The sequence below is a fragment of the Empidonax traillii genome, unplaced genomic scaffold (assembly GCF_003031625.1).
Source record: "Empidonax traillii isolate 1590-97213 ecotype Southwest subspecies unplaced genomic scaffold, ASM303162v1 scaffold927:size442368, whole genome shotgun sequence".
NCBI lineage: Eukaryota > Metazoa > Chordata > Aves > Passeriformes > Tyrannidae > Empidonax > Empidonax traillii.
Genome location: NW_020956120.1, coordinates 94,813 through 238,991, shown reverse-complemented (window position 1 = coordinate 238,991; position 144,179 = coordinate 94,813). Strand labels below are relative to the sequence as shown.

At 40.5% G+C, this 144,179-nt stretch overlaps 1 protein-coding gene across 2 annotated transcripts; it reads left to right on the top strand.

Annotated features, from left to right (window-relative positions):
• The first annotated feature begins 33,005 nt into the window (after positions 1-33,005).
• Positions 33,006-111,720, top strand: EPAS1 (endothelial PAS domain protein 1). 2 transcript variants are annotated; one of them, XM_027903061.1, is made up of 16 exons: positions 33,006-33,241; positions 75,220-75,410; positions 85,859-86,010; positions 86,617-86,701; positions 87,203-87,321; positions 87,417-87,619; positions 96,240-96,346; positions 101,776-101,923; positions 102,699-102,907; positions 103,232-103,419; positions 104,258-104,368; positions 106,052-106,539; positions 107,633-107,756; positions 107,846-107,963; positions 108,485-108,664; positions 109,350-111,720. In XM_027903061.1, the coding sequence occupies exons 1-16, from the start codon at positions 33,216-33,218 to the stop codon at positions 109,499-109,501; spliced, it is 2,601 nt and encodes an 866-aa protein (XP_027758862.1). In that variant the 5' UTR covers positions 33,006-33,215; the 3' UTR covers positions 109,502-111,720. The 2 variants fall into 2 exon arrangements, with proteins under 2 accessions (XP_027758862.1, XP_027758861.1); XM_027903060.1 differs by lacking the exon at positions 33,006-33,241 and adding an exon at positions 70,336-70,427.
• Positions 111,721-144,179: the final 32,459 nt, after the last annotated feature.

The following is a 144,179-nucleotide window of genomic DNA, read 5'->3' as shown; positions in this document are numbered from 1 at the left end:
TCAAAAAATTGTTAGAAAATTGTTTAAGTTAAGAAATCTGACACATCAAAGAAAAAAATCACTGTCAAGACTAGATAACATTTATAATAACCTTTTTCATACGTTAGGGAAGTATCTCATGATGTCAGTGCCTGTGCTTTAATTTTATCTTTCTGCAAATACTGCTTGCCTCACCAGGTATATAGACAACAGCAAAGGTAGCCAAAAACAGAGATGTGACCAGAAATGTTAAAGCAAATTCAGCTTGTAATTGCAAAGTGAGTGTTACTTTCTTCTTCCAAAGTTACTGTAAGAATGCTTTTGCTTTTGAAATATTCCCTGTAATTAGCATCTGGGTTGGACTCCTGTCATCAAGTTGAAGAAAAACAGATGATCTGATATATCAAAATGTATGTTTTGTTTTGCTTATAACAAACATACCTAAATAACTCTCATTAGATACAGGTATAATTAATGCACCAACACATATTTTATTGAGACACCAAAACTTGAAATAATATATATCTTACAAAAGGCTTTAGAGAAGCTTGAAAATCTAGTTGGCAGTGTCTAGAGGGAATATGAATTTTCTTACCAGGTTATGACCTTGCAAATTCCTTTATAGGGCTTGTTCTTTGTTAATAATGTTGAGGCTGAAACTATTGCATTTCAATGCATCTAAATTCCTTTCCTTTGTTTGCCCCTGGAATGTGTGTTCTTAGTCACCTAGCTATTGAAGACTTGGGTGCCTTTTTGTCTCTAACTTGTCCTGGAACATTACTGTCTCCATGGCAGAAGAGGATAGGTATGGCTGATAATAGTATCTATTTAATGCTTTCCTCAAATAATGTCTCCTGAGTAGGAGGAACAGGCAAGCTAGAGCCTGTTCTTGGGTAGCTTTGTAAACTTCTGTGACAGTATTTCAGACCCTTACAATCTCTAAGGGGCAGGAGGGAAGACTAACATTTTCTTAGTTCAAAGGCCTACAAAATGGATAATCCAGTTTATCAGAAATTTGGATTATTCTCTGGCCAAGCAGGTTGTGTTCTGGCTGAAGTAAACACAGTTTATAAAGGTCAGTTTGTCTAATCAAGAAGCATGAGGATAGCCAGGACAGAGTTTAAAAGGATCCAGTTTATTCAAACAATAGAAGTAATATTACTTTTTTTTTTAAATAGCATTTTACTATTGATTAGAGAGAGAGATAAACCAAAAGATAGCTGAGAATTCTGCTTGGTATGTATTTACATCTTTTAGGTCCTAGTAAAATATAATTTGTCAATCTGTGCTGTAACACTCAAAATCAATCTTTTAAATCAGATATTTGACTCAAGCTACCTGAACAATCCCAAGCAATGGGAGGGGGAACCCCAAATATGTCCTTTGCTCAGTAACAATTTAAAAAATGCAAGAATCTCATCCCTTCACAGAAAGTAGTTCAATACATTCTCATAGTTGTCTCCTATCTTGTCACTACTAGGACTAGAGTTACTAGTATTTGAGTAAAGCTGGGTTTATTATTAACCAAAGCTTATGTAAGATGTTATTGCATCTGATTCTATTTTTGCAGTTACGTGAACTCTGTTGGTTTTTTAGGGACAAAATGCTGCCTGTGTAAGAGTGCTTATACAAGGAAATTGTAATTAGTACTGGCTTGGCAACAAACTGAAATTCATAAGGAGGTTGGTGTGGCCAGCCTGTGCTTCCTGCAAACCAAAGGGTGATTCCTTGTTTCTCTGAGATTTTAAGGTAGGGCTGTAGGGGTTGGGTGAGGCATAGAGGAGCATAGCACCATGTATACAATGCAGCAGGCTTGAGCTGGCAGGGTGCTGCTGCAACAGCTGGGAGCAAGACCCTTCCTAGTGGGTGCCATCAAGTGGTACAGCACCCAAACTCAGGGGAATCGGAGTCTGTGCTGGATCCTCATCCTGCGTGTGCAAGGTCCCAGGAGAGGGCTCCTGGCACAGACCTGCAGCAAAGCCTGTCAGAGGAAAGGGAGCAAGGTGTGCAGCTTTTTTGCTGGTCTGTCACAGAAGGCTGACTGCATGGCATAACATGCACCTCCTGGTTGGGTTCTGAACGAGCTCTGAACATTTCCAAGAGGTTATGGGAATTGTCCAGTGCTAGCCTGCATGAGCCTGGTGATGTTGCCCTCCACTGCATGTAGAAATATGCCCTTGTGCAATGTGTGGTTGGTGTGGGATCGATTAAACACTACTCTACAACCAGGTGTCAGTTTGTCCTTTTAAAATGTCTCAGTACTGCTACTCCTCTGTTGACTTCCCCCCTCTTCCTTTTCTTTTCTTTTTTTTTTTTTTTTTTTCTTTCTGGGAGGAATAAATGGAAACAGGAGAGGACAGGCAGGACTAAGAGAATAGTAGGATGGACACAACCAGGATTTTACTCAGGAAGAGGCATTCACAGCCCTGCTGTGAATGCTGGGGCATGCAGAATACCTCTGGCATTTTTTTCTTGCCTATCCCTATACTGCATGATGGCACTGAACTCCATGAGCTCCAGGCAGGCACACTGCACCACAGTTTTGTTCCCTGCATCCCTGGCCTTACCCATTTCCTCAAATGTAATGCAGTGTGCAGGTCACTCTGTTCTGGCACATGAGATTGAGGAACTGTGAAAAAAGCTGTGATATGGCCTTGTAAGTGTGAGGGGAGGACAGTGCCTCACACATACGTGTCAACCACAGTGTCTATTATTTAAGAGAACAACCGAAGTCTCCTGGCTGCCGTGAGTCAAATACACTCAAATGTGCCATGGTCACATGCAGCCTGCTGGGGAGAAAGAGCTTTTTTTTCATGTTTTGGCTTTGCCCAATTCATTAATATATACAGAAATAAATATGTAGGTCTGCCTTAAACCTTTCAGTCTCTGCTGCATTTTTATTCCAAATCAGGGGAGGGAGGGGGAAGCAGAGAGGTACAAACTGGGACCTGTGGCTCCTTTGTGGAAACGCACATTGGTTTGTGGTGAGGGATCCCACTATCTCTGATCCACTTACCTGCAGGCAGTCGTAGTGCCTCTCTGATGCTGTCGGCTAAGTGCAGCCCTGGGGAGGCATCCTCTGCCATGAGCAGCAGTTGGGGCTCCTCACCTGTCACCCTGAGGGCAGCTCATGCTGGATGTCTCCAGCTGTCCACAACAGCCAGCCCAGGGTGAGATAGTGCCCTTGGAAACCGAGATGTTTTGCTGACTGAGGGCCCAATCTCACTTTCAAATCTGCCTTGTACCTGTCCTCAGGGTTGAAAACCTTCTGGGGCCTGAGATCACCTTGGAACTCCTGTGAAGTCTGAAGTACATGAGGCAGTTTTCTAGAGGAAGATTGCCAGAGCACGTCACAGCTGTCTCTGGCATGAAACTACAGAAAAAAAANGGCCTCTTCCTTGCAGCCTTGGGTATTCCAAATATTAGTAGTTGTTTTACCTTTGTGTAACAGATGGAGCCTTCTAGTTATAGTTACTCTCTTTGTATAAGTTCCTGTAGATTGTAATCAAGTTAACTTTTGACCTTCTCTTTGATACCTTAAATCCACAAATCATCCTCACTATGAAGCCTTGTGTCAATTTTGTGTCATTCTTATAGACATCTATTTTTATTTTTTTTTCAGATGGGAATGACAAAGGGTCAAATTCTCAGTAAAAGGAGATCCTGTGTACTAACTTGTATTCCCAACATGGAAGTACCATGGCCTTTTCAGTATTAATGTGTAGGTGTTAGTTTATTGAGGTAGTTAAACATTAATATTCCTGTTTCACAAACTGAGAAACTGGAGCTGAGCAGTCAAATATCTTATTCAGGGTCATGCTGTGATCCAGTGATACCTACTCCACTCTCTGCTGGATGTCCACAGCACTGCTCCTGACATCTGAACCTGAACACTTCCTCTGTGATGACTTTGAGACAGTAGCTGTTAATGTGATGTGTATGCGTGTGCATACCTTTGTTTAAAAAATAGCATCAAAAAATTGTTAGAAAATTGTTTAAGTTAAGAAATCTGACACATCAAAGAAAAAAATCACTGTCAAGACTAGATAACATTTATAATAACCTTTTTCATACGTTAGGGAAGTATCTCATGATGTCAGTGCCTGTGCTTTAATTTTATCTTTCTGCAAATACTGCTTGCCTCATCAGGTATATAGACAACAGCAAAGGTAGCCAAAAACAGAGATGTGACCAGAAATGTTAAAGCAAATTCAGCTTGTAATTGCAAAGTGAGTGTTACTTTCTTCTTCCAAAGTTACTGTAAGAATGCTTTTGCTTTTGAAATATTCCCTGTAATTAGCATCTGGGTTGGACTCCTGTCATCAAGTTGAAGAAAAACAGATGATCTGATATATCAAAATGTATGTTTTGTTTTGCTTATAACAAACATACCTCAATAACTCTCATTAGATACAGGCATAATTAATGCACCAACACATATTTTATTGAGACACCAAAACTTGAAATAATATATAACTTACAAAAGGCTTTAGAGAAGCTTGAAAATCTAGTTGGCAGTGTCTAGAGGGAATATGAATTTTCTTACCAGGTTATGACCTTGCAAATTCCTTTATAGGGCTTGTTCTTTGTTAATAATGCTGAGGCTGAAACTATTACATTTCAATGCATCTAAATTCCTTTCCTTTGTTTGCCCCTGGAATGTGTGTTCTTAGTCACCTAGCTATTGAAGACTTGGGTGCCTTTTTGTCTCTAACTTGTCCTGGAACATTACTGTCTCCATGGCAGAAGAGGATAGGTATGGCTGATAATAGTATCTATTTAATGCTTTCCTCAAATAATGTCTCCTGAGTAGGAGGAACAGGCAAGCTAGAGCCTGTTCTTGGGTAGCTTTGTAAACTTCTGTGACAGTATTTCAGACCCTTCCAATCTCTAAGGGGCAGGAGGGAAGACTAACATTTTCTTGGTTCAAAGGCCTACAAAATGGATAATCCAGTTTATCAGAAATTTGGATTATTCTCTGGCCAAGCAGGTTGTGTTCTGGCTGAAGTAAACACAGTTTATAAAGGTCAGTTTGTCTAATCAAGAAGCATGAGGATAGCCAGGACAGAGTTTAAAAGGACCCAGTTTATTCAAACAATGGAAGTAATATTACTTTTTTTTTAAATAGCATTTTACTATTGATTAGAGAGAGAGATAAACCAAAAGATAGCTGAGAATTCTGCTTGGTATGTATTTACATCTTTTAGGTCCTAGTAAAATATAATTTGTCAATCTGTGCTGTAACACTCAAAATCAATTTTTTAATCCAGATATTTGACTCAAGCTACCTGAACAATCCCAAGCAATGGGAGGGGGGAACCCCAAATATGTCCTTTGCTCAGTAACAATTTAAAAAATGCAAGAATCTCATCCCTTCACAGAAAGTAGTTCAATACATTCTCATAGTTGTCTCCTATCTTGTCACTACTAGGACTAGAGTTACTAGTATTTGAGTAAAGCTGGGTTTATTATTAACCAAAGCTTATGTAAGATGTTATTGCATCTGATTCTATTTTTGCAGTTACGTGGACTCTGTTGGTTTTTTAGGGACAAAATGCTGCCTGTGTAAGAGTGCTTATACAAGGAAATTGTAATTAGTACTGGCTTGGCAACAAACTGAAATTCATAAGGAGGTTGGTGTGGCCAGCCTGTGCTTCCTGCAAACCAAAGGGTGATTCCTTGTTTCTCTGAGATTTTAAGGTAGGGCTGTAGGGGTTGGGTGAGGCATAGAGGAGCATAACACCATGTATATGATGCAGCAGGCTTGAGCTGGCAGGGTGCTGCTGCAACAGCTGGGAGCAGTGGGTGCCTTCCCAGTGGGTGCCATCAAGTGGTACAGCACCCAAACTCAGGGGAATTGGAGTCTGTGCTGGGTCCTCATCCTGTGTGTGCAAGGTCCCAGGAGAGGGCTCCTGGCACAGACCAGCAGCAAAGCCTGTCAGAGGAAAGGGAGCAAGGTGTGCAGCTTTTTTGCTGGTCTGTCACAGAAGGCTGACTGCGTGGCATAACATGCACCTCCTGGTTGGGTTCTGAATGAGCTCTGAACCTTTCCAAGACGTTATGGGAATTGTCCAGAACAGTGCTAGCCTGCATGAGCCTGGTGATGTTGCCCTCCACTGCATGTAGAAATATGCCCTTGTGCAATGTGTGGTTGGTGTGGGATCGATTAAACACTACTCTACACAACCAGGTGTCAGTTTGTCCTTTTAAAATGTCTCAGTACTGCTACTACTCTGTTGACTTCCCCCCTCTTCCTTTTCTTTTCTTTTTTTTTTTTTTTTTCTTTCTGGGAGGCATAAATGGAAACGGGAGAGGACAGGCAGGACTAAGAGAATAGTAGGATGGACACAACCAGGATTTTACTCAGGAAGAGGCATTCACAGCCCTGCTGTGAATGCTGGGACATGCAGAATACCTCTGGCATTTTTTTCTTGCCTATCCCTATACTGCATGATGGCGCTGAACTCCATGAGCTCCAGGCAGGCACACTGCACCACAGTTTTGTTCCCTGCATCCCTGGCCTTACCCATTTCCTCAAATGTAATGCAGTGTGCAGGTCACTCAGTTCTGGCACATGAGATTGAGGAACTGTGAAAAAAGCTGTGATATGGCCTTGTAAGTGTGAGGGGAGGACAGTGCCTCACACATATGTGTCAACCACAGTGTCTATTATTTAAGAGAACAACCGAAGTCTCCTGGCTGCCATGAGTCAAATACACTTAAATGTGCCATGGTCACGTGCAGCCTGCTGGGGAGAAAGAGCTTTTTTTTTCATGTTTTGGCTTTGCCCAATTCATTAATATATACAGGAATAAATATGTAGGTCTGCCTTAAACCTTTCAGTCTCTGCTGCATTTTTATTCCAAATCAGGGGAGGGAGGGGGAAGCAGAGAGGTACAAACTGGGACCTGTGGCTCCTGTGTGGAAACGCACACTGGTTTGTGGTGAGGGATCCCACTATCTCTGATCCACTTACCTGCAGGCAGCCGTAGTGCCTCTCTGATGCTGTCGGCTAAGTGCAGCCCTGGGGAGGCATCCTCTGCCATGAGCAGCAGTTGGGGCTCCTCACCTGTCACCCTGAGGGCAGCTCATGCTGGATGTCTCCAGCTGTCCACAACAGCCAGCCCAGGGTGAGATAGTGCCCTTGGAAACCTAGATGTTTTGCTGACTGAGAGCCCAATCTCACTTTCAAATCTGCCTTGTACCTGTCCTCAGGGTTGAAAACCTTCTGGGGCCTGAGATCACCTTGGAACTCCTGTGAAGTCTGAAGTACATGAGGCAGTTTTCTAGAGGAAGATTGCCAGAGCACGTCACAGCTGTCTCTGGCATGAAACTACAGAAAAAAAAAAAAAAAAAAGGCAACTTATCTATGACAGTGACACAAAAGTATGAGGTAGCTGCCCCAGGTTTTGTCTGAGCCATTTCAGGGTGGGGGGTGGATTTTGTGGTTCCTTAGGAGTATGGGGTGTATCTCAGGTTGTGACAGATAGCCCCAGAGCTTGGAGCTGCAGCTGTGGAACATTATTACTTCTGCTAGATCAGGGTGTGAGCCCCTGTGGAGAAAGGTCGGCATCTTGAGGAGGGGAAAATGGGGCTGTTGCGTGAGAGTTGGTGTCTTTGCCTTATCTGAGTCACAGACATAAACAGATGAAGGAAATAGGCTAGTTGATGTATGTGCTCTTGCTAAATGGCATTCAAAATGAGAAACTGGTCTGCTTTTCCCAGGAAAGTGGGGGGAGGAATCTGCTTTTCCTCTTTCTTCTCTACTCTGCCATATATATTAAAAAAAACCAACAACAACAACAAAAAAAAACCAACCACAAACTAACAACAAAAAAACAAACAAAAGAAAACCCCAACACCCAAACCAAATAAACCAACCCCAAAATAAAAATAACTCCCAGGACCTTGTCTTTTAATACTCCTTTGCTGAGCTGGATAGAAATCAGTCAAGTCTCAAAGCTATTTGCTGCCAAAGTGGCGAGGGGGTGGACTGAGAGTTGCATTTTAGGGTCATAGGACAACAATTCAGGTTGGAAGGGGTTTCAGTGGATCATCTACTCCAACCTACTAATGGAAGTGGGATGAGCTATTTTAGCTTATGAAATGAGGCCGCAAAAAACTAAAACCAAAGCAAAAAAAACCCTGTTTACTCAAAGTCCTGCAGTAATGACTGAAGACTAGAGTGCAGCTACATATTTGGATGTTTTACACAAGCTGTGATTGCCACAGGGCACCAGTTTCTTGGGTTTTTGTTATCAGTCATGCTCACATCTCCTGACTTTTCCAACTGGAGCAAAGAGGGATGGGTTGGATCTGAAGAGCTATGTGAATAGTCTAGCCTGGCACTCACTCTTACCTAGATGGGGAAACCATGGTAGGATCATTCAGGCTGGTGTTTTGAGGGGTGACAGAACACTTTCCCATAATGCTGGTTGCAGTGGGCAAAATCCTAGATAGTATCTCCTGGCAGAGCACCACCATCCATAGGGAAAGTGAGTTGTTGCAAAAAGCAAACTCTGGCCCTTCTGTATCTCTCAAATCTTGGGAAAGATGACAGGGACTTTTTTGAAATAAAAAAAAAAAAAAAGAAAAATTTGATTTTTTTTTTCGTTAAATGCATGGAAATCAAGGTGGCTTTCTATTAAAATCTGTCTTGTTTGCTTTTTCTTTAAAAGAAAGCAAACCTTTTAACATTTTCCTATTGCACAGTGAATCCAAATACAACAGTGACAAGCTGGTTCATGGGAACCGGAAATTGAGACAGGCTAGAAAACAACATCCTCAGGGGAAAAAAAAAAAAAAAGAATGCTGCTTTCAGGGCTGTTTCTTTTTTATTTTTATTTTTATTGCTGTCGGAAACAAGTGACCTACTGCAGCCAAGTAGGCCTGGGGCTAAAATAAAAGGACCTCCAGAAGGCAACCAAAATACACAGACCAAATGATGTACTCAACATGAGCGTAATTGCTACTGGGCGGTCCATTTCCCCTAGCAATGTCTATCATTTTAATTTCTGAGGGAAAAAATTGTAACTGGAAAGTTTCTGTGTCTCAGTTACTGTTCCCAAAGGAGGAAAAAAATGAGCAAAAGGGAAAATAGACAAGGACATGAAGTTAAGGGGAGAGAGAGAAACTCGAGGAAGATTTGATGTAAAATGGTTCTCACTGATGTGAATGGAAGGATATAATATATAGGAAATAAATGTTACTATATTTGTGTATCTGTGTGCTGTGAAGTTGACAGATGACAAGCTTAAAACAAACCCAAAATTAGGGCTTATTTTAAGCTGGAATAAGATGCAGGAATTGGATTGCCAGTAAAACATAGGTCTAAGAATTGGAAAATACTTACGACATCACTGTAGTCTGTTGTTCCTGCCAATATGTGACTCCCTTGTGAGGCACCAATCCAGTAATGTGCCTATGTAAGCTAATGTAATTAAATGCAAAAGCAATTAAAAGTGGACATTTGCCTCAGGCAGTATTATTGACATGGGAATAGCAAAAAGCAAAATCCTCCCTTCTGCATTTGTCTGCTCTTTCTGCGAACCTTAAAAGCCTCAGATGCTGACAGTGTGATCGATATGCTCTGACAGCTGTTTTCGATGACTTCTACATTCTTAAAACAACCTGTATGAAATAAATTTACAACTGAACTAACACACTCAAAACTTGTTTCCCTTATCAGTTGTAACAAACCTTTTTGTTTTTCCTATGAAGTAGTGGGCCAAAATATCAGGGAAGCGTTTAGATGCTTGACATAATCATGGTGTTACTATTTCAAAACCTTAGGAAGGGAGATACCTTAGACTTTTAATTTGGAGAGCACCAAGAAATCTGTCTTCATGTCTGAAGAATCTCCTTTTCCATTATCTGTTTGCTAAGTGCACTACTCCCCGGGGGCTCTGTGTGATTCCAGTAAATAACCCCCATCAGATTTGGTTGTTAGTATCTGCTAATCTGGATTGATATGCAAGTGCTTGCCTGGGCTACTTATTTCACAGGAGAATCACTTTTTTATGGGGTATAGTTTTCCCTACTGCTTACTTTCTAGTGCCTAATTTTATTCCATAGTTTGCTTTCTGTTTCTGTAGCTTCAGGTTTTGGACTTAAGATGAAGACTCTCAAAAATTCCCAGGCCTGTCTCCCACTGTTGCTGGAAACTGCTCAGTCAGACTAGATATGTTTAGCTCTTGTGAAGAGTCTCAGCCAGTTCCTGCAGCCATATAATTGTTTTGAAGCTCTTTTCCAAAATCCCTCATGTTTGTTTACATTTTTCTGAAGTTCAGATGAAAATCCTACTGGGTTGTCACTGGCCTTGGTAAGAAATGCATTTTGCCTTTTCTGAGTTCAGACCTCTAAAAACTAAACTGGTTGGTTGCGTTGTTGTTCATGCATTGTATTGCCTGATCTCACTGTGTGGGACAAATTGGTTCTCACTAGAGTTTAATTTAAATAATGCAGATTTGCAGTGGGGATGGAACAGGCCCTCTGTTTTTCTGATTTTCATAGCTCTGATTTTCACATTTCCATGTTACTATGTCCTTCCAAACACTGTGCATAGCTGATGTTTCCCCATTTAACATTGTCCTTACTCCTAACCCTATTTTGTCTCACTTCTGTTCGTCATGTAATATGTGGATGATGATCCGTTCAAACCTGCTTTCAATGTAATTAAAAAAATACCTAGGGAAATTCGATCTTTCAAAACTTCACCCTTTTCTTGGAAGCACATCATGATGGTGCCATTGATCCCAAAGAGAGCATTCAACCAAAAAAATCAGAAAAGTTGAAGCAGTACTTCTTGTTCATATACTCTACGGCTTAACTAAACTCATTGGCTTTGTTAAAGACATTTCCTTAGACAGTATTACTCGACCTAAGTGTCCATTAAAAATCTTGATCTGCATTGATTTACACTGGCTTAAAATTCTGTAAGAATGTGTATAGACATTTTGGAGTGCTGTTACTTTGTTTTTCTTCTGCTCACACTGAACTTGATGAAGTCTTATTGTCAAGATGGAATAATTACACAACTATTGACAAACTGCTCTATGATCTTCATTTTCACCCATCTAGTTGAATACCTGAATACAAGTATGTGACACCAGAATTTAAAGAGAAGTATGTGATCACAGGTGCTAAAGTGAACTTAGCTGTTAAATAGCATACAGTAAATGGCTAAGAGTGAACTTTTTTTGCTGTGGTTTCGGTTACCTCATACACTTGACTTCCTGAGATAGAGTACCTTTTTACACCTACTCGACTCTCAGTCCACTCATTCAGCCACTTCTTTGTAGAAGCACATGCAAATTTGGGGTGTTTATGAGAATCTATTTCAGGAAGAGAGTATCCAAGGTGGATGGAGTGAATGCAGTACAAAGCAATGAAGACAGCCAGTGAACTTGTAGGTGATGGTGGAAGATGCTGTGTGCTGCATTACTGCTTGTCAGCTGGCAGAGTGTACTGAGGTACCAGCAAGTGTGCAGCAAGCTTTCTCAAGCTTTTTTATAGTCTTGGTGGCAGCCCACCTATACCAGCCCTTAGAAGATGATCACAATAGGAAACTCCCCAAATGTTTATTCTACTGCATAACAGTGCAGATTTTCCCTGATAATTTTTTTTATCCTACTTTGAATTTCAGAAGCTTAATGACAACCTTCCACCTTTTCAGTCTCAGGGTTTATGTACAAGAAAATACTTTTTCTATACCAGTATGTCTGATGTAATAGTGCTGTGCCATCTGATGTGGCTGCTGCTCTTGCACTGTTCCTCTGGCATTTTTTCAAAGCGTGCTTGAGTACATGTTGCATCCCAGAGCTGCCTTTTAAGACAAAGGGCATCCATTTCCTGATCCTCTGTCCCTTTTAGGGGAGGCAACAGGTAGAGCATGGAACTGGTGGTCCCATGCACCACCAGTTCCAGAGAACTGGTGGAAAAGCAGCCAGCTAGTATGGGACCAGCTTGTAGTTGTTGTATGGTAATTTAGATTGAGATCAGGAATGGTATCATTTTTGCCTCGGAGACAAGGGGGTTTGTTGTGGTGTCCGTGGCTACTCCCATGCCCTAAACACTGATCACACTGCTAGAGAGCCTCTGCAGTTTATTCCTCCAGTGGTTTTATGAGCTAACCACACCCGCTGCTGGTTTCTACAGTACCAATTTACAAGATTGACTGGTTTGGATGAGGAAACCCACATTTCCTGAGGTATCCCAGGCAGCTCAGAAGCCAAGATCTTAAGAAAATTAACTGAAGTGGTGAAATTTTTTCAGCATTCAGCTTTAGAGAAGGCTGTTTATTTCTCTTTCTGGGGAGGAGGCAGCTGCAGACGCGTGCTCTCAAACATTAGGAACTTCTGGTATTGCTCTTGTTGCAATAGTTGAACTTGCTAGCCATTTTTTTTGTTTGTTTGTTTGTTTTAGTCTTGATCCCACAATAACTTTATGCCCTATGAGTAGTCAAACTAGAGTCCTTAAGTGCCCTTACACAGGTAAGTGAATACGCAGATGCATCAGTCTTTAACCACAAAGGAGGAGAGGTCTGTATCACTCCTTTCCATCAGCTACATGCTGCTTGGACTCCTTGAGATGAATCAGTCTTACTAGCAAAAATTTATGTACTTCATATACTTTGTTTTCTCCTGGGTTAATCGTAGAGTGTTTTGGGTTGGAAGGGCCTTTAAGATTATCTAGTTCCAAACCCCCTGCCATGGGCAGGAAGACCTTCCACTAGACCAGGTTGCTCTAAATCCCATCCAGCCTGGCTTTGAACACTTCCAGGGAGATAGGGCATCCACAGCTTCTCTGGACAACCCATGTCTGCTTCACCACCCTCACAGGAAAAAATTTCTTCCTAATCTAAACCTACTCTCTCTCAGTTTAAAGCCACTCCCCCTTGTCCTCTCACTACATGTCCTTGTAAAAAGTCCCTCTCCAGCTCTCTTGCAGCCCCCTTTAGGTACTGGAATGTGCTATAAGATTTCCCCAAAGCCTTCTCTTCTCCAGGCTGAACAGCCCCAATTCTCTCAGCCTGTCTTCATAGGAAAGCTAAACTGGCTGATAAGAACAGCTCAGTGTAAGACAGGAACAGGTGTGGGAAGCTGAACGGTGAAAATACTTTTCACCTGTCATGAACAGTTAGATCAGCTCATTTGGTCTTCTGGAGTTCCAGTATTCTTCCTGCAGCAAGGCCTTAATGCTTTGGACAACTCCTGTAACTGGGGGGAGAGGCCAGGAGGAAGAGCCTGGTCCACACCAGCCTCAGCCCGTCTGGATCTCTGGTTGCCCATTGAAGCTTTCCTGTGTTGTCCCTGCAGCTCTCAAGAGCTAGAAAGTGTTACAAAAATCATACTTGAGAAGATATGAGGGGGTGGAACTCTTTTGTTAAAAAGAGTTTGACATCTGAGTTAACATTTTTTAACTGAAAGTTCCTAGAATTCAGTTTTGTTTTCCAAAATTACCAATAACTGTCCTGGGAGAATCAGTTTACCACATCAGTTCTGTAAAAGGACATTAAAAAAACAAACAAACAAAAAACCAAAAAAAGCCAGCTTGTAAGGAATTGCTGGTATAATTCTAAATAGAAATTTTAGTAATAATTACTGTTAAATGCTGTGGAGGAACTCAGGGAACTAAAAATACAACTTGCAGTCCCAATTATGAGCTTTGAAATATTACAGTAATATTGCAAATGAGTTATAGACAAGATCCAGTCTGGGGTAGTACAAGGCTAAGGCTATACATCTGGAAATTTCAGAATCAACCCATGCAAAATATATAGCTGGAAAGAACATTAATACAGCAGCATAACTGATCGATTTTATGGCACATAGTGAGCAAATGCTGAAGCATGTGAGTCTGCTGTGTAATGACTGCATCCCACTTAGCTGAGCTCCCTGGGAGTTCTCTTCATCTCTCTAGGAAGTGCTTTGGGCATCTTGCAGGAAAAAAAAAAAAAAAGGAGGAAAGATATGTTCCATCCTTGAAGAGGCCATAGCCTGACAGTGGTGACAAGCTAAAAAACCATGGAGAAAAGGTACAGGAAAGCATGAGGGGCACCATTAAATGATGGTCTGATTACACAGCCTTGACACACTCACAGTTTGATGATTTCGTCTTGATCCTGCAACTTGAAGCAATCTACCCACTCACTGCCCCCAAAGGCCCAGAGATTTCCACAGCAGGCATTAAGTATGATATATTTTTCAGAAGGTTTTTGAAGATAAAAGCAGTGATGATAATTGCTGTTGGAAACTCAACTATTGCATTTCTTCCCTTATGGCAAAGTGATTTCTTTTTATTTGGTTTCCTTTTAAAATGATCTCCTAATCCTTCCTAGTGGTTCATCCTATCAGCTAGCTTCCATGTTCATCTTAAAAGTACTCAGGGTATGCACTTTTTAAAATTTGAAATGCTCTTGTTAAATGTAAGTTATGCCCCAGCTCCTAGCAAATACACCCTCTCACAAAGAAGTATGCAAAGGAAGTTTTAAGACTTTCACTCCAAATGAGTCTTTAATGTGGTTTTCCAGCAGAAAGGGGAATTGTTAGCCTGTGAAAGGATTTATCATGCAGTCACAGAATATTCAGAGCACTGGTAGTTTCATCCGCATACTTTATCTGACAAAGAATCTGAGATCCTAAAATTCTAGTGCTACTGATCATATGGTTAAAATACTGTAATAGCTACTATAGCCCTAACTTAGATCCTGTCTGAAAGAGAACTGAATATGCCATTTTGTATTGTTCCCTCTTTAAAACAAATACTCTTTGCCTGAAGGTGTTTCCTTTTAAATAAATGTCATGTATCAGTGTGAGACTTTTTGAAAAGAAGAGGGATAAGAGAATGGGAAATTACACTTGTTTACTTTTCCCAGTAATGAAAAAGTAGGTAATTTCTTACAGCTTCCCTTTGCTTAAGAAATGTCTTAAACATCTAAGAAATGTCTAAACATCTTCACAGAAATGAGTTGGAAATTAGGGATCCAGCCAAGTGCGAGCACTGAAGTGCACACTTGTGTTCAAGCAGGAGTCATTATGGGAACTACTCATATACTTAAGATGGAGCATGTGCTTTATGTGGCTGAGCTAAGTGAGCTGGTCTTCCTAAATTCAATATTATATTTATTTTCTTTTTTTTTTCTTGGTAGTTTTTTTTTTCCTCCTCTTATAATGTGAAATAGTTGCCTACAAACCTGACTGAAAAAGCACAACTATATATGGTGATGCAGAGCCATACACTACCTCCTGGTTGCAGATGACCCTGAATCTTCTCGTGAAAATGAGGACTAGGTTTACCCAAAATGTAGGTGTACCCCAAACACCCCTAATATTGTTCCTTACCTACTCTGTTCATAAAGGGATAAAGAAGGTATTATCTCCTCATGTCTTTGGCTAATGATCATATCACACAAATGCAAAGGGCTGAGCTGCTTCTGGTATCTGGTCAGGAACCCTTCTCTGTGGCTGCCCCACTAAACTCTTGCCAGTCTGATGGGGCTCTGCCAACGGGAAGCACGTGTTGCTCCTTGGAGAGCAGCAAAACAACCTTGCAGGGTTAAGATCCGGAGCCTCCTGTAAAACAAGGAGCCTGACTGCAGCTCTTCCATCTCAGAAGTACTGCGAAGAATGTGTGCTGGTTTGCCTTGCTGCTGGAGTTAAGGGGCCTATGGAAGGACCCTCTTTGCTGAGGAATGGGAGTGATGTTGGGATGAGCAGCGCTCTGGGCTTCTTCGTTCCTTGTGCTTTTACACATGCATATTCCTCATTCCATTGTTTTGTGTGCTTACAATGACAGGTACTTCCAAAGAGAAAAAGAGGCTTCTTTTGTTATGGATGGTGAGAGACACCGCTACACAAAAGCAAACCCTGCAGAGTGAGATACAGCAAATCGTTAACAGCAGCCATATACTCTTACCTAGCCATAAACATGTCGCTGAACCATATCAGAACCATCAAACCTATTCTTCCCAGAGCCTCATACCAGACTTCTTGCTTTGCTGCCTGATAGTTCGTATCTTTAACTGTTGATGAATAGCTACATCATAAATGCATTAACCAACATTTAAAAAAAAAAATAATTAAAACCTCTTAGATTTCTTGAGTCTTTTGATCTGCCATGGGCAAGTCCCCTAAAAGGACATTCCTTTGATGAATGTGATTGTACAATATGATCGTACAATATGATTGTATAAAAGATTTTTAAAAAATTTTAATGGACAATTTTTTTCCATGCATTAAGATCTAAGGATAAAGTTAATCAAACCTTGGTTGTCCCTGGATAAAGGATCCATGAAGCACAAGACAACAAGACTATGAGCTGGATACTCGTTGGAGGATGTGTATGCACTTCCTAACTTTTGATGGGTGCTGTCTTTTTATTCTTTGCCGTGTGCTCACATGATTTAAACAAAACAAAACAAAAAAACAAAGACTAACCAATTTTTTACAGTATCAGTGTACTTGTAAGAACTCTTATATTTTGGTGCTCTTGGAGTTAGTTGATACAAATTACTATTGGTAGTGTAAGACTTTAAGTATTTCTCAAATGAGAGAATCCGGTGTATCTAAGGATCTGGGTGCACAGGTGGTATATGTAGAATGCAAAGATGAGAGCAGCTGAGGGAGACCTGTACACCTACAGGCTTCAATCCAGAGAAGTATTAAATGTCAGTGTCTCTTTTCCATGGCCCGCAGTTGAAATACCCCCAGCCTTGGGAGGTATTGATATATGTTGTGAATCATGATACTTTGCTGCCTGAAGTATCTTGGTATGACTCAGTCCTAACAATGCTTTAGAGTTCTGTGTTTTGGAAAGGAGGAAGATCAGCATTTCCATGGCAGGCAGACTCTCTGATTTGATGCACCTCTCTAGTACATGCTTTTTTTTTGCATTGCTATGAGTAAGCAAGGGTTAGTATGTCAAATAAACATAAATGAAACCTGAAATAAAACACAGGGCAAAAATACAGTGATTGGTTTGAGGCATACTTGTGGGATTTCCACTGATTTCTTGGTTTATTTATAAAAATCAAACTGAGAGAGCATAGGTTTAGATTAGATATTAGGAAGAAATTCTTTACTATGACTGTGGGGAGGCACAGGAACAGGCTGCTTGGAGAAATTGTGGATGTCTCATCCCTGGGAGTGTTCAAGGTCAGGTTGGATGGGTCTTTGAGCAGCCTCGTCTGATGGAAGGCACCCCTGCCCACAGCAGTGGAGTTGGAACTAGAGGAGGTCCCTTCTCACCCGAACTATTCTATGACAATAACACTATAAACAGGTGAAGAACATGGTATTTGTTCAGAGAGATGTGGAAGAAAAAGATGCATATTTGTACTGCAGTCTCGCTTACTGAGCTACAAGTATGTATATTGAATTTTTCCAGGGCAGGAAACCCTGAGCTAGTGTAAATTAATTGAGTTAATTTATCATGATGTTGCTGACTTTAAAGGAGGCACCTGATCAATTGAGTAGCTGCATGCATTCAGTCTTCCTCTGTCAGGAACTGGCAAACAAGACCTACAAAAATAAATAAATAAATAAAATGCTTACATTTAGTCTGTACTGCTATTGGAAGCCATTGCTTTTAGGAGGAGTCTCTGCACTTACAGTATTGACAGTGAAATTAGAAATACAGCATTATGATGGAATTAATCCATGTCTCTGTCAGAATTTTTCGTGATAATAAAAATCTTATGTAAAAGCCTATCTGTTAATGGAGCATAGAGACTGGACTGTCTGTATGCTCCATCAAGCAGGCAGCATTTCACTGTGGCATTCTTGTGGAATTTGTGTTCCTGCAGTGTAATACTTAGGTTTGGTCTAATTCCCACTGCAGTCAACAAGAACCTTCTGACCTATTATTTTCATTTGAAAAGTGGTTAAAGCCTTCAGTGCCTTTCTCTTCCCATGCTAACTGGGTGATTGTGTAAGGAAACAAAGATAATCCTAAATTAGACAACTCAAAAGAACAAAGTATTATTGTGATAGCATCAATTTAAGTTATTAAAAAAAAAGGATAGGGTGATGAAGAGAACTTTTTTTAGAAGGTGAGGAGTGCAAGACAAGTTGCATAGACTGAGGGCCAGTTCCTCAGGCAGAGTAACTGGTGTAATGTCTCTGAAGGTTTCACCTGTTGTATCTTAACATCAGCTATTTCAGTAACGTGTAAGCACTGGTAACTGTTTAAATCTCTATTTCCTTTATGCTGAATGGGAGGGTGTGAGTGACAGACGTGCAATATAAAGCAAATTAACGTATTGTAAAAGATGGCAGGAAACAGTTAATAATTCATCACTTCTGCAAACTGTGGTACTATGTATTTAGATGCCTGTTTGTTTCTGTTTCAGTGCCTAGAAGACAGTTTCAAAATGTACTGTAAACAACAGATAACCTTTTGTGACACTCCAGTGTTAAACTCCTCCTGAGAATTTTTCTTACTTCTCAAAGAACATTAAAAATAGTATTTTAAGAGACAATCAGTACTTCTAGGAAAACGCCAATTAATGGAGAAGTCACCCTATTTCTAATAACTATGCTCCTTTCCCTCTCTCTCTCTTTTTTTTTTTTTTTTACTGATTAAAAAATACTTCCTGGTGCAGTTGGAGAACTTGGCAGGCAGTCTGCATTTCAATGGAGCACAACTGCTGCCTTTTCTTCCCTTGGATTCTCCTCTCAGCCCAGCTGTAGTGGCTTCCTCCCTCCCCTGGCTCTGCTCCTTGTGCATCCAGGACCAGTTGTAGTCTGGGGCTGTGGTTATTTACATCAAAGCTTTAATGCTGTTCTTCTGGCAAAATGTTATGGAATTTTAGCCTCCCAGATTTCAGATCTTTTATATTCATGAATAGAAATGTTTATTGGGGGATAATAATAATATAAAGCTCCGAAATACTTTGAATTTGAAAAAAAAAAAAAAATAGAAAGCTTGACTGGAAAGCAGAATACAGCATATCACAATAATACAAATAGATGTGTATCATCTTGGCTGCTATCTGTTGCAGTGGCTGGTAATGGGACCAGTCATAGCTAGAACCTCATCTCTGGGAGTTTTGTGGCAAAGGCGCTCTGAAACCGGTTGTGAAGTCTCAAAGTCTAGTGTTCTATCATCAAGAGGCAAGATCGTTTCAGTGGTATTGACATTCTGCCTAAATAAATAAGTCCACTGACAAATGAGGCTTCCCTTGGAAACTGCTTTATTGTTATTGAGTTCTGAGGAAGAGTAAGCAATAAAGTAGGCAGGCACCTGACTGATACCCCTGACAAAGCAAACTAGGCAATTTCAACTCAGTTATTCATAGGTTGTCATAACTTCAAGGTGAGGTTATCTCATGGAGTTATTTCTAGCATTATTCACCTCTGCTAAAAAGGTAGTTCTCACAGTAGTGGTGACAAGTGCTTATGACAGGTTTTGTAATTATCGTGTTGTACCACCTGAGGAAAATCGAAAGGTCTTGCTTCTGTTGGCTCTCTTGTAAATTACTGAATTACTTCAGAAAGTTTGAGGGTCTGTGTCTGTGTGTCTGTCCCTTAGAAATTTGCCTGCTCGCCCTCTCCAACACACACCTAACCAGATTACTTGGTATGATTGCAAAGAGCATCGACAGATCCTCCTGTCCATGTGTTGGGCTCTCCTCCACCACACAGCTCACTCAAACAGAAGCTTAGAAGTTATCAAGCACGTGTTTCAATAGGCTTACAAAAGCATGAAAAATCATAGCTCTTCTGCTGTTCCAGCACCACTTGAGTGCCTCAGAAACCTCTTCTTCTTTTAACAGTCTCCCTGCATAATAAGCTAAATTACACTTCTATTGTTTGTAGACACCATAGGTGTGTAGCCCAAGAAATTCTCCCTATAAATCACTGGCTGGAAAATCATAACTGAAAAAGATATCCTGCAATATATTTACTTATTTATAGGAAAACACGAGTGGACAGTTTTTGCTAGTTTTATTGGACAAGTATGTGTCCAGATCCATGATAACTGATTCAAGTGCCCTGCAGTGTATTAGGGCTCCCTTCCTGTTTCTTATTTTGCTATTGCTTGGGCTTTTTTTTCTTCTCTCTCCTCTCTGCTGTTTTTTTTCTGATAAGCGAGATTTTGCTTGGGTACTCTGTGCAAGTTTTTCTCTGAAACTGTGAGGTTTAGAAACTTTTTAAAATGAAAGTTGAAATTTTAAGCCACTTTTAAAGCAAAAATTATCAACAGTAATGAGATTAATAGTAGAAGTTAACCATTTCAATATTCCTGACTTCATAGGGGCATACACGGAAAGAGACTTCCTGACTCACCTAAACTGCTCTGTTACTGCGTATGAATGTCATAAAATCTTTTTGAAAACTTATAAAGTAACATATCTAAATTATTTAGATGTTTCTTGCCAAATCCTTTTGCTACACAGCTATTTAGGCTATTACTCCTCCAGGGACTGAGTACAGTCTTCTAGGTGGGTACCTATCACTAGGTAGGTGAGATGATGCATCTTTGAAAATCTGTAATTCCTCTTTCATCATAAGATTGATGGTGGGAAAAATAATCTGTTGATTACATTTTACCTCTATTACATATGCAAAAGTTTATAAGCAGTGTCCTACACACCTTTTGCCAGTTTCACACTGCTGAATCTCTGCCTTCCCATGCCAACTGCAGGGGAAAAATAGGAACAAATGCAGTGCCTCAAGAAATGATCCACAACTCGCTCCCCCTATTAGTGAAGTTATTTTTCACTAAAATCAAAGTTTATGTAATTTAAGTCTCACAGAATTATTTAGGCAGGAAAAGACCATTAAGACTGAGTCCAGCCATAAATCTAGCACCGCCAATTCCACCACTAAACCACATTCCCAAGTGTCACATCTACACGTCTTTCAAACACCTCCAGGGATGGTGACTATCCACTGCCCTGAGTAGCCTGTTCCACTGCTTAGCAAGCCTTTTGACAAATAATTTTTTCCTAATATCTAATCTAAACATCCTCTGCTGCAACTTTTGCTTTTGTCTTATTGCTTGTTACTTGGGAGAAAAGACTGACCCCCACCTTGCTACAACCTCTTTTCAGGCAGTTATAGAGAGCAATAAGGTCTCTTCTGAGTCTCCTTATCTCCAGGCTAAACTACTGCAGCTCCCTCTGCCACTCTTCATAAGACTTGTGTTCTAGAAATCTTAGTCTCAGTTCTGTCCTCACCACTGCTGATGATTACCAGATGATATTTCTGATATTGGAAGTTTGTTGTTATTTACCTTCCTTTACCGGTCACCCTGAAGATCTCTGACCTATATTGTTGATCTCTTGTTCTGTCCCCTGTATCTGTCCAGTCAGCTATCCCAGTAAATCACATTCTTCTCACTGAATTCCCTTTTTTCCCCACTCCTTTTTCCTTTCTAATGCTGTCATTCAATACACACCTACAAACGTTTTATGTCCAGTGGATTATTGCCGAAAATAAAAAGGTGCACCAATATATTCTGCGGCTTGTCAGACAGCATTAATGAACCAAAGAGATATGACAGCCATTATTGCTTCCTGTCTAGAAGGGAATTGTGGTCCACATTAAAACTGACTTGGTTGGGCAAGATTTGGTGTTGATAGATCCAAAGTAACTGCTATTACTCTCTTTGTTTCATTCAATAGCATACTAGTTTAGTTATTCAAAATATAAATTTTCTAGGGATTTCATTAAATTCTAGAAATCTTGACATCTTTCTGACATTTGGTCTATTTTTTACACCCTCTACCATCCCTCTGTTTTTCAGAAGTAGCTGCTGAGTTTGCATATTGCAGTTCTTTGTTACAGCAACCATTCCCTATCAGCTCTCAAAGGCTCTGAGTTTACTCTAGGCTAGTCAGTAAGTATTCTATGACAAACATAAGGTGAGAGTGTTTAACTGAAGTATTTCTCTTGCTAACTCCATCTCTAATCTACAGGATACTTAATCCCTGGGGTCACTGTACCAGCAGCCTGCTCTCAGCTGGGTTTGGGCAAAGTGTTTAAACACTCTGACCTTCTTGGCATTGGATCAGTTGGCTCGTTCATGATCTGAAGTCATCACTTGGGTTTTTCTCCAGAATTTCTTAAAGGAAGTGTTGCTAGGTGCTCAAAAAGCCACTGCAGGTAGCTGCAGTAAGGAAGCTGCCCGTGCAGGCAGAGTTAATGACTGATGCTGATCAGGCTGTCAGTGATAGAGGACTTGCAAGAAAAGGAAATTACAATGATAGGGCCATTGGTAGAGCTTATGCTGAAAAGGGTTTAAAAATACGAATGAAGAAAATGGTGTTAGTTCACATGAAAGTAAAACCAGAAGAATAGGCAATAATGATAATAAAGGCTGAGCAGTTGTATTTGTGCTTTGTATTTGAGAGAAGTCCAGTGATGTAAAAATTGCAGGATGGAATCAAAAGCGTTTCAGTATCAATTATAAGAAACCAGGATACTAAAGAAGAGTTGCTTGACTTTCATATTGACAGGCTGAAATTACTTGCATCTGAGAGTTTTGAAAGAGCTGTCTGAGTGGGTCTCTCCGATACTGATTTATTCCACAAACAGCTATTTGAAACCATGGAAGAGATGAAGAGATTTGACCTAAACTTGACATCGAAGCAGCGCTTTCAGAAAGGTAACTTATGGTCTCATTCTGGAAAAGATAATGGAAAAAGTAATATAAAAACTGGTAAAGAATGAACAGATGAACTTGGTACCACAGTAGTGCTCTGGTGTCACATACATCCCACCAAACAAAACCTTTCTGGAAGTTTTGCTTCCAGAAATCATGACTGTTTAAGCAGTGCTCTGCTTCCTGTAGAACATTTCAGTTGATGTCATACACTGTTTACGTTAGAACCTAGAATAACTTCATTTAGTGCAAAGCAGAATTAAAACTACATGACTGACAGGTCTCAAAATATAACTGTGATGGAATATAACTAAGCTTGGCAAAAATTAGTTCTTCACCCAACCAAAATTACTTTTAACAGTACTCTTAGCTAGCTAACAAATATTTGCAGCTTGTGCAAAGGCTGAGGGAGCACCAGATGATGGGAACTTGCTGCACCTGAAGAGAGGCAGTGGAGATGCTCGGTAGGCCTGGCACTGCCAAGCTCAGACTCACTATGCAGTTATACAGTAAAGATAAAATAGAGTCTGTGTTTGCAAAGTGCAAACCTGGAGAGCAGTGGCTCTGGCAAAAATTTAATCATCTTTGTCTGGATAACTTGCCAAATCTCAATATCTAGTATTTTTGTAACTGTTAAGACTAATGTGATCCTTTAAATTTATGATGCGAAGAATTTCAAGCAGTATCATCAGAACCTATGCTTGCTCTGTATTTTACACAGGAGATGCTTTTATGGTCCAATATAGAAATCACAGGAGATTCATCTGGTAATAAGTAAAACAGCCTAAAACTGCTTGTAGTGGGACACAGGGAGAAAAAAGCAGAAAAAAAAAAAAACAGAAAAAAAAAAAGCAGAAGGATGGAAGTTGACTAGACTGCAGATCATGAGTATCTTACAGCCAAAAGGGAATGAAGTTGACAAAACTTTCTTTTGATTTTGAAAAATGTGTAACATAGGTAATAAAAGTCATGACATTTCACATTTAGTATAGGTTTTCAACTGGGAGGACAAGACATTAGAGCATTTAGTAGTTGTGATGGATCCTTGCCAAGAAATATCTGAAAGATGCTATAAAACTTCGCTGTGATATGATGGTTTATTGGTTTATATCTATGAATTTATGACAATGGTATTTAATAAGTCTCTTTAAATGGAGCATTTTGAGTGAACGTGAACTGCCACTTTGAGAAAAGGATAGAGCAACACTGGGAAAGACGTGTGAAGGAGGAGTCCAGGATGGGTCTGTGGGAGAAGAAGGGTGGAGGGAGGAGAGAGGGTGAGGATTTGTAGTCAGTAAGGAACTGGCATTTCATCAGCAGACTCCTACAGGACAAAAAGTAGTTAGGAAACAATGCTGACAGTGTCAGATGGCAGATGAAAACATGGGAGCCTTTCTATTTCACTGAAAGGGGGAATGCTGTGGCAATTCCTAAAGAGCACTTTGCTTCCTCCGAGCTTGAGTACAACCTCAAACTGCTGAAAATTACACTTGTTTCTCTGTTACTCTAGGATAGACATGTTAGACACTTCCCAAAATAGCAGAACTAAATATTTTGAAGTATACTTTTATGGATATTTTTTAAAGCATGAAGATTAAAATGAACTTAGACTTCATAGGGTAGAAAAGAGAATTTCCAGGAGGAAAAAACCCCAAACCCCTTTATAAGGCTTAGGATCTTTTGGTCAGACAGAACAGCACTTTGTGATTCTCTTTTTTTTTTATTATTTTTCACCATCTTCTTCCTTTTTGTGGCTGAAGTTTCCTATCACAAAATGGGTATTCAACAGCTCACTTTCTGTTGCAAGCTAATAGGAACTAACCATTCGTGTTGTTTGCAGACCAAAAATCTCAGCTAGAAAGTGAAAGTTATTCCACATAAGTGCATGAGGAAAACGCTCACTAACCTTTGAGCTCAGTACTTACTAGTCCTGCTTTGATTCTGACACTTGCCAGTAACACTACATGCTTCATGCCAGGAGCTGAGCAGCTCAGCTTCCAACCTCAGTACTTCCATTTCAATGATTCATAATCTGTCTCTGCTATTTATTAAAGATATGTAAGAGTTTCGACATAAATTACTTATTTATCTCTCAGGAGATTAGTTCTCTCATTTGTTTGCCAGGATTTACTGGAAAAGAATTGAAAGTTACCTTACAGAATAGAGAGTTCAGGCTCGTCTTTCTTTTCATTCTTTTAAGTTGTGTGGTAGGGATGTTGGGTATTTTCTGGTAGAATAACTTTTAAAAATAATAAGTATTTTTAATGTGAACTAGCTTTTAATTTGAATATAAACTTCTATTGAAGTTACATGGACTCAGACTGCAAAAATTACTGTTTTCATCAAAAAGCATCCACTCACAAGCATCTTTGCTTCCAGAGCATTTTTAGGAGATGAAACTACACAACATAAACAGAGATATTAAAACTAAATAAAATATATGAACAAAAATATTTAGGTACAAAGCAAGAATGGTGTTAATAATGTGGACACTGAGTTAATTCAGCTTGTTGGAGAAATCTGCTAAAGTCGTTTATATGCCTGTAACTACGGAAATGTGCCAACACCCTGTGTTAAGCCAAATCATGAGTATCCAGTCAATGAAGGACTTAGAAACTTAAGTTCTTTACTGTGTTCAGGGCAAAACATGATTTATTTAAGCAAAATGCTGATTCCCAGTCATTACCTTGCCTTTGCATATTGCTATAAATTATGAATGGCCTTTTATTTTTCTGACAAGATATGTGCAGATTTTCCAATGCTTTGCTGGGGATCAGGTGCATTACATCACACAGCTTGAAAGACTTTTAATGAGGCATACAACTGGATAACTAGATGAAGCTCTGTGCAATCAGCGTTTGGAAATGGGTAGGTTCCAGGAAAAGCTTTAACATGCAAGATGGGTTTGAGCTAAATTATTGTGATAACAACAATTTATGCTGTGAATTCAAAATCTTGCTGATTTTATTGAAAATTCGTGTCAGTGTGTACACTGTGCTCAATGATCATGATTAGAAAATCCCACCAATGATCATTGAGCATAATGAAAACAACTTGTGCTGATGGTGAGACATATCTCAAATTGACTGCTGTAGATGCCCTTAATGTCGACTGGGGGGAAGGGAGGGCAGGAGGTCCTGTTCTCAGCTTCATCATTTGCGTGGATGTTCTGCAGGACTTTTGCAGCAAAACTTCCTCCTGCCTCTCTGAAAGCTTGAGTGGAGCGTTCATGTGTCGTTGTTCACTTCTGATGCAAGGCATGTCTGGGACTCTGTTGTACTTGTCTCTGAGCTGGTGACACAATTCAAGGAGAAAACCTGCTCAGCCTGTCAGGCTGGCCAAGATTTTGGGCCATACTGGTCTAACATGCTCCGCTATTTGAAAAATGTAATTGGAGGTTTTAGCTGTGTTCCCAAAGCCTTGCTGTTTGAAGAGAAAAAGAGTTCTAAACATTGTTCTCTCCTTTGGCTGCTGCACTTACATTGTCTATAGGAAAAATCATATAAAATCAATAAGTCAACAATTCCCACAGTTGAGCAAACACTATTATTACAACTATTCTGAAGTATAGATGTGAAGCTCTAATAAACTTGCTAGAGATTGAGATTCAGAGGGTTTGGCACTTTTTGAAATTAATTTAAAGACTTTTGAAAGACTATGTGAAGTGTTGGACCAGCTTCTTTGTCCCTGGTAATGAAAGGAGAAAAAAACCAACTATGTATAACTGTGTCTCAGATTCCACGTTGCTGAATGGGATTTTTAGATATTTGAAATCTGACTGTGGCTGTCTGTAGCAATGTAAAAAGTAACTTGGAATCAGTGACTGCATAAGGGTATTCATATAGTCCCCAACTTTGATTTTGTGGAAATTTAAGCCCTTACCCTAGTTAGTGGTGCTGCTGCTTAATATTGGGTTTGAATATGCAAAAATGGGATGATGAGTTCTTATTTGAATATATGTGTTGTAAGCAAACTCACTAGATTAAATTGTCTTGGGCTCATCACTAATGTTAATTTGCAGCAAGCTGTAATGGTTCTCGTTATTTTAATTCTTACGACCATTGAAACCAAAGGGTCAGGGGTTTGGAGAATATAAAAGCAACTTGCAGTGAATTTAAATTTATTTCTCCACATAAATAAATGACTTGGGATATAATAGTTGCAGTTTCCTCCTACTCTTATTTTTTTCTTCATGAAATGACACATTGTCATAAATTATGTATTACAGTATAATGAAAAAAATGTCCCTCAATATGCACAGCAAGGGCCATTATGGGTAACAGATGCCTCATGCAAAGCATAGAGCACATAGAAATGGAAGCAAATCACAAAGCACAGCAATGGCTTTGGGGGGAAAGGGGAACAGCTATCCAACTCCTTGTCTGTATGTGAATCATTTGTACTACTACCAATACTTTATCTCTACTTAAGAACCTATAAATATTTCCAGAAGCACATCTACTTGAGAAACAAGTGTTACATCCCATGCTAAACGAATTTTGGACTGGTTCCCAAAACAGAACAAGTTTCAGGGCAAAGGGGAAAAAGGTGAACTTTACTGTCACTTTAAGTAGTTGGGTTTCTGTAACCTCTTGGCCTTTAAGGAGGCAACTTGTGAGCATGCAGGGGTGTGCTGGGTAGGTGGAGGCTGTCCCAGATGTCAAAGAACTGAGTTAGGCTCTTACTCCAGGTCACACCCTCAGGGAAATTTTGTGTTCATCATTGACTTGGAGGGAGCTAAAGAAGACTTGGTTACAGTTATCCACTGTGAATATCTATGACTGCCTCCAGTCAATTAAGGTTGTCAAGTACCCAGGATATATTTGGGAGTGGTACAGCAGTACCTTTGGGCTGGGATTTCAATTACCAAGAATCTCATCCATTAAAACTAGTTTTCCTTTAGGACAAAAAAAAAAATATAGAAATCAAACAGCTTCAGCAGTACTGTGTGATTCTGTCAAAGAATGCAGTGATAAGGAATTTATGTTTTTATTACAGTTTTCTTCTCCTAGAAAACTCTTAATTTTGGCAGGGATGTAGCGTTTAGTATCGCAGTGCCTGAAGAATTTAGGGTTTCTTTGCAGTTTCACAATAATTTGTCACTTTCTTTAGGTAACAAGTGTCCGCAGTGTTGATGAGTTCAGTGGCCTTGTTAAGTCAGTAATTTAAGAATGACTCTTTTAAAACAAACACTTTTCAAGACCTTTGTTAGAGTAAATTAGACTTTGCCAGAATAAAAACAAGGCCCAAATCTACTTACCTGAATTAGGGTTAGATTAGCATTTAGTGCTGGAGTTAAGAAGAGAGCTCATTGCTTCAGTTTTACTCTAAACTGAGTTTTCATGGGGATTATGAGGGAAATTCCGTGCTATACAGAAAGTCAACTTAGGTTTGAGTATCACCCATGCACCGTGCAAACCCTCTAGAAGTAACTGCCAGAGATTAAAAGATTTAAGAGCTGTACTGCCTGTAGTATTAAACTTTGTGAAATAAAATAATAATTAAAAAAATCTCAAACTAAAACACAACCTCTTGGCTCTTTTTAAAACTCAAAGTTCTGCAATGGACATGTTACACTGTCTCTAAATAAATATTTGTTGAGTGACTGAATGTTAACTACTTGGCGTTGGTATTGGCTTCAGATATGCTTCATACTTCATTTTCATTAAATTGGACTATTATTGTATCATACACCAAAAAGCATTCATTAATAGACCATATTCCTAGATTAAGCTCTTTCCTCTTCAGGCATTTTTTTTAATGTGCTGGAGTTTTGTTTGCATTCTAAAGGATGAATCAGGGATTCATTAGCAAATGTGTTCAGCCTTTACTCTCTACAGGCCATTAAAAAAAAGTCCCTTAGAACCATAATATTTCTAAATACTAAACTACTGAAGGTCAAGGGAAAACCCAAAGAAAAACCTTCTTCATTTAACAAGCTGTATTGCATTTGTTTCTTCGTTGAGCTTTCCCAATATTTCAAAATTATATTCTCCAGAATCGTGATAGGAGTGTTTCTGTGTTATTTATCGTGGGTTTTCTTTCTAAAATGATTGTATTGCAAACACTCTATTGTGTTAATTAGACTGTCTTTGACCACCTTTCCTTGGGATAGGCCTAAGACATCCTCAGTATGTAATTTTGAAAAAGCTGAAAGATAAGCAGAGTAGTTTTAAGCCTTTTAATATTTAGAGGTACATTCCCAACATTTTGGCCATCATGTCTTTTTTTCATGGAAGTATGACAGCTGAAAGGTCTGGAATGTGTCTGTAAGTAGTCAGTGCCTCCAAATGCTGTGGCTTATCTGTGAGCCGTGCTTGAAGGTGTGCACTCAGTATTTGGAAGCTCTCAAAGACATCTTAATGCATTCCCTCAAAATTACATTTTAAACTGGCTGGTCCAGTATTGCGCATAGAGTGTGTTTTGCTTTCTGCCTAGGGTAACAGGGGCAGTGTTGTTATAAGTTGTTCTTAACATCTGTTCTTGTGTAAGAGTAATATATGTGTCTTGTTTTATGTTCCTGTATAAGAATTCTCTCTCTAGAATGAAACTGTAGCAAGAGGCAAAGGAACCTTTGGGATATGTGTGCTAGCTGAGGTGCTGTTTCCTACTCGGCAAGCAAGTGGTGCCACCGTGGAGAAAGGGCACAACTATTGACTTTGCAGAGGGTATATCTATACTGAGACACAGGCACACACCTGTCATTATGAAAAAAGGCATGAGTGAGTGTAAGAGACTGGTTGCATAAGGAACAGTGCTGCTTTTTTTTTTTTTTTTTTTTTGTAAACCACAGTTTGGTCATTTTTTTACAGTTCCATCTGAGTAGTCCCCACTTTCTCTTGTGGACCTTTTGTGTTCTATCTAGCTTATAAATATCACTTTTCCCCTGCTAACAAATTAACCTGAATTTTGATATTTTTCTGTCTCGTTTGCTATTCTATGTAAAAAAATGTTCTGTGACTATATCTTATTCTGACACGAGTAAGTGAAGAATTCTGTCTCCTTCCTTCAAAGGTTCAACTGTGTTGCAATAACAAGGCTCTCCTTTCTCCCCTTCCCTTTCCCATAATGTCATTATTCGTTATTACAAACACCAACTTTTTGCTTTTGCAGTATTGAGGAGCCAGAAAAAGAAAGAAAAGGAACAGGGATTATTAATGAATCTCAAACATTATGTCCCCTCAATAATCTGCTTTTAAGAGCTGCTTTTAATTTTAAAAATTCCCTCTCTGCAAGAGATCGGGTATTGCTCTTCTGACTACTTCTGACTACTCTGGAGCATTAATTGCTCAGCAGTGTCAAACTTCTGTATGTTTTACTAATACTCTTCAGTCAGTACAGGTGCCAGTAGCATGCATACATAAAACAGAGTACTAGAAGTGCTTTCACTCCACTGATGAAGGCTATGCGCATTCAAACTGGTGCAAGTGCTGATTTGTATGGCTGATTACATACATATGCATATCCTGAGAAAAAACAATGCAGCATAACTGGTCCTAAATCAGTGGTGTGTTTCAGAATAAGTGGCAGTAATCAGGAGCTTGCTTGCATCTTGTTTGGGTGATGCGGTGTTCCTGCCCAGGAGCACTAGAAGGGTGAACTGCCCTGTGCAGACTTCCTAACTTGTCAATGTAGTTTAAACTTGAGGGTGGATTGTGAAAGTTGCTCTCACACCACTGTTTTATTTTTGTAAGTCTTCTGTTTGTTTTTTCCCTGGAGCCTAGTCCAAATGCAGCGAACGTAAACTGGTCTCCTGTAGACTTGAAGGGCCCTTCAAGAACCCATCTTATATCCTGGTAAAACAGCAAATGCAAGATAAAATGTAAGGGGTAACATGGAAATATGAAATGAAAAACCCCCTTAAAATGGCTATAGTAATTGAGAGGACAAACTGTGCTTACTATCAGTTCAAGGTTTTGCTTGGCTTTTCTGGCAGCTCTCATCTCCTGTGGGTTTTGTAGAGTAAATGTGCTCACTAATGGTGTGGCTTCTATTGAAGCTTCTGAGTACTATAAGATTAGAGGAAGTCCACCTTAGGGTGGGTACTTCTGTCAGTAAATATTGACTGATCATAAAGGAAATCAAAGCAGTAATGAGGTGCATTTGAAAATAAAGTTATGTGATTTTTCTCCATTGCTTTCCAGCAAGCACAAAAGTTTCTACCTCTCTGTAGGTGCCATGGGATCCCTTATTGTCATAGAATGGTTCTAATAAAATGACAATGCTATTAAAATATATTTAATCTTCCTTTCCCTGAGTAGTCAGGGAAAGAGAGGGAATTAACAACTAAAGTGAGCTCTAGAGGACAGGGTATTAATTTTCTTCATGGTCAAGGTGGGGACCTCACTTGTCAGAAATAACAGTATGGACAGCTTCAGGAACTGAAGTTGTGAGGGAGCTGTAAGAATCACTCAGCCTTGCTTCACCTTCCTCACGCAGCAGCAAGATTCGAGTTTTGCTGGGCACTGATCTCTGCTGAAACCCACTAACCTGTCTGTGCAGAGGAGGATGGGACAGGTGTTGGCTCTTGAGTGGCACTTAGATGTGAATTCTGTTGTCAAAGCACCTTTAGGCTTTACTGGCCAAGAAAGCAAGAGATGTAGATTGTTAATCAACTACACTGTATCAATGTGGCCGATGAGCTAGACGTGAAATAATTGAAATTTACTGAGTGGTTTAGATTTAGTCAATTTGAATGCTTTTCTTGTCTGATTTTTGAAGGCAAGTTGTTTATCCAAGTGAAGTGCTTTAAGATACAGCAAGGACCATTGACATCAGCAGAGATCAATGGAGGATGAAGAGGTCTATTTAATCTAGGAAATGAGTGACTTGGCTCTTTGATCCTATTGCATTCTCTTATTCCCAGAAGGTTAAATTTAGGCCTGCATACACAAATTTTGTTTGACTAAGTTTACTTAGGTTTTAAATATTTGTGGGTTTCTTTTGTTTAGGTTCTCTTGTATAACAAGAAAAAAACCTAACTGTTACCACATAATTAGGCTGTTGCTGTGTAAGCATGTGTAGCTCTTTTCAGACTTGAGAGCAGAATATGCAAATTGAAACACAAATGCATTTCTTTGAACATTCATACTGTATAAAAGGGGGGGGGGGGGAAGAAAAAAAAAAAGGAAAACTCCCTCTGACCCATTGTACACAAACTACCCTGTGAAATGGATTAGGGAAATTGTTCAAATTTGAATTACCAAGAAATAAGTCTGGTTTGGTTCATGTTGCCTACAGTACTTCCATTACCCAGAAGTAAAGGAAACTCAGTGCAGCTTACTACAAAGGTGTGCATGCATTTTGGTTTGAGATGTAAAAATGTAAGAAAACATGAGAATAAGACTTCAGTTTCTGCTATGATGAAAGACAGGATCAGAAAAATTCCAGTAATCCCTTGTCTAGCAAGGTTAGTTGCTTTGGTGTAAAATAAACAGAAATCAAAGTGAGGGTTCTTTTTTTATTATTATTTACATTTATCTTAACTGCAGCAAGCCATAGCAGGTGCTAGCATGAGATGGGCTTTGGCGCTTGCCAGAGACTCGCTTCACTGCGTGCCAACACCAGGAGTTCTACAAGTGCCTGAGTCGAAATATACAATACGACATAGAAAAAAAAAAATCGAAAAAACAGGGATAGGAAGGAAGCACCATCAGGGAGGCAAAAGTGCAGCTCCCCCCCACACCTTCTCTGTACATCCCTGTGTCCGCCGCCGCTGCCTCGCTTTCTCCTCTCCGTGCGCGATCGGGGCCGGGGCAGGGCGGTCCCGCACGCCGGGGATGGCTTCCGGGCCTCTCCCGCAGCCCGCGCAGTCCTTAAGGCTTTTATTTTCTTACTTTTAAGTTAATTTTTTTTTTCAACGCCCCCCTGCCTCGCACTGAACGGGGGGTGCTCCAGGAGGCGAAGGCGGGGCCGCTCCCCGCTTGCGGGAGTAGCGCCCGGTGCCGGGGCAGCCCCGCAGCGGCTCCGCGCCGGCCGGGCAGGTGCCGCGGCGGTTCCCGGACCGCACTGGCGGGGAGACACCGGGGAGAAGACCTCAAAAAAAAAAAAAAAAAGTTAAATAACTACAATACATACTAAATAATTAAAAGTTACATAACTAGAAGATAACTAGCAAAGCAGCGGCGGAGGGGACGGCACCCGGTGCCCGCGGGCGGGCTCCCCGCGGTGCCGGCGGGGCGGGGGCGGCCCCGCTGACCCCCGGCCGGGCCGGTGCTGGGGGCGGGGAGGCCGGGGCGCCCCGCAGGCCCCCATTGGCGGGCGCGGCGGCGGCGGCGGGGCCGGGCCGTGCCGGGCCGGGTCCGGGGCGGAGGGGGCCGGCCCTGCCCCCGCGGCCGGCGGCGGCCCAAGGTTTAAAGTGAGAACTTTCTGCGGGCGGTGCCGAGCTGGAAAGCCCTGCCGCCGCGCCGCTCCTGCCCCGCAGCAGCAGCCGCCGCTGTCGCCTCCCCCGGGCGGGCCGTACAATCCTCGGCAGTGTCCTGAGACTGTACACCCGCCTCGGGGGCGACCCGGCCGAATCGGACCCCGACCCCCACCCAGCGCCGCCCGCGGAGCCCCCGCGTCCCGCGGGCAGGTGCTGAGCGCGCCCCGGCCCGAGAGGCGGCGCAGGAGCCGGCACAGCCGCCGCGATGACAGCTGACAAGGAGAAGAAAAGGTGAGGGGCCGCGGGCGAGGCGCCGGGCTGCTCGGGCCGCTGCGTCCTCCTCCTCCTCTGGCTGCCCCCTCCGGCCGCGGGGCTCGCCGAGGGCGGCACTGCCGGCGGGACGGCGCGGCCTCGCCTCCTCCCGCCGCGGCTCCTGTGCGAGGGCTCGACCCGGAGCCTTCGCGGGGACCAGCTGCGGCTGGAGCTGGTGTTGGTTCGCCCAGCCCGGGCGGGCAGAGGGGCAGTGGAGCAGCGCCGCGCCCCTGCGGGGCAGCCCGCACTCCGTCCGGGCCCCGCTGAGCCGGGGAGCGCCAGCCCCGGGGAGCTGCTCCCGCCGGGCGGCACCGCGGACGGACTGCACGTCCCGAGCGTCCCAGCCCGGCGGTGCCCGGCGGAGGCTGCGGGCAGGTGCACCTGGCAGGCAGGGCCAGCCTGCGGGTGCGGGGTGACTGTAGTTGGTGCGGCGCCATGGCAGGGCTTGGTATCAGCGGCGACTGAGTTATTAGGAAACTGGGTTTCTAGTTGAGGACGGGGGTTTTGAAGGTAGCAGCACCCTTAGCAAAAAATGCTTCAAAATTGACGTCGCGTGGATGTAACTGACAGGCTTTGTAAACACCAGTTGTTTAAAGCTACTGCGTTTGAACACCTCCTCGCTCCAGCCCGAGACGCTGGACGCGGTGCGCGGAGGACTCGCATCTCCCTTGGTTCGTGGAGCGCCTCAGCTGTCAGCGGGTTTTCCCGCAGGGCCGAGAGCTCCAGGAGTGCCCAGCGCTTCGTCTGTCGCTGCCCTTCGAGAGGGATGTAAAGCTAGGCATTCCCAGACTGCCATAACGACCCTTCCAGAGGGAATCAAAATAACGCACTAGTGGTTTTGTACTTGCATTAAAGAGTGCGTTTTCCTCCTGGTTCTTCAGAATGACCGTCAAAATAAAACTCAGCAATCCGTAACACAGAAGTTATAAGTGGAGATTAAGTGAAGTATCTACTTGTTGCTCCAAAGCTATAAACAATCCCCGTGGATGAGCGAGGGTGCTGAGATAGGGAAAGCTAAACAAGTGAATAAAGGTCCATGAAGTCTCATACCAGCATATGTATTCAAGTCTGTTTTATACAGCGGGAATGACTTTATTGTCAGCATAGGTTGCTGTTCCAGCTATAGATTCTGTTCATAAACTATGTGATTTGCAGACTAAGAACTTTATGTTGTTACGCGTTTTATCCAGTCGATGGTGCAGTAAACTTTAAACCCTGTTTTTTATTTTTATAGTAGCTCCTTTTTTACTGAGTCACTCTGCGACAATGTAATAGGGGAGTATAAAACATACATTTTCCATGTAGTTCTGTTTTCCTCAGTTAATCACACATTAATGTATTAAGATTAAACAATTGCCTCAAGTGTATTTTGTTCTAGGTATCAATCTTCTGTGCAGGGTATAAAATATACATACATTTTCTGTCTTCCTATGTTGAAAAAAGAGAGTATAAAATTCTAGTACAGTGTGATGTAGTTATAAAAATGTGTTACAGTTTATAAGGAATGATAAGAATGAAGTAGTGTACATATAGGAAATACACTGCATTCATTGTATCACCTCTTTTTAATGGGGCACTCTTAATCTCTTCAGTTTTAACCTCTCATTTTCAAGCACAGTGAGGGATCTAGCGCTGTCTAATCTTGCAGGACAGCACACTGAGGTGCTTTGTGGAAATACTCTAACGATACAGCAAAAACTTCACGGGACTGAAGTCTGAACCCGAATCCCGATCCTGTCACTGATTTTAAATATTGTGATGTTCAGTGACAGTTTTTCTGTTTCTCTGAGAAGTAGGCTAGTTGTTATCTGGCTCGTGGGATTGTTGCGTAAATTAGTGTTTGTGGAAGAACTGGGAGAGTGTCATATGAGGGATTTCAGATAGCTCTCTTGTGCCTCCCTGTCAGTGTGCGTGTGGATGTCCCTAATGGGGACATACCCTATGCAGCCTACTGAAGCAAGATGTTTTTCTTTCTTAATTTTCCAGTACTATTATAGAATAGGTTTATTGCCTTGAGTTCAACAGTTATTGTATTATTTGGTTGATCTCTATCCAGATATGTGGCTAGGAACTCTTAACCTGACTTGCTAATGGTATTTATAAATCAGTTTTACAGAGGAAAGGTGGTGGGGGTGTTATGGGTAATCTAGTTTACCAGATTTCCAGGCAACTCTGGAACATATGTTTAGAGGAACAGTTCTCTTTACTGTTAAATAAATGCTCTATGGAAGATAATATTTGATTCTCTTAATGGTCCATTTAAGTTGGAGAGCATCCTCAGGTTCTCATTTGAAGCTCTGTTTGTCAATAGAAAAGAGCAGTTGCTTTATTTGAAATAAATATTATAGCACTTTCAAGGCTGATTTCCCACATTTAGAGTTAGTCCAAGATACAGAGCTGAGATTAATGGATTATTCTTTTAACTTAATTTTTTTTTTTAAAAATCATTATCTACACAGTAATAAATACTTTCCTAGAATGCTAGCAATTAGAAACTGGGGAAAGGAGGGAAAAAAAGAGTATAACACATTTTAGCAAATTAGTAAAAGCTAAGGAAGAAATATCTATGATCACTGTGAAGTACAATGACAGTTAGTACATAGGTCTCAGTTAATTAGAGCAGTCTTGTAGAATATCTTGGTGTGTTTTTTAATTATTTAGTCATCGTATTTTTTTAATTATTTGCAATATATAGTTATTTTGTTAGGAAAGGATGGTATGTTAAACTAACTGTTCTGGATGTACAACAGTGTATGTTTGAGGTTTGAAACCAGGCTCGGGACAAGTTAAGTACTACTAACAAGGATGCGTCATTTGGCTTCACCTTTTCAGTTGTTTTGTTACTTGGGAATTTCAGTGCTTGTTCTCCAGTTGTATGAAAAATAAACCAGTTTTGCAGCTCAGTGTGTTTCTGTGCTAGTGGCCCCCATACAGTAATGTTTTGTGACCCTAACTATGTAAATGTTATATTAATGTGTTTAAGGTCTTCTGGTCCAGATAGTAAAGAAACAGGATTGCTCCCAGTTATTGTCTAGGTAATTGACTGCTTTCAATTACCCTTTCACTTCAGGCTTTATTTGATGTAGAGCCCCTCTAATGAGACACTTTGTGCCTCAATTTTCACTGACCTTTTCCTTCAGGAGAGTAGTTCTGCCAAGCTGAGGTCACTCTTGGCCGTTCCTCCTCAGGATGAGGAAACTCTCCTGATGGTACAGCTATCCAGAGCTCAGGTAGTAGTTTGCTCTTAATGGATGTAATCTGGATGCCAGGAAATGGGAGCATTTGGATGTGTCAAGGTGTTAAACTGAGGATTTCAGGAAATGTACAGTCTTAGTTTTGTTCTACCTAGTATATTTTCTGTTTTAACATATGTCCCTATTGCCAGGTATGCTACCTATTGCCTGTTATTCTGTGACAGTGGTGGAATAGATGATCTCATCCATTCTCTTGCCAATATAGGTTGTTCCTTATATACTCTTGTAAACTTCACTTTATGTATTTCAGCTTATACTTATCAAGCTTTGAACACTTTCCTTTGCAGACTTTTTCACAGATTACTCAACTTCATAAAAAAATTGTTCAAGTTTTGTTATTGCTCAACATCTCCCCATGCGAAGCCCACATATTTAATTTACTTCTGTTTGCTTCTATGTTAATATCTGCCCCTGCAGTTTTTCTTATTTGGAGTTATCAAAAGGAACTGTAATCTCCTGAATTCCTGGTGACCAATCTGTTGAAATTGGCTGTATAACACATGCTTATGGCATGTTAACAATAAGCAATTTGGTCTTAACGTTTCAGCACTGCAAATACTGACGCTTCATTGCTTGCAGGTCATCTTGAATGATCCTGACCAGTCATACTCATCATGTTTTGACTTCTGCATTCACTGCCCTTTCTGCATTTCTAGAGATGTGGAAAGAGCTTTTCTACCAGAGGGTGGCCCAAGGATACACAAATGAGGAACGTCAGGCTGTGTTCCTGCCCCGATGTTTCCCTTTGCCTGCAATGGCATGTAGCAGAGGTTGGGCTGTGCTCTGACTTGGCAACCTGGCCTACTTGTGAACACTTTATTTCTCCTGCCCAGGTCCTGTGACTTGATCTCTGTAGAATCAAAGCATTTGAGCTTAATATTTGAGTATAATGGAGGCTGAATGGATTTTGCTGTGGAAATTGTGTGCAATGTGAGTGCCTCCCAGTGTGTACCATCCTCCCAAAGTTCCTGAGGATTTGTGCTTCGCCAGGGTGCCCCAGGGGCTTACTCTGCTTGTGTTTAACACCTAGAGATGGATTAAAAATCTATCACCCCTTGGAATACAGCGCCTTTCTGTGTCATGTCCCTTTCTCTTCATCTTCTAATATCAGTCATCTTCTGTCATGTTTATCTTGTGTGGGTCATTGGGAATGTCTTGCATATTGGAGGTGCTCTACTAACATGAGTTTTTTGTTTATACTGCAAAATTCAAGGGACTCATCATGAGTGTCAAAAATGCATCCTTCTTTCTTTCTATAATATTTTTTACTATGATGGATTCATAAATATTAAGTATTTTAGTTTTCAGGTTCCAAGCAGGCAGCTGCTGCTAGGTGTGGTGGGGGAAGAAAACTTCAAGCATTGAACTTTTTGCTATTATTTTCAAATAGTATTTTTTGAAAACTGAGAAATAGGATAAACAGTAGAGTGAGGAAATGAGCACTACAAAGGCACATTGTACTTAAAAATAATTTAGATGCATGGAATGGATTTATTCCTCTAAAGCTATTTGAGAAATGCTATTGTGTTAACTACTCCAATATTCGTATTCAGTGGCATATATATCTTATTAGTTGTAAATACTTTTAGTAGCTGGCAGAAGGTTGAGAGAACACTTCTCTTAAGTTAAGAGAAAGTGCAAGTATGGATATTATGCAGCTGGCAGGGTTTTTTCTCATTTATTATTCTTGTGCTCCATTTGCTTAAAAGGCAATGTAATAAAGGCTGAGGATAAAATCTTGACTGCTTATTTAAGAAAGAATAATTTCTTTCTAAAATTTACAGAACTGCTTTTCATGAAGACTCCTGAAGTATGTAAAATGGGAAACTATTTTACTGTACATTTGGAAATTAGCTTAATGAAGTACAATAGGCCAATTGACTGATAAATAGTGTTCCCAAGTAACTCATTTAATTATGCTCTTTATTTCTTGAGCTCAAATCTAATTATGATTTTGGTTCTTTCCTCTGTGACTTTATTTAGGCCTAGAAAATTTAACTGAAACAAAATCTGCCATAATAAATTCTGATTAAATGGGCATATTTAGGCCTGAAAACAGTTAGACTTTTAATTTAATTTACCTGACTGTTATTACAAAGAGTTTGGAGTTGAATAGCAACTCCATTATGCTTCTCTGTCCATTGCATTACATGATACAGCAAATATTCAATATTCTGTTCTATAGAAACTCATCAAATGTGTTGCCAGACCAGAAGCAGAGTTGCTTTAGTTGAATTTCTATGTCCGATCTTCATTTGAAGATGTGCCCTGGTCTTGACCCTTCCTCTGTGTGCTAATATGTGGAATCAGCAAGTTTCTTTGATTTAGGGGAATGTTTAGGGTGTTGCCTCCAAGAAGATTGTCTGAAAAATTCAGAAACTTTACGCATGCTTTATGTTAGCCTGTGGGTGCACGATTAATACTGGCTTATTACAGCTTTATGAACAAGTTCTGTGCATCTGGGCAGGAGGAAAAAACACTTTGTTATTTTGTTCCTGCTCTCAAGTGGGACAAAACCAGGATAATACAGCTCCTTAGTGGTTTTCATTCGTAATACAAATATGTTGAACCATTCCCCAACCTTCTTCATTCTGCTGTGTATTTATTTAGACAGTGATTTGCTTTCAAGGAAACATTAGTAGCATATGTTTTAATCTCAAGTATTTAAGGAGTATCCACGGGATCAAACTGTTTTCCAAAGAGAATTCAACTAGTTATTGGTGTTTCTGACAAGAAATGTGTCTCAAACTGCATCTTACTTTAGCCTGGCTATTCCTCCGGTCCTTAGTTTTTGAGGCATGTCCCTAAATCCCAGCTGTGACCTGCATGAATGAAACCTCCAGGCCAGAATTTGGACAGACTCTAAAGCAGGATTGTGATGGAGAGAACAACCAGGCTATGGCCATTTATGGGATTTGGCTGGGATTTGTTTGCTTGGTTTTTTACTGTATAATCAGTAAGTTTAACAGTCATTGTCCCGCCATGATCTTAAGATAACTTGAAGCAACAAATATATCTCCTCAGCTATTTTTGCCCAGCTAGGTGTAGTGGTGATTAGGTCACTATTTTCTCTATAAAAGAGTGCTTATTTTGCAGTGTACCAAAATAAAGGTAAGCTTAACAGAATGATGATTCTTCCACAAGTATCTGCTTCAGACCTTCAGATCTGTAAAATGATGGGTGTATTTATGAAAAAGGTGGTGGGCAGGTGATGCGATTTCTTATTTATCTGGGCTTACTTACCTTAAGTTCTTTGAATTAAAAAAAAAAAAAACCTGCTTTCTGCAGTGCCCACAACCAGTTTAAGTTTTGGATATCTTGTTGCATTTGGCCTGGAGGCTGTCCCTGGAAGCTGTAGCCATAGCCACAGCCGTGGGAGATATGGAGAGGTGAATGCCCGGCCTTAGGACTAGTGGGTTGTCTTACTCTTTTTTTTTTATCCCTATAGAAAAGTCATGAGTGCAGAGTGCACTCTGTTGCTTGCCTCATTTCCCCCCCCACCTCCAAAATTAGAAAGCCCTGTTGCTTTCATCTCCTTCCTTGCATCCCAGGCAGAACAGAAGGCTGAAGCACTGCAACATCTCTTTATGCTTGAATATGAAATACTGTGTGTTCAGCTACTTCTACAATTAACAATACTTTTACAGTAACAATTTGGAGCTAGAGGAGTGTGAGCAGTCTCTTTCTGTTTCAGGAAATTGTGTTATCTAAGGAAAAGCTAAAATTAGAAGTGATATGGGGAGGGTTGTGCGTGGTGGGGTTTGGGTTCTTTTTGTGTTTTGGTTTTTTGTTTGTTTGTTGGTTTGGGGTTGGGTTTTTGTTGTTGTTGTTTTGGTTGTTTTGATTTGTTTTGTTTGTTTGTTTGGGGTTTTTGGTTTGGGTTTTGGTTCTTTTTTGTTTTTTTGTAACCGAGGAGCTCTCCTAATGGATGAATCATATGGGTGTGACTTATGGCACTTGATAGTCTGTCTCAAGGTATATGTGCAATAAGATTACTAGGATCATTTAGAAACTATTTGGAACTACTGAAAAGTGAACTTAATCTATTGTAAATATTTGTTACTCATTACCTAATATATCAAAATACATTTGGTTAGAGTTAGGCAAATGAAGGTATGATATAAGGCGCAAGTTTTGAACAATGGGTTACTGAGCTGCAGATGCAGTTGGTGGGCTGAATATTTTCTGTAAAAATAAATATTTTCCTGGAAAATAATTTTCCAGAGCACAAGGAAACAAGAGCTAGTGTTCTAGTTTTAGCTGAACTGCTAAAATGAAGGGATTTGATTGAGAAATTGTCAAGACATTTGGAGACTGCTGAAACATTTTAGATTTGGATTCATTTTTATATGCTTTCCTGTGTTGCACTACATTGTTAATTGAAAACCAGATGTTTTAAATTTCATTTGGATGAGACTTAAGTAATTATTAGTCTCTTTTTAATGTAAAGATTTTTTCTTTCTTTCTTTCTTTTCTGGTGTTTGACTCAAATGGGCTTTTTTTCCAGATCTTTGTTTTACTGAAATTCACAAGACACATACATGGTGGCTTGACCTCAGTCAAGTTTCTGTCTTCCTTTCAGGAGAAATCTTCAAGTTTATCTGCTAAACCAAGATATTAGGTATTCCTTTTACACTAGTCACGGGGGCCTCATCACTTGAGGCCTTGAACTCAAAGGAATCACAGTCTTTCAAAAACTGCAATCGCTTAAACGAGTTACCAGGTCTGATGAAGATGCTTAGTTGTCTTTGGATTGGGTTAGGCAGAAGTGTGGCTCTGCGATAGCAAAGGTCTTCTCTAGCTTTGGTTATGTGAACAGCTCTTTAAAGATAGTGGTATAATTGAAAACATAGCAATAAAGGACTTCCATAACCCCTGGCCCACCTCACTGGCTCCTGATATGACAAACAAGAAGCACAAAATATGGGAGAGATGAAAACAGCGTGTTGCAGAATTTCTAAGTTGTCCTCAAAATACATATTCTTGAAAACCTGCTTATGAATGGTGAGAGAGAGAAATGTTTACCTTTCCCAGGAAAGCTATTGCTTTAAGTAACAGATATAATAATACCTTGAAATATAGTTATCCCAAGTGATATTCACCTTTGGTCCAGTGCATGTGGGTTTTTTAGGTAGGTAGCTGCTGAATCCATCATATATATATATAAATATATATATAAGTTAAAACACGGAGGATGTTTTGCTGAATGACTTCAGTTTAAGAAGCAAATACAATGGCCTGAATAGGTGGTATGAAATCTTAAAAATGTGCCCTATCGTTCTTCCCTTCTTAAAAGGGAAAGCTGGTGCTAATTTAGTGTCAGAAGCTTTACGAACTTCTTTTTAATCTACATGGGAAAAATCCATTAAGAGCTGATAATTTTAGTGCAAGTTGTGTAAAGGTGTTCAAAAGTTACTGTATGGTATTTTTCCTTTAAGATATATTCATGTGCTTGTAAGATAAATATTTGCTTAGGTAACAAGCTTGAAGGAAGTATGAAGTGGGGTGGTTATTAGACAGGTTTTATAAAGGTGGTGGAAGTATGTTTTAAAGAACATTCCTTGTATTTTGTTTCTCCATTAGCATATCTAAGGTATTTATTGCCATAAAAAGGTGCTTAAACTCTTGGTATCACAGCTGTAGTCGTTTGCACTTGCATTTGTATGATAAACTACAAAGCAACCCTATTCAGCCATTGTGTTTGGGATGTTCTGGTATTGGTCTATAAGGCCTGTGTCTTCACAATAGAATCACCCTCTCTGCCAGTAAATTCTTGGTGTTATTGGGTATTTGTTGTCTCAATACTTCAAAGATCTTTGTGACATTTAAAAACCACCCTGCTCTATGTATCTACATTTGTAAATGGAGATCACTGCCAGGAATGTGCCAAGCTTTTAGCTGTCTGTACAATTTATGTCCAAAACTTGTTGCGAATACCAGAGTACCTTCTGAGGGTATATCTCTTGTTGTGCCTGGTTAGATTTTCATATGCCATTATGATGAAATAACATACTCATCAGCTGATGGCAATGACTATATCTTTAGACTCTTAGGTATTTATGGAGGGTATTGACTTAAAGCTGATGGGAAGTTTAGAACGAAAATGGTTTTGGAATGACCAATGGAATGTCAGCATCATACATGGATGTGTGAGAAGAAATTCAGTGTTAAGTGGCTTTATTATAGTTATACTCCACTTCAAGGTCTGGTTGTTGGTTTTTTTGTGGGTTTTTTTGTTTTGTTTTGTTTTGTTGGGGTTTTTTTGGGTGTGTTGTTTTGTTTTGTTTTGTTTTGTTTTTTTTTTTTGAAGGTCTCAGTTGCCTTAAGTGTGTTTCAAAACCTGTGAGAGAAGGCTGGACATTGGTGAAAATGCTCATGGTATTTTTCCTGTAGAGCCTCTTCTAGACAATTTCTTCTAGGAAAACTGCATTTATCTAATTCAAAAGGGAGAGAGCCTTTGGGAAAGAGTGAGCATTTTGAAATAACCTGTGGATGTTGCCCTCACGTGAAGGGAAGAGCTGTCTTTGAAGGGCTTTGCTTACTGCTGGCTTTTATCTGTCCCCGGATTTTCCCATTCCTTCTCTGTTGCAAAGGAAATCCATGAAAAATGTGGCTCTTGGTTTACTTCTTCCAGTTATCCCCATATTGACCTGGAAGACTCATTTCCCGTTGTCCTTTAAGCTGACTCATGTATTTCAGAGAATGAAGAGAGTTGGAATATGCCAGTTCTTGCACTTGAGATGGGTAACCTTTGCTTGCAGAGGAGGAAACCAATACCCCATCTAGCCAAGACAGATCATGATGCTTGGTCTTAACAAAATAGTATTACTTACACTTTTAAGGAAAGGTAGATGTTTGGGGGGTGTTGGCCCCCTTTATTGCTTAATGCAGCACTTTTATGTGAGTGATTAGGAGGAAGATTTCTGGTTTGACTGAGGGAACACAGCTTGGTTCAGTTGCGGGTGGGCTGTCTTTGTGCTGCAGCTGTAAGATTATCAGTTAGTGTTAATATATCTAGTTCTTGGTTTTTCCCCTGTAAATGATTTGAAGGATTTGTTTATTGCCATTACGAATCAGAGGAACATTTTTATGGTCACATCCTTTCTGTGCTCAAGTTTTCTTAACGCTTCTACTGGCTTTTACGTAACAGCAAAACCTTATTTATGTTCCCAATGATTCACAAAAGGGGACTATCCCGTTCGCTTAGGCATGTGCTGGCTTGAAAATGAAATAGAAGCAAGTGCAGATATCTTGAGGGAAACATAATGCTGGTGTTTCGAAACAGCCATTATTTCTCATTTAAGAAAAACCAACCCCCCAACCCTACTTTTGTTTGTCAACTGCATGACTGGCCTGAACAAAGCCTCTCTGGCATGAGGACCTGGGCCAAAATGCAGTGAAGCTGAATAAAATCATGTTTTGGATTCTGTCTCTTGAGCTTGTTCGCCACTCTCAGTAGAGCTGGCTGTGAAAGCTGTGTCTGGTTACTGACCTAGCTGCTGAACAGCAGCTTCAGCAAGCGGCCTCTGCAGTTACTTCTTCTGTCTCCTTTCCCCTCCACACACACTCTTAAAGCCCTTCTTGATCGACCCAGCTCTTTGTCCTGCTGGGTGCCTGGGACATTGGATTGGTAGTGGAGCCTGGACTGTGTGACTGATTGCTGTAGTTATCCTCGACCCTCAGTCTGGAAAACTGGGATGGTAGTATATCCTTCCTTCCACCCTTTGTCTGTCTTATTTATTTAAAATGGACTGTAAACTTTTTAAAGTAGGGACTTTCTATGCCTAACACAATGCTGTAGACGTGTTGGCAAGAAGCTTGTGTGATAAACCTAACTTGAAAATACTGTAACAGGGGGTTGTCAAATGGAAGGGGTTTGGTTATCTCTCGCTCTTATATTGCCTGGTTAATTGCTTTCTTTACTGCACTGCTCCATATTATTCCTCAATGTGTAGGTTACACCCATGTCCTGATGGGTGACCTACGCCTTCGCTTGCTTCACCTTTGAATTTGTCCCTCCTGTCATATAAGATCCGTGTGCAATTTAGACGCCCCAAGCAATTGAGGACATGGGGTGGTGTTTGCGGCGGTGGCGGCGGGGGATTGCAACACCCTGGAAGCAGCTGGGAGATGATAAAACCCCTTATTCTTTCAGATTTCATCACAGAGCAGGCAGGTGAGCAACCCACAGGGCAATAAGAATGAAAAGAAGGGTTTGACTGTCACACCAAAACCAGTCTTTTCTGCAGATAGGGAGTTCATCGGAGCAATCATTTGCTCTCAGTTTCGTTAAACTGAGAGCTGTAAGAAAGTAAAGCGGTGCTGACATGCAGGGTTCATGTGACATCGGTTAAGAAGAGGTCAGTGTACGCAACCTCCTTCACACAGACTGCATAGACTGCAGCCTGTGAATCTTCATTCGGTTAAGGCTTCTCCTGCGTATGAGTGGCAGGGCTGGCCTGAAGATGGAGCAGGCACATTCTTCAGTGTAGAGAAGAAACACTGAGAAAACCAACTTTTATTGGCAGCTTTGCATATTGTATGCACAGGCCCTGAAGAAGATAATGCAAGAATCTGTGTTACCTGTATAGCACCCCTTCTTTCCCTTTGCCTGCCAAATCTTAGGACAACATCTCCTGCCCCCCCAAACCAAAATGTCACTGTAAATATGGTGTAACTACATTTTAGCTTCTTTAAGGGCAAGTATGAAGCAATGAACCACAGCGACCACCACTATTGCTTTCTGATACTTCTCAAAAACTTCATTTTAAAGGAGGCAAATGAAAGCCAATGGTGCTCACTCAAAAAGTAGTGACTTTTCAGTGCTCTTTCAGCCTGGGGAATAAAGTGAGCAGGGAGCAAAGTCTGCATTGCAGGTCACGGTAAGGATTTCAGGTGCAGTGATGGCTAATGTGGAGCAGAGGTCTACCTAAAGGTGGAGGTGAAAGAGGAGGAGTGCCTGCTGCCTGACCTGTTAAAACCTTTAAGAAGAAATTGTGCCAGTGTGAAGTCATTATAGAGCATTCCTTTGGAGAGAGTCATGTGATGAATACACTGCAAACATAAAATGATTTCATGTTGTATTAAGTTTTGAGTAGGTTACAGCCGTGGAATGAACTTCCCGAGTCATTACCGAGTCAATTTGTGTGTTGACCTGTCTGCTCCTGTTGGGTGGTTTTCTTTGTTTCTATTTGTACCTTACATAATAGATATGTTATGTATGTATAAAATGTATAAAAAATAAGATATGTATAAAAGCTCTGGCTTTTGTACCAAAAAACCCTCCAGCTTCATAATGTCTAGAACTTTTATCAAAATGAAGTTCAGTTTCTGCCTGAGACCTCTGGGTACTGCTTTGTGCAAATACCTTTGAGGAAATTATGATGTCAGCTGTGTGTGGTATGAACCTTTATCCTCTTAAAAGGGAGTTTCATGATGGTTTCACCTGAGTTCTACTACCCTTAGCTGGTGGATTAAGTAAATGAAATGGTCAAATACTTAATAAGGTATGAGGAAAGCAGAACAAGCATCTGTTCTTAAACTGTTACTTGTATAGGAAGTCAGTTCTGATTCACAGTTGTAAGAAGGAAATATTTGGTGGGCAAATCTATTTCAGTGCACTCTGTTTTGAAAGTATTTAGTTTGCTCCCATACTAGGAGATGTTTTAGGACATATAGTGAAACAGTGGAATATGAAATCACTGTATTGAAGGAAAATAAAGAGAAGGCCTCAATTTACAGATATACTTGCTATTGAGAGTCAAAACATCTCCCCCTCCACCCTGGAGGAAGTAAATACTTTACTGCTTGTGATGGTAGGTATATTATACTTTGTAGTTGAATATGAATTGCATATAGGAAGTTTGGAGAAGGATTTTGGCTCAGTGAAGTACTTGGAAATCGAAAGAAATTTTAATAGATGATGAGACAGTGATTAGATGAATTATCCTCTTCTACCATGTTTTCTTAAAGTTTACATGTTTTCAGTGCATCTCTGTCTCCATTTCTGACAGAGCTGTAAAGATCTCAAGAATATGAAATACCTGGGAATAGATGTTGTGATGGCTTCAGGGGAAAACTGCACAAGTGCGTTCTCCTGTAGAGATGAGAGACTTCTGTGGCTGAAGAAGTCCAGGTGCCAACCAGCTACAAGCTGTCAGCTTGCTGTGCCACAGGTACTAGGATCTAACAGGAGCCTGCAGGATCTGGAAAAATGTTTTTCCTGGTGCCCTTGTTGGAAAACAGCTTGTTGTTTTTGTAGCGTGGTTCACTAGTTAACCCTTGTGGTGTTTAAAAACTTACTGTGAGATATTTGCCATGCTGTTTGGTAGAAATAGATACAGATAGAACGCTATTCCTTACCCTGAGTGTTTCTGAGTGTTTCCGTGTGCTTAGGCCTTACTGGTTTGGGATGAAGAAACTGCTGTGCAACTATGATTAATACTAACACTCGATACTGGGAGGTGTTTTAGACTGGCCACATTAAAACCACCAGTGTGTGCTTGACTCAGGCCCTGAGAAGTGCAGCTGGACTTCTTTCTGCTGGACAGGAATTGCTGACTTCAACTGGAGAAACAACTGCACTTCTCAACAGCTATAACTCTGGATCCGGCTGTAGAAAGATCTGTTTTGGTTGGAGAGGTCCAACTGTGTGTGCCTTGGTGTTGATTGTCAGGGTCATGATTAATTTTGGGCATTGTTATACTGGCAGTAACAATGAAGGCATTGTCACCACTAACATTTTCACTTTCCTGTGTTGTTGCAGTGCTTGTTTAATTATTTTTGCAAAAGCAGTAGGTTATGGGAACCTTTTCATGTGCAAACCGGGTTGAAGGCGGGAATCTCTTGTTAGAGTTGCGTATGTTTGCTGTTCCCATAAGCAGTGATGATGAAAACTTTTAAAATTGGTTCGTTGGCGTTAGTAATTGGTATCTACTTGAGATCTCCTATACTTCTCAGAATCACTTCCCCCACTCAAGGCAGTACTACTGTTTGGGGTTTGTTTGTATTATGTATTTGCTGGAAGGAGAGCACTATTGTGTGTTTTTTGAGGGTGATTACAAACATAAAATAGATTCTCTTGAGAACGCTTTGTCTACTCTCATCACAATTGGTAATTGTTTTGTGTTGTGTAAGACGTTGCATGCTGTGCTTCTTATTTGGCAGCGTGCGTGTGTGAACCTCAAAATGGATTTCCACCTCCAACGTCTTGTCATTGATGTTTTAAAGGTAAATCCTGGAACAAAGCATAAAACTCCTCTTAACTCATTTATTGCAAGATGATGAATGTTTACCAGGTTAAGGTAAATTCTTTTAGTCATTTTGGTAACCAAGTTTGCTGCGTTTTAATGAATGTCTTCTCCAAGTGGGACCTGGGTGAGGTAATTCTCAGAAATTAAAAAAAGGGCCAACCCCCAAACAATTACTTTTGATATGGAAGCAGACTAAAATAGTGTACTTATGTGCAAGGTAGGTGTCATCTTTTTGTGCCAAGTGCATTTTCTGAGGTCATTCCAAAATGCCAAGGGAAAAGGAATCCATAACCCTCTCATATCCTATTAGCAGAGAGCCTTGAGGTAGAGATGGGCAAGATGCATGGAAAAAATGAGGCTTCTGCCAAGCATTTTCTTTGTAGGTCACTTATTGTAGTTGAAATTACAGGGAGTGTAAGAACAAGTGATCTATTAGCAAAGCCATGAAAACAAACTATTTGCCACTTCTAACAAACATTGGCCCAAAATACGCCTCAAATTTTAAAAATAAGTGAAAACTTGGCAAAAAGTAAGACCCGGGTTTATCTGCATTTCATCAGGTACATGGCGTCCTGGAATGTAGCCCATTGGCAAAAGCATGGGGAGTGTTATCCTTTGCAGCACTGGGAATGTTCTCTGCTGAATTTGGCGCCAATGACCGAGCTTTGCTTGTTAGCTGAAGTTCACACAGACTCCTTGCCAGGCCTGCCCAGAATGCTGTCTCCTCTGACTTCCTGTGGTCTTGCATAATATTTCCTTGCTTCTTGTATAACTGCAGCTCGTTCTGGTCACTGCCCAGTTTGTACGGTCGACTTTTTAAAAGGCCAGTCCTGCAAACGTGCAGCTGAGCCATGTCAGTGGCAGGAGGTGTCCCGGCGGTGACGCCAATGGAAGCGCCCTTCCACGGGGAAAGCGCCGGCAGCGGGGGCGTGTGTCAGTGCCGACATGTCTGAAGGCAATAAAGTTGACTGCCGCAGCCTTGTGACGAGATAAGCGTGAGGCATGACTTCAGATTGACTGCACCTCTGAAACATGTGCCTCTGTTGCTCTGATTTCTGTAACAAATATAGGCCTTAGTTAAGGGTGGGGGAGGCAGCACCGCACGTGGTGTATGAATGAAAGCATATTTTCAGAGCACTGTGAAATTCTTATTATTGCTAGGAGTGACTAGCAATGGCAGTCCCTACATTTGCCTTGAAAACATGTTCCAGGTATCCAGATAGGAATTATTGATAGGAATTCCAGAAAATAGTATTTTCATTCTGGTGATTTTTAATGCTTCCACACAGGTAATTTCTGCAATTGTCTGTGGTTAAAATATGCATTAGTTTTGCATTCTTGTTTAAGCAAGTGTATTTGTTAATGTTTACCATTTACTAGCCTGGATTATTTGTATATACGTTTTGAAAGTGAATTTCATAGCAGTTTGTGCCACGTCACTGTATTTATTCTGATTGTTTTCCAAATATTTGTGTTTGTACATTTATTTATGCATAGAACACTGAGTGTAATTACAGAGCTTTGTCAGTAACTCATTTTCAGAAGGAAGCTTGTCTAACATGACACTGTCTCGAACCCCCTTTTGAATGTAGTTTTCCAACTGTTACTCATGTACTTTGGCAATCCTGTTCGTGGCATGGCTTTGAAAAGCTCAAGAGTAGAGATTATAAAATAGTCACTTCAGTATGTTTGTAAATTTATTCAATAGACTGTACTGATTTGTGTGTTATAGTTCTCAGGTCATGTATGGTCTTCCAGTTAAATGCTATCTGCTGTGAAGAATCATTCTAAGAGAATGCATTAGAATTGATTTAGTTATCACAGTTATGTGAGATTCTTGTTTAAATTGTCTCATACCGTCATCTTTTCCATGAATCCGGCTTATCCAGTTGTCATAGTAACTTTGACATAGAAAAATTCATGCTGCCTACACATGACTTCTTGCAACACTGTCTTTTAATCTGATTAATTTAATGGAAAATAAACTTTTACTGGTTAACGTGTGTTGTGAAGCAGCTTTCATGGTCACTTAAAAGGGGATTATTACCATGTATTCTTAGGACCAACATTTTAAGGACTACAATCCAACTAATGTAATGCTTGGGGAACTGTTGAAGTAATATAGGGGTGATACTACTGACATCTTAGCAGACTATGGTTTAGTATTGGGAATGCCAGCATTTCTGGGGGGTGTGCTATATATATATTTATATATATATAAATATATAGATAGATAGATAGATAGACACTGCATCTTTGGCAGATGGTTTCAAAGCCAGAGATCCTAGCAGGGCTTGACCATACAGCTCTAGCAGCATGGTTACCAAATAAACCAGGTTCACTTCAACACATTTTGACCAGTGATGGAGAAAAGCCACTTTATGTGCCAGCTTGCTCGTCACTGATGGGTTTGGAGTCCTGGATAAGCCATACAAATATGAATTGTATGATAGAAGTAGACTGATGCTGGCTTGATCCTAAGAGTAGGGAAGAAGCATAAGAATTGCAAAAGGTGGTGGGCTGAGAATTGCTTAGCCAGCTGGAGAATGTGGTTCACTGCCAGTAAAGAAGGATTTTCCTTCTAAATGGAAGCTGAGAGAAATGTTAGGACTGGGCAGTCTGTTTCTTTTTAGAAGTATTTGTCCCTCCTGTGTAAATAGTTTTAAATTATTTCAGACAAATTGTTTTGGCTTATAAAGTCAGAGTTTGAAATTTACTCAGCTTATGGAATAACAAGGTTTAGGAACTCTTGTTCAAAATAGATGGGTTGAGCATTAGTACTTGTATCAGCAGTGTTAGAAAGGCACACTGTGCTCTCTGAATCTAAATGTAGCCAAGTGTCAGAGAGATCCACGGTCACAGGGGCATGTTCACTTTTCTTTTTTATTTGATGATTTAGAAATGTGCAAGTAGGCACTGCAGAAGATTTAAGGGTTTAGTCCTCAGCTGTACAGGCAAACACAAAACCACTGCATTCAGTGGGATTTTTGTCCCATTAAACAGCTCGGGATTATGCACTTGTATATGTGTCTAAATATGGATCTTAGTTAAGTAAACAAGCGTGTAGCTGTACTTGGTAATCTACTTTCAAAGGAACACCCCGTGTCCCTTGCGTGGCCGAGTACATGGCCACGTCTGGAACTTCGTGGGAGCTTGTGTTAAGGACACTGATCAGCCGTCCCCATGTGTCTTGCCGCAGGAGGGGCGTGATAGGTATCTCTGAGGAGTGTAGCAGCCTCCGTCACTTGGCTTTTGGTGTGGTGAGATACTGCTCTCCTTTGAAGGATGTGCTAGGGCAGATACACCCTTTCGAAATGCCTGTGCTCACAGATAAAGGTGGAAAGGGGTCGCTTATATGACTGCTCCTTCTTGAAGCTGAAGAGCTTGCTCAGTGTTTGTCAGGCTAAACTTTTACAGGGGCAAGAATTAACTTTGAAACTGAGGAAGAGACTGTGTAAAGACTAACTGGAAAAAGCAGAAATGGGGTTATGCATACAGTGCCCAATAGCATTAGTGTTTTTTTCAGAAACTCGTGCATTCTGCAGCTGTCAAAGCGGGCATCATCTATAAACCTCTTTCATAGGTGGTGTGCAGAGGGGAATGAGACTTCTCATATAGGTATCATTGTTGAGAAAGAGTTGCTAATTTTTATTTTATTCTTAAAATTTTATTTTTTTTAAATGAAACTTGCTCAGAAGCTGTAGTCTGTCAGCAGGCGAAGTGACATTACAGCAGAACATGCCACATCTCATGCAATACTGTGACTTATATACTGTCATTAGGGACCTGTGCACATGAGGGAATGTTTTAGGTGTGTAACAACAATTTATTGTATGCTATAAAATCCAGTCTCACTAAGTACTGAGGACCTCAGGAGTTTTGGAACAGCTTCTCCTACTGTCTGAAGTAGTAATTCAGTATACTTAGCCTCTTAGAGCCTAGGTCTAATAGCAACAATTAGTACATTTGTATGTTTAAGTATGCTTAAAAGGCTTAAATGGATGTGGTTTGAAGAAGTGAAATGAAAGAACAGTAAAATTAACATTAAAACCCAGCATAAACTATGGTGAGGAAGTATAAAGTTAGTCATACCACAAAAAATAGAGACCTGAAAAGCGCCCTGGTTGACAGATGTGTCAGAACAAGCAGAAGTGAACAGTAAATGTTGCTTATGATGCATTGCTTTTTGTTTGAGTTTTCGAAGCATTAGGGTATGATGGAGATAGAGGGGTATGGAATAAAAATTATGAAAATACACCTTTTTGAAATATCAGCCCAAAGGCCCCAAAAGAACACTGACATCTAAAGTGTGAAAACTAAGTTTCTCTAAATAGCATAAAAAATGTCTTGCTTCCTTAAATAAGTAAGTATGGGAACATTTTTGAAACAAAGGCAAAGAAAAGCTTCACACAAGGGGACCTTTAGCAGGGAACAAGAGGTACAATTTTCTTTTGCTGGTACTAGTGCCCCTGCAGGCTTGGTGAGGCTGTCTTTTTGGGTGGAGGTGGCGTATGCAGCGCTGATGCTGCCTGGGGGCTGGGAAGGGATCAAGGGGCTCTGCCCTTTTTGCAGAGCCCTGTTCACCAGCATGACTTTCTCATGAGGAGACTGCTGTAGGTTACTGGCCTAGTGGGAGGGCTGGCAGGACAGGACCAGGAGCTGTGAAGAAGTCTGATGAGTTTCAACTCTGGAGTGTAATGCTGGCTGACCACAGCATGCAGTTTCAAAAGGTTTTGCTGGGGCTTGGGTATATGCTGGATTCAGTCATCAAAAGCATGTGTAGCCACTAGAGGTTTGACTGAACAGACTTTCTTGGGGTTGATGCTCAGGGGAAGGCTGAGAGGTGTGGAGGCTGGGAGAACATTCTGGGGAAGCATTGCTCCATGTTTTGTGTCCTTCTCCAAGTGTCTGCAGATTGAAATGGGCTGATGGGGAGATGCTGGGCTACATCAACCTCTTACCTTGCACACCAGGGTTACTGCTGTGTATTCCACTGTAAGCAAGGACACACCAAGAAGGTTGAAAGGGTTGACAAAGGGGCAAACCAGCTTTACTTTCACTCTATCCAAATTGACAGCAACCCCCCTTAATGTTAATATGTGTATGAATCAACTTTTAGTCTGATGGTTAATAAATAAGAGCTCTTATGCAATAAGTATTTTGTTGCTTCTGCCTTGCTTCTCCCACTGCCTTCCCCACACCCCCTACCCAGGGAAACAAACAATTGCTACTAGCAACCATAATAATTCCATACCAATCATTCTGCCTTTTCTCCAAATGACTTGTGTTTTTTTCCACAGCAAAGCACATTTTTACATATCCTTAGCACCACTCTAGCCTTGGCCTAACTCTGGGGGATTACAGAGATAAGATACCAACCATGGATAGCATCATCTCTTGGTAAACTGGAACGTCAGTAGGGTGCAGAGTTACAGCTTTGAAGGCAGAGAAAATGGTGTTTAGGGCTCTTTGAAAGTCTTGTTTTATGGATTGAATAGGAATCATGAACAAACAGATTTTTACAAGGATTTATGTGGACACTTGTTAATTTTTGCAGTAATTATTGAACTGCTTTCTTGTTGCTTGAAAATTGGTGCTCTCATTTGTTTGTTACTGTTCAATCAATGGAGTTAAATACTCGGTAACAAATTGCAGCATGGGGAAATACTAAGCTCGTCTATTTCAAGGAACATTTGAATACTGAAAGCATAGGTAAAATGAAAGGTGAAGGTTAATGATTTAATAACAAGGTCCCCAGGACCGTGCCTTATGTCTGGAAGGCAGTAATTTGCATTTGCTTCCTGTAGGATGACTTCACTGAGGAACTGAAGGCATTAGCATATGCAGATGCTGAGACTCTTCTATACATATCATTATTTACAAAGTATAAAGTCTGCGGTGAAGACTTGTGAGATGTCATAGGAGAAGGAGTGAGGCACTGACAGACAGCAGGGTGCTGGTGTAGGCAGGGAGTGATGAAGAGAGGAGATGATTGTGTGTCCTCCAAAAAGCTTGAGGGGCACCAGTATGGTTAATGAACGCAAATAGGCTCTGTTTAGGAGAGGGATGTTTATGTGCTAAATAGAACTGTATATACAGCAAATCGCCTTAAATATATTTTTGTGGTTACCACTACTTACATACAAAGCAAAACCATAATTACAAAGCTGTTCTTGTTTTTGAAACATCGTCGTGTGCCAAAGAAGTTGTAGGTATTTGTAGGGCATGGTAATGCCAAAGAGCACCTGAGTGTGAAAAGGATAGGTTTTATGGTATTCACAAAACCAGCTGAAGCTAAATTCTCATTTGCATCGTGTTAAGAAGACTTCAGTCTTCTTTGGCTATTTGACATTGGCTTCTGCAGAATCTGCGTGCACACAGCAGGCGTTGCAGGCAGTGGGTGGCTGGAGACAGGGCACCTGGTGGAGCAACAGACTGGAGGCCTCAGGCTCTTCGACGCTTCCCTGGTCCTGGTCAGGCTGTGCAGTACGTGCAACAGCATCATTAATATCCCTTTGTTCTTCCCCGGTGCTGTATGAACAGCTTGGGGCAGAAAAATCTCCTTATGTTGAGCTTGCTGATGATGACAATGTCTGTGAAACTCAATCGTTTCTCTTTGCCTGTTTGGTTGTGCTGGTAGCTTCTTCTGGAACAATCTCCATTATGTTGGGTCTTTTATTTTCTGTAGTATTTCAAACAGTTCAAGGAAAAGTGTTTTGTTGGGGTTTTGTTTTGTGGGGGATTTTAACTTAAATTTATTTTGTTGGTTGATTGGAGACAGTTTTAGAAGAGTAAGTTCTAACTACAGTCAGAATGGCAAGTTCCTAGGCAGTTCAGCACACACGTTCAGCAGCCTACCCCCTCCTACCAGTGTCCCTGATGTTGTTTTAAGATAAATTATGGACATGAAATAGCGTACAGGTCAGATGCCTAGCACAAGAGCCAAAGGCTTCAGCTTTGGCAGAGTGGCCAAGCTCAGACTGACTGTATGTCCCCAGGATTCCCCCAGGTTAGCCACAGGAACTTGCTCCTCCAGTCCAGCTTGCAGAGCTCACAATCTCAAATTATTCAAATTATTCACTGGACATCTGCTCAAAACAATTAAAAAGTGTGTGCACCCCCAAGTCCCTTTGTAAGGCTTAATAATAAATTACAAATCATTTTAATACATTAGAAAAAACCCCACACAAAATGTCTATATTTTTGTGGTAAAGGATTTGTTTTCTCATCCTTTCACAGCACATTTTAAAGAGTGTAAGCAGCAGTAACTTCTGCAGGCACGAGTACTAGTACTAGTTGAATATGTGACTATTTTATGCTTTTGCCTGCCCTGCTTATGCCCTGTTCAGTACTAATGGGACTGTATAGGACGTAAATGGCCACAGCACTTTTGCTGTTGTATATAAACTAAATTTGAGGAACTTTGAGTGTTTCTTATGCACAGTGAACCTCTGGGAAAGCTTCAACCTCTGACCTCTGTAGTGGGTTATGACAGGGAAGATTCGTAAGAGCTTGATTTAGACTCATCTCTGGATAGCTGGTTAAAAATATTCAACTACCATGTTCTTCCTACTCCCCCATCTCAGTAAAGGTCCTCTTAAAATACATGCTCTGACACTTCATTTTTGTCATTACTTTGGGAGCCCTGTAGCTAAGCCTGCTTGTAAGGAAATTATTAAATTATATTCATGTTTGTGTTTTAAAATTGCCTTGGTGGTACTCCAAGAAGTATTTTGCTGCTCTTCCAAATTTCCATGTGCTTTAATATTAATCTATTTTCATCAATCTGACCTGCCCAGCAATAAAATTTGTTTGAAGTTGGTCATGTAATGATTGCTGAAGGGACATAAAAACTAAACTAAATTTATCCGAGGCTTTTACAAAACTTATTCTAAGAAGAATAAGGGGTTTATTAGACAATGACATTTGGTAGTATTTGGGTAATTTGTCACAAAAATGAATATTCAATAAAGAAATTATGGTAGCGTAACTCTTTAATTTTTCTTTTGAAAAGTAGAATATTCTTTCTTTGAAATACTTCATCACTAGCTTTTAATTTTGTATCATATAGTAATAAATGCTTATGCCTGGGTTGTGGTGACGATTTCAGACTAAACAACTGGTAATGACATTATTTATTGCCTTTGAGAAAGTCCTTTCATGTGGTTTGTATATCACAAATTAAAATTATTCAAATATCTAGAATTAAAGAATTAATTTTTTTTTATTGATAACACAAGTGGTCTTTGAAGCAAGCCAGAATATCTGGCTGTCAGTTCAGACTTTCAAATTCTGGTTTGCTAATACAGCTTTTTTGCCAAGTCAAAGTGAAATGTTATTTCATGCAAGAACAGAAGTGACTGTATTCCTTAGTAGAATGATTAATACTAATGACTATTACTCGCACTTTTAGAGCACTTGATAATATGTTGTTGTTTTTCTTGCAAACCTGTTTGTAATCAAAGCCATTATACTATCGTTTAAATGGAGAAGCCACTGTCTGCCCAGAACAGCCGGGTAGTTACATTAACTTCTATAAATAAGCTTATTATTTTAGATGAAAGTTATAAAGCGATCTGTTTACCTCTACTGAGGTAAGTAGAATAGCTGAAAACATTACTAAAAACAGGATGAAGTGGAACATTGGAAAAACATAAAATCCTCCAAGGGCTTTTTATGCATATTCAATATTTTGATCAAGCACAACTCCTCTGTGGTTTTGTGGTCTTAAGAAAACTGGAAGGAAGGAAGGTGCTATTTCACTCTTCAGCTGACTGAAATGTAGTATTTTCCTTGTTTAAAATATTGATTCTCCCCTACTGGCCTGAGATGTTTTTGGAAGCAGATAGAACTGAATTGGGGAAAAGTATGAAAATACGAAAACTTGCATTAACTATGTGGAGAGAATAAAAGCATGAGCATGAAATCTGTTCTCCTTTAGAAACACATATTGGTTAGAAACAGAGATTTCAGTGCCACATATGCTGAAAGTGTGGTCTAAAAGCTTTAATTTAGCTTTGACTGTCAATGTTAATGGACAGAGCAAATGCTGGAGCTGCTGTAAAACAAATCTGTTTTCCTTTTGTCTGCTGTGCCAGATAATGAAATAAAAGCTAAATTATCAGTGATAAAAGTAATTTGCAGAAAAGCATTGATAAAAATATAACAGGCAGAGCTTGTCATTAGCAGTTTAAATGGATAATGTTTACTTATAACCTACTTCTGTCCTCTGGTTTTTATTGTCTTCTCCGTCTTCCCATGCTAGGAAGGGCCTTTTCAGTAGAGGCTTCAGGAAATAAAAATATACTTGTACTAAATCCCAGCATGGGAAACTTTCTGAAGTATAACTCCTATTTTTTTCCCTTCTTTTTCCATATTGCAGTATCACCAAAGTTAAAGCTTGCACACAGTTTGAAGAGGGGTTATCAGTATAATTTTATCCATCCCACCTTGATGAATGTGTCTGCTAATGACAAAAGCTGAGAAAATGGTTTCTCTCATTGCAGCGCTGGTAGCTCCTATCATGAGTTACATGATATTTACTGTGAAAGCCTTAGTTCTTGGAGTCAGGTGTTTAGGTGTGGGACACATACTTTCCTTTAGAGAAGTTTGAAGTCATGTCCCAGTTGCTCACAAAAATTCAGGAACCTGAGCCCCTGTGTGTTTGTGTGCTCACAGTGATTCTAGTGTGCATTATGTAAATGTGCACACACATGCACAAACATTTAAATTTTATAATTTCCTTGTAAACCAGACTTACCTTTCATGAAATTGAGTCATCATTTTTTAAATGCTTGGACTTTGGATTACTTTTGCAATGGGTAGCCAGTGTCCAGGGTAAAACATTAGCTATAAGGCACTTGAAGGATGTTTGGTGTCTTGCAAGAGCTGGACATGCTCATTTGTACATTTGTAGTTTGTAAAAGTATTTATTTAAAGAACATTGAGTTCTGAGTGACCAAACAGGGAACAACTGCTAAACTCTAGCTGCAGTACCTAAAGTATTTTATATTCTCAGCCTGGACACTGCTGTACAGCACTTGCCAGTTTGCAAATGTCAAGGACAGTTACCCTCTCACATTCCTAAATGGCTTGCTTCTGACCATCCTTCAAAATACCTACCCTTTCTCCAGCTCCTCCAGCTATTGCTGCCAACTGCTGTTTCACTGTGCGGCTGCAAGGACTGTAATCCTTGGGAAGCCTGGGTCTTGTTGCTCCAGGCAACCTGTGAAGAACATGAACTTGCATTTGTTGCCCCAAAAACCAAGACAAGGGCACCTGAAAAGCTGGGGAAAGTCTTTTTGTGTGGGTAGCTGTGTGAAGTATTGGCTAGAGCACATAGTCTTGCTGCTGCTGGTCAGATAATTCCTTATAGGCACAGGTTAATACAGTGTGCAAAGCTCCTATTGTTTTAATATTTTATTGGGCATGAATATCTTGATTTTTTTCTTGTGTAATGTAGGACAAAATATCTTACATATGAACTTTCCAAAGTACTTTTATCTGACAAAAACCTTTGTGTTAATCTTGTAAGTGATATGGCTCTGTATTGTACTGTAGTGCTTTACTATTTATTGTGGTTGAATGCTGTTATTATAAGTGTGTCATGTTGTAATACTTTGAGCTTTGCTTCTTTATTATGTCCATTCTGTGCCTAATGCTTTATTCCCTCTGCAGTTTCAAAGTGTTTAGAGAAAAAGTAACGTTCTATTAAAAATGTGTTTATGTTTAAGCGGTAATTAAGTTCTTCTTCGGCAATACTGGTCAAATAAGATGCATTTATTGGCATAATAACTAGATATCAGTACAATGTAATAAGAACAATACCATATTGGAAGAAACTGTGAATTCTAGGTTCTCTGATATAAATACAAATTTAGGGCAATAACCTGAGAGTATGGTGGCAGAGGTCTGCTTGCTGGTATAGAGGTGCTACTCTGGCTTTTAACAGGAGGGCAGGATGTGATGCACAAGGCGATTCTGTTCATGGCGTGTTAAACACAACTTCAATGAAGGAAAACTTTGGTAACACCAAAACTGTATCACCATAGCTGGATAGCAGAACTGTGTAATGCACTGGCACCGTGTTTACATACTGCTTAATAAAAACATCAGAACAAAATGGAGTAGCAAAACTGATGCTTGTTTAGAAACGAAGGCCAGAGTGTGAATGCCAGTAGGCAAGTCGTATTTACTTGCTTATTTGTGATCTTGGAGGTATGAATGGATGTTGGACAAAGTAATTTCACTGCAGAAAATGGTCCCCAGCTGCCTGATAAGAGTGAAATAGAGAAGTAGATCACAAAACTACTGAATCCGCAGCATGAATGACTGAGAGCTTTAGGTACATAGTGTCTCTGCTGAAAACTCAGTGTAAAGTACATAAGGAGATGCATCCTAGTGCAGAATTAAATCCTCTGGATGGCTACTCTTAGACTAAGCTCTAGTTTGAACTTTACATCCACCTTCAGGGAGGAGGTTGAAAGGGCTCAACACCTGCCTAGTCTGTGATGTGCATGCCAGAAGCACACAAGACCATTAGCCTTTTAGGTAGTTTAGGTGAGCAGTCGGACCAGAGATAAAGCATGTAGGACCTGAGATATTTGGACAGCTAGCCATGAAAAGAAGTTTATTCAGGCCAAATTGGAACGGGCTTTTCAGTAAATGAAATTGTCTCTGCTTTACAGGACATCTGTCCTTATTAGAGGAGAATGTACCATTCTTAGAACAGCTGGGAATGGTCTTGAATGTGCAAGGGGTGGCATGGGGCTCACTGAGCAAACAGCCATGGGAGCTTCCCAAAGGTGAGGATAGAGCAAATTAGTGGGCAGCAGCACGGAAAAAATATTTGAGCAAACAGAAAATAGATCCTGATGTAAGGTTTATTCTAGATTCTTTTCTTTTCTTTTCTTTTCTTTTTTTTTTTTTTTTTTTTTTAGGAATCAGTGGTTTTCATACAGTTGTCATCATGTATGTTTTTATGAAGGTACTGTTTAATAGAAGATGTATTTTCTGTAAAGGTTTTATGCAGTATCTTTTCCTCTTCTCTACAGTATCCTTGTGGAAATGAGAAGTGGCTCATTCTATAGACCATTTCTGGTCTACTAAAATTGGATACATCAGGCCAGTGAAGCTACGGTGCAGGGTGGACCCTTTTGTTCTTAAATAGTGTTATTTGTGGAGTTAAATGAAATTAATCTTTGCCCTCCTGACAGTTCCCAAAGCTTGGTTAATTAAGACAATCTGTGCTTGCTTAACTAGGACTTAACAGAGTCCAGATATTCCTGTATTTCAGGCACACTTGTACCTTTTCCCCTCTGTGAAGCAAGATGTTTAGGGTGAAAAGTTCTCCACTTCTCTCTATCTAATTCTATGCTCTGCACTTGGAAATATTTTCCATGGTCTTGAAGTCTTTCTTCACTCATGGGATTTTTTCTGGTTGTGTGCTTTCCCTTTCCTCTCCCTAAATCTCCTGACGGCACTCCCAGATCTTTCTCCTATTTTCTGAATTATGTTATCTACTTCCTCCAGAGATGGTTTGATAAAAATCTGGTTTCCAGTTCTCTCCATGCTTTGGGCCTCTGTATAGAAGAGAACATCATTTAATGGACCTCTGTTAATGGTTGTTCTTACTTTCCTTAATGTGGTATTCATTTCAAATGCTCCTCAATACTTTTATCAGTTTTTCTATAGTGAAATAGAATTATATTGAGACCTTGGAAATTCTATATCATAGACTAGCTACAGATTCATTGTTTCTGGGCCTGTGGAATTATTTGAAACTTCCATTGTTTTTTCTGATAGACTTCTAGAAAGGGTTACTTTTTTTTTCCATGCATAACCCTTGTTTTATTTAAACTTTCCTCCAAAGTGTTGTTTCTACCTACTTTCTCTTTTTAGTCTTAATCCTCCTCTCTTGGTGGCCAATTAACAGAGCTGATGTGGAAATCTGAGTGTTCCTTCCAATGCTGAACAGTTACTGCATCCTAGTAGCTCATCTGGTGTAAGGAGTGTGACATGTCCCAGGGGAATCTGAGAGCAAAGTATTTCCTGTTTATTGGCATTGACACAAGACAAGAGAAAATAAAACTTATTTTGAAGAGCTGTGTTCTGATCTCCCAGCCATGCAAATCAGGATAGCTCCATTTAAGTTGATGTACTAAGATGAGAATTGCTCCTAGGGACAGGTGTGATGTGATCCCCCAAAGGAGTGCCTGGGGAGAGGAGACTCAGCCTTTGTAGTATTGCAGGCTAGTCCTTACTCCTGGACTCCATTGTGCCCCCCTATGTCCTCCTTCTTTGTACCACAATTGCTGTTGTTTGGATGGAGTTTCAGATGTTTTTTTTTCTGTCCTTCAAGTGCTTGAGTTCCCTGTTTGTGTGTGGGGATGAGTGTTAGTTCTGGATCCCTGCTCTGAGTTGGAGTCTGACGGGTCGGGCATGGGGCATCCCACATCAAGGATGTTTTTCCCCGTCATTTTGTTGCTGTTTTGGTTTTAATGCTAAAATGAGGAAGTGAGGAATTCAACATTTCAAGATGATAATTTAAATAGCTGCAGCACCCAAAAACATGGGTAAAATGTTTTTGAGAGGGGCTTTGCAGCTGCTGCCTGCAGCCACCCTTTGGTTTTTACAGTCCAGAGCAACCCATCTGTAGAAATGATTGTGCCTGGCAAAGTGAGTACTGACAGTGTGTGACAGTGAGTACTAGTGAATGGTGTCATTCTGAAAGCACCTAAGTAATGACTTGCTGTGGCTGATACATGTGTAAGGCAGAAGAAGAAATAGCATTCACCAGAGTAGATGCAAACGCTGTATTTCTGGGAACTGGGGTGAGGGGTGTTTGTGTGGGGGGTTTTATCTCCCTAAACCCCATAGCTTATCTTGCTTGTTTCTCTGTCTCTCCTCTCGCCTCTGGCCAAACTCCAGTTTGCAGTTCTGCATTCTTTCCTGCTTCGCCTGACGTTTTCTCATGTTAAATGTTGTTTTTGAATTTGCACCTAGTTTCTGCACAGAACATATCTGTGATGCAAGACCTGTTGGTTAGGAGATTTTTTTTCAGAGTATGAAACAGAGGCTGAAAGGCAAGTGGTATTGGGTTGGCACACCTATGTGCCCAAAATAACTTCAGGCCTTTAAAAATAGGCAGTAAGAAATTCTTATGGAGGGAAAAGAAAATCTGTACAAATATTTTGACAGTGAAGGTGACTGACCAGTAGAGCAGCCTTATGAATGTTGCAGTGGGTTGGCTTTGATTCTCCATCCTTGAAAGTTGCTTAAGTTGGTCAGGTTGTTGTTTTAAAGAAATGCTCAGATTCAAATTGCATTAGTTCAAGTGAATCCTGCAACCTCTGATCTACATGTCAGACAAGTCGTTGGCATTCTTCATTTCTGGGCTGATGAGGTTTAATGCTGTCATTCATCCTTCTCCCAGAGCTGTTAGCAAGCCAGAGCTTCAGGGAAACAAGTCTTCATTCAGGTTTTTAATAAAACATGCTGTAGTCAGAGTGAACCAAATCCCTGTGTCTGCAGAGACATAGACCTACACCCTACCTCACTGTGATTCGCAGCTTAGTTGAAAATATAACAGGTAGAGACTCTCCTCTTTCTCATTACAACGTGGATTGATTTTACCATGCCTTCAGAAAAGTTTTATCAGGCTTTTGTTGGTTAAACTAAACAACCTCCTCTCAACTGTAGTAAACATTTGTTGGTAGATAATAAAGCTTTACTTAGAATCAGTTATGAAAATCACCTATTTGATTCTTAGTCAGTGAGCTGAGATATTAGATTCCTCTTAAGCAGAGAAACTGTGGTTGAAATGTTTACCCACATGGGTTTGCTCTGGTAATGATTCTAAATCTCCACGTTCTTGGAGATTTTTCACAATGTTTTTAAGTTTTCTTCAAAGTCAATAAAAATTGGTGGAAGTTCATTGTCTGTATGAGGAAATGATAATAAGAACAGGGGGAAAAACTTATACAGGTGATTGTTATGTACAATCTTGAATCATTAATTTTTTTTAATGAGTAATAAAATCAATAGTATGTACGTGAAGTGTATTCCTCTAAGACTTGTTATTTTTTTTAAATGTACCATTGACTAAAAACAAAGTTAAATCAAGTTAAGTCATATTTGTACAATTTAGATTGACTCCATTAGTTGTATTATGCCTTGCTCTTTAATTATGACTTGTTTTCCATATGCCTTGTGTTATACAGGTTTCTTATTCTTAAATGTATTTCACAGTACTTAAGTGTATTCCAGTAGAAGTTAAATATTTATTCATGTTCTGTATTCTGTATGAAAGGAGTTGGGTTTCCTTCCTTGTCTATGAAGCGGTAAAAATATTTTTTATAACTACTCTTGACCACAGCAGCATGTTCTGTACAGACATACCTAACTATAGTGGCATACAAATACAGTTCAAAAGAATACATTAGTGCAAGAAGCGATGTTACCTTTTGGATTCAGCTTGTATCAACATGTGTACGTGGTGCTCTCTCTGCGCCTGCCTCATCCCTCCTCTGCACTACTGTTTGGGGTCGGGTTGCGGTATGATTGTTTCTCAGTGTACCTCAGCTTTGGCCTCTGTACCATCCCAGTTGTGTTTTCTAATAACAAGATCATCAGTTTTGCCAGTGAATGCAGCTTCTTTTCTATGTTCCCTTCATTTCTTTTCCCTTTTTTTTTTTTTTTTTTTCCCTTTTCTGAGAAAGCAGTTAGTTTTTTGGAAAAAACTGCAGTTGATTAAGTTATATAATTTAGGGAAAGGACAAGAGGAATAAAAATTGTTTTTTCCAAGAACTGCTGTAAGGAGGCACAAGATATGTTTACAAAACAGTGTTGGTAGTTATTGAGATGAGAGCACCCTCGCCCCTGCCTTGGGAAGTACTGTCTGTTTTGTATAACTTGTGGCCACTTACATGTGTACTGGTAAAGTTGGATGCATTTCAGCATGTGCATCTTTGGCTTTCTTGTCAGAAATTTGGTTGCCATATAGTTAGAATCAAAACAGTGAATATTGAGGTACCACACCCTTGACAGATGCATACTTCTGAGAGATCTCCAAGGCCTGCCTGGTTGTAACGTGTTTCTTGTTAAGTAAGCTGACATCTGTGGATTGTATCGAATGAAACAAAAAAAATGTCTAGTTTGTTTTCTGGAAGAACTGATTTTTACCTACCTACCTTTTTCATAAACAGAATTTATTAAAGTTGACTCCTACCTCCTGACCTCATAGGGTGATGGGACCAAGATGGAGATGAGAATCAGGCCCAATATATGCATATGTGCCTTATTTGCTTACGTTTAAGAATAAAAACTCCAGCAGGAATAATGGCAAAATGCTTACATGTTAATTCATAGTTCTGAAGTAAAAAACCAGAAGATGTGAAGAAATGTGGCCACATGAATTTACCTTTGTATACATACAGAATTACTTCCTAACTTTGCTGCTTCCCATTTTCATAATTTTTTTTTTCCTAGAGTAGCTATCCTTTGATTGTAGTTATTTACTTTGTGTTACAACAGAGACTGCCTTTATAGCAGTTCCCTTTGAAAGTTTGTGTTTAGCAAGTAATTATTCAGGGTGATGTGTCAGAAGAACTAGTGCCGCTTCCGACAGAACCAAGCCTTAAAATTTTTAAAATATTTGAAATACTGCAGTTGAGTGTGGAGGGGCCATTATTGTTTTCTCCTCAAGCACCGGAGTTTCAGTGTCCCTCCGGCTTCTGCCACAGCAGTGGGTGCCAAGAGGCAGGTCAACAGTAAGACGGCTCCTCAGGACTTTGCCATGAACTGAAGGTTTCTGTTTTGAGGGTACTGATTGCCCCCAGATTACATCACTCCAGGCTCTGGTAAAGTTAGAGGAATTACCTAACTTTGCCGAAATGACAGCTGATTTTCTGGCCAGGTAGCTGAAGCAGCCTGACCCTTAGGTACAATCCTTTTCCCATGTAGTAAGTGAAGAATATAATTTACCCCAGCTTAAGCTACTGAAGTGTTCAAGTTTTATCGACTTAAACTAGTGGCGGACTTGAATACTAATGAGAACTTGAAATCACAGCATGGAAATTTATCACTGTTCCAGTTTACTCGATGACTTAGTTAAGAGGAAACAGACAATTAAAAATCAAATGTATAAAATAACAGCCCTCTGAAAAAAAAAAAAAAAAAAAGCAGGGGTTAAGAATGAACTGTGTCCCAGGATGTTTGTACAGGCAAAACCCACACCCCAGAGAGCAAAAAATGTAGCCTGGCTCTCAGAATCTGCGCTTGATCATTGCTGCAGGAAGTGGAGGAAACTGTGTTACATGGAATAATCAAAATTTAGAGCGTTTGTATTGTTATTTTCAAGAATTATTATTCCCTGCTTGACAGAGAAATGGCTGTTTAATTTTTCTTTCTGGATACCCATCACCTTGCTGTGGGTCGCCAAGAGATAGTGAAAGAAAAACAGTTAACTTCCATCAAAACCAAGGGCATATTAAAATAATTAAGATCCAAAAAATAAAAGAAGCTCGGTAAATAAAGATTTTATTGCAAGACTTATTTTCTTAACTTTATTATTAAAAGGTTTGACACTTCGGAAGGACAAGGCATGACTTATTAATAGGCAACAGTGGAAAGTAATTTTAACAATAATTTTGAACGTTCTCTAAAGGAGACGGAACATTTTAAATTAAGAGTTCATGTGTGCCACCACTGCAGCCTTTAGAGCATCGGACACAGAGACCTTGTGCTTGAAACAAAGTGACACAAAGTGGCCGAATATCCTTTGTTGATACTCCACTGTCTTTATATATTGAACTTCTGAGTAAGGGTGCTATTGAGGGCATCATCAGAGAGAGCCCGAAGAAAGAGCTCTTTTTGTGTTCCCAGGGCTGGGGGTTTTACCTGCTCAGTCTTTGCTCTGTTGCTAACCTTGCTGACTGTGATGGACACAAGACTCTGTGACAGCACGGCCTCCATACCTTCAAAGACTGGCCTCTAGTTTTCAACTCTCTGCTGATTTTAGAGACCCATTTCATTATGGATTGACTATATTGCCTCTTTTCTGTCTTGCAGTTGTTTTATCTGAAGCATTTTATTAGTTCTAGCTGAAATTGGCAGGGAAAAAAAGTCACAACCGAAATGCACTGTGGTGGACTGTTCTCTTGTATAGCAGTTTTTTTAATTGAGCCAATATAATTACTTTATGATCCCTATAAATAAGTGCTATCGTTTATTTACTAGTCATTACACTTAAATTTTGATATGATGACTACATGAGTCAGCTTATATAGAGAGCCTGGAGATGCACCAGAGAAGAAAGGTGGTGCAGGGAGGTTTTGGTGGATGCTTGCAGACCTCCTAAATGGCTGTTTGGTGAAGGTGCCTGTCTTTATCAGTAAGAAATCTTACTGATTTCTTTTCAGGGGTTGGAGAACCTCCAAGATATTGAAAGGTGGGCTGTTTATTTTCCCTGTGTTGTTTTTATGTACTGAAATATTGTAGTGAAAATAGCTGGGTGGGGTGTAATGAATGTTTTCAAAGACCGTCCTTTGAAAGAGGCTTTTTTTCCAGCCCTTGGTGGTCACCACCCATTTTCCTGAGCTGTGCACGCCTCTCTCATTGTTCCTACCCACAAAGGCCCCTTGTGTGTCAGCAAATGTGCCAGCACCGAGAGCTAAAATGTCGCGGTATATTGGTCCAAGCCTGCAGAAACACCTGGGTTTTCACCCACAGTTGTTGGTGGGTGTTGCCCAAGGCATAACACAGCATCAGACTGTAAAACTTGGGATTTGTCAACAGTGTTCAGTGTGACCCTCTCGACTGTTTACAGTTGAGTGGGTTTGAGGCTGAAGCATAGGTACACATACCACTGATAGTAAAGTCATGCGATGGCAGTGATTGTTCCGTAGGCTTGGAATAAAGCTTAATTGAAAAATTGTCCTTGTTTACCTGCAGTTGCACCATCTTGAAAAATAATGCTGGATTGTGGTTTTGGTATGGGCTGGGATGTGGTCAGTGCTCCATCTGAAAAATGCGACTGGTTTTGAATTTAACTTCTGGACACCCCCACGCCCCCCAGCCTGCAAATTGCACTTCATTCACCTTTAGCTTTAACCCTGCTGGTGAAGAGATAAAGCACATCCTTTGGTATGTGTTTTTTAGAGTAGGTAAATAGTTAAGTTATCTGAAAACAGATCTTAGCAATACCTGCTGAGCCTTTGAGCAACAATATGTATGGACCTCTAGATTAGCTGTCAAAACTGACTGATTACGACAAGTAATTCCTGACAAGATAGGATCTGTGATCCCTCAAACACAAATCATTGATAGCCATCTCAGGTTGTGCACTGTCATAACCTTATCCCGGCCGCTGCAGTGCAATTCCAGCGATAGCTGTGTTGCAGGGACTCGTGAATGTGTCAGTAGAAACTTTGGAGAAAAGCGGAGTGGTACATTTATCACCCAACCGAAAAATTTGGCTGGTTTGAAAGCAAGTTCGATTTTGGCCAATGTTGAAACAGTCATGTCTGTTGTATTATTTAGTGAGTTTGGTGGTGGGCTTTTTTAGTCTGCAGGTTGTCTCTGAAGCCTACCTTATCTTGGCTGGTATCAGAGCTGACAGCCACAGAGAAAAAATCCATGATCCAGTATCCTGATGGAGCAGGGTAGTGCAAAACTGCTCTGGGGAGGGAAGACTTGAGTTGAGATGATTTGCTGCTCCTCTGAAATTTGACCATGTGCTGGGCTGCTTGTTTCTCCCTGGATTTCCTTAATATTTGGGACGATAGAGGGCACATATCACTGATCTGTTCTAAGTGTGGGCTGCAGCAGCTTTACAAGGGTGGTCCAGAGTGGTTCTGACCCTTTGTGGCCAGCACTGGGGATTGCTGAGCCTGCACTGACTTGGAGCAGGATACTGCTCTTCCTGAAAACTAAGCCACAAGAAAAGTCATCTGGCCCTAATGCAGGGAATGGATTGAAAAGGCAAGAAGGCAGTGCCTCTACCTGCTCTAACAGCTGATCAAACAGCAGCCCGGAGGCATCTCTGCATACCTTGGACCTTTTGTGGTTCCGTGGGGCTGTGCCTTGCCCCAGCTGCAATGTGCTTGGCACATCCTTTGAGGTACCAGGATTGTGCTGGCGTGGCAACTGCGGCAAAGGCTGCAGTCACAGCATCGTAAAATAATCCAGGAACAGATTAATGGCCGCCGAAATCCTAATACTTATCTCTCTAGTTCAAGGTACTCATAAACGAGAGAAAAAATGGAAGAACATAAATCCCACAGATGTTGTTTTGCTTACTATGGGTAAATTTATCAGACTCTGTTGACATATTGTGAACCTAAACGCTTTAAAGACATGTAAGTGCTCCTGCAGCCTCAGTGCGGTTTGCAACATTGAACTCCCCAAGTACTACTTAGTTGCTGTGACAACTTCAGTATTCACAGTTGATACTTTAAATTGCAGGGGCAAAGTGTTTTCTTTTAGTAGCTGCATTAACTGTAGCTGGTAGTATAAAAAAGATGATAGTGCTATAAACATTTTAAAACTGTACAGGTATAATGCTTTTTATCTCAGCACCACAGTTTTGGTTTTGGCTTTGTTTTTTTTTTTCAGGAAAAAAGGGGCAGAAATGTTAATGAAAATAAATAGAATACAAATCCAGAACAGCTTAATTATTATAACTAAGGTACCATCAGAACTTCAGACTCTGGAGAAGTTAGTCTTATGTGTGGCCTTAAAGTATATATAGAGTTTATCCTGTCGAAATACCTGATGTGTTCCCTGTTCAAGGAAACCTATTCCTGGATGTGTTACTGTCAACTGTGGTGGTCCTGGAGTGATATGGAATTAGTGAATAATAAATATGTTTGAAAACACCAAAAGTTTGGTATTCATTTAGACCTTTTCTAGCCTTTGGTTTTAAACTTAGATGAAGGAATTGCATCACATATGACAGTATATTTCAAGCTTTGCTGAACTAGCAGTGATTTGTTATTTAATGAGTATGTACAGAAACAGATGAAATCCCTCAGTCAAACCAAGGAGTTGGTGGTGAGTTACTGTAAGTTATAGCAGCTTCAGCTTTAAAGGAAGGGTGGAAGATACTTCATTTCCTTATTTTTGTAATAGCCCTTTCTGTTAGTAGCCTTTCTTGTTACCTTCGAACTCTCATTTCCTTTATTAACAAATTCTCCATTTTGGCAGTGTTTATCCTGTCTGTGTACTGGGTACCGTATCCCAGTGGGCAGCAATGCTGCTTTAGCACTTGCCCTCCATGAGCCCTCCACATATTTCAAACTGGTGGAGTGTTGGGGTTTTTTTTTCCAAAAATAACTCTGTGTCCTTCCCCTTCCTTTTGCTTTTGCTGTTGTGCTGAACCCGGGCATCTGGGGTCTTCTCAGACTTTAGAGATAATTATTTTCAACGGAGAGATGTATAAGGAGGGATCTGCATGGGACTGTATATAGGTTTCCTTTGCAGATTTCACAGTTTGGCCCAAGTTCCTTGTGAGTGAGTAAATTGCTGTTTCTAGCACTTTTTATTTACCAATGGTCACTTTTATTACTTTAAAGGAGGGAGCTTTCAAAAGCACAGCATGTCATCCAGAATAAACTGCTTGTCAGGTAGAATGGTTACAAATACTTCTAAAAGGAATTTTAAGGCTAAGTAAGCATGACCACTGGTTGCTTGGTGTCTGCAAGCACATCTCTGGGGCAGTCAAGTGGTGTGGTTCTGAGATAGCTATGGAGTGCCTCACAGGCAGCAAAACTCATTTTTAGATATTATCCCGGTTCAGATACTGCAGGGATTTGCCAAGCAGAAGATAATGCAAAATATAAACACAGCAAAAAATGCATTTACTGGTTTGAAATAAATCTTTGTTCTTATCTAAGGTAGTACTGCCTGTTAAAATATTTTTATTGAGTTTTTACAGGTTTTAATTGGACAATATTTTTTATGCTAAGCATCTGATCTTTTTTCATTTATCTGTTCTGTATTTTCTTATCTCTTTGCATCCATAGAATGTATTTTTCTTGTTCTGCAATTTAGCGTTTGAAACTTTACCTTTAAACCATTTGAAATGAGCATTTACTACAGAAATTTCATGTAGCAACTAAATTCTTTGGATTGTTGACCTTTAAAGTGCTGAAGCTAGAAACGTTTAATAACCAGCCATTGGATATAAAGTAATATGTGTGTTGTTTTACTAGCTTGCATACATGGCAGTTTGAAGCAAAGTCCAAGGGTCACCAAAATCATGAAGTAAGCTCAAGCGAGTCCGTGTGCACTGCGTAATTCAAAGAGCTGTCCGAACGTGTCACGCAGTGTGTGTGTGTACGAGTGGAGGCTACCGGATTACGTATAAGGTGTTTTTCTGCAAGGTGTGGATTACAATTTCTGTGAAAGCTTCTGTGATAGGGAGCCTACGAGGTGGGAGTGCAATTCAGTGGAGTTGGTGCACTGCTGAATCTTAAACAAGCAAGCGTGTGCGTACGCAACCTGAGTATTGACCCATACGGACTTGTGAAGAGCAGTGAAACCCCAAGCAGAAGATTGCTGTCTCGGCAAGTCCCCTCGGTCAGCTTAGAGGAGGCCACCAATGTCCTTGACAGAAGGGAAGATCGCTGAAGCTGACGACCTGGCACCGCCATCAGCTGAGTGGGTACCGAGGGCTTTGAGTGGGGTAACTGCCTGCAGGAAGGACCAGGGAGATATAGGGGTGGAGGTGGTGGGCAGGGATTACTGGTGGAGGTGAAATACTGGTAGGATTGAAATTGCAGAGAGGGAGTACTGTCAGAGTCCGTGGAAACAGGACTGAAACCTCAGGTCGGTCCTTGTCTGCTGAGCCGAGGATGGTTGTGTGGGTGCCTAACCTTACTGCAGACCCGTGAGTGATGCTGTATGCCTGTGCCTAAGCTCCCATTCAGGGGGTGCTCTGTTTGCCCCAACACTTGTGCGGCTGATCCCTCCTGTCTCTGGGTTGCCGGTGCCTTCTGGAGGTGCTGCAGGAGGGCAGTGGAAGCAGCACAACCCCCAGCCTGGGCTGGCTGCCTCAGCATTTTTCCTGGCTGCTGGAGCCTGGAGCTGCCACTCAGATTATGATCTTCACCTCAGATGTGCAAGACCTTTGTCTGCAAGCCTTTCCACCTATTTCAGTGAAACTGTGTTGCAAGGGCCTGCTGGAGATGAGCAAGGGGATAGGAATCTGGCTCCTGGGATCCATACAGGGCATTCCTACATCGCTTTGGATGCTTTCAAACAAATTGATTTCTGTTCCTGTGCGTGGGTGTACCCTTGGGACTGGTTTGGTGTTTGGGTTCTTGGGAAAGCATGTAAAACTGCTTCTGAAAATTTGGAAACTTCACCTGGGAGGGCAAATACTTGCCAGTTGTTTGTCAACTCTTCTCGTATGTGTCGGCCTGTAAATTCTATTTTCAGAGTGCAAACTAAGCACACCAGAAGGGAGTGGGAAATCATGTAAACAACTGTCCTGAGGGTACAGTGCTGTACTTGTGTTCTGTGGCAGGGAACTGCCTGTGCCACCTTAACTCTTCCATTCCCTATGGCTTGCACACCTGTAAGCACTGTGGCACCAGAGCATCATCCAACAGCCCTTGGGAGAGTCCTTGCTGGGAAGCGGCACCCCCCCATTTCTTCTCCTCAAGTCTCCTGACCATCCTCTACATAGCCGAGTCCTGGATGGAGTCCCCAAGCCCATTCCTCAGTTTGGACTCCCTATTTCCAGTAGAAATTTGAGCTTTTCCATTCCTTTCTTGTTTTTTTATTGGAAACAGTTACACTGAAGGAGCGAGTGTCAGGGTGCTCCAAAGAGGCTTCCCCTACAGTACCCCTGGGCCCTGGATTGGTGTACAGGTGGCTTGATTCGTGGTAGCTTTCTTCTCTCTCCCCTCTGCACTTCTAAAATTTGTCAAAGGTTTAGGTGAGTGAGGTTTCTGGTTGTGTTGCTTTCTCCAAGCAGTGACGCACGCATGTGCTCTTTTTCTGCCACATAAGTGGGTGGTTTATGTGCTAGGAGGGAATGATTCATAAATTAGCTAGAGCCTGGGCCTTTTCTCTATTGCCTGAGTGATGTGTGAAGCAGGTTTGGTGTCGACCTTTCCTCCTGGCCTTCAGTCAGGCAGGTTGTTGAGCAGTCACATTGCAACTCTCCAGCTATGGGCAGTCCAGCCTCACCTGGGGTGAAGTGCTAATCCCCTGCATGACACGGGGATAACTGCAAGGAGAGTTGCCTCTGGTCTACAAGTGAAAACCATGAAAATACTACTTTTTGCAGAATTCTGTCACTCAAGTGGAATTTTGGGAGGCACTTGAAACCAGAATGACTGTCTCTGAGATGGGCATCCCTGGGATGGACAGCAAGCAAGATGGATGTCCTGGGGGGGGAAGTGGCATGGGGGTGTTTTGGGTTTCAGTGTGCTTATCCTGGGTTGGCTACAATAACAACGAGACGCAAGGGCGTGCTGAGTGAAGGAAGATGTGGGGGAAATTGAGGTGTAGGAAGCCACAGGGGGAAATGCTTAACAAGCAAGTTGTCTGTTAAAATGACAGTGGGTGAGCAAAAAGTCTTTTGAAAGCAACCAGACAGGCTGATTCCTCCTCTTGTTTTCTGATGTGAGAAAGCTCCTGTGAGGTATGTAGTGAACTATGATGTCTCTCTGTAGAGAACCTGAGCGAGACAGAAGCAGTGTTGAGGGAAAGCATCTGCAGCAGAGAGAAAGAAAATCTTCCTCTGCTCATAGCATTAGTTACTAGAAACCTTGAGAAACCCATGGTTAATGAAACCAACTTGTTTCGTTACCCACACTTCAAAATTATATTTACAGAGGTTAGCAAAATCAAATATTTTTCTTTGTGGCCAGAGTGATGTCATGAGAGACTGTGTCTTATATAAGCTGTTTTTACTGCATAAATTGTGACCTGGCTTTGTCCTTGATTCCCAAAGTTTTGTATTTAAATGAGGAGGGACTGGATCTTGTTTTGACCAAGTTGGTTCTAATGTGAAAATTGCGGCATCTAGATTTAGAGCAGGGTTCAAGCATTTATGATTCAAGTTATATTTTTCAAGCGGCAAAATATTTACAAATATTACCACATAGTTTTTGTTCTGTTTGGTTTTATTTTGTTTCTACTCTTTCGTTTTGTTAGTATAATTAGAAACTGAGATTTGTTTCCAGTCTAGCATCTTTATAGGCACATTTTTCTTTAGAGAGCATATTTCTGAAAGTAGCATTGGTATAACTATTTTACGTGACTCCCCTGTACCCAGCAGCTGCCCCAGGAGAAGATGGGGCATTTTCTATTGTGTCTTTTTGGACAGTTGTATGAAGGGACTTTTTTATTTACATGGATGTAAATAAAAAAGTGATATGTAGTATGGCTCTTACTTGTCAAGGAGAAAAGTAGTGAGTTAGTGTCACTTTGTGAATATCTGATCCTTTAGATTCAAATCCATGTGGGTCAGCGTTCACTTTAGGGATGCCCATGAAGTAATTATCAAAGTTGGATCCTGACATTGTGTACTGAAATGTGCATAGGTCTCCTCCACCACATACCTCCTGTAACAGAGACCAGGTTATAAAACAGTCATCTTGGGCAAAACAGTTGTGAAAGGTTTGCCGAGGGCTGATCGTGGATCTTGAGAAGATACTTTAAGAATTTATGAGGCCCCTTGCCCTATTAGCACACCCACTGATGAGCACCTATCTGATTGCACACGTGCCCAGCATGTGTTTTGCAGCACAAGAGCTCTGCTGATCTGTTGTGAGCCCAATCCTGCTTTGGATGATGATTTCGAGTGCCCGGCCTTGTTGGGTCACAGCAAACATGCTATTGTAACTTTACTCTTGGCATTTAATGCACATCCTGGCTATTTTTCCTTCTTTATAATTTATGAAACCTCCTGTGGTTTCAGTGCTAGAAGCTGCTCCAGGATCTCTAGATCTTCAAGAAACAGTCATCTTCTTTAGAATACATTACTATGGAGTAATACCATTTTTCTACTTTATGCAGTTTTGCATGACTCCAGTGATGATTGGAACATTTTCTAGGATTAAGTAATGCTATTAATATTTGTTTTCCTCATAATCTTAATGCAACAGAATATATTTATTGAAACTCCTTGTTTTGATAGGGTGGGGTTTTTTGGCTGATCCATTTTTAGTTTATAGGCTCATTATTTTATATTGATGTTGGAAAAAGTAGGTTGTAAGCTGCTTCATTTTTTGAGAGTCTTTCAAATGGAGAGATGCTGCTGGTAATTCTAGAAATGAATGTGCAGCCACAACAACAAAAACAGAGCAACTGATCTACTCCACACCTTGTTCTCTCTGTTTTGTGCTCATTCAAGCAGTGCTATTTGCACTGGTGGACTACTGCAAGAGTCTACTTGTAAAGAAATGTGTTCTTCCTCAACTCGTGCAAGTGTAGGAACTTGTAGTATCAGCAGAACTGCATGGGGCTCTAAAAAAGCTGATGGTTTTGAATGGATTCAGGTGCTTCATGTTCTAAAATAAGAATTGTGCTTTATAAAAGAACCCTAGAGTCAGCGGAGTTCCCTCTTAAACTGCCCTTTTCCAGAATCATGATAAATGCATTCCTTGTGTTTCTCACATGTTAAATTTAGCTTTGTCCCTCAGTGGCTTAATTTTGCATACTTGCTTCATAAAATGTCTTCCCCTTTGTTATTTCCTGCTCTTCTGTTCTCTGTGGAGTTTTAAGGAGGCTGGCTCATGTTATTTTACTCAAGAAGGAATCTGTTTTCATAGACAATGGAGAGATGGTGATTTAATTAGAATAGCTTCTAGAAAGGAGGCGTATCTTGCAAGCAACAGTATTTTCTTTCCCATTTTGTATCCTTTATGGTCAAGGAAAGGTGTTTTTCCAGAATAGTGTTGGATTAAGAGCTGAGACAGTTCTACAGACCAACACAGTTTGATATTCTATTACTACTTTTATTTTAATGTGGTGTGTAGCCATTGAAACTCTACAACATTGTAATATCTATGACACAGCCATATACACCATAATTGCTCTAGCTTTAAAATGGATTACCACTCATGCCAGAGTAAGTAAATTTAGATTGAACAAACAAACAAAAAAATATTTTTAATGTTTCCTGAATCCCAGGAGTAATAGTTTGCTGTTTCATTTTGAATCTCTTGCCTAAGGCAGATCTTAGTCCTCACACTCCGTGGGGATTCAGGGCAGCAAAAGGCTGATTTGTGTAGAATCAGAGACCTTTCTAGCTGTGGCAGTCGTCTCCTGATTCCCATTTTAAAAGGAGCACATAGATACTAAATTCTGGCCAATTGATTTAAGCCACTTGAGAAGAATGGATTCATTGCTGAGAAGATAAACTCTCATAAATGCCTCTCAAGTTGTGTATTGCATTTTAAGAAATGCTTTTTCCTTTCTCTTCTTTACCTATCAGGAGCAGTTCCGAACGGAGGAAGGAGAAATCAAGAGATGCAGCAAGATGCAGAAGAAGCAAAGAGACCGAAGTTTTCTATGAACTGGCACATGAGCTGCCCCTGCCCCACAACATCAGCTCCCACCTGGACAAGGCATCCATAATGCGCCTGGCCATCAGTTTCCTACGGACTCATAAGCTTCTGTCTTCAGGTAACACCTGGCTAAAAGAAGTTAATTTTTAGTGCTAGCTGATGGCGGCTTGGTAAGGATGTGCATACTCTTCTTTGAGTACAGGGTTACCAAAATAACAACTAGTGCAGGGGTTTGGCCTCTCTAAAAAAACCTCTCAGAACTCCTGAATGAGATTTATTAAGCTCAGTTACAAGAGTGTAAGCTTTTAAGAGTTTAATCAGAATTCAAACATACACCTTAAGCTTCCATGCCAAAAGAAATAAATTTTGATTTGTCATGGCAAGCATCTTCATGCTACCACATTCAAAGAGCAGCTGAGAAGTTCTGGGGGTCCAGTACTTCATTTGAAAGGACTAATTGTGCTATCCACTGGCAATGAATAGTAGGTAGATTGTTTGTGACAAGGTAGACTAAGCTAAAGCAACTTTTAAATACTTGATGTGAATGGATTCTATGTAATCAGTCTTGCTCATGTTGGATTAGTAGGAAATGTAAATGAGCATAATTTTTATCGCCTGTGAAAACTGATCAAATTAGCAGCATTCTTATTTTGCCCCTATAATGGAATCATCATTTGATGAAAATCTGTGGCTTGAGTAGCCTGTAACATCAATGAAAACAACTGATGTTTCCAGAGGAACTTTCACACAGTGACCTATAGGTGTTGGGAATGCAAAACAACGCCTGCATTGTTTGTGAAAGGTAAACCCAAAATTTCATCTTTTACTTCATTAATGGCAAAACTCCCAATAAGGTCACGATTGCACTTCCTCTTTTCAGAGAAGTTGTGTCATACCATAGCAATTATTTTAATAAATGTTATTAGGAAGTATCCCGTTTTTTGGACGAGTAGGCTGTTGGTTTGTTGTTGGTTAGTCTGAAATATATGGCAAATTCAGTTCTGATTCTATGTGCTTTGTAGTTTTTTTGTAGCGCTTTTGGCTTCTGCTAACAACTACTGTATAAAATGTAGGTATTTTCATCTTTGCTTATAGAATGTGGTTTTAACATGTACTTCTGTGAAAAGGAAAGTTTATTTGCTGAACAGTGTTTGGAAATCATCTCCGATTTCATCATGTAACTAATACTTGAAGAGGTTGCGTAGGTAGGTAAATGTTCTTAAGCTTACCGTACACCAAGCCAATTTGTTAGTAACTTTCTCATAGAAACAAAGCTGCAGTTTTTCTGGTATATATGTGGCATGAACTAGAGACTGACAAAGCATAGGAAAAGCAAACTTTTGAAAGGCTGTAATAGATAAAATAAATAACGTGTATGCATGTGAAAATTGACATGAAATAGTTGCATGTTGTCATCATCAGAAAAACACATTTGTTCAACTGCAAAGATTAAAGTGAACTTTTCAAATACGTTTACATTTCTCAGTGAGGAAAAAATCTACAACTGAAACATTTATTTTGATGCTTCTGTAGTCTTAAGGCATAGACTCATTATTTGATGGTGATGACAACTCAGTATATGTATATAATATTCATACATACATATAAAGATAGGATCTTTCTGTGGCAGTATTTGAAAAACAGTGTGATTCATGTAGCTTTTCTTGAAATACCACTAGTACCCAGCAGTTAGAAAAGAATCTGGAAATAAAACGTTTCACTAGCAATAGGCTGTGCTTTAATATTTCATGCTTTCTCTATGCTAGTTACTTGCTTAGCCTTAAGTCTGATGCACTCACTTCCCCAATTTTAACTTCCCCTAAATATTAACTTGAAGTCCTCTCATTAAAATTCGTGTTGTTAGTCAAGTGCAGATTCACCCATGGCTGCATCTTTAAATAGTGGAGCTGTAGATAAGGGGTTTCAAAGTCTTTGACGCTTCTATTCTGAGGAATTGAACTTAAGGTACTTTAAGGGGACTGGTTTTCAGGAAATTTTGGGTATCATTTTCTGATAATGAAAATACATAAAAATGAAAGAACTCAAACCAGAAAACCTTGTCTGCTGCTCATCTACTACTCCGAGTATAGCTAATACTTAAATTAGATTTTATATCTTTGATTGTGGACCTCTGAAAAATGTCGGTCTTTATAAGGACACTGGCTTTCACTAGAAGGCCATCCAATTTAATTCAGAGTGGTAGGTTTTTGATGCAGCTGTAGGCTCACAGATGAAGAGGTTTGCTGCTTATCATGCTTTGACAAGCATGAAGCAAGATGGAAACTGTGTCATCTATGACAGGTGAAGTGGGAAGTGGGGACTTGAAGGTGCATAAGAAGCAAATGCCCATCCCAGTCTGCAAACCCCCTTTTATCTTCATCAAAACTGTTTTGATTATTTGGGCTAGACACTTATTGTAAACTGGAGTAAAGTGAGAGTATTTGTTCTGTCATTAATAAGGACATTGAAATAACATTTACTGCATTTTTATATACATACAGTGTCACTAAAAGAACCTTGCAGTGCAGCTTGAAAAATGCTTCAAACTATAATAGAGGAAAAAAAACCTACTGCTTGGTTAGCATTTCTCTTATTTATTCTATGAAAACCTTTCAGAACACCAGATTTTATTTTGTATTACTGTTTGTGGGCTTGATACTCAAACACACCTCTCTGTCTCAAGGCACTTTTGCCCGAAGCAGACAGAGCAAGGCCCTTCCCAGGACTGCACCCTCATTTTTCTGCAAGCTGATGCTCCAGATGGGATTTCAGAGATGGCTGCAGGCAACTTGCCAACCTCAGTCCACTGGCATTGAGTGTCTCATGCCCCTTCCTATTATTCCCTGACTCGGAATAGGGCTTTTCACTTGTGTAACTTGGGCTGTTTTACTAGCTGTGTCTGCATAATGATTATTTATCTGTCGGGAAGCCAAGACCTAGGGAAATCTATGCCCACATTCTTCCAGCAGGTGAATGGCAGAGCCCCTGAATCTGAGCCCTCATTGAGAGCTCTCCTGCTACGTGCCTCCAAAAATCCCGACTTCTGGATTGCAGAGTGCACATCTCCCTGCAGGCGTTGCAGGGCCTGAGCTTGGCCCTTGTATCCTATCATAATAGGAAATAGCTGGTTGTATATCTCAGAGTTCAAAAGGGTAAAAAATACCAGGTTCTGCTTTATAAAAGTTGCTGCTTTACTTAGTAACACGTTTCCCTTTGATTTTCACAGTAGGCAATTCTGTGTGGGAATGTTGGAGAGGAAGCCTTTAACATTTAGAAATGCAGGCTGTTCGTCTGACGGCCTGATTGAGATTAGTATCACAGGAAGCAAACTGAAACAATGGCTTTATAATACTGTTTCCATGTTGTGCACAGAACAGTACATGGTATAATTGGAATGCTAAGTAGAAATATTTAATTATGGTCATCTTAAATATTTTTCAAGATGTCTCCTAATTCTGTTGGCATAATACATTTTTGCCATTGTCACATTCAAATGTTTGGGATAAATTTAGAACTGATCTTCGTTCATTTCAAGTAAAGGTTTTGATCCCATAAAGTTGCTGCTGAAAATAGGCATTCTAATGCTTATCAGCAGTAGAGCTTTTGGATTTCAGATCTTAAGTCCTTTAGTTCAGTCAGAAAAACTGTTAGCAGTACTTTTCCCTTATTATTTTTAGTATAGCTAGTAAGTTAGGCTAATGCTTTTCAAGGGAGTTAATAGATGGCAAAAGAGAAATAACTGGCTTTTACTAAAGAATGGCTGTCTAGGTTAACAGCTAACATCATGGCAGTTGCTAAGGCTCACTCAGATATTCTCTTTTTGTCTGAATATGACAGGAAGCCTGTATATGCAGTGCCAATAATTTTAAGAGTTTATTTGAACCATGATGATGCTAAAGGCATTACAGGAACCAGAACTCTTTGGTACCAGTTGAGTTTCTGTGTGCCAGGACTATGGACTTTTTAATCAGGCCAATCAGGCAAACACAATTTTATCAGCTTGCTTTAATCCCATCCCAATTGTGTGGCACCCAAATGTCTCTTCTGTGCAGAAATCCAGCATAGGAAACTGGCTGGGAGTTGCTCCTTTGCAGGCAGACAGCAGCAGAAATGGGGAGGGAGCAGGGAAGCAGACAGGAAGTTGTTTGGGAGAAGGGAGGCCACAAGGAAGCCAGTGTGAAGTTGTTTCAAGGGAGGGAGACAACAGAGCCGGAAAGCCAGCAGGGAGCAGAAGGGAAAAAATAGCTTTTCTCTAGGCTTTTAAGCAAGAGGACAAACTGTAGGGAGAATTGGTGCGGGCATTGTTTTTGAATGTCTGGGCAAGCTGCATCTAATGTCAGAGCATTGTGGCATAAAACAGTGCTTTAAAAATAGCATGTCTACTTTGTTGCTTTTATTAAATTGGAAAAACGGTTTTATAGGGATGCTAGGAATGAGAGTGGAGCCAGGTGCTTGAAGTGATGTCCCTTTTCAGGGAAAGTGCACCAGAAGGTCCCATTGGGCTCAAAACCCAATGGTCTGATGGGGTGCTGTATCCTGCCATTCAACACCGATGGCTGTAGGACTCGAAGCAACTTCCTGGGAGCAGCATCTGAATAATTTGGCTAGACACAAACTCTGCAATCGGAACAACACTAACAGAAGTGTTCTCTTTATCCAAGTTGCTTGTGCACTTGGAGATAAGAGCTCTTCAGGAAGCTTCAAGTTAAAGAGTAGCTTTTCCTTGGTGTACCTAAATTGAAAGCTTTTATTGAACACATTGAGAATATCCCCTTGAACAGGATGTACTGCCCTGTCAAGACAGAAAAAAAAGGGGAAAAGAATCAGTCACTTTCCTTTGACGGAAAACAAGAAACCAGGATGAGACAAGGCTGTCTCAAAGCTGCTCTCTCTGATGCAGGAGGAAGCTGCTGTTAGATCTTCCCTAACTTTTGGCTGCTGGCGTCAGGCAGATTTTACAACCCTCTGGAGTGGCAGCTATAGCCTGGTATGTGTTATGCACAATATCTAAGCAGCTTTCTAGTACTTATAGGAACCAGGATGAGAGACAAATCCAGGAAAATTCTGTGCAGATGACTATGTGACCTCCAGTAGAAACACGTTACCACCGTCTACCTCTGAACTAGCCAAAAAGGCCTGTTTGAGTCGGATCAAAGGTGTTAAGAGGAATATAGGCTGTTTGCTAGGAGGTTGTTTATACCTGGGCAGTTGTTTCTTGTAAGGAGAGCCTGATTTTTGAGCCTTCAGACTTGTTCCAAGAGGTTGGACTGAAGGAAATGAGCAAGCATCTACGGAAAAAGTGTTCTTAAACTTGGGAACAGTGCACATCCTGACAGTGGGAATTAATCAAAGCTTGTTTACAAGAGCTATTTTTAGCATAAAAGGTTATCATAAACACTGCAATAAGCATTTGCTATCACAGTTCAAAGTTTCTTTTCAATGAATAGATACTACTTTGGTTGTTAGAAAATTTGTCAAAATAAATACTTATCAAAATTTAATACAGACTGAGACATGAACTGAAAAATACTGTATCAAAATTTGCTGCTGTAATAAATGCTGCCTTGGGGAAATTTGAACAGTGGATGACCCTCCAAATGCAGGGACATGAGACATGGTTGATCTCTTTTGGGTTCTCCTGTAGCTGTGACAGTCATCCCAGGGAGGCCTCTGCACTTTTCTGAGGCTTTCTAACATGTTTCAACATCTCCCCATGTCACCTAGACAGGGATTCTCGTTCTGTGTAGGCTTCACAGCGTTGCATGAACACAGTCTTGGCCGGTCTCCATCAATGTAGCTATGATATGAACAATAATATTACAGCACTTCATTCTGATGAATGTGCTATTAATTTCTGTTTAAAATGACCTATTAGCAGTACAGTATCCCTGCTGTACTGTCATGGTGCCCTACCTCAGGTACTCCCCTTCGTAGAGGAGAGATGAAAAAAGTTATAGGAAAAAAAACCAAAAAAGGCATCCTTATTTCAAAATTCAGTTACCAACTATTTTGAAAAACAATGCTTAAAAAAAAAAAAAAGAGAGAGAGAGAGAAAAAAAAAAGTCAATAAAGACTGAGTACCACTATTACCTTTCTTGAAGACCTGGAAAATCTGGCAAGTCTACGTGGTGTGCTGCTATCTGGATAAAGGGATCTCAGACATACTGGAAACCAAAGGCTGAAGTTCTGCCCTCAGCTTCTCATGCTTATTTCCCACTTCCCTTTGGTCCCAGCTTTCTCGAAATCCATCTGAAGCTGAATTTTCTTATGCTAATGTTCCAGTCTAGCCTCAAGGTAAATTAATGAAGAAAACGTAAAGCAAAGTGAAAGGCAATAGGGATCCTTCCTGAGGAGGAGCTCGCAGTAGCCATGCCTTTATTTGTTTTTCGTCTTCAAAATAGAGTCTTTCTAAAGCCAACCAGGTTTTTGCTAGTGGCAGTGACTGAATTGCTTCTGATGTGTGAGTTCCTAAAGTGTGTATGCCGTCTGTGTATTACTAGCTAGTAGTTTTCACAGGAGAAAGGGAACATGCTATAATGTTGAGACTGCAGACATAGGAGGGACTACTATTTATTATTTATATTACTATAATTATACCAAGTTACCTGATACAGGGCATGCTGGGGCCACCACAGTGATGCCCAGCATACTTTTTTGCTGCAGACTAAGGATCCTCAGGTAGCTGATATGCTTCAGGAGGTTAGTACAGATGACACCTTCTGGGACTCTGCAACCACCATAAAGAACCTGGAAACAGCAGAAGGCACGAGCACCTTTGGTGTGTCCCCCAGTGCTGGAGCAGCAGTAGCTCAGTGGCTCCTGGAGGTGCTTGTCACTTGCCTTAATGTGCCTGATAGTGCCTACAGTTTTCCTTGCTGCAGCTGCTCTGTCTTTGAAATGTGAGCATGCCCTATTAAGTACTGCAAGAAACCCGTATCTGCCAGCTCCCCTTTTCCTCCTGTGGCCAGGGCTGCTGAGGAAAAAGGATGGGGTGCAGTGGGGCTTATTGAGTTCCCAGGGAAGCTGGAAGGTGTCTGCAGAACACTTTGGTCGTACTTTGCGGTTATGTTAGACAGGGTGCACAGCAGCACAGTCATCCCTCCCTCTTCCCAGTCCACATTACAGATGCCTCCAGCTGGACAAAGATAATTTTAATAAAAAAAGTTGAACTCTGATCCCACAAACCTCTTTAACCACGTGCTTTAAAGCTGACTATATCTTTTAAGTGCCGTGCTCAGCTCCGACATTAAGGGTTTGAACCTGCAGCCCTGATGTGAGTGATCCTATGTCATCTGTGTGTGTTTGTATAAGTAATATAATTTATATACATGGAAAAGCAAACTTAATCATCAGATAATACAAGTAAAGTGTTTGTCTTTCGCTGTTGGAGGCATTTAAGAATACAAATGCTTTGAATAGCCTTCCTGCCTTTGAATGGTCATGTTTTGTTAATGCAAACTTAATGAGCTGGGAAAAAAAAAATGGAAAGGAGGGTCTGAGTTTAGAGCTGAAAAGTCATTTTTTCTCTGAACCCACACTTGGCTGATTGTCTTGGGCTATAGCCATGATCCCTGCTGAATAAACCATTTGTTTGCTTCCGGAAAAGTAAAAAAAGACCCTTGACATTCTTTACGCAGCAGAAACAAGCTGGGGAGCAGATGGTCACTTACCTCTTTTTTTTTTTTTTTTTCCCCACTTTTTTTTTCCTTCCCTAAATGTCATTATGGTCAAAGTGCATACTATTCCAATAATATTATTGTGTATTTTCTGTATTTTAAATGCTAGTTCTGATGTAATTTCCTGAAGTAATTTGCTTTGTACTGAGGAGGAACTGGCCCCTGCGTGTGCAGCTAGAATTGCAGAGCAGGGACGTGAAATGATAAATCTCCAGCCTGTGCTGGCCATCCCCAGAGAGTGTCCTCTTTTCCCTGCTACCCCTGTGTTGAGGAGCAAAGGGTGATAAAGTGCTCCCCATGGCTCCAGGGCTGAGTCCATTTCTTCCCTTATTTGCATGATGGGTAATGGGCCAGGGAGGGATGTTGAGGAACAGGAGGATACAGCAGCAGCAGCAGCAGCGAGCATCGTTTTTGTCACCACTCATCTGTTCCTAACAGGGCTTGGTGGGCTCTGCATTGCAAATGGTCATCCTTGTGCATTTGCTTGCAGTCCGTCCTTAAGCACTAGCAGACGCAATTGCAGGAGCTATATAGATCAAACTTAGCCTTTAATCATAACTCATTAATACTTCAAAGTGAAAACTGCATTAGTTTGGCTCAACCTCTTCCTTATCCAAAAAAATACCAAACCCAAACCACATCTAATAATGTTTTACAAAGCAATACCCCATTCCCACTTCTAGAATTCTCCCAAAATGAGTATTTCAATAAGAAATAGATGGGGAATTATGAATGTGCTGTTTCATGAAAGGAGATAACAAAAATTAAAGACTTTTCCCAAGTGCTAACAGTATGTCTGCTATAGAACAAAAACTGTGTGCTGAAATTGCAACATTAAAACGACAAAGAAGAGCAACTTGTCCAAGAAACTTGTTTAGGAGTGCCACTGTTCTTGTGAGTAAGGCTGATGCAATTACAGCTGGAGCCCCTGGGCAGCAAAATTGGTGGTGGGCCTAGCCCAGAGCACTCTTGTGCCACCAGGAAGGGACACAGAGCAGAATTGATGCAGCTCTTCTCACGTCATCCTTAGTGCCAAGGGCTATGGAGCACCTTTGATCTAGACAGGACTTAAACCCTTATTGTCTCACAAGGCCCTGCTTTTTTTTTTTTTTTGCTTTGTTTGCTTGCTTCCCTGTGTCCCCCTCTCCCCCCCCCCCAAATTCAGAGCCTTACAACGATATATATTTGCAATGACTGATCACAAATGTGCAGGCTAACTGACAAAACTATAAAGATAAGCTCACCACAGCATGTCTGAGGTACAGAGACCAGATGCAGTATCTGTAAATAGTTTTGTAAAAAAGTAGTTCCAGCAGTTTCACATAAAACATATAAAGAAATTAATGGGCCAGCTCCTACACTGCACTGGAATTTTTCTATACTAGTCATCTCCAAGTCATCCCCTGAAAGCTTCTTATTCACAAAGTTGAAACATATTTAAAAGTGTAGAAGGGAAATGGACACTTGGGTGACTGGCATTAGGAGAAGCAATGCCTTCCCCTTTCCACTCTGCTGGCAGTTTTGCCTACATACTGCCTCCCATCAACGTCACAGGCGGTTGGCCATGTGAAGCACACAGCTGAGGGCATCACAGTGCCATCAATTGTTGTGACAGTGCAGCTAAAAAGTACCAGGAAAGCTTATAACACTAAAAAAAAAAAAAAAAAAAAAAAAAAAAAAAAAAAAAAAAAAAAAAAAAAAAAAAAAAAAAAAAAAAAAAAAAAAAAAAAAAAAAAAAAAAAAAAAAAAAAAAAAAAAACAAAAAAAAAAAAAAAAAAAAAAAAAAAAAAAAAAAAAAAAAAAAAAAAAAAAAAAAAAAAAAAAAAAAAAAAAAAAAAAAAAAAAAAAGAAAAAACCAACCAAAAACAAACAACAAAAACCAAACCAAAAAAACCAAAAAGACAAAAACCCAAACCAAGCAAAAATAAAACCTCAAGAATCAAAACCCAAATAAAAACAAACAAAACAAAACAACAACAAAAACACAAACAAAAAACCAACACCAAACCCACTGTAATAAATATTCTAGCATGGCCTTAAATTTCAGCTCAGTGGTGGTAGTCTTTCCCAAAAAAGTGTAAGATGAGTCTGCCTAGGCAAACATCTGAGACATAACCAGAATCTGAGACTCTCCTCCTTGTGGGACAGGAGAAGTGTAGGTGGGTGATGAAGCTTATCGGAGTTTGGAGTGGAGTACATGGACTTCTGATGTCTGCAGATGAAAAAGCAGGTATCAGTGGGATGGATCTGTGGTTTTCTGAGGAATACTGAGATTTATGGGATGAAAGATGGATTCACCCAGAACAACTTCAGAGGAACAGTTTTCTAATTTTTCTTCTAGAAATAGTGTTAACAGATATCTCCTTATTGAGCGGAGAGGTCTATTTAGGCAGACTCTGTAGGAACCATATTTTAACTTCTTAGAAAACCTGATCTGATGGGAAAAGTCCTTTCTTAGATGTCTGTTTGGAATGCACAGATGTACATACCTTCTGTAAGACCTGCCCTATACTTGGTGCCTGTTTGGAGGTACAAATGTTGTGTGTGGCCAAGAGGACGTGCACAAAGAAGATGTGCTTCTGTGCCCGGGTATGTAGGTGTTATTGACTGAAAACACATCTTGCAGAAACGTACTAAAGGTGAACAGAGGGTCTATTGTATTTGCTAGAACGTTTAGAAAAGTACCTGCTGCCCTTCTACTAATACGGGCATCATGCCTTTCACGTGCTGTTTAGGAGGCCCCACCAGAAGGCATTTGTGGAAATGAAATTTTAAGAGCAGAAAAATATTTTTTCGCCTTGTAACTGGATGCGCTTGCATTGAAAAAGGCTGGCTGGGGTGCTGAAGGCTTTAAATGCCTTTTTTTCCTTTTCTTTTTTTTCTTTCTCAGTATGTGCTGACAATGAGAATGAAGTAGAGGCAGACCAGCAGATGGACAACTTGTACCTGAAAGCTTTGGAGGGATTTATTGCCGTGGTGACACAGGATGGAGACATGATCTTTTTGTCAGAGAATGTCAACAAATACATGGGTCTTACCCAGGTAACTTGTTCCCTCACGCTTTCCTCTCTTTATAAGACAGTTCCTAGAAACAAGTCCTATGCCTAAATGCAGAAAACCCATCTGTTTGTCACTACAAAAAAGATTGGAAATAAAATGTGTTATTTCTCAGGCAGGTACCCTGCACAGCAGACAGTAGGGGTGGGGGGTTCCCTTTCCCTTTCTATCAAAGTTGTAGTGTCCTTGGTGACTGCAAACTTGCCTTCCTAGATATTTCCGTGGAGAGGAGAAGGCATTTATTTGACTTGTGCCTTAGATGATGGGACAAGAGGAACAGAGTTGCTCTTTTGGGTCCCCCCTTTTCTGCTTTGTGGATTGAGGTTTTTTTCTTCTGTATTGAAAATATCCAGTGATGTTGACTGTTAACTGCACTCTGCAAATCCAAAGATAAGAGAATTATTCTAGGCAGAAAATAAGAAGTTATGGATAGGATAGACAAAGGGAGGGGCACAGGATTCATGTTTGTGAGCATCCTGTTGATGCACTTAGTTTTAGTGGCCATTTTCATTATAATAGGTGGTATTTGAAAAAAAATAAATACTACCAGTTGCTTTTATTTAGCTAAGTGTAGCTCTTCCTTCTGTGCAGGTGGAACTAACTGGACACAGTATTTTTGACTTCACTCATCCGTGTGACCACGAAGAAATTCGAGAGAATCTGAGTCTTAAAAATGGTAATAATGAAAATTAAAAAATCACTGTTTGCTTTTTAAATAACCAGATGAAGTAGTTGGCTAGTAGTAGAGATCTGTCAGTCATAGTAAAGGGAATTCTCATTCCTAGAGTAATCGTTAACTGTTATTCAATGCTTTGCAGATTTGTTTTGTTTTGCCAAATATTGCTTAAACATGACAGCACTGAAGACTGCTTGTTTAGTGTTTTCCTTTCATCGAGTTAATACTGGCATAATGTTTTCAGTTGTAATGCTTTGGAAAGATTTACGTGCTCCAAGCTAAAGCACAGGTTTAAATGCACAAAGTCCTATTTAAGTTCCACTTAAAGTTTTAGGTCTGAGCTCTACAAACTGCTCTGCAATGGTCCATGCATCTTTAATGGTCTCTGCAGGTGAATTATCTGAGAATTAGTCTCTTATTTCTGTTGAGTCCTTCATGCTTAAAGGCAGAAGAAATGAAGAAAGAAAATGAGAAAACTCATTTCCCATTTTCCTTATACAGGTCCAGGCTTTGGAAAGAAAAGCAAAGAGATGTCAACTGAGCGTGACTTTTTCATGAGAATGAAATGCACCGTTACCAACAGAGGCAGAACTGTTAACCTCAAGTCTGCAACATGGAAGGTACCATATCTGATCCATAATAAGGGGTTTTGATTTCAAAAAACATTTTGTCACGTACAGGAAGTACATTCGAAGTTTGTTTCTCATTATTTCAGGTTTTGCACTGCACTGGACAAGTTAAAGTGTATAACACTTGCCCTCCTCACACTCTGTGTGGATATAAGGAGCCTCTGCTCACCTGCCTTATAATAATGTGTGAGCCTATTCAGCACCCCTCAAACATTGATATCCCCCTGGACAGCAAGACCTTCCTGAGTCGCCATAGCATGGACATGAAATTTACCTACTGCGATGACAGGTAAGCTCCGCTGATTTCTCCTTTCCATAGGTGTTTCTGTCTTCTTGAACAAAACAAGCAGTTCTTCCAAATGCCCTCCTGTGTGGACCTGGTAAGCAAGAACTAGAAGGAAGTAAAGTCTGTTATCAAAACAGCTATTTAGTGGCTTATTTAATCCACCTCAAATCTCAATTTAGGCAAAATGGTACTTCTGCTGTATTTCCTCCTCCTGCCAACTGAGGAATTCAGTTTTACTGGCAGATGATGAGGCAACTTGGAGGTATGAGCATGAGCTTCTTGGGGATTAACTGATAAAACTGAAGAGTATACAGCATTTCTGTTCTCATGTTTTAGAGAACGTCTCAAATGGTGCCGTATGGACCTTAGTCAAGGACTGTTTTACAGTTGATTCGGCCCAGGATGCAGTTATCAATTAGCTGGCAAGTACTTTATGATCTAAATTAACTAAGAATTGCTAAGGCACCCAGGGTACCTGCAGCTCTGAAATGGGGTTGCAGCCTCTTTCTCAATGAAAAGCAAACAACCTTTGCTGGTTATCTATCTGCTCCTTTTAGTGATGAAATGAAGGGGAGGGGATGATCAGGCAAGGGGCTATGTCCTCTGCTCCCCACACTTCCTTCTTGAGTGGAAAAAATGGAGATTCCCCAAGTCTTAACTTTCCTGATTTCTCCTGGGATCTCAAAGGCATTTCATGCCATCTACCTCTTCTCCCTGTCTACATATTGTGATAACCATTTTCAGTGTGTGTGAGTGAGCCAGAGATCCTTTCCCATGAAGTGTCTTCCTGTTCCCCATTTACCCAGAAAGTCCTGTCTTTACTGTTGTGGGTTTGATGTTTGTTTGGGGGTTTTGAAGTTTAGGAAGTCATCCTTGAATTTAAGATGCACTTTTCTGCCTAAAGAAACTGGTCTCCTGAAATTCAGATCTGCTGGCAACCTCTGAGATCTGCAGGGTTATCAGTGGGATGATACATATGCTCACATCTTACGCGAAAACTCTCACAGGATTGACATCTTGGTTATTTTTTTCAACCTTTGAAGGTTTTTTTAAACTTTGCTAAGAGTGTCGTTTTAAACAATGTACTGAAGCAACTGCTAGCAGTGTTAGCAGCTGTGGATGAAAGCAAGAGTGCAAGTGTGAAACTTGTGACTGACCTTCATCTGACCTCTCTGAGAACTGAGCAACAAGTGTGCTGTAATTAGAAATGGCCTCTCATACAATCACAATCAGACTTTTTTTTTCTTTGTTAATACTTCCAAGGTGAAAATATTGAGATATCAATAGGATTTTGCTGCTGTAGGGGAAAGCAACAATCAGGTAATGATTTGTTATTAAAAACAGTGTACCTCTAAATTACTGGTGCCATTCAGTGGCAGGCTGGAGGAGAGCAGCAGAGGATTTTGCTTTGCTGCAGCATTCATGTGTCTCTGCATGACTTAGTGCATAAGCCATTATAAATGAGAATTAGAGAGACTGATGCTATCTCATTAAACATATATGATGCCATCCCATTATACATATGCTTATTTTAAAAATAATAACATATTATATCCCATCTTAAATAGTGGGCTTTTAATTTACAGAGAAAATGTTTGACATGGCAGTGAAATACAACAGCTTCCTCTGGAGGATTTAACTTGTAGGGATTTTAGAGATTTCTTTTCTTTAGAAACAGGCAACAACAAAGCAGCACATCTTTTACTAGACAGTTTTTGTTGGATGTTTCATTCATGTTTCATTGAGACTTTGATAAAGCTGTAAAAAGCCAGTCCGACCAGAGAAGGAAGAAACCTCACAAACCTTTCAGGTTCTTCATAGCAGATCTGCCTGGCTCTTGCTTCTCTCCCAGAAGGGACGTTGATTTCTCTCCAACAGGCAACACATCACTAGACACATAAAAATGCAGAACACTCGGCTGTTCTTATCAAATTTGGTGCTGCTAGACAAACTGCCTTGAAGGAGCAGCTTATGCCAAGTATGTAAATCCCGGCTGGGGAGAGGAGGAGGGAAGGCAACATGTGCCAGTCAGATGTCTAAACCCTTTTACATGTACTCTGTCCTTTCTGCAGTGATCCAGCTCATTCCTCCATAAGAGACTGTGTCTTTCCAGTTCAGGGCTGATGATTTTGAGGGCAGTGTGCCTCTTCTACCAGGCTTCTGCAGTGGTCCTGGTATGCTCTTTGCTAAGTAAGTCAGTTCAGTCAGTTCAACCAGTTCATCTGGTGTGGATAGGTCTGCTTCCAGGGAGCAGTAAGTTTTTATTTTCAAAGCATTCAGTTGAAGAAACGCTAGGATTTCTGAGGATAATCTCATATGAGGAAAGCTTATAGCCTTTATCTGTCACAAAGCAACATGCAAAATATAGGCTGGCTACCTTACAACACTTGGTAACAAAGATGAGTTGGCTGACATGAAATGCCTTGATTCTTTTGGCTTTTCCTTAGGAAGGTACAAGGGAGATGCAATATGAAGCAGGCAAGACTGGCCATCCCTCATTTAAAATGTGTGAGACAGTAGCCCATATAATTTGCCCTCCAAAAATAATTATATATGTGGGCCTGTGACTTGCCAGTAGTTAGGTTGAATATGTTTGTAGTCTTAAAACAGTTTTTGCAAGGCAAAGAAAGGTTTGTGAGATATGAATAATAAATATGCTTGTTCTGTTAAATGCCTGCTTCAGCCATTCCTTGAGAGTGATTTAAAATTGTTCCCTTGCTCCACTTATCTTGGCTAAGTGGTTTACAGGAAGGATTATTTTAGCTGTAATACAGAAATGCTGACCGGTGGTACAATTTAATAATCCAAGTGAGGATTTAGTTCAGCTGCACAATGCTTTTGTGTCAGGGAAGATCACCAGTGAGGGTGTTTTAGTCAGAAAAAAAGGCATGTCTTTGTACAAAGGCAATTTTGTTACTTTGTTGGCAAAGCTAATGCTCAGCGTATCTTCCTGTGCAAGGCCATGAGGCCAATCAGGAGGTAGAAATAGCAGCAGTATGTTTTTGTGGTGGAGAAATCCACAAAACGAAAGTAGAAACTGTATCTGAATTTGATAGAAAACCCCAGAGCTTCTTCAGGTGCCCCAGCACATACAGTCTGAGCCTCTACGCTCTAAGCACAACAAAGGAAAACCATACACTGCGGATTGGAGAACGGGTTTCTGAAAGCATTTGCTTTTCACCTTCATCCTTGTGACCTCTCAGTTGCTGGGGAGGGGAGAGGGAAGCACTCTTTGCCTGTAATTGCTGTGGGTAGCATCTGTGAGGGGAGAGAAGGACAGATAAGGAAACAAATGTGTTTTGCATGGGGTGAGATGTGCAGGTGGCAACTCTGGAGGCTGCATTCACCAACAGGTTCCCTGGCACTGGCACAACGAGAAGTGTTTGGGCTTTGTTATTTTGAAGTTGTTGCTTGCCTTTGGATATTGTATGTTCCTGATTATAAGAGATACGACTAGTTATACTCTAATGGAAGTCATAGCCTAATGGAAGAGTTGAAGAGGAAAAAAGGAGTGATGGAGGATGTATGGTGATTCCGAATAGGATGGTGCAGGAAGAAGCAATGCCATAGTGTTGGTCCCAGTTAGGTTTCTCATGTGAGTATACACGTGGAATTCAGGCTGTGCCTGACTGAGGAAACTGAGTTGTATTGTGCTTCCAGTTATGTCCCAGTAAAATAGCAAGATGCAGGTCCAGGACCTTGGGTGAGGATTTAAGTCAGTTTGCCATTTGACCTATATTTGGGGAATATTTATAATTAGGTGAGAATGTGAATAAGCATTTGAATGGACCTCCTGTCCCTCCATCCCTTCTTAGGGGAAAATGCAGCATGGAGATAACAATGAAGTGATGATATCTGAAGCCAAAGATCCACAACTGACAAAACTCATATTGTCAAAAAAAACCCCTCAATATGTCATATTTAAGAATTAAATGTGACTAACTTCTTTTGCTAATAATGAGACTTTGATTTAGATGGACCAAATGAGAAGTGACACAGTCCTGGTGTAGATTTTCATGTACCCATCTAGTTTTTTTTGCCTAGTAGGACAGATAGACCTGGCCAGGCCAACCATCCCTCTCAGGAGTGGCCAGGGGTCTCAGGATTTTGCGTTTTATTTTTGTTATTGGTCTGGGTTAGAGTAGAAGGAGCCATGAATATTTCTGAGAGGAAATGTGGTTAGTTGGCAAGACTGCCCTGCTGCCTGCTGTAGCAGACTGACAGAGTGCTTTACCTCAAGCATGGTGTCTGTGTTGGGCTTTCTTATTATTTCTCTCTTTTTTTTTTTTTTTAACTTATTTTACTTTAAGTATAACTTTGTTTTGTTTGTTCCCCTCAAGACCAATTTAACTTCAATAACCTGGTAACAGTTTGAATACAAAAAGACTTTGTTAAGAGATCCACACCCTCACACACAGGCCACACATGGCCCCAAAAATATACACCCAGCAATTTTTTGGGGCAGTAAACATTAGAGCAGTCTTTCACAAAAGAGCCTGACTTCTCAGTCCTGATGGTTCTTACAATACTGTTTTAACTCAAGAAATGGTATACAATAAAAACCTTTGTGCTCCTATCCTATCCAGAAAAGCACGATTTTAAGAAAAAACAAAATACTTGAACTAGCTCATCTTGCAGGAGAAGCGGCCTTTGAAGCAGTGAAGTTTGTTTGCTTTGCTATGTCTCAAAGAGATAAAGTAGAGCAAAGTTGTACAGTTCTAGAAATAAAGTTCAGATAATTTCTTTCTTAATTGTGCATCCTAAGCACAAAACTGTGCCTTTACACTGTGTTTCAAAAATTATATATTAAGGTACTTAAATGTATTGTATATTAAGGGAAACTGAAGTAGTGCTCAGAAAGCATTTAAGTGGTGGTAGCTGGGACAGATCCCGTGCTGCGGATGGCTACTGCCCACCTCTTTACTGTGTTTTCTGAGATTTTGACCTCAGTACATCATGATGACAGGTTTAACTGAGAAAACTGAAGTGCCAGTCTGGAAAAATTAGGATTCCCCCAAAGGTATTTGTGTTCTCAGAAATGAGTGGTTAACAGTAAAATAAACAGTCTCGCAGTCCACCTGTCGTCTTCAACAAAAAATTATTCTCATCTTCATAATTAGCATTCTACAGATGCAAAGGAAACACAAAGCCTACCGTGGCAGGAATGCCATCCAAAACCACCATGCAGTTTGTTTTCTAATTTTGTCATTCCACAGCTTGCACAAAGACCAATTTTCTGTCTGGTGTCTAAGCAAAAGTAGAAGTCTTGTGTCCTGGACTCAGTTTTGTAAATGACCCTTTGGTCCCATGGGGTAGAGACATTTCCCTGAACTTCTTAGCTATGTAGTCCTCCTTCTCACAGCTCCATGGAATGCCTTTTCCTTTGCACTTAGTCTTCTGTGTGTTCCCTTGGCATTTTGTGTTGCTAAGAGGCTCGTGTAGAAAGCATGCAGAGCTTGGAGGATGCACCTCTGGGGCAAACCTCAATGCAATGCTCAGGTGAGGTCAGTGCAAGGTCCTGTGCCAAAGTGTTCACTGCCTCCTGGCCCAGATGCTGTTTGGGCTCTTAGTTATGGCCAGTCTTCTTCCATGAACCTCCTGGGAGGGTCACAGGAGGGGTGTGATGGAGATGGTTATAGCTGTCTGCCTAGACCTTAGAGCATAATGTGGCATGAAGTTGTCTAATCTGATTTCCAGCCTTGCAGGGCCTGAAGCCTACAAGATCTTCTATTAAGCTTTTCAGGGTCACCAGAGAAGGAAAAAAGGAAGGTGTGAATCGCCAATTTATGCACACAAAACTAATCCAGATAGTTTGTTATAAACTAGTGGCATTTCAAAATGTATGTAGGAAACACTGTTCAGCCAATTTTAGGATTTTTTGGGGGAGTGGAAGAAAGGAACACTATAATTTTTTTAAAAAAAATCATTTTGATCCCAGGAGTCTTTAAAGAGAACTGTAATGGGTCTGAGTAGTGTTAATAGATTAACAGATCAGTCAAGAAGGGCAAAGAGGCTGTTTATTATTATTTTTAAAGTAACTATTTTAAAACAATTATTCTTTATTAGTATTTCATTGTTACCAGGCATGGGTTTAGAATTTAGCCAGTGTTGTGGAGTAATTCTTTGATACCGTATCTTTTTGTGTAATATGTAGTTGTTTGTAGTAAAAAGATACCACTTTGCTAAAGTTAACCACTGATTAACTTTCATCCAAGATTACATTAGATCTAATTAAATTTGACATTGTCACAGCAGGATCACACCACACATCATTCTTTGCCATGGAATGACAAGAAGACTAATTTTATAGTGAGGGTGCTCATTATGAACAGTTAGGAGCAGTTTGAAAGGGGGAATTACAGGATTGGAATACACAATTTTGCATAGGGATTGCAATTCCTAAATGATGTTAAGAGTCCCTCAACCTGCTGTAATGTATATTTTTTCCTTGCTATCTCAGTTCCACTGTTGACACCCATGAAGGCTGTAATGTGGTTTTGGATTTGCACTGATGCTGCTGGGTACATGATGCTTTCCCCTCCCCCCCCCATTATCTTTATTTCCTTTTATTTCCTTTTCCTTCTCGCTGCTCAACCCCCACTTGGCTTTCAGCTGCCAATGACTGGATTAAGAGTAAATTCTCAACTTCCTGAATTTTAAAATCCTTCTCTGATGAGCTCCAAACTAACTGGGATGTTTTATGATACTGGGCCATTATATAACCAAAGACCATGGTTTCTGTTTTTAAAGACCATGTATTTACACTGGTCCTGGCAAAAGCCTCTGGTCATTTATATCAGTGTGTCCCAGCTGGCTGTGGAAAGGCAAGCAGCAACTTTACTTTGTGAGTCTTGCTTTTATTAGGCCTTCTTCAGTATTTGTTGTTTTCTCCTGATGGTTCAGCTCTGATTACCAACTCATTATGAGAACTAGTTTTCAATAAGAAAGAAAAAGCAATTGTGGTTTCAGAGAAAAGTTACAGATTTGACTGAGATGCAATTTAAAAGCTCAGAAGCTTGTCAGTGAAGAGAGTCAAAAGAACAGCTCTTTGAAAACTGGATTCAAGAATTTCCCCTTTGTTGTTCTAACTGTAAATGTAAATAAAACTGTAAATATAAACAGGAGAGGAAGTTTTCGAGGGGAACCCCATACTAGCTATAGCTTTTGCTCGACTGAAGCATTATAAACCCAGGTTTGTTCTATGGAAATCAGGACAGAGTAGTTTTCAGAGTGACAAAACCAAGGTGTCCTGGGGCTATGAGCTCCACAGTTCTGTGGAGGCGAGGGAAAAGCTGACTCAGTGCCTTGGTGTTCAAACCATACACAAAATAGTCCCATTTTGTGTGTCTTCCTTGCTGGAGGGAGATCCAGAAGAGGAATGCCATGCTCTTGCTCTGTTTGCTTTACAGTATTTACATGTCTGTCTTGTAAAGACATGCTTGTGTCTGGAGGGCTGGGCCAAGGCTATCCTTCAGGGAGTACACAAACCTGAGATGTCGTCTCCCTTAAAAGTAGCAACACCACAAATCAAATGTGGTGGTGGCAGATAAAACTTTTCCAAGAGAGTTTAGTGACGAGGCACAAAACCTGGGCATTGCCATTGACAGCAGTGATGTGCTGCAAGATGTGACTATTCCTTGCAAACCTCCCAGCTTTTAAAGTTTTCTGACAACTTTAGAGTAATTTTGTAGTCCTTTCTGCTACTGCTCTCTGCTACGTTCTTAGAGTTTAGAAGCTAAGAAAAGGCAACCAGGAGTGTCACTTTTTTGTAAAACAGAATATAGGGTAACCTTTTCTTTTGAATTATTCTTTTATTTACTGTGTTTCCTGTAAGTTGCATGTGATGGTATTTCAAATTGAATTTAGGGAAAAAGAACATTTTTCCTCCACCCCCTCATTAGAGAATATCATCTGCATAGTTTGATGACCTATTTTCTTTTATTCAGGAACTTGTGAGAAATTCTGCCTTGCCTGAGTACTCAGAAAGACTCTGAAAAAAAGTCTATTTTTTGAGATCATAGCTTTCTTTGTGTAAAGTCCTACTTAGTTTGTGGATTAGTCACCCAAGTAACCTAATTCATATGCTTAAGTTCTCATATAATTGAGGAAAGACTAAGTAGATGAGCTGATATTTTTTTAAACTGCCCTTAATTTCTCACCTTGCATTTTTATTAAATGCAGGACCCCAAGTAATGATTTAACCCTTTTGTGTGTGTTTTTAAATGCCCACATAATTTTAAACCACTACCCCCCTCACATGTATCTGATTTTGAGTGGTGGTTGTTGAGAGTTTCTGCATGTAGTGGACAGCTTGAGAACTTTGTCATTAATAAAAGTTGATCCCTTCTATTAGTGTACAATAGGTCTGGGAAAATTTGTAACACAAATAATGACATCACTAGGAATTTTTATTCTAATAGTAGTACAAAGCAGTTTATTCTGAACATGGAGACATTTCAGAATGCGATCAGAAGTCCTCTGCAGCTCCTGATGTGTTTAGAAGTTCAGAATTTCTCATATTCCTTTTTTAATTCTGTTAATCTAAGGACTAGAGCTGATAGCTGCCTTCCACATAAGGCTACAGTGACCTGAATTTTAAATATTTACTTTTTTCTTAACCAAGAATAACAGAGTTGATTGGATACCATCCAGAGGAGCTGCTGGGTCGTTCGGCTTACGAGTTCTACCATGCCTTGGACTCGGAGAGTATGACCAAGAGTCATCAGAACTGTAAGTCATGTTCTTATTTTTCTTCAGTTTGCATGTAAAGCATAATTTGTGGGTACCTCAATAAGTAGTTGAAAATAAAAATGCACTTTGTGTGCAGATATTGTCCCCGAACAGTATTTACACTTTGCCAGAAAACTTACAGGTTACTGTGCTTGTCTACCTGAAATCTTCTCCTGATCTTTCCAGAGTGTTTGTTTTTGCCATAATTAAAACTAAACTCGGATGTTAGAAAGGAAAGCCATTGTCTCTCTAAGGTATAATGCAAGGTTCAGCTGAAAATTTGAAAAGCTGAGTTAGGCAGTACCAGCCTGGTGAGAAGTTTATTTACTGATGGCTAGGAGAATGGGGATTGTTCAACCTGAAAAAGAGAAGGCTTTGGGGTGACCTAATTGTGGCCTTTCACTTCCTAAAGGGAGCCTACAAGAAAGATGGAGAAGGAATTTTTAGAAGAGCATGTAGTGAGGCAGGACAAAGGGGAATGGCTTCAAACTGAAAGAGAGGTTTAGATTAGATCTTTGGAAGAAATTCTTTACTGTGAGGGTGATGAGGCACTGGAACTGGTTTTCCAGAGAAGTTGTGGCTGTCCCTTTCCTGGAAGTGTTTGAGGCCAGATTGGATGAGGCTCTGAGCAACCTGGTCTAACGGAAAACCCCCATGGCAGGGGGCTGGAACTAGTTGATCTTTAAGGCCCCTTCCAACCCAAGCTTTTCTATGATTATCCTTTGGTGTGCTATTGGGGTCAGCAGGAACAGCAGCTATAAAGGAAAATAGGAAGAGCTTGCTGCAGTGTATTTTTGAATGCCTGTCTTTTGCCACCAAATAACAACTATCTTCCCCATCCAAACCAGATGTGTAAGGAGCCTTTCTAAAAGGGATATTCATTATATATATGAATAATATCTATTGCCAGGAACAACATCTTCTTGTTATTCTTATGCCTATGTGAACTGCCAGTTTTAGCTGTTCTTAATATAAAGTAGCTGAATTACTGTGGGAGCAGAGATCAGATCCAGGATCTACTTCCTCTCTTCAGCAGGCCATATAGTTACACTTCCCCTCTCTATCACATAAGGTGTCCTAATAATGGATTTAAATCTTTGGTCTCTGTCCAGTTGGTGCTTCGGCTGAAGAGAGTGTGGTGCACTAATGAACAAATGACATTTCCTTGGCTGTTACGGCCCTGACCCAGTGTATTGGAGAGTTCTCAGCAACACATCACTGAAACCTCTGCTGCTGCTCTTTTTATAGACACAAAGTAAAGCTGCTAGACTGCAATCTACAAGCTCAAACCCAACACCCCCCCCCCTCACCTTGTAGTTGCTATGATAAAGGTCTCTGTCCTCAGGAAAATGCCCACGACTTAGGTCATGTCTATACGGAATTGCCCACCAAATAGATTTACAGAAATTATTTCTGTACTTCCCAGAGAAAAGGATCAGCAAAAAATAGCTGTCTGAACATAAGGGGAAAAGGGAAAACGTGTTAACTCCAATGGCAAAGATTCAGGACAGTTTCAAGTTGAAATGTTTTTTTGAAAGAATGTTTGACAGTGATAAAAGTTGTGTGCTGTAAAACAGTGTTGATATGAATCATCCTATTTTCAGAACTGCTTAAAAGAAAAAATAAATCAACCCAAACTTAGTGAAAGTTATCTGGGAATATATTTTTTAATTGTTTGTTATGTAATATTTTATTGTTTTTAACAGTGAAAAGGAATTAGTGATAATTATAGATAGGATGTTCATATCCTATGGTGAGCTATCGACAGTCATCCTGTGAAGTCAAGGGTTGTGCTGCACTGGTTCTTTTGAATTGCTGAGTTGCATTTCTAAGAATGGACAACTCCATAGAAGGAATAAAACCGGAGCTGGCAATCCCACTGGTAACGGGAAAGAGAGGGAGAGCAAGCCCTTGTTGGTTATCTGTAGCTAGTTAATGAAATGGCAGTACTGAGTTGGGACTTGTCCATGTAAGGATCTCTGGGGAGTTTCTAGTACCCCCCATAAGCAGGCATTGATTAAGGTTACTCCTCACCCTGAGAAGTCAATCAAACTCATGTAGTGCAGAGTGTATGTCTAGATACCATTTGTGCCTACTGAAAAGGACCGCGTCCTACAAACTTTTGTTGCAGGGCATGAGGACTGGCCGAGAAGCAGAATGAAGGCAAGAGTAACGCTTAGAGGGGTGTTATGTCCGCAGGAGTGCTCAAGGCACTGTGTACTGCAAAGTTACAAACGTTTCAAGATCGAACTGTTCCGTAGTGTTTATGATAGCATAGGATCAGCATGAATTATCTTTTTACTGTTAGAAGCACAGGACTGAAGTCTGTGCTGTGATAAATGCTGTTGCCCACGACATAACCATCAGTTGACATCACCAGCAAATTTGGCCCCTTTAGTTTTTCTAACATAAATACTTTCCATGTCTGCTGGGACCATCAGGCTTCTTACCAACTTGGAGAACAACCAAAAAGTCTAAGTGACAGCAGGCTGTGACTACAGAAAACACGCTTAAGCCCTCCAAATAGGAAATGCCTAAGTCTCATAATGTGTGCCATTGAGATGTTGTCTAATGCACGGGGTAAGCAAGCAGGTATATAGCTTATGCAGATCTTACTTGTTCCTCCAAGCATGTAGCTATGCAGAACTTATTAATTTTCCCTGGCCATGTCCTTTTATACATGGTAATATCCACTTCAAAATTCATGTTCAGCACGCTTGCTTTTATTTAAAAATAATTTTTTTTAGAAATATGCTATTATAGAGTATATATATTCATGCAGTGAAGCAGTCATCAATTCTGCCAGTGCCAACCAGTTAGTGTTGTAAAGATGCAAAGGAAATAGAGGAAGGAGACTGAAGTTTGAAAATAGAAACCTCAAGTGAGTCTTGCTTAGAAGCAGAACTCCTTCCCTTTCCTTCCATCTAATTTAGTGATAAATCATGCTTGTTGCAGCTTTAGGTTAATTTTTTTTTTCTTGAGGTGAAGTAACAAGCTCATGTTCAAGCAAGCCACAATAGTGTTTGTGCTCATGGTTGGAAGTATAGTTGCATATAGAGTATGAAAGTCTTAATTAGTCACTCTGGAATGGAAGACTGGAGTGCGTTTGGCAGCATTTAGCATACCCAGTTTTTCATGTTACACAAGCAAGATGAAAATTTCTGTCTTGTTACATAAATCTGCACAAAAGATTGACTGTAGAACTGTATTTTCCAAATCAGCAATTAATAGTCTGTAATCGTTTCCACTAAGAGCTGGTCTTGTTGGCATTGAAGCCAATGGGAAGAGCTGAGTGTCACCACCTGGGACCTGCCACTTGGTAGTATGCAGCAGAAGTTCAGCAAGCCTTTCCAAGTGAATCATGTTTTTGTGTTCTGTTAAATTCATCCCTACCTCCCCCTTCTCTCCACACAAAGATAAGGAATATAATTGGAGATGTTGATTGAAATGTTACTAGCTCTGTAAGGGTACAGGTAATGTATACTTTATAAAAAAAAATAAAAAATACAGAAGTGAGAAGTTCACTCTGAAGGCAGATCCTTAAATGTAGCATTGATAACAAAGTCAGCAGTTACAAGTGTATTAGTAATTTATGAGATTACCCCATGGAGGGATTCTGCTGTACTTTATTATATCAGAACATGACATGCTTTGAATAATAATAATAAAAAAGATTAAAGCAGTAAAAAGCTTCTTTGTAATGTAACAGGCGCCTACACTGTGACTCTTATTGATGAGCTGATGATTAGGAAGCAGTGTAATTATGTTTCACAAGCAGAGCAGAACAGTCCAGTCACTAAAACACTTTGAAATGAAAGCCTTTTGATTTTGTTCCACCAGAAGTATTTAATCAATAAAAGTAATGTTCTACTTTGTCTAAATAAATTAAATGAAGGATGATTAAATACTCCTCAGAAGAAAACAAACAAACCTCAGAAACAGAAGGATAAACACAGCAACAATTATCTGCAAAACAGTTGTTGCATTTCTTAGGCATGGATTTGTACATTTGTATGGTGGTGATGTAGGAGAGACTGACAATAAATAGCTTCTGTTAATGGCCACATTGACAAGGAATTTTTCTGTACAAATTTTTCTGCGGAATCAATTTCCCAGTCCTACCAAGTCAAATTGCATTATTTTTTGGGCATTAGTTTGATGACGTACTGGTTTGGGACATAAAAGCTGTTTAGAAGGAAAGGTTGCCAATATGTGGTCAAAGGTTTGGTTCAGCCAATTCCCACTTCTGCTGCTACTCAGTGTGACTATGTCTGCTTACAAGTACAAGCTCTTATTTGTACAAGTATTGCTTGTGTATTCCAGCCCTAAATTTATTGCCATTGATCGTCAATATTTTTCCTGAACTGACAACTTTGAATTACAACAGGCAGGACATCATAAAACTTTACATCTCAGAAGTCCAAAGCTCCACACTGAAAACTCATTCTCTGCAAGTGTTGCAAAATAATGGGGGGCAAGGGCATCAGGACTGCAGATTTTGCCCTTCAAACATCTAGATGAAGCCTTAAAACTGAGTTGTACTATCATCAGTTTATTGCTTGAGAAACACAGGACACCTCAAAAAGCATGTTGAGTTATATAAACAATATTTGATTTGGTCAGATGGGTCTTGATTCCTTCCAGGCTACTAATTCCAGGCTATTGCAGAGGAACAGCACAGTTCAAGCAGAAAGAGAAATACAGTAGTTTGATGTTTTTTCCTAGACAAAACAGTCCCATTTACCATTCTTAGTTTTGATACTTTTTTATGACTGATATTGCTACTTCAACCTCTTAAGACCAATGGTGTACTACTGACACCTTAATTTTATTCGTGGTTTTGGTATCTCCAGCTTCTAACTTTAAGGAATATTAAGAGAAACCATAAGATTTTTTATTTTGGGGGGTATTTTTGCCTTTTGTTTGTTTGTTTGTTTGTTTGTTTGTTTTTAGTGAATATAGCTTTTAAATCATCTGGCTCTTGTATTTCTCAATCACCTAAATAAGGAAACTATAAATAGTTTTTCCTAAATAAATTCACTTTTCTACTGGTCAGCCTGGGAGCCCAAGCCAAGGCACTTCTGGAACAGGGACTCTCAAGAAACATTGCTGCAGGCATTATTTTGGGGGAAGTTGGGATATTATATTAAACTTCAAAAATCCCATGTTCTGTTCTGAAGACTCAGGCCATCTCAAGAAGTCAAATGCCAAAACTCAAATTTTCAGTCTTGAGTGGAAACCTCAAATGAACGTCCTCTTTTATATTTAAAATGGCTGAGTTTTCCCAAAGTCAAAGCAGCCTTGGTTACAAATGTCTTAGCGCCGTTCTGCCTGATGATAACTCAGAAGTGGGTTTATTTAAAACAAACGTTACATGTTGTGTGTTCCTGTCCTGCTGCATTATTTATATCTCTGCTCCCTTTTCTCAGTGTGTACAAAAGGTCAAGTGGTGACAGGCCAGTACCGTATGCTTGCCAAGCACGGTGGATACGTATGGCTGGAGACCCAAGGAACCGTGATTTACAACACGCGGAACCTGCAGCCGCAGTGCATCGTCTGCGTCAACTACGTGCTGAGGTAAGTTGTGCAGGACGGAAAAAGACACGTGTGGATTCATGTGCTGGAAGAAATGCAATATTTGGAGGAACTTTTGAAGGGTCTATTTATTCAGTGTTGTTATTCTGAAATCAGTTTAGTCATGTTTGTTCAGTCTTGTTTACTGATGTTAGACATCGATGAAAAATGTGGCATGCCTGTTCCCATACGCGCTGTTGAAATACACCACAGCCTTTCTCTTCTGCAAAGTGGCTGCTGTGCTCGTACAAAGGAGTATAAAGTCTGCACTGAAGATTTTATTGTGCAACACAACTTTTGTTTTTCTAATTGTTTTGTTTTGTTTTTCTAATGCTGGGACCAAGAGATAAAATTAAGTAGCTGTTGTATCGTATGTTGCTAAGAGAAGCTGTTTACCACCTCAAAAATCAGGGCCAATCAAGAATTTTGCCTTCATTTGGCAAAACTCAAGTTTTTTTTGGTCCCAGTTGGGGCCAAAATAGGAAATACTTATTTGAGCGATAGTCTGGGTCATTATAGCCTCGACTACATCCCTTTTAAAAGCAGAGCAACAAAGCCCTGAGTATTCCCACAGAAGTCCTGACCACACTCCCTGCGTCATCTGAGATGGTGGTGCTCGGCAACGCTGGAACCGTGCCTCGCCTGTCGAGAGCCTGGCATACAACTGAGAGGCCAAAATGGCTCGTAGAGCCCCAGCTATAGAGAGTCTGTACTGCCTGCACTACCCCTGTCTTTTATTTGTAGAGTACAAAATGCCTAAAACCTATTTTCTTGTTAGTGAAATTGAGAAGAACGATGTTGTGTTCTCCATGGACCAAACAGAATCGCTCTTCAAGCCTCACCTGCTGACGATGAGCACTGCCTACGACAGCAGCATCCCTGGGACAGAGAAGAGTGACTTCTTGTTTACTAAGTTAAAAGAAGAACCAGAGGAACTTGCTCAGCTGGCACCAACACCTGGCGATGCCATTATTTCCCTGGATTTCGGTTAGTATTTGTATAAATTATTTTTGTACAACAAAGAACCACGTGTGAACCTACATTTAGAAACTTAATAGACAAGGTCTGTTTGCTGTTTGTACAAACTGTGAGTAGTGGCTAAAAGAGCCCACGTGCTCACACCAGTGGAAAATTTCTGTGAATGAGAGCAGAATCAGGCTTTCTTGCTGACTAAACAACGTGCATTAAGTCTATGCCAACTTATTGTCATGGCAACTAGGAACAGTGTTTACTTTTAATGAATAGCTGCAGTTATATCATAACACTACACAAGCTAAAAGCATTCATTAATATTGTTAAAACTCCATCCAGGGACACAGAAGTTTGAGGAAGCCCCTGCCTTCACCAATGCTGTTTTGACACCAAACAAAGCATGGCCAGTGGAAGTGAAAAACCACCCTGCTCAAGGTGAAACACTGACGATACCATCCTTTACAATGCCTCAGATTGCACCTGGCAGCAGTACTCCTAGTGCAAGTAGCAACAGTAGCTGTTCCACGGTAAGAAGAGCTTAAAAAAAAAAAAAAGAAAGCATGTCATGTTTTGTATGCAAGTCCCATCAATATATGTAGACAATGTTTTCTTGTTAGCACTCCTGTCTCATTGCTTATTAACAAGGCCCAGTGTATCTGTATCCTTCCTGTACTGCATATACCTTAAGGATCAATGGCAAAACAATCAAACAGGAACTGTATCCTGCCTTTACATTGCAGTCCTCATTGTCTCCCAGCTGTCCCTCAGTAATTACTTTTACGTATAAAACAACTAATAGAAGAAAATGCTACCACCTTTCAGGAAGTTAGCCTTAAATAAAAAGCCAGTGTAAAATTGTCTGGTCATGAGGAACATTGCTCCAGACCTATCCTCTTTCTGTTTGTTAACTAGAAAGTGTGGTCTTTAGGAAGCTTACCAAACTCAGGCTTTTGAGAGGAGCTCCATGGAGTTCCCCACTGAAAGAATAAAAGATTTCACAGCACTGCCCCCAAGAGCAGGAACCTCTCTTAAATGGCCTTTACAAGAGTGCATCTCTTTTCTTGACAAAAATATTTAATACTGTACATTTCTTGTTCCCGTTCTGAGTTGCCAGAAACCATTTAAACTAAGATGCCAACTAGGTTCCTGTATTTGATGCCTGTGTTTTGTACTGACAATCCTGTGTTGGAGAAAAGCATATGATAAAAGTGGACAGTTTTGGGTTCTGAGGACACTAAATGCACATTCAGCCATTTGCTTTTCACAGGAAAGATCTGTTCCTGAATAGCATGGTATAAATGACGTGATGCTAAGCCAATACCAGGTTTGTCTTGCTGCTTAAAACAAGTTGTTATTTTCGTGCAGCCCAGCAGCCCAGGAGATTATTACAGTTCCGTGGATGAAGATCTTAAGATTGAGGTGATTGAAAAACTTTTTGCCATGGACACAGAATCGAAAAGTCAGTGCACCTCCCAGGTAAGGAACTCTCTCTTCCAAAAGCCACAAAAATCAGTCCCCTGTTAGTGGACAGTAGAGATGCATGCTGTATGTGCAGATATTGTGATACGATATGCAAACTGTGTTTGTAGATACACACCAAATCTTTCATGCACAACACTAATAAAACAACGCACTTTCAAAAACTGGAGTATCCATTTCTGTCCCTAACTCTTTGAAGCACTAGGTTTAGAGTGTCACAGGTGGCACTGCTAAGAAGAAGACAGCACCAGAGAGCTTTCAGAATTTGGAGGCTTCTGTAGCTTGGATATGTAACATAAGAAGCAGCAATTTTTTTTTAATCCAGACTAATGAGTAAACATCCTTTCTAGAACAAAATCTAAATAAACTAATTCTTGCAAAACAACTAAATGAGAGAGGAATGCCCCTCATAGCACACATCTCCTTTAACTGCAAAACAGAAAGTAATTTTGGATATATTCTTGTTTTACCTCTTGGAGGTTTTCAGAGAGATTTGGCAATTACTTGCACATAAAATAACATACAGTTTCCATCTCCTGCATCCTAATCAGGGTGTAAGTGTAAAAATTCCCTCTGTAAATAAATAAATCCACTATTATACTATTACATCAAGTGAGCTAGTGAATAAAAGGTGTGGGACTGATTCAGGTTACGTGACTTCAGATACTCCATTGAAATGCCTTTTTTTTAAGAGCTTATGCTTCTTTTTAGTCAAGAGAAAGGAACAGGTACTGCTACCTGGTAATGCAGACCTTACACTCATCTCCATCTATTAATCCTTGGGGTGACTGGGGTCCAAATGAGGTGTTTGTTTCAATTTGCCAACACAATTTGCAGACTTAAATAGGCTGTAGTTCATGTTCTGAAATTTCATCTAAGTCTGGACACAGAAATAGAAATTAAAGCAAGAGAAAGAGTGGACAAATAGGAGGCAAGTGTGGGTCAGCATCACACTCAGTGCAAGACTTGACATGTGCAGACTTCAGTATTGTCAGATTCAGAATCTGCTTGCTCAGGTGTGTCCCACCACGTCAGCAGCTTTGGTGGGGAAAATGAGTGTGAGAGAAGTGCCACAGGGGTGTTATGAGCTGACTGGTGGGCCAACATTGATTATCCTCTCTGTTCAGCTCAGGCCAAATGCCAAGAGAAATGCTAATGGGTATGACTAGCCCTCCAAAAGAAAAAAGAATACAGATTCAAGTGTGATAATATCCTTCCAGCTAAATTTTTTTTCACTTTTGCATTTTTAGACACCTTTTTTCGGGTAGCTGGATTATGAGAAAGCTGTGTTTTCTATTTTAGCATGAAAAAGCCTGAGGTTGAACTTTATGCTACATGTTGTAGAGTCTAGGCAGACAAGTTATTCAAAGCTTAGTGTGATCTACTTCAGATCACACCGATGTTGCAGGCTGTATGAGAGCTGCTTTACCAAATACTGCTCCTCTGGGAGGGTTTTTTCCTTCAGTTTGTTGTCTTAATTTTGCTGAAGATGATATGATGAACATGTATGCTAGCATGGAAATAAGACATCTTTAAACAGGAGTTGGCCAGTTTCATGTAGGTAAATTTGGCATATGGTAATCTTTCAGCTCAACATCGGTTAGTATTCCATATCACACTAACTGCCACAACTATTATTAACTTAGAGTTTCCTTATGAACTTACTTTATCTTTGCACAGACTGACTTCAATGAACTGGACCTTGAAACCTTGGCTCCTTACATTCCTATGGATGGGGAAGATTTCCAGCTCAGCCCGATCTGCCAAGAGGAACATCCTCTCTCTGAAAGTGCACAAAATACCCAGCAGAGTCTAAGTAGCATGAGTACCATCTTCCAACCCCTTGCTCCTACTTCACAGAATCAGTTCCTCCCAGAGAAATATTGCCCACAGCTATCAAATGAAAAAATTAACCCTGGTGGTCATGGGTCCCTGTCATCGGTGTTCTTCAACAATATGAGTAGGTCATCACTGCCACCATACCATGACCAAGCCAGCACTCCTCTGTCTTCGATGGGAGGAAGACCGAACACCCAGTGGCCACCTGATCCCCCATTAGAATATGTCCCTGCTAAATGGAGACTCATGGATAAATACTCAGGACCCCTATCGAATTCCCCCTCAGGGCCACCACTACATTCTCCAAGGGTGCCCATATATAAAAAAAGGTAAGTGATTGTGTACTATAAGTATGTATTTTACTCAGAAAATATTTTGGGGGATGAGAAGGTTCGTAATCTTGAAAAATTCTTTTTCTCAATTCAACCAGGACAATTTGTTGTGATAGGCATCGGATTGTACCTCTAGGGAAATAAATGTGGTGCTCTCCCAGTGGCAGTGAGTCTGATAGAAGCAGAAGCGGGCAAGTTTTTCATTGCCTGTAAGGATATGTGAATGGATTTCCTGCTGATCAGTTTAAAATTACACCATTAATTTTGCAAAGCATGCTTGACATACTGAAAAGACTTACTGCTCCAGCAGTAAGCAGGGACCTGTGCCTACTTTCTCACCTTGCATGTATTTATTTTCTTCACAACAAAAAATGGAGAAGAGGCAGGCATGAGAATACATTATTGTTAGCATATGTAAATACTACAGCTAAGATTTAAAATTACAGGCTCTTTTTCTACAACGCTTCCTCGCCTTGTTTGCTTTATTACACATGTAAACAGTATGTGCTGAGATGTAGATTGGAGGCTACAGTCCTAGAAGTTGCCTTTCATAGCTAAAAATTTCTCTTTAGCTCTTGGGTCTTCAGTGTTGGTCACACTGAAATGTTCAGAAAGTACATAAAATTGTAGTGGTCATTTTAAAACCTGAAGCCGTGCAGTGTGCTTTTTGGGATTTCTTGTGGGCAGCAATACCAGTGTCTAAATATGCACCTGGAAAGAGAGGGCTTGTCCCCAATTAGCAACCCGTTCATACTCAGTATGCAAAGCAAGGGGACAGACATGGCTCTCAAATACTTTTCTTAAAAATGGCATGACTTTCTTTTCCACGGCATTTTTATGTCTGCTTGGAGATCCCTAGAGGCTGTTTATGCTAAACTTTCATTAGTCTTTGATCCCAAACGTCAGAAGTTCCCAAAGATTGTGGGATGACTAATAAAGGGAAATAAAAAACATTTGATGTTTGAGATCTGTCCACTGGCAAGTCTCAAAGACAGCTTAAATGTCTTTAAATGAAAGAAGAATCTGTATAAATGAACCAGGGGATTGAGATTTGCTTCCCTGTGCACTCACGGATATCTCCTCTTCACAGGCCGCTGGATGCTTTTATTCAACGAGGTATAGATATAAATCCAGCAAGAATTGCTCTGTCTAACAGTTTGAAACTGAAACGACAACTGGATTATGAAGAACAAGCCTTGCAACAGCTGAGTGGGGTAATCATAAGAAATGCACTCTCTTGACAACTTTGGACTCCCCACGGTCATCAGTGTAATTGTTTGGTTTGCTTTCCTTCACATTCTAGGGAGATCCGTCTGTGATTAACCCATCCCACCTAATGTGGAAGAGAATGAAATTTCTCAAAGGGGAAAACTGTTCCTTGGTTACAGAAAAGAAATCTCTCAGCACAAGTGTTCTTACTGGTAAGACAAAAGAAAGTGGTTTTGCAACGTTATGTATTGAAGCACAATTTTAAGGCAAGTTGAATAGATACAAAAGCGCTTTCAAAAGGAAATGTAAATAAGCTCTGTAAATATTACAGTAAGCTAAAATTAAAGATCAGGCTGTATTGCTAAGAGCTGAACAATTTAAGGTACATTTGATAAGTACCAGGTAGTTGGTTTCATGTACATTCACTCTCTTGTCTTGGAAATCAGCTTAATGGTGCTGGGTTTGCCTCGTTCTTATGCCAGGTGCAAATATCTCACAGCTAGAACAGATACTGTTTCTCTACAACATTGTGTTTCCTTACACTTGCATATCTTATGTGCAATACTACTGCCAGAACTAGTGCTCTTTCTGGACTTCCTTTTTGACAAGATGCAGATTTGCTTACACTCTGACACCATCACACTGATGATCATTTTGCTTTGGATTAGTACTATTTACCATAATTATTACAATGGCTTCATTTAACATTTTTTTCCTATTATTTAAATACCAGATGAATTTGTCTGTAACTCAAGAGGTCTGAGCCAACCAATGAATCAACTGCAACTGCAGCAGCAGCATCAACCCACCTCTGGCAGTCCGGGTGAGAATTTGAAAGCAGGAGCGTTTCCCCCTCCATTTTACAGTTCCCATTGTCAGGACTACGGTGTCCAGTCAGCTCATAAAGCATCAGGTAAGAGCTGTCAAATACAGAAATTGGAAAGTGTTGGTATTTAGTCCCAGTACTGATTCCACGAAAAGAAAACATATAAAAAAAATATGGAGGAGGATGATAAACTAAGATCCAAATGCGTATTGCTTCATAACATGAAAAATTAGTTCCGTGGTTTAAGTGTGATACTTTAACGTTAACATTCGTAATATACAAGGAAAAGTATTTTCACCCTTCCTTTCAATTAAACCTAATACCTTTTTACCTTGGAGGTCCTGCCATCCTCCATCCATACTTGTTTTGTGATGGAATTGGTTACATTGTACTAAACAACTTCACTGCAGCATTAACATGGAAGGTTTGTAGGTTAGAATTTTAACATGTGCCCTCTAGAAGTTGAAATAAGTAATTAAAGGTGATGGGTATATTCCTTTTAACACAAGATGAGTAGACGTCAATTTAGAAACTGTGTCGTTTTCTACAGCTTTCCTCATATGCACTAACATAATTTTTCTTGGAACAATCCAACTTTGGGGGTGGAGGTGGGACAGACAGCAGTTTAAGGCAGAATGGTGCATAGGTTTGCTCTGGCATATTGACATAAAATCAAAATAATATCATTACTGGTATAAACAGAAGTGGGGGGGAAGAAACAAGTGCTCTTTCTGGTCTCAGCACCATGACTCACCTCACTAATCTGTTCCAGGTATGACCAGTCGTCTGCTGGGGCCCTCCTTTGAACCCTACTTGCTGCCTGAGTTGACAAGATATGACTGTGAGGTGAATGTCCCTGTTTTGGGTAGCTCTACACTTCTGCAGGGCAGTGAACTGCTCAGAGCACTGGACCAGGCAACCTGAGCGAGCCTGCAATATCCTGTGGCCTATACTGTTCAAAACAGCTTCAGTTTTTTAATATATTTTTGCAAGTAGACAATTTCTAATACCAATACACTTTTACAGGATTTTACTTAGATATTGAACCTGTCCACATTACCGAATAGTGGCCTTTTGAAGTTACTCACTTTATTATTCATATTAAAGAAATACATCTACTGTATTTTCTCTATTGCAATTAAAGTTGTGTTTAGAGAATTTGATTACCCTCCCCTTATCTCATTACCTGTAATTTATATTCTGAATTTTTTTTTTCAAATTTCATGCTAATAAAAAACTGTGGTATAAATGCCTCATCACGAGATACTTTGGCTGCAGTACTGCAAAGATTTATTTTTATTGCCAAAGATGAATGAAACAAATTTGATCTCCAACCACAGTTTTTTGTTGATCTGCCAAATTAAAATCTTTTGAGTCTTTTTGTTTTCCAGCATTTATTTTATTGTAACTTTAATAACTTTTGGAAAAGCATACTAAGGAAAAATCCCAGCCTTCTGCTTCCCACCCCTTCCCTTCATTTTTATACACTTTGTTGGAAGAAATGTGAATGGTGAAATGCAATGTTTGTGGGTATCTGTGAAAGTTGCACGTTGTAAGCTTTTTCCTTTTTCCTCAAAAGCAAGCCACATTCTCAGCTGCCTTAACCTGGCTTATCTCTACAGCCAAGGGAGTCCTACAGCTTTGCCCCAGTGGAGGATTTAGACCTGTGCTTTCATTTGTGTTGAAGTTTCTGGTTTTGTTCTCTGTTTTTGCCTTTATTTTTTACACAAAACAGATTCTTTTTTTTAATTATTATTTCCCTCTGGGTCAGTTGTTAATCATCTCTTGGTACTTTTGCTATATCTATGACACAACAACTTTAAGAGCTGTTTCTGCTAGAAACTAGTAGTATTTGTTATGATGTTGCTGATATTTCAGGAATCGGAGCAGCGGCCAGTACTAACACCTCTGATTAATGTTACCCTTTTCCATTTTATAAGCTAGCTAGCAATATAATTGCAATATTGAATCATTAAAACTAAAAGTGGTATTTCCCACTGTATTAGGCTAACTCAGTTATAAGTAGACAAGAAGAATTAAGGATTTTGTAGTGAGATGAATAGCCAGCAGCAAGGTCTCTTACTTTTACTTGTATTAGATTAATCAGTAGATAAAAAGTCATTAAAAGGCAGACAGACATTTTCAGAGCTCCTTTCCAACTATCATTAATTGTCATGCACATATTTGAAAAATAAGGCTTCGAATGCTTTCAAAGGCAAAGGGGTTTGAAAGTTGAAATTACAACATATCTAAACAGCAAAGATATTTCAGTAAAAGGCAGGTGAGCAGTTCTGACTTTAAAATACATAGACCTAGATCTGTGTTGGTATATATCATCTTCTTTCCTCCACTGGTATGAATCACTGTAGCTTCACTGAAGAAAATGGAACAGTGGCAACGTACTAAAGCTTAAAATCTGGCCCAGAAACTTGGAACAAATATATATTTTTTGAGACTTCTGATTCTGCTGAAGCTTGGTGTATAAAGTTGCTTTATATCATGCACTGACACTTGCAGAGAGAGCCTTGGGTTCATAGAGCACTTCAGAGTTCGCTGTGTTAAGCGAGTCTTAACCACACATACTTAGAAAAGTCGAAGACCTGTTGTTATTGGTACATGATGTAAAAAAACCATAGTCCCTCTTATAGGCAATCTTTCAAGAGTTTATTACCAAAACCAGTCTACTCTTAAAGTGAAGTTATTACTGTGTGGAAAAAATATATTATAAACTTCAACATCTGATGAAAATTGGCAAGCCAGATTTGACAAATTTGCAGTGGCACAGACTTAAGGCTTCAAGAATTAAAGACACTTGAATACTGCTCTTCTGTTTCTTATTTGTGTAGTTTCAGCATTAAAAATGTTATACCCTAACAGTTTACTAAAACACTCTGAAAAAAATATTCCATGTCTTAATATTAATCGTACTTTTTATCATAATTATTTCATAATCTATATTGCTGAATTCTTATTGACAATATTATAACTGTATGGGAACTTTAACTTGATAAGGAAATGTATTTTGACACTGATACCTTATTAAAGTATACTGATCCTAAATTCTTTGTGACTCATTTGCTATGAATTTGTTATTTGTTGTATCATTGTAAAACAAAAGTATTTATTAAATTATTTATAGAAAATAAAGGTTTGCATTGATCTTTGAAGAATGAAAGAACAATCAAGTGTTACCCATATTTGAGAGCTGGGAAGTAGCCTGCCAACTGCTCTGTAGAGTTTATCCATCTTTCCTCAAATGAAGAATCAATGCCCTGCAGACCCCTGCCCTTCTGAAACATGACCCGTGGCTCAGACTGCTGCTTCCATTTAAAAACTGAGTGTTTCTGTTTGAGGAGCTGAGGGTGCCTGTCGTAGTGCTACCCTTAAAAAACAATTAAGCCAACCAAATGACAGTTTAGAGGCAGAATTGCCCCAGTTCCCCGCTTCAATTTTGGAGGAGTAACAGAAACCATGTTCTAGCAGTCCTGACAAGACCATGAATTTGCTTTCCCCAGCCAAGCCTTCCAAGCCTCTGCTTCACCCACACAGTCCTTTATCCCAGTGCTGCAGTTAAACAGGTCACTCCTTTTCCATGTAATTACACATTGCAGGAGTACAGACACATGGAGAAATTAATTTCCAAATGCAGTTTTAAATTTCAGACTGGGTGAGCTGTGTGGAAGCTGATGGTGCTTGACCCTTCTGATAACTGCCTTTGAAAAATGCAGTGCCCACACAGCCACCTGTGAGCTTCCCAAACAGCAGCAAATCTTCTAAGAACCTGCGAAAGTGGGCTATCATCGCCTCCTTTTCTAGACTGGACACTTAGCAAGAGTAGAAAGGAAATCCTTGCTTCTAAATCTTGGACAAAGACTAACTCCGCATCCTCCAACTGAGGATTAAAAAACAAAACAAAACAAAACAAAACAAACACCACAACAAACAATTGCTTAAATAGAGATGAATGTGTCAGATCAATTTCTTTGCAGTCACTAGCTGCTAATATAAAATAGTGTTGTCAGGCATTATTATTTGGGGTATCCAAATGTAGCTGATTTTTAGCACTCTCGTTCTGAAGAAGTTCTGGAATTTACCATTTCCATGCTCAAAGTAGCTGAAGGATCACAGTAGTTAAACATTTCTCACGGTGAGTTTGTGATTTTCCCCTTACAGCATCCTAGACAGCTGAACTCTGACATTATAATTTACATACTCCAAAGAACCAAACCCTGACCAGAAACACGATGCAAACTATGTATTAATATTTCAGTTTTGTTCTGCTGAAGAGGGGTTTATTACAGCTTTTGAATTTTTTTTTCCTTCCCAGTAGGCCAGCAGAAGTGCTTAAAATTCAGCATATGTCATCTTTCATATCCTAAAAGCACCACTTCTTGGCATCAGATCTTGTATTTGTAACAGCATAGCACTGCTCCCAACAATGTTGTTCAACACTCGTTACATTCTGCTGAAAAATCGGCCTGTTCCACCAAGCTCTCATGACTTGAGCTGGTCTCCATCTCTGGCTGATTATCAATTCTATCATCATCTTAAAATGATCAAGCAAACATTTTTTTTAGAACATAGATTTCACTCAAATTCATGACGTTTAGAACCAATGCTTGTAACAAAATACAGCAGGAAATTCTCAAAATGTGATTACTAATAAAAATACAAAAAGCCCAGAGAACTTGGATAACTACCTGTCCAGTCAAGACACAAGGTCCTAAACCATACTGAGATTTGTGGATGCCAGATGATTCATCACACTCACTTGCAGCAGTAGGCAAAGCCCAGGAAAATGAACAACAGCTCTGGAACTAGATGATTTCATCTGTTCCTTCTCCCTAAGCTATTCACAGACATGCCACACACATGCACACACACATATATTCATATTATTTGTTTTTAAGAGCTACAGTGGAGAACTGGAAAGATTCAAATACATCGAAAAAAACAGCATTCTTTTTTTTTTTTCTTCTCCCTCCAACTCCTAATTATAGGCTTTCCAAGAGAGGAAGAAATAATTTCTAGGAAAAAAGCAGGTCCTTAACAATATTGTCTTAGGACAACAAGGTCTATCACACATCCCTCTCCTGCTCCCTTAGCACAAGCCAATAGCTGCATCTGAGCCCACCCTTGCCCACAGGGTAGGCAGGAATGGATTCCAGGCTCAGATCACTGATGCCTTCCTTAGTTAACTGATGCAACAAAAGCAACCATAGGAAGGCTCCAGTAATCTGGATGTATCCCAGTTTTGGGTGTTTGCATTAAAAATGCCTTCAAACAGAATTAAAAAAAGAAATAAAAATCAAAACAAACCAAACAAACCAACAAACAAAAAAAACCCAAAACCAACCAACCAAACAAAAAACAACAGTGAGAAAAACCTTAGCTACTCAGAGATTTTTTTTTTTTGTCTGGTCAGCCTGCAGTTTTGGCAGTTTGTGATGTGCCGCAGGTCTCGCATGGAACATTTTCCCTGAAGAAAGCCTAAATTCCTGTAATCAGGGAGTTACTTAATTCTCTTCAGTCACACCTCCCAGTTAGTAATGTGGCTAAGATGTCTCATTAGGGATCAGCAGAGCGTGCATGAGTTTGGCTTGCAAAGACTACCTGCAAAACAACCAGCACCGCCTTTGACACTGGACAGTAAAAGGCAGCTGAAGGCAGCAGCTGCTGCATCACCCCTTGTGCACCATCTGCTGTGGAAATTGCTACACCTTAAACACACTTGGGTTGCATATCAAAAAACCCTATTCACTTTAGCTTCATGAAAAAAAAAAAAAAAGAACAAAACTATTCCCCAAACTCCTCACTTGAAGAGTCTTTGTTTAGCTCTTGGAACTACAGACAAAGCTGGCAAGCTAGATACTCAAAGGCACCAGCATCAGAAAGACTTCTGCCCACCAGGCATACTTTTAATATTATGTATTTTTTAAGCTAATGATTCAGAGTCTAGCTGTTGATCTTTGAAGGACTGCCACTGGCTCTGGTGGCTTTGTTCCCCACAGCACTGGCAAAGGCAAACCAAGAGTGAAGTCTTTTATGTCAGAAGAGAACTACCCCAAGCACTGTCTCCACCAGGCACATTGGTGTCATCCTGCAGAGTGTAGATCTAGAAGGACCAAAGGTCCTCGATAAATCACACCAGCACGGGAGCAGCATCTTGATGGCTTGTTCATCCATCAAATGTTGAATGTCCTTTAGTCTCTCAACAGCTGAACACGTTGCTTGGCTGCAGCAAACAACGTTTATTGTTTAGTCTTGATTCCTGTCCTTTACTCCCAGTGCCATTTGTCCCACTAGCCCTTAGTCCTTACCTAGGTCCATGATTTCATCATTGTGATTTCTGCCTCATACTACTTTCCTCTTCCCCAGCTCACCTTCCCCTCCTGATAAGCCTGCTCCAATCTATCCCAACTCTACATGCACCTCCTTGCAGGCATGAATTTTAGTATTAGTTTTGGGGCTTTCAGTATAGATTTTTTGTTGTGTTTGCCTTGGCTGCCTCTTTGATACTACTATCAGGCTGACTCTCAGCCTTTTCTGGCCGAACACTCAGCTTCTCTGATTATTGAATTGAGCTCATGTTGAAAATGTCCAAACCCCATTTCCCACTCTAGCTGTTGGGCATAAGAGACCACAGTCTTTGCCCCGATATGAAAGCAGATTTAATGCTCCGACTCATAAGAAGTTAGTGCAACCCCCTCAAGAGCTGCAACACCACCCTCAAATCATGCCAGATGTTTTCCTCAGCTCTTAGATGCCTGTTTCCATTTGTTATTCAAGCAAGCGATGGTGGGGTTTGAATGAAAAAGATTCTGCTGGCTCACAGATAACATAGAGTCTCTTTCATCAGCCCCTTGACACTGTGTTTTGAGAAAAATCCCCGAAAATTTCAGATGTGCATATAATTTATCCTGCAGTTCTGGAAATGAGAGCAGAGTTGAGCAATTCCCCAGATGGCTGAACTCTGCTCTGTAAAGCCAGAAAATTTCCCAGCCATAAGAGGAGCAGGATGGGTTACCTCTTTTAGTCCTATCACCATAGAGCTAACAGGAGTGAGAAGAGAATCCATTTTTTGGTTCCCCAAACCATCTTCCCATAGAAATAATTGTTTGTCCAGGACAAGAATTAAGCCTGAGACAGAGAGAGGCACATACACTTGTTTCAGTGCTTCCAGATGGTGCTATGTGCTATGTGCTTGACTGACATCAACAAGCTCACTTAGGGTATGATTTCCAGCTAATCCCTCAGTGTTTCCAACCCTGGCCAATCACTCCAGAGTTTGGCTGTCCAGAGCTTGGGGATCCCTGGGGTGCCCCAGAGAATAGTGATCCGTGGGGATCTCTCTCTGTCCAGTCATAACCCATAAGTCAGAAAAATCAAAGGTTAACATTCCCACAGGCAAACTAAAACCCACCCATATGTTCACTGGAGAGAGTGACAGTAAAGTGATTACTATGGCAGTTCAGCAGAATTTTCCAGAATAAAGTTATTTCTAAAGACATTGGCAGGAATGCATTTTCCCAGTTATAACTGTTTATGCAACTGAATTTTATTTTAGACTCTCTAGTGGGGGGGGCAGGAACCCCAAACAAACCCAGCAGTTTGAAAATCTTGCTCTCTCTCAAGATGTTGGTAAACACCAAATTCGAGATAGAAAGGGAAAGTACAAACACAAAAAACCCACAGCTGTCAAAAACCCAGACCGAAGCACTCAGCTCTCTGGCATTATTTTGTAGCAGAAGTTGCACAAATTTCTAAGTGGTAAACTGCAAAAATGTACTCATATAATGAGCCTCATGATCACTACAAATATATGTTATTTTAGTTCAGCCCCTCCTCCACACAGCAGCACCACAACAGTATTAACTGGATTAAACGAAGCATAAAATGGGTGTCGTCACCATCCATTTTTAGATACATCGCATGACATCTATTGGCTTTTTTCCTGGAAGAGCAGGCAATACTAATTGTGTCTTATCACTTTACTGCTAACGTAGATAGGGCTGTCCTTAACTGCAGCCCCCAAAACACACTGGAGTTCACAGAAATCAAACCAGTGGAAGTTTACTAGGAAAACAGGTTGCTCTTCATTATTTTAACTTCAGCTGCAAACATCACAATGAGTTTTGCTGTGCCTTGCACAACTACAGAGATGCTATTTTTAAACATATTTACACCTTTTAACACAGGTTGTTCACAAGTTCAGTTTTAATCTTTAGTCAGTTTTTGGAGTGCACACTGTGGTCTCTTTCGGGGCCATTCTGATCACCACAGAAATCTTTAAGATAAAGGAGACACCAACACTGAATAATTTTTGGTCAGCTTCCTTCTCCCCTCTCAAAACCTCTCTTCTGCAGAAGAGATTCTGTTTAATGATAGACAACACCTTGAACAACTATGTCCTGGGTTTGTTTTTCTCTAGCACCCCTTTTTGCCTTCCCAGATCCACAGCAAACAGCCACCCATGCACTGAGAAGTGGACCTAAACCTGGCTTTTTTAACCATCATCTGTATCTTAAAATACCAACTAAACACTTTAACTTGTGCTTTGATTTTTAGAGGGACTTCTCCAACCCCGGCCACCACCTTCCTTTGCGTATTGTCTCTCATCTCATGAAAACAAAGAAGAAAACACCTTTAAAAAAAAAATAAAGTCACTAAAATACTTGTCTGGGTAACTAACAGAGGAACCAGGAATCAGTGAAATATCTGGAACTCACTGGAAAGACAGGGAACATTCAAGTCAACAGTACTCCCATTCTTCTTCCTGCAACACAGCCCTGCTGGGCAGAGTTTGTTTGAACTGAGGTTTTGTATTAGAAACACACACACACACACTTAGTTAAATCGCACGAATTCCACAGCCCTATGTTGAAAATAATAAACAGGGTGAAAAGAGTCCGTGCCCAGTGCTCAGGTGCCACAACAGGTGCCTCTGGATGGCAGACTGCCACGATGGGCATACTCAAAGCACTTGTCCTGAAACCTGCTCAAAAAAGTGATCCTCCTTCCTCCCCTTCCCTTTTCCCCACATACTGCCTCCTTTCCATGGAAATGTCCCAAAGAATATTATGATTCTTATAGACAAAATCATGTCCTGACTCATATCCAGGAAATAAATCCCATATGTCTATAAAATGCACATTACAAAGGGGGTGAGCATCCAAAAGACCCTGAAAAATGGATCTTCTGGAGAGGTCATGCTCTCCACAGGCACTCCCGACCCCGGCATGGGAGCACTATGACAGGTGCTACATGACAGGCTGTGGTTATGCCCAGCAGACACTGCTGCTCCTCGAGTCACATGGGCCAGAAGTGCAGTGGTTGAACAAGCTGCACATTTCACGCACTGTCCCCAACACAGATCACCTCTACAAAATCCATTTACTTAGATTTAACACAGGTGACGCACAGTTCACTATATAATAGAGGGAGCAAGAGGGTAAATAAGTCTGGCAACTTGTTTCCATGGTTCAGGGAAATACTTTGTGGTTGTGCATTACAGAGCAACGTCATGCATGGCAAAAGTTGCTTAACAGGAACTTGCCCCAGGAAGCTTTCCAAACCCCATGCATTCCAGTTTCACACTAGACCCCCAAGCTCGACTGCCCAAAGAGCAATAGCTTAGCACACCCACGACACCAGTGTCCCACCCTGCTCTTCCCAGTGAACCAAATGGTAATGGCAGCAAGTTGCTAGGGCCAAAAACAGCATTGCAGGGTTCCTCGAGCACACTCCTGCTCAAAGCTACCACATACCTCTCCAGTTTTCTGGAATCCCACAGCCATATTTCCCTTTTCTCACTACCAAGATGCCAAATTCTTCTCTTGAGTCGTATTTTGCACAATGTCCAACAGGATTCAGAAATCCTTTTCCAGATGCTCTTATTGGAAATGCAGACCACACAATTACAAAAGGAGTTCTGGGATCTTATCTGTACCAACATGACTAATCTTTCAAAGTAGTATTTCAAAATACTACTTCGAAATACAATGAAACATGCGTTCAAATTAGTTGTTTGGGATTTTTTTTAAAGTGAGCTACAGAAGAAAAAGGACATGCAGTCACATGCATTAGCACACACACTGCAGCTGGGCAGGCCTAGTTTTGACAGTACGAGACATAGGTAGAACTACATCATTTTATAGCCAAAGAGATATGTGCTTGTGGGACTAAGCTCTGTTAAGAAAGCTAGGCATTTGAAATTCAGTTTTAAAGATAATGTGTTGTAGCTGTACAGCTTATACTAGAAACAGGACACTGCTGCACCTGCACACGGTGCCAGTAACCAAACTAATGCTGAAAGAGTAAATTCACCCTCCCTTCAGCATCTCCCATCAGGATCCAACCAAACAGGTATTTTTGCAACAACCAAGGAAACACGACAGAGTGTATCTGAAGGCAGAAGTCATCAGGATACAAAGAGGCCTTTCTGAAAATAATGCCAAGTATTCTCTCAAATTTTAAAATGGAAACAAGTAGCCTGTCACTCATTTCTACTAAATCATAACATATTCCTGCCCAACTTAATTTATTACATCTTCTGGTTTTTTCTGCCCTTTTTTAAAAATAAATAAATAAATTTAAAATCACCTGACAGACTCATTTCAGCTTCTTACTGTTTCCCATTAACAGCTACTGAAATGTCATTTACAAGCTCTAAAAAACATGAGCTACTTTGAAAACTTAACTTTTTAAACAGCTCAGAGAAGATGGCTGTCATCCTTTCATTTCCAAGCAGCAGTTTGTGTAGATTTTAGTACAATCAATTCATGTCTATGTCATGTTTCATTTTCATGCTTCATTTTACAAGCCCACTAATCAGACTAATGAGTGTGAATGTGAAGAAATCCCTTTGTTTCAAGCTGAACAGCCTCTGGAACCACAGTTATAATGGCCTTTCTTTGCTTGTTCATTTCCTGTTTGCAAGTAATAGCAAAAAAAAAAAAAAAAAAGGCATTACAGAATTTTTCTGCTAAACCCTAAAGGCAAAAAGCCATCTTAGTACAGTGTCCCCTGTAATTTACAGCAGCTCAGGATGTATATTCATGTACGGGAGTCACAGTGCTTTCCGCTTTGTGAACATGCTTCAATGAAAGTAAAATCTTATTAACTGCTTTGGTAGGGTCAAAAATATGCTCTATATGTTCCAAAGCAGTGGCTTAAGATGGTCGAGTGAGCAAATGCCTGTTTGCAGGCAGCAGGGAATTTGTGCTGGGCTGACCACACTCCTACATGGAGCTGCCGGTTCCCTGTGTACAACGTGCCTAAGACCTGCACAGGGACTGGAATCTTCCCAGGTTCCTTAACCCGTCTAAACCACGAACCACATGTATAAAGGCAATCTGTGGCACAAGAGAGGAGCAAGAGGCAAAGATGGAAATTCTCACTTGGGGATTTGTTACAGAGCCATCCCAGCCTGCAATACAAACCCGCCAGTGCTCCTCAGAGCTTTTTGTCATGCTTTAATAGGAATACAGAGAGACTCACCAAGAGATTCACCAGGGTATACACTCAGTTATGGGACAGTGCCATAAGAGATGATGCTGTCAACCCCCCCAAAACTCTGATACATTTGGAATCGTAGCCTCAAAACTGTTGCAACTTGAATTTGCTCATTCAGAGGTTGCATTTTCTTTTTAGTTTATCACACACAAATCTCCATCCCAGTCCTTGCTTTGGAAAGCAAAGCAGTAGTCCCAGCATGTAACAGTAACCACAGAACACCTTGTGTCTGATCCTCTAAATGCCTAAGGAACTGCCCAGACCACCTGCGGAACAAGTGACAAGTACATTTGCAGAGTCAAGAGTTCACAGAGCATTCCGTGTTTACCGTCAAGGTTACTGTGACTGTCATGAGACCTGCTCAGTATGAGCATATTGGGTTCAACCAGAGTTCCAAGTTCTCTGAATGATTCTGGATATATCTGTAAAATAGCACAGAGACAGGGAGGGGGCAAGTTTATCTCTGTAGCCTCATGACAGCACAAGCAGCACAGTGCCATGGTTTACACCTGAGGATGGCTCCCATTCAAAGCACAGTGTGTTTATAGACAAAATTCAGGTAGCCCATTTCCTTCTAGAGCAATAAGCCAAACATAAAAGCACACTCCTGCTACAAAACATCCCAGGCTATGACAGAAGCTTTTAAGTCCTTCACACATCACCTAGAACATTCTGAACTGAGAGTCAGTGGGGCTTTAGGGAATTAGTGGTACCAATTACTAACCCTCCTGTTCCCAGTCAGTCCATAGGGAGGGGATGAAGATGTCAGATGACAGATTTATCATTGCACATCAGGAGCCAACACTACCTCTATATAGGCTCTACATGGTTAACCTTCAGCATTTCCCTCAGGGAAAGGAGTAACACAGGTGAGAAGACAGAAAAAGGCTTTTCATCTCCTGTTGTTTCCCACTCCTGGAACAAAGACATCCATCACATATCAGCACCCTCTGTATCAGGTGGAGCGTGGTTGTGGAAAGAGATGTGGAAGGACTGAGGCAGAGTCCATGGTGGGTTACAGTACCAGTCTGATGGCTGCTACCACCACGACATGTGTGTGACTATTACCCAGAGCCTACATCCACCCAGAGAAACGAGACATTTGAAAGTGTTTTTGTTTTCCTCCTTTACAGGAGACCAACTTGAGCCACTCATCAGCAGTACCTTGGTAGGTAAATAACAGAGATGATGGATCTGAAGAATTCTGTGTAGAAAAAGCATTTTAGCTTCCAACTATCTCAAATGATCCTCTGATGTTTAATTGGGAATAATTAAAGAGTAAACAAAAAGCCTGAATCCTTTCATGAATACTTCATATGTATATGCAAATTATTTCAAACAGGAGCTCAGTTCTAGGGTGGCAGACCCCCTTTGCACTGGAGTCGAATAAAAACAAACTAATCTGTTAAAGAAACAGAGCAAAAAGGTGTCATATTTCTTCCAAAACAGAGATTTTTTTTTTTTGGTCAACAAACTGGCTAGTAAGCTGAAACAAGATGACTGACTAATGACAGACAGTGATCCCCCACAACCAGCCTCAAGACACAGATGTTATTAAAAATCACCATGTAACTTTACATTTGAAGTCTTTAAACACTGCCTCCCAGACATGGGAGAAGAATAAAACTGCCTGAGCAGCTTGGGTTTGGCATAGAAAAAGAGAGTTAATTAAGGAGTTGGGTTATTCCCAAACTGTGCCGTTTAAGAAGCCCCATTATACCTGCTGCACAATAGGTGGGATCCCTTTTCTTTCAGCAGTGCTTATCTCAGATGTTAATTCAAGAAAGTATCACATTTAATAAATACTCCCCTAAGACAAACTACCTTCTGCCGAAAAGAGGTGAGTTATGTCGCTGGGAGTACTGCAAGGGAAAGCTCACTAAGTAGAGCATGTGGCTGAAAGGTGATGGCAGATGATATGGCAACCTATTCTCAAGTAGCTTTAAAGATGGAAGATCAAATACTGTTTAGAGCCACCAGGGATACAGGAAGAGCGATGGAAAAGGATGATGGTACTACTCAAAGCAAGGGAGTACAGCCTTTACCACCCTCCTACACCTCCCAGCTCCTCTCTGGTTTTTGGCACAATCCGTGTTTTGCCAACCTGAAGAATGTCCCCTCTGTGCTGCTGGATGAAGCTCCCACGCTCAGCAGAGCAGGGGACAGTCACCACCTCGTGAGCATTGCCCAGGCACGCTCATCCTCCTGCGGGGGGTCCCGGGGGGGGGGAGACAGGACAGAGTCCCGTGGCTCCCACGCAGCTGTAAGGGCAGCAAGCCACACGCTATGGCCAAACCGGCAGACACGTCGCCGCTCCGGCAGATGTGGAAACAGCCTGTGGAGACCTTCCTGTGTGAAGGCTCAGCTGGCACGGGGGCTGCCCTCCCATCCTGCCCCCAGCACACCAGCTGCACGGCCCAGCTGGGCACTGCTCCGGCCAGGGGGGACCGGCACGCACTGGCACGGGAAGGAGGGCGGACACGACGGAGAGGGCCAAAAAGCAGCAAGGAGATAGTGGAGAAGAGAACAACAGCACCCCCACCACAACATTGCACCTCTTCTCAGAAAGCCTGTGCCCCAGAAAGCCACAGGGTCTCACCTTCCCCCTTCATGGCCACAAGAGCCTGCTGGGTGTCGCAAAAGGCACCAGAGCAAGTAGCAAGAGCATCAGTTTTAGCAGGAGGACTGAGAAATGGAGACCAGGCCAGCCAACCCTCCACAGCAGCATTTGCCTCATTTTAGCACCAGGTCTGCAGACCTTCTGAGGGTGCCGAGGAAGGTCCTGAAGGTTAGTTTTGAGGCTACATTTGGAAATTGAGAGGGTATGATGCATGGGGGACAACAGGTTTCAGAATGCTGACTGGAGGAAGAAAGAAAGCTCTGCAGCCACACATGGAGGAACCAAAGGTGTGGAAGGAAGACAGGGATAGCAATCCCTTTCTTCATTACCTCACTAGTCCATTCAGATTTGAAGCTCTCTGGTGCAGGGGATTTTTATCTGTGCTCATTTTCAAAGTACCTCCAAGAATGGAACCTTGAAGGTAGTTGTGGTTCTACAAAAATTTCCTTAGATATGAATAATACTAAACAAGGCAGAGAAATTTTAGTCATGGGATGACAACATAGAGGAGGTATTTAAATCAGCCTTTACCTCTAAGCGCTTACCACTCACCAGTAATGCTTTCACCTTACTAGTGTGCATTTCTTTTTGGCTTAGCAATGTGTTACAACAGCATTACATACAAATCCCCTAGGCAATTTTTGGTTACCTCTTCATGCCCAGCCCGTCTTCTCGTGCATCAACAAAACTAGAATATAACACAAAATAATCCACAGGCCTACTGACTGGAGCACTTCCTAACTAGAGAGAGGACATCACAGGTTCACCCTTTTCCCTTGCGTTCCCAAGGGCATAGCACCCTCCCTGTTTGATGGACAACCCTTCTGTCCTCAGCATGTGTCATTGTAGCTAAGCAAGTTCTAATAGCTGAGCTCCCAAATCCCAATCATAGCTAGTGAGCATCAGTTACTACTTATTTTATTAATTTAAACCACACCAATCACAGCCTGATGCACTGACCTCCTTGGACACAGTGAAGCCCCGGGTAGTTAGCAGACACCCCACCCGCTGCCCCAGGCATCCTAACAGACCTGTCCCTCTGAAGTTAAAATGCTGAATTTCATCTAGAGTTCCAGTCTTGCAGATGTTCCTGTACAATCTCCCAGCCCAGCTGCTGTTCTTGCAGTTTTTTAATACTCTGGAGAGACCACCTTATCTTTCTGAAGGAAGTTCAGCTGCACAAAGTGAGCAAAGACAAACAAAACTAAGTAACAGTGCCTCGATTCCATGTCAAAACTAACAACCATACATTGCTTGGACAAGCAAAACCATTTGCAGAACAAATGATAGTCTACAGTCCACCAGCAGAAAAGGCCACATTGTTATGGTTATTTTTCATGCTTAACCCTTCCCATCTCGTTTGCTTTTCCTTTCCATGTCCTCAGATGGTGCTGCCTGATCTCAGTGAGGAGACTTCTAAAATTCAGCAGAAACACGTGAAAGAATGGGAGCCTGTTTCACTGATTTAAACATAGGGCATCGACCTTAAAACTGTCCTGAACTGTTAGCTGCCTTGGGAAAGCAAGAAGCAAGGCATACTGTACTAGAATAGGATTTTCAGCTACAGATCTTCAATAAATTTTAAAGCTTATTCCACTTTTTTCCCCCAATATTTTCTGCAGAGAAATCGTCAAGAAATGTTGCAGAGTATCACGAAGGGCAGGCACTTCGAAACAAAAGAAAAATAAACACTGAAACTCCCAAATTACCATCTCTTCCCCTCAAACGGTTTAGATGTAAAAGGACAGGTTTAAAGGCAGAATACTTATGCAGCAGGAAATACATAGAGTAAAACACTTTATTATGTGTGGGAGGGAAGAAACAGATTCCCTCTTCCCCCCCATGTATATTCAGGCAAGACCCGAAGAAACATTTACATAGTCCAAAATTAGTTACTTTTCAGGGAACAGAACAACACAAATATGCTATGAAACAGACCAATATAGTTTAACAACAATAACAATAAAGCAACAGCACAATATTATCTCATTTATTCTTGGAGCTTTTTGTTGCATGTTCTCACCCATCCACTCTTCATACTTATTCCAGGAAATACACAACAATAATTTGTGTATATTTTACTCTACAATCTTTCCTCAATATAGAAGTATTTTTCTTGAAGTGTTCTTATTCATTCCTCAAGGAAGCGTTAACATCAGCAGATCTGATCACGGACAAAGTCTCCCCAATGGTTAGACAGTGTTTATACTCACAATAAAAAAAACCTCCCAACAGACTAAGCCCTCTGGGATGAGTAAGCAGAAAAGAAAATCTAGACCCGCACAACTATGCCATATGTTTCTTCGTTAAAACAACTGCGCAACACTGAGTTCAAAACACGAACTTTATGCCTCTCCAGTAAGCGGTGGGAAAAATGACCTTATTTTTTTTCTACGCAGCTTGCCCTTTAGCAACATTCGTTTGAAGGACAGCAAACCACAGGCAAACGAACTCAATCATCCCCCAAGGATCCCTGAAACAGTTTAACCCTGATAAAAAGTTCTTAATGGGTTCTTCCCAGAAGCACGCATATTTTTTCATAAGCGTTTACCTAAGAAAAGTGAAGCAATGAAGCACACAAATGCCTGTTTATGTAAGCCCATTCATGTGCAAACATGCGCATAAATACCCAAGGCTGAGACTTGGAATCTCATTCCAAGGTACTCTGAGTGCAAATGTCTCCACTTCGTGCAATAAGATCTTAACACCTCAGGTTCTGGGTACTGGAACTTCCACGGTGAGAAATCGGTCTGGGTCAGGATAACATGCAGCCATAGTCAATAACTGGCTTCTGAAAGTTTTACCTATATAAATGCTGACAATTTAGTTAGGTAAATCTCAGACATACGTACAGCTAAATTACAAATTAATTTAGTTACAGATGCACCGCACGATAAGTAAAGCTTGCCCACTCTCAGTTTAGTATTTGCAAAAACATTTTAACACTTTATTTTTCTCTTCTTTATGCTACTCGGTTTTCCTAGACCACATAGAAAAGTTGCTTTTCACGGACAGAGTGAATTGTTTACCCTTCTCAGGGGTGACAAAACACAAAAGGACTGTGGTCTGGAGACTGAATTATCTATGCAAATGTACGATTAAGACAATATGGCCTTTTGAGCATACTTACAGATGCAAAACCATCCTATTCAGAACATTTCCAGTCATGGTATGAAATGCAAAGAAAACAAAACCTCATTAATTTTCCTATCCATAAAGGCAAGTTTTTAAAACTGGCTTCTGAATCCATTAAAGTGAGCAGAGGACTAAAGCTCCTTCAAAACCTTTCCCTGCATGGTCTGCTTATCTACGGGAAACTCATAAAGTCCTTATTGTGATAGCAAGTGATCACCATTGCAACGGTTCCCACAATCACCAAGATGCCTTCTGGGCTGTTCATGAAAGAGAATCAGAGAAATTACACAAGTACATAAAGGTTCAAGAAATTTTGCCAGACCCAAGATTATTATACATTTCCTCTTCTGTGCTGTGACCTTCCACTGTAACCTTGTATTTCCTTTCCTCACAAAACTTGCTAGCAAAGAAATCTCAAGTAGCTGAATTCTGAGTATCTGTGATGGAAGAAAAGCCTCTAGGTCATATTCCCACAATCCAGAGCTAGACTATTTGAAGCCGATCCAGATGCCACTCCTAATAGCGATTTTGATGAGCAAAAATCACTGACTAATGATGCCCAGGAGGTATTTTTCCATCCTCTGCAGAGTTATTAGCATAATTTTCAAGATTCTCCATTACCCGCTACTGATGTACATTTCTATCACCACGGCATATTGTTGCAACTTATACTCAGTCTAACTTCCTCTCAGTTTTATGCCCTCATCCCCTAGAAAGATGCCAAGAATTACTCCATCATACCATGAAGCAACTAACTTTGCCAACAGGTCGACAGCAGCTGCTCCTGAACATCTGGCTTAACCTGTTGCCAGAAGCATCATAATTATCACTTAAAATGCTCAACTGCCTGGGATGTTGGCAAGACTCACGATTGATGGTATGCTCCGTTTTTACCCATATATTGGACAGCAATTCCCCGAGATAAACTAGACACTAGAAAAATCCCTCCCTTCTAGACCTAAGTGGCAAAAATTGTCATCTCGAGATATGACTTAGCACATATTTTGGGCACAGTATTAATAAAGAAACAAACAAACAAAAACCAACCAAAAACAAACAAACAAAACCCAAAACCAAACCACCAAACATTACTTGCTGAATACCAATTTTTCTCCTGGTTCATTCTATTGGCAATGACAAGAGGCGGATTATTACACAGGGTTACTCAGAGCCACCTCTGAACTGCCCTGAGAAAGGGCCTGCCTATAATCTTGGTGGTATGTACAAAGGTCTGATAAAACACACAGTCATAATTTAAAAAGATGAAAGATCCTTGGACTAGCTATTTTATTGCAAGTTTTCCCTATTGTTTTCACACTCTCATCCTTTGCATACCAGACAAAATCTCTGCAGTGTCTCAAATTTTTCATGCTCCACATAGGGTTGACTTCAATAGTCCCATGGATTTTGAGGGCACACTAGGACCAATCAATATTACTCCTGAACTCAAAATCAGGGTTTCTTCTGTCTGGAACATGAGAGTGTGAATTGCTCCCAGTGTAACATTTGATATAGTTTAGATAAATTTGCTTTCAGCTGAGGAAATTATGACAAAGAAAGAAGATGAGAAGGGAAAGGAGAAAATGAACTACTAACTGCTAAGAAACTGCTGGACAGGCAACAACCTTGTGTTACACAGTTTAACACTTACTTGGCAAATAAGCAAGCTAGAAATTATTCCCCTCTTTCACACTGTTTCCTGTCCATTAGGCAGGTTTCTGTCCAAGATCTTGACATCTTTTCGTGAGCTCTTATTTGCTGAAAGTGATCCTATTACCAAGACTCAAACATCAATCACAGTTCCTGGCCAAAGGCATGCCTGTCTTGAGTTCACTGCTACCTTGCCTCCATAAACTGTCTTTGTTTTTATTCATGAGGTCACCTACATAACCTTGTTACTGGGGACAAAAGGATGTAAAACCATTACCAGAGCTATTCTTTTACCTCTTTCCCATCCCCCCAAATCAACTCTCTTCTATGTATCCTGTGAAAAGTAAGCTCTAATGCAGAGTTGAGCCCAATTTGAAAACTGTATTCCTTCTTATCAAGTTTGACCATTAACTTCCTTTCTTAAATTTAGGGGTTTTTGCAAAGTTGAAGTATTCACCTCCTGTGGTTTTTGTTATGTTCAAGGTTTTTCAAGCTTGAGTTCACAGACTATAACCATGGTTTGCTAGGAGTGGGAAGGCAGCATTCCCAAGAGCAAACTCCTTCATTCCTATACCCACTGGGGATTCTCATATTTTACAAGGTGTTTCAACACTATAAACCACTTAAATTAGTCTAGCTATCCTTTTGTTTACTGATCCTACAGTGTCTTTGTGTGCAGTGTCTTTTGAAAGTATAAGTGTTGCCAAACCATTGTGGAGACTTTGTTAACGACCCTTTCTGCTTGGCATAAATGGAAAAATTGAACAAAGAGTTATTCAGTTGTGATCAAAGTAGCATTCAGGAATTTTTTTATTTTATTTAATATACAGCTAAAATAGAAGCTGAAATATAAAATGTAGTCATGCAGACTTCTACTTGTGAGAACAAAATTTATCCCTTACACCAGCATGTACTGCAGAGAAGAAATTACACAAGCTCTTATTGCTTTTGTTTTTCAGGGAGTAAAGTGAAAATAAGCATTTGCTGTTACTGAACAAGATAAAAGACAAAAGTGCTCTGTGTAATATTCTTCCACCTTCAATATTCACAACAAGCATTTAAGGGAACTCAAAGAACACATTGTTAAATTCTTCTCCCAAATGCAGCTGTCAGTGTGGAATAAGAGAAATACTTCTCAATCTGGTTTTATTGTGCATATCTACAGGACATAGGTGAATACCTATGTGCTATTGATTTAAACCCAAAATAAGTGTGGATGTGAGAGCCACACCCAGATTTCAGTTTATGGTCAACTTGTGTAACCTCTAAGTTGGTTATTTCAGTGTTCTGTCTCTCTACCCATAATCTAGTGCGTTTCTAATTATTTCCAAACACAGAGCCCATCTCATGGAAGTTCAGTATTTTAGACAAGAAATTAATTTTTTTCCCTAGGAGATGAATATTTTACTGGGCCAATGCCAACAAAATAGCAGCTCAACAGGACCAAGAACGTCAGATACTGATCTTGTAAATCTATGGCTTTCAATTATGCCTCTACTTATGGAATAGCATGGATTCAGTAGAGCACAAAGGTATTTTCTTGTGTCAACAGGACCATAACAATGCTCAAATACTTTTTGTACTCTGGCTTTAGTATCTTATGATATATCTGTTGCTTTTAGTAGTCATGTCTCAATCCTGATTCACCTTCAGTGAACCGGGTGAACTTGATTCACGTCTATTCAGACAGCCACATTCAGGCGCATTGGCAAATCTCACACACCTGAAAGATCACCTGTCCCAGGCCTCTTGGCTCACATATGTTGCTTAACCAAGCTGTATTGTCCACCATGTAACAAAATATCTTCCCTTTTCCAGGAGGCCAAATACATTATCTACCCTTCACCATTTATACTGACTTTTCTATATTAGCACAGTGCCTCTGATAGCAAGGAATAACGTGGTCCTCAGCCCCAGGAGATTCAGACTTCCTGCGCTGTGTTCAGGCAGGCAAGAGCACAACAGGGTGCTGGGTTTTAACCTCTGATCTATCTCCAGGGTGCTGCAGTCACCACAGGCAGAGAGCTGTACAAATCTCCAAACACACTTTGTTCGCATTGCAGGGACGGAAGCTTTGCTGCATCCCTTCTCCAACACTCTAAGGGCTTCCTTTTCTCAAGAGCAAAGATTATTGCCACTGTTGGGACTATCCAAGCTGGGAATAAAACAAGTATGGAAGCTGTATCTTCAGAAAATGCTCAGTTTCTTGATGAGAAGAGCAGGAGTGACAGGTTGAGTGATACTAGGGGAGGAGAGAGTACAAAAAGAGAACACAGCAGGTGGAAAGAGTCACTGAGGTCTGCTACATCACTGGTATGTGCTGCAATGCCGCACGAAAAGTAGAATCTCTTTTCCACCACAGCTGAGTCCCGGATTTCTATTATGCTTGCCAGTAATCTGCATGCAAACTTCAGAAGTTTATACTAAGTACTGCATTTGATGCAGGTCTGTACTGGAGAGATGAGGATAGACAGGCAAAGGCATCGACGGGCTATACAAGTACTTCCAGGAAAACACAGCACAGATACTGACTCAGCAATAACAGCTCTGCACAGGCTTCCTGTGAATCCTCATAAGATGAACATATATTTAGAAACTAAAGGCTCTAGCTCAGCCCTCTGCTACTGACATAAACATGCTCTTTAATTTCTATATTTCACATCAACAGGCCTTCTGGTAAAGCTTCCTTGAGAGAGGTGCTGCATGATTGCCACAGATAAGTGTTTTTTGGTATGGTCAACCTCAAAGCCTCCTTCAAGCTATTGACAAGAACTTTGTATCTCTGGGATGTAAGGTTTCCTCCCTTATGCAGAGAATAGATTAAGCTATGTAAGATGAGCCACAGGAGGAACATAGTTTTAAAGCTATATAGGAACAAAAGACAATGTTGAAATGCAGACAAAATTGTCTTTTTGTTCCACCCAAGATTTGTCACTAACTGAAAAAGGTGGCTTCCTCCTCTCCCAGGAACAGATTTGAGCTGCGTCTGTTGTGGCTTTATTCAACAGAGCTGAGCAGCAGAGAACCGTGCACCTTTTGCAATGCAAATACCTTTCCCCTACCCCGCTCATTTGCCTGGATCAGCGCTATTTCCAGCTCATGGTACAATGTTCCAATAACTTTGTTTCTACTCTTACTTTCTGCTAACAAAAGAAAAAAAAAAAAAGAAAAAAAAATCTACTATCATTGATGTAAATATAATTCAAAATACTGTTTATGTTTCCCTCTTCTAAAATGCAGAGTCGTTCAGAATACTTTATCCAATTATGCATGGCAATGGATTTGTGACATGAGAATGTCACAGAATAAGCTGAAATGGTATTGAGTCACCACTTTGCCCCCTTCTCTACAATTTCTCCTACAGTTATACAATTAAAATATATATAATCAGGAGTGGACAGATCTGGGTGGGTGCTTTGAAGCATCAAACAAAGACACATAAAATATGGAGAATCCAGAGAAGTAAACACATTGCTCTCATCTCCAAGGAACATTCAGAAGATACTCTACCTTTGACGTGTATTCTGTCTTAGGTAAGTAACACAAGTATCAGATTGAAAAAGTGCTTAAATATACGAAAATCTTAAAAATAATCCGGTAAGCAAATCAGGTTTATACAAATTAGAATGTTTAAGCAACATAGGGAAGGAATAGTTAAGAGAATAAAAGTGATTGCTTACTAAAACAGTAATACAAAATTTTATTCTTGCGAAAGCAGTTGTATAATAAAGGGTTGGGTTATCCAACACACAGAAGAGTTCCTGAAATGTCAGCGGGTGACAAACCAGGTAGGAAGAACCACAGACTGCTTGACTACAAGGAAGGAGTTTCTTAGATCATTCTTATCTTCTAAGATATCTTGCCAGACAAGGAGGATGTGCTCTGAAGTCAAATAGTCTAAGCAACACCTTGAAGGCTGAGAAGAAATTTGTAGCAGAACAAACTCAACTCAATCCCTTAATCATTGGATCATCACTGCTTACTGCAAGCAACACTTGCAATGTAAAGAACCTTTTATGACAGTTTAAAGAGGAAGAAAGGTTAGCTGTACCCTGCAGCATTACTGTGTGTGGGATTTTACACCAAGGGAAATGATTTATAATGAAAGATTGCAAGAGTTTTGTTGCATTACAGAACGTTACAGAACTGGGGTTCACATGCTCCCACCTTGCAAATAAGAAGCAACAAGTAGAAGCATGAAAATCTACAGATTCGTCACTTAAGTCTAGCTTGTATGTTTTCTAACTAATTTCACCTCACCATCAACTTTCCACCATAAAACTGAAAGAAGTAGGATGGTTATGATCCTGAGGGAACACCCACCAGCAACTCCCATTTGCTGTAGAGTTTCAAAGGTGTGGACAGTAGCACCAGCTGACTAACAAAGCAAGACCTTTGAACTGCAAATGCAGATTTCGGTAGGGTACACTGCAGGCCAGTTTAGTCAGTAGCAGGCAGAGGCCAGACAGGGATGAATTTGTCTCACCACGTCAGAAGGCATGTCAGAAAAAAAGCAAAAAACACATTGCTTTTCACGTCATCTTGCTCTGCTGGGGATGAGAGAAGATAAGCACAATAAGAAGTCTTCTAACCAGACGAATCACTTATTTTTTTCCATTTGTAGGGCAGAATCCCCCACATCACCTTGTGTGCTGCTGAAAGACTTGCCCTGATACACAGGCATGGTGGACCTAACCTCTAAGAAGCACTGCCTTTGCTGTAGACAGGCAGATGTGTTTCCTGCCATGGAAAGGATAGGTGCTGGAGAATGCTGCTTGGGATTTTTCCCTAAACATCCTTAGGAAGTAGATTTCAAACAGAAATGTTGGTATGCTAAGTACCAGATGTAGCTACGTGCTCCACAGACATGGTTTGATGATTCAAAATTAGATATAACAGCAAGATGGCACCAACCAACTTGAAGGCAATTTATATCATCTAGAAGTCATGACCAAAGAGGAAAAAGTAAGAATTAAATGGTAATCCGCACATCAAACCAGCAAGCACAACAATATCAAGAGTGTGAAATGCTTTGGATCAGAGCTAAGGATGAATCCACAGGGTTACTCTGTCTAAGGAAATCCATGATGCAGAAAGCTAACAAATTTTTACTCAGCTGCTAGAGAGCTTTGAAATGGGCTATATATTCACTTACATGCACAGACTATAGACCTAATAGAACAGGTAGTATAGAAGAGAGGCTCTCCTTACTAAAGTTGGAATTTACTCCAAAGATTATTTTGTGTGTGTGTGTGCTCTCTCCTCACAGTGAGGAAAAGAAGTTCTAGCCCTAGAAACCAAATCCAAATGGTGCCTTACATAAGACCTCTAGAGCCAAAAGCAATCTAAGCAATAATTTAGACAATAGTTTCATATTTTCCACAATATATTTTCAAGAGCTTTATTTTAGAAATGCGCAAAAAATTGTTTGAAAGCTGTGACCTGAAAGAGCACAGAAGTTCATAATGAATGCTGACATTTGTGTAACCTCACACCTCTATTTCTGTTCCTACTACAGCTATGACTATCACTGATTTTAATCAGTGTCACAACCTTTCATGTTAAATCTAGAACGTAGAAACGTAGAACATGGGGGGAGGAAAAAAATACAGAAAAAAATTTACTTTCTGTATTTAATCATCAGCATGACCTGTCTTTAACCCAAACAGTATGGTTAATATGTTTCCTGTGACCACCATGTGATTAGGCAGCTCTTGCACCTGCTGGCATATTTAGGCATATATTTTTGTGTTAACGGCCAGTGTCTCTTTCTAAATAAGCCACAGCTACATTTTAAATTGCTTAAGTCAACTTCCTCAAGCAACCACAAAGTAAGAGGTTCTCATGGGAAAAAAAAAGAAAAGAAAAAAGTGCTAGACATCACTTTTCAGTTCAGAAAACCTCAACTAAACCTAGCAATTATTTTATCAGAAGAAGGGAAAAGAAATTAGAAACTACTTGGTCAAAATACAAAATAATAGAGTGGGATAATAGAGTCACAGGTAGAAAAATATCTTTATCTATGTTTTATCTTCACTTTGAAGTGCTGTTCTTTGCCCAGATTATCATAGATAACAAGTTCTCTGAGGATAAACACTGAAGTATTCCTCAGCAACTGCTCAGAACAATATAACTAATTCCCATTTGGGGAGAGAACAGAAGTCTTCTGGCACAGGGCACCTCATAGAGTTGCTCTAACAGCTCTCTTACATGCTTGCACCTGGAAAATAATATCAGTGAAAAACACAAGGTTTGGTTTGGGGTTTTTTTGTTTGTTTGTTTATTTTATTTTGTGTTATTTTAAAGAAACAGCTGAGTGGTTTACCCTATTCCTCTTTTCCCTTGTGCCTCAAAGCATTGTTATTAATACAGTTTTCTTCTTCCAGGTGATGTTTTAGGGTCAAATTTTGTGATCATACTTTACGTTGCTCCCCAGGTAACCCATTTTGGTCTCATCCTCATCTCCACTCATTCCTTTTTCAGAGCTCCTTGATGAGGCAGAGCTGGATTTCCACTCCCTGCCCAAGCAGCACATCCAGCTCCTTTCCCATCAAAGGTGTAGAGGGATGACTGCATCTGGGATCTTTGTATGTACTGACGCACACACACGTGCGAAGTGCCATCACACAAGGTCCTCCCTGGGTATCAGGTGGACACTGTGACAGTGAGGAAGTGCATTTGCTTGAGACTATTGGTACAGTGGCATGGAAACAGCTTTATTTAAGTATCTTCTACCAGCATCATTCATGGTTTTGCATACGGGAATGAATGGGAAAGATACTCTTAATATAAAATACCATGACACTGGCACTACCAGTTCAACTGTATTTGTGGGTTTTGTAAAACACAGTTCTCTGGAACAGTTAAGGCTGTGCCTTTTTTTTTTTTCTTTCTTTCTTTTTTTTTTCTTCAGCCCAGGCAAGACCAAAAATACTGTGATTATCAGATTCTGGCTTGCAGTCAACTAGTCACTTTGTACATCCACACCGAGCTTTTGCACGAGCTCTGACTGGGCACAGCCCTCAGCTCAGCCCAGCCTGCTCAAATTGAAGTAAGTGCCTCTTCATAAAAGGTTGCTCTGTGCTAAACACGCAACCACTGCCCAGCATCACTTGGAAGACAAAGACTCACAATTCGTTTCTTTCTTCCAGCTTGCTGCTTTTATTTGGAAAAGAAGCCATTTCTGCAAAACCTGAGAGTGAGAAGCAGACTGGTTGTAAGGTCTGATGTTCGCCCAGGTCAACAAGAAGGTTGGTGGCTTGTAGAAGAATTTGGCAACTAGATGATGCAGAAGTGGGAAGGGGAACCTGCTAGCTTTCACCTTGCTCCAGACAAGAGCCTGACAAAACAACCAGCAGATAAGCAACTTAACCCACCACAAGGACAACACTAGGGGTTTGTTGCCATCATCATCAGATAAGGACCTTCAATTTTTGTGCAGAAATTGTGTTAACCTTCATAAATGCCTCCTATCTCATCTCCCCATGAAGCCATACACTTCCGTATATCATTACTGCCTCTGCAACATACTAGTGACAACCAAGATGTGGTTATGTTGCCTCAGGGTTTATTGCTTGATTTCTGGTTTTGAAGTTGCTGTATCTGCTCTGTGTACTAATTATGGTTTTGTACTTACAGTTTAAAGAATGATTTTTAAAAAAAAATAGCAAGCAAGTGCTGAATTGCTTACATGGAAAAGTAGTTTTGCCTTAGGTTTCCTTATATGGTTTATACAAGGGTGATACATGTGTTTCCCAGGTGCTAGGCATATTGGTTGGATAGGAATTAGCCAGCTACAGATTTGGGGTTTCCTGCTTATTCATATTTTTTCTCTAGCTATTTATGAAGTTGAAAAGAAAACCTTAAGAGTGTTAGGTTATGTGATAAAAACTCATTTGCATGTCCCCAAATGGGCACAGAGAGTTAGTGGCAGGAGGGGAAAAGCAAATAATACCGTACCCTGGCTAGTCACAGGAGCCATCAGCTCACCACAGCCTGATCTTCACAATCCCAGAAAAGTACAGAGGCTCAAGGCCAGGCAGAAATCCAAATTAAGAAGAGACAGTCTATCTGGGCCCCTCCAGGGGCTGTGCCAGCAAGGCTTCAGCCTCAGTGCCCAAGCATGAAACCTGTCAAGACAGGTCAACACTAGAATGGCTTTGGATGGAGAGGGGTTGCTACCCAGAGGAATGGGACACATTATGGGATACTGGGAAAGAGCACTTCGGGATTGCACAAGATTTACTACAGGATGTTTAGGGAAGGCACCAGAGGTAGAGAAAGGGATGGATTTAGATGATTTGGAGGTGGACAGATGTGGGGAAAGCAGAGAGATAAAGGAATATAAAAGATTGGTCATATGTAAGCAACTGGCTTCTTGGTACACTTGCCTGGCTGAACCCGCCCTCTCATTAATTTCTAGCTTGTATGCTGGTTTAGGGATTCTATTTATTCTGTATGTGTGTCTGTTTGCTTGCACAGGGGTTTGAGTGCAGCTACTGGAGTCAGAGCAGAGCATGAGTGTCTGTGTGTCCATGGAGTGAGTACAGGTGTGAGAGGGAGCATTGTGAGCACAAGCAAAGCCTGAATTGAAGTGCCAGCACAGGGGTGAACCAGCCTGAGAGCCAGGGGTGTCTATAGGGGCAAGAATACAAGGGGATTGGCTACTGGAGACCAAGGCCAAAAATATATATACTTTCCCCCCCCATCCCTCACTAGAGAACCTCTGTCCTGCTCAGCTGGTTAAGGGAAGAGTGTGCAGCCTTTACTAATGCCGGGGAACACATTGCTAACCTCTCTGCTTGTTGGACCTGGGAATGCAGCTGCCTCTCCCATCTCAGGCTGCTGGTGATGTATTTTCCCCCAGTAAAGTTCTCTTTTCTGAATTATTATTATTACTTGCACATAAATTGTTGTCCCTACTCCATACCACAAGTATGTTTCATAATGTACTCTAACTGTAAAGAGGGACTCATATGCAACAAAGTATTGCTTCAGCACCTTGTCTTCTAAAGTTCATTCTGACTTTTTAAAAAAATATGCAATGACTACCATATTATTATTTCTCTGAAAATTAGATCAACGTAATTTAACTGGAAAAAAAGTAACTTAAGAGTCGTAACAGAAAAAAAACACATCTGTTTTCCACAGGAAAACACACAGATGAGTTTGCTGTTCACAGGCAACTGCCTGATCAGGGTCATGGCGGACCTCCACGTCTCTTAATTTACCCACCATCACACATTAAGGACCGTAGCCCTTCAGAGACAAGGAGAAGTAAACTTTCAATACTGAACTCAGAGAAGACTCTGCCTGAAGCGTGTGCAGGCTATATAAACAGGAAAGGAAACACAGGCAGGGAGAGGCTGAGTGCCTTTCCCCAGGTCATGCAGCAGGACCCTGACAAAGCCAGAAATAGCACTCTGACTTCCTGAGCCCCCTCCATCCTACAGCACACCTGGTCTCCCACACAGAGTCTCCCACATGGTTGCCCTGCTGACACTGGTCTCATTTAGAGACACCCTTTCAAACATCAGTGGCTCTGGAGAACAGAGCAGAAGCAACCTCACAGGAGCAGCATCTTTACTCTTTTCAGGAACTGAGGTTTTAGCAGAAAGAACTGGGCCAGGACATATTAGACAACAAGGATGATATTTTAATAGTCTTTGCTCCAAATCAGTTGTCTATCCCTTTCTAGGTAGCATTTAAGGAATATGTTTTGCACCATAAACTCATAGTTTCTCCACCCACGTAAGAGGCTATTTTTAATCACTGGACAGCATCACTGCAGTGCCTGCTAAAAAACCCTCACATTTTAAGCACTAATAAACCAAAAATCAGAGCATAAAAAGAAATCACTCTACTAGATGAACATCAAACCAAATATACAGCACTTTGGTATGCCCTTTCCTCTGAACAGTGGGGCATTTTACCCTGAAAATTATTCTTAGAGAAGTGAATTGAATGCTGGAAGCCTGTTTACCCACAAGCAAAATTCATCCAGTGAGAATCAGATCCGGATTTGTTCTTCTTGGTCCTTTTCTACCAGATGCAGAGCAGCGCTTGGGTTCATTAAGTAACTCAGAAAATCAGAGTTGCAGGCAGAGTTGCTCATTCAAGATCAGCATCTGCGTCACTCCCACCCAGCAGCGTCTGTACTCAGTGCTCTACTTCATACCCCCAGGACTGTTTGGGTGTGTTAACACAATAAAGAAGTAGGTGGTTTGGTTTCAGTTTTCTTATTTTTACTGTAGCAGAAGGATTTGAGGGAGGGCTTGAATTGCAATCTAAGGAAATTATATATAAAGTTTGTTCTTAAGCCTCTGGGCTGCTTTGTCTTCCAGAGTGAGTACACCTCAGCTAAATAAAATGCCTCCTCCCCCTCTCCCAGGTTTGAGCTAATTACACGTATGTTATTCAGTACTCACATGTTGTTATCGCTCTTTGCAGTGACAGCAGTCATTCAAGAACCAAAAAGCATAACATTTGTGAATGCACACTGCCTCAGTGCAGAGACACTGAGAACATGTCCTGCTTCATGCCAGCCCATGCTACCCTGCCTCCACCCTACTCATTCCCACCCTGTAGCTGAAGATAATCCACCCGAAAAGCCTCTGAACCCTGGGAGCAGACTGTTCTTGCCTGCTTCCCGTGGCCTTTCAGCCCCTTCATCCTCGAGGTTTAATTGTCAAAGCTGAACCCTCTGCAAGGCGCGTAGCCCAAGCGGCACAGCCCAGGATACCACCTCCCGAGGAGAGGCCAGCAAAGCACAGCGCTGTGCCCAGCTGCAGCCTGGCACCGGGCAGAGGAGCAAGGCAGCAGGAGTGCCGGGAAGGCTGCTGCCTCGGGAGGAGGAGGGGGAAGGCTCCTCTCACCACCACCCCCACCCCCCCCCAGTCTCTGTTTTGAGGTGCATTGCTTGTATTTGGCAAAATCTTGCCGTTCTCCTTAAGCATCAGGCAGCTCTGGGGCTGAAGAACGAAGGGCCAAGGGATGATACACACGCAGCCTGGAGTAAAGCAAAGTGAATTAATAACGCTACACCTGGGCAGCGAGTGCACACGCTGCCTATTACTAAAAGGCTGCCAGGCAAATGCCATTAACCTCCAAGGCAGATCATTATTAGACCATAACACCCAACCTGTCATGTATCACTGTTTCATTAACACAGTTCTGGAAAGCATCTAATAAAGTCAGGGAAACTGTTGCCTCAAAATTAGCAGAGATTACAAGATTTTCCACGTGGATACCAAAGAGAAGAAAAGGAAGTTTATTACAATAATTCTAAGGGCATTAGAGATAACTGTGATAATTTTGCTTCTGATCTAAAGCCCACTGAAGGCAGTAAACAGGCTCCTACTCTTTTCTTCTGAAACAGTGATTTTATTATTATAAATGTGATTCTCCCCCACTCATTTCTTAAATTAAATTAGAGGTTGCCCAGCCCAGAAGAAACCTGTAATGCATGTACCAAAATATTTGCATGGCTGACAAGCTCTGTCTTTGAATCTTTATGAAAGGCATATAATTGTGTTTAATGTAATTTATTTGTCATTAAAGAAATAAGCTTTGATCCAAACATCTTTGCAACAGAGATCCAAAGAAACTAAAACTCCAGGTCTATTTTAAAGCAATGTGTGTTTAATATTCATTCTTTTCCTTATCTGATTAGGAAATTATTCCCTGGTAGATTATACAAATGTAAGAAAAAAATTATACTTACGTAACTTTATTAATGCCTTATAACTTATGGCTGGGCTAGTTTGCTGTTGGACTTTTTTTTTTTTTTTTTTTTTAAGAAGGGTTATTCTCATGTAGCTTAAACTAAAAAATCTTCAGGACAAAGATTACTGACCATTCCACTACCCTGGGAAATTTTAGGCAGCAGCTAACCAAGTAGGTTTCCAGTGTTTCAATGGGTCTCAAATGTCAGCTGACCAAAGCAAACAAAAATTTAACTGGGAAAGAAGGAAAATGAGAGTTTTGAAAAACCTGAATGGAAACACTCTTATGAATAATGACAACAGCAGTTTGTCTGCATTTAAGTACCTCTGCAGTCTGTGCAGGGCCAATGTGTGGACATTGTACTTCTATCTGCAGGGAAGGAACGACCTACTGGGGATTTTTGTTGTTGTTGTTTGTTTGGGTGGTTTTTTTGTTGATTGGTTTGTTTGTTTAATAAATGCTCCAGAATTCGATCAGTTGGGAAAAAAAAGGAGGGGGGGGGGGGGGAAACAGAGGAAAAAAAAAAACCAAACGAAGGAAAACTCTTCTCTAACAGAAAAAACTGAGGATTTTTCCTCTGTCAAATGCCTCCAGGAAACTTTCTGTGGGAGTTAGGATATTCACCTCCCAGAATCTGACCCCTAGGGAGAAACTACTGTGTACCAAGCCAAGAAAAGGGGGAAGGGTAAAAAAAAAAAAGGAAGCAAATTCTAAATCGATTATGAAATAATAATCTAATTTCCTATTACAAATATGAAATACTTTTTTAAAAGGAGAAAAGTTACTTAGAAGTCATGATTGCTTAAAGAAAAAAGCAACCTTTAAAGACTACACTAATTTGACTTTCAAACTGGTTCTATCTACATGAAAATTAGTTATTAGGGTACTTAAAAATCACTAACACCATTAGTAGATGGTGTAGATGAGATCATCTTCTGGAGACATCAGTCTCTGCAGCCTAGGTTAGTCTGTTTCCAACACTGGCCAATACCAGATGATCGGGGCGGGGGGTGGTGTGGGGGGGTGGAGGTGGGGAGCAAAAGCAAGACTAGTGGAAGGATGTGTTGACACCTCATCAGATTACTTTGCCAAGATCAGCAAAATTCTCAGGTATCCTCTGAGACTCTAAACACAGACTCCTGAAGCCATGTGAAGTTCTAGCACCTGTAACCTCTGCTCAACAACTTAGATGACACTACAAACCACCTCCCCTTGCTTTAAATCTCAAATCCATTGAAATTTTTCACATCTCCCTGGACCTCCTATTACAAACAGCAAAAAACTAATTCCTTTTTGTCCTCTCCTTCCCCGTGGCATCAAAAGAGGTTTGTCTATCTCTTGTCAGTAGCTTCTTTCCCAAGAAAGAAAGACCCAGGCCTATGTGCCACTGGACACAAGCTGCTTGGTGCCTTTGACAATTACTGCTTCTGTGATCTGACTCTTTTCCTCGGGGTCTGGCAAACAAATGCATTCTTCAAAACAAACACCGTGCCCCCAAACTCTCCCTCCCCACCAAAAAAAAAACCCAAACCAAACCAAAACCAGATTTTCATTCTAAGTCATATAATTTTTGAGTGAGGGTGAGTCAGATTTGTTTACCAATAACCTTTTTTCTTTTAAAGAACAGAAGACAATCTTAGACTCAATTATATAAACAGATTAATTAAATGAAATTTCTAATAGTGCCATGCTAGTTTGAATTATTATTAAAGATCCTTTTATTCCAACAAGACTGACATGGGAATTGTCATGGTGTAAAGACAAAGCTACTTTAGAGTACCTGCACAGTAGAAACAGCTCAGCCCCAGTGAACTTGTCTCTAGAGTACCCCTGTTAGTTTAACCCTACCTCAAAAAAGATCTGAAATATGATGTCAGGCTACTAAACTGCAAAATATCTATTCTGAAAAGTCTGGTTTGGATTTGTTCTTAAGGAATAACCAACACATGCTTTTGAGTATCCTGAGAAGTAAACCTGGGTTTCTGTCCCCAAATGAAAGGACAGGGTAATCTGCTTCTGCAGAAATTTTCCACTCCTTTCCTTAGCTTTGTTGAGTTCTCCATTGAGAAGACTACAGAATTAGATGAGGAAATCGTGTGTGTAAGGATGTAATGAGGGAGGAGAGTGGAAAATCAGGATATGATCTGCATTCCCACTTGCCCCATAATAAACACTGGCTGGATCTTGCAGGAGGTTCGACAGGCTTGTTACTGCCTTCGAACCTAGCAGCGGTCTGGGAAAAACTGTGCTTGTGGATATGTAGAGTCCAGGCTGACAAGTAAATACAACTACATCAGAAAAACATCAGTAAGCAGAGTCCCAGTTCCACAGGGTCTGAATTACAACATACGGACAGTTTCAGGTCCTTCAGATCTCACCCCAAACCAAGTAAACACTGAATGAATCAGGAAGCATTCCTTATAACTGGAGAATACAGTTAGGTCTAGGCCTTTGGCATGGTTTTTAGGGAATGGTTGTAGCTGTGATGACATTTTAAAAAGCTGTGGAAGCTCAGCCACAGATGCAGAGATGAAGCATTCATAGCGTGCATTCTAATAATTTCTGTTTACACAGCTTAGGAAAAAAACCCAACTAAAACTAATTCCTTTTTGTGTGGGAATCTGCTCTGGTTTAACTCAAAGGTCATTTTTAAGTCTGTGTGCATTTTCAGCGCTAGACAAATATTTGTCAAATATACAGGCTGCTGGTTTCATTTGAAAGATAAAGGTTATGCGAGGAGGAGGGGAGGGCAAAAAACCCAACCCATGCAGAACATTGAACTGAATGAACCCTAAGGAATAGCATCCATCCGCCAGCGAGAGACACATTCCTGCTAGCAGAGACTGCCACCTTTTGGGGAACGACTTCAGAGGCCAAGCAAAGAGGTTGCTCCACCTTTCCCATAAATTTCCGAGGTTGGTTCTGTATTCGCATGTATGTCAGAGTCAAATGGCTTTAATTTCTCAACTAACTCCCAGCAGAACTAAAAAAAGAACAATTACACGAGGACCCCTGAGCTCTGCTAGGTTTTTCCTTTTGTTTCTAAAGAAAGTATATTTTGCACAGTCTGTTAATCTCTGCTGCTGCTAGCATTTTTGAATCTCAAAAATCTCACTGATGATTCTTCGCTGATGATTAATACTAATGATTCATACCATTTGAGTTAGAAAATCTCAGTCAAATTTCACAGAAATACCTCAGATACCAAAATCTCAGCTCACTTCCCGAGAGTTAGCAGCTGAGTGAATGAGGTACATTCAAATTCATGCCCTGGCTGGAGAGAGCAAAGGGGGAACTTAGGTAGGACCCTTTTTGGCTGGCAGCTGGCAGTATGGATGTGGCTCCCAACTAGCCACTGCAACTCTTTCTTACCCCAGACACTCAAGCATGGGTGTCATTACAGTAGGTGAGCAGGTAGCAAAATAGATGACAGGTCAATTGGATTAAAACATTATTGACTCTACTACTCTTGAGGTGGCTTGTCTTCCGATACACAGGGATAAAGCCCACATGGAGAAAACTAAATATTTTCCACTCTTCAGATGTGTTTTCTTATGGGTGATTTTATATCATGTGTGAAACACTATTGTTAAGATACTGGCTTAGGATTTTTGGATTTTTTTACTGTCTGACATCAAAATATGTTGTTTGGTTTAAAAAAAAAAACAACAAAATGCAGAAAAAAAAAGCTCTCATTAAGGAAAAAAAATAATCTTACCACATCTGTTGAAGTAGAAGCAGAAATTCAGTAATTTCTGCTATTCTTGCCTCTCTTGACAGAGGGATTTGAGTTTTATTTTCCCTTTTTAAATATAGCTGCCCAAATTCAAACCCAATTTTGACAAAGACTTTGGGGATATTAGATTCTTGTAAGAGTCCTGGCAATAGGTAGGGAAAGAAAGAGCCTCAATACCTCATGGAAGGACAGGCTGCAGCCACACCATTAGACACAAGGGGCTGTTCAGGAAACCAGGCATCACCTTTTATCTCACAGAGCAATCTGTAGCTGCACCCTGTTGAAATCCCTCTAATCTGCCTTTTTCTGTTTGTATAAAAAACAAAACAAATCTCTGCACTGACGCTGGATCACCCTCAGTTGCTCTCTCACACAGAGAACCATCCTATTTCAAATCTGTACAGCTCCTGGGGGCAGTGATGGCAAGGAACACATTTCACAGGAGCCTGACCGTTTAACTAAGCTACCTTTCAACCCTGTAAGGATTGGAAGGTCAAAAGTGTTTCAGAAGGTCAAAAGCACCTACATGCCACCCTTATACTACAAAAAGGAATAAGACTCATCCAATGCGTCTCCCAGAGCAATCTGTCCCACTGCTGTCCCTACTAGGCTGCTACCTCCTTGTCCTCTCCCATCTTGCTTCTTGTCCCCAAGCTGCAGAGGGCATTGGAAGAAAAGAGCATTTTGATGCAGCTGTGCCAGATCCAGCAGCTCAGTGGAACAGAAGCTAAAAGGCACTCAGGTCTTCCTGTGCTGATGATTTTCCTCTACAAGAAAGGGGAGGAAAAAGAATAAGTTTAGCCTCCTCTCTCACTTGTAACATGCTGAGACCTCACTGGTTAGAAGCCACAACCCTCAGATCTGGAAACATCAGAACACCAGATATGTCTGTATAAATCACTACAGGCTGTCCTAGTCTTTAAAATGCAGCGAGATGCATTAAACACTACAGAAAAATGACTAGCTAGTTATTTCCATTTTCTATGCTAAAATACTATGGTGGCTACAAGCAACTGAAGCCCACATAAATGCAAAACCCCAGCCAAATTTTGTACCAGCTATTCTAGATTGGATCCAATCAGAACAGCACTTGTTACAATTCTGATGGTAGCCATGGGTCAGGGGAACAACAGAACTAAAAATGTTTTTTCCATCATATCTAAAAATCTAAAGTATCTTAGGGAAGGATGCTCTTAAAATTGCTATTAGAATGGCCACATTTT

Excerpts from the sequence above, each read along its gene's own strand:
- EPAS1 (XM_027903060.1), top strand. The coding sequence starts at position 70,369 with ATGTCCTTGACAGAAGGGAAGATCGCTGAAGCTGACGACCTGGCACCG. Across the intron at positions 86,011-86,616 it reads AATACATGGGTCTTACCCAG|GTGGAACTAACTGGACACAG; the intron begins GTAACTTGTTCC and ends CCTTCTGTGCAG. Across the intron at positions 87,322-87,416 it reads TCAAGTCTGCAACATGGAAG|GTTTTGCACTGCACTGGACA; the intron begins GTACCATATCTG and ends TCATTATTTCAG.